Source organism: Cupressus sempervirens, chromosome 4 (assembly GCF_028749045.1).
Source record: "Cupressus sempervirens isolate cs-2001-9-10 chromosome 4, ASM2874904v1, whole genome shotgun sequence".
NCBI classification, from domain to species: Eukaryota; Viridiplantae; Streptophyta; class Pinopsida; order Cupressales; family Cupressaceae; genus Cupressus; species Cupressus sempervirens.
In genome coordinates, this window is record NC_143121.1 from 479,139,702 (window position 1) to 479,283,880 (window position 144,179).

The 144,179-nt window shown below is 36.6% G+C and overlaps 2 protein-coding genes across 2 annotated transcripts; one reads left to right on the forward strand and one right to left on the reverse strand.

Annotated features, from left to right (window-relative positions):
* Positions 1 to 22,766: 22,766 nt before the first annotated feature.
* Positions 22,767 to 87,757, forward strand: DELTA-OAT (ornithine-delta-aminotransferase). Its single transcript, XM_089825587.1, has 10 exons — positions 22,767 to 23,148; positions 47,514 to 47,622; positions 47,739 to 47,969; positions 71,631 to 71,790; positions 71,955 to 72,010; positions 85,647 to 85,799; positions 85,910 to 86,007; positions 86,212 to 86,292; positions 86,474 to 86,707; positions 87,276 to 87,757. The coding sequence occupies exons 1-10, from the start codon at positions 22,994 to 22,996 to the stop codon at positions 87,415 to 87,417; spliced, it is 1,419 nt and encodes a 472-aa protein (XP_089681713.1). The 5' UTR covers positions 22,767 to 22,993; the 3' UTR covers positions 87,418 to 87,757.
* Positions 78,685 to 85,338, reverse strand: LOC149562041 (uncharacterized). The gene is made up of 4 exons (XM_089825588.1): positions 84,786 to 85,338; positions 84,289 to 84,480; positions 83,924 to 84,021; positions 78,685 to 79,396 (listed from the first exon to the last, which is right to left on the reverse strand). The coding sequence occupies exons 1-3, from the start codon at positions 84,845 to 84,847 to the stop codon at positions 83,940 to 83,942; spliced, it is 336 nt and encodes a 111-aa protein (XP_089681714.1). The 5' UTR covers positions 84,848 to 85,338; the 3' UTR covers positions 78,685 to 79,396; positions 83,924 to 83,939.
* Positions 87,758 to 144,179: the final 56,422 nt, after the last annotated feature.

Genomic DNA, 144,179 nt, shown 5'->3' on the forward strand with positions numbered 1-144,179 from the left:
TTTGCATGTGTTAATTTGAAATCTTTCAAAGAAGCTAATTCTATGGTAATTTTATAAATATAGTTCAGGAGGTTCCATACATCCATGTCACCTTTGATGATTGCATTAACAATGATTTATGAGTCACGTTCTACATGTAGTTTCCTGATGCCTAACTTCTTGGTTGCTCGTACTGCTAGTAGAATCTCTTTTGCTTTAGCAACATTATTAGTTCCATCCAATAGAGAATTTTCCCCATATATAATAATGTTTCCACTTGAATATCAAATAATAAATCCTACACCCAAAGGTCTAGGGTTACCCTTTGAAGCACCGTCAAAATTACACTTTCACATCCCTTCAATATTTTTTTCCTAAGCAACATCAGAAAGCACACCAATAGATGGATTAACCATCCCAACTTATTCATAGGCCTTTATTATTAGTAGTAGTATGTAATTTTTTATTTTTTCTTGTTGTTGTTGGAGTTGTCTTGTCTTTTTTATTTGTGTGCTACTCCTTTCCCTCTTTTCTTCCCCTTTCCTTTTAATAGAGTTATGGGTCTGCTAGCCACCATTTTCTCCTCTGTGTTCTTGCATCCTCATTATAGATCAAGTATTTGTTAGTATTCAAGAACATTGGGTGGTTGGGGGGTGGGGGTGAGATGAATCAACGAAAATAGGTAGCCTACCAATTTAACCACTAATATAAATAACCTTAATAAGAACTTCTAAAACACATAACTACATGAATAAAATAAATGTAAACAACATCAAACATCTACATAATGATCACACATGACATAATAGTTTTTATATGTGGAAATCCTTATCTAGTGGGGGAAAACAATGGAGGAGATGAGACCCACAAGACCTTTACTTCAGTAAAAGGGTTTATCCTCTAAGGAGATAAAAATGCCCTTTTTGAGGCTTGACTCTATTAGAAGTGATTAGTATGCTATTAAGAGTATAAAGAGATATTTTAGGATCTACCTTGCTAGAGGATTTTAGAACTCTTTTTGAGAATCCACTTTGTTATTGACATCAAATGATCAGTTAAGGTCCACCCAATTAAGGGCTTTCCCTTATTATAACTATTAGGAAACAACAAGTTGTATGATCTAGATGTAGTACTCCTTACCTACTAGATCCAATTTTTCCTCTATAGTCTAATACTTTTGATCTCTACTTAATACCTTGATCACTACCATAGCATGATAAAATATCCTTTACAAATTCATCCAACTTTTGTACACATAAATTCTAAGAACATCACTTTTATCACTTAATCCTCACCATTCATTCAACTTTCAACCTTGGTGCTAATTTACCACATTTAATTCACATATCTCAATGTCATAATATATTTTCCTTCACCACTTCAATCTATATTTGAGTTTATATAAGCACTATTCAAGAACAATCAAAATGTGTTTGACCAACTTTAACATCCTTCTAGAATTATCTCTTCACACTTTCTTTAATTTTCAACTCCCACATCAGCATATCCTCATTGATTAAGACACATCACCATAACATATACTCTTTTCACTTCATTCATATTCATCACCAATCAAAGATTTAAGATTAGTAGCTCAAGAAGATGAGTTGTATATATTACAACCTCATCTTCTATTGAGATCCTTTCTTACTTGTCATCATAATGAGTGTGGTTATAGCCATAGTCTCCACTGACCATATATGTTATACCTATGATCTCTCTATTTAATTCTCATTACACTTTGATTGTCACCAAAATAGCCTTGTGATGTTGATCTTCTCGTAGATTGGTTGTTGTACTTAGTTTATTTCTTTCTTGTCAATCTAGTTAGCCACTTACCAATCATCCTCTTGTCTTATCGATTTATCCACTAATTTCCTATGATTAGGTTTCCATCAATGATAAACAAATACTTACCTACCACGTCTAACCACTTCACCAAAATCCGTCACAATGCCAACAATAGTGTGATTCAAAATATTGATTTCAAACAAATTATTCAAGTGATCTATTACATAAAATTTCTTTACCTTTCAATGGATTATGGAAATCCGATAGATTTAATGGATCAAGAATTACAAAAATACAAGACTAAAGACACTAAAATAGGTCTTGATTAAGAAATAAATTATATAGGAATCTAGTTTAGGCTTCTAAACATAGATATTTATGTAAACATGGAAGAAAGACCTTGGATTTGAACTATTTTGTAATGATTAGGTAACCAACTTAGGGCTACACATAAATAAGTGACCAGTGCTATAGTTACATTCATTAGAAGGTTTCCTACATTAGAAAATGTTAATTATACCAAACATGAAAATTAATATATTTATTTATGTTCCAATGCAAGGAAAAAAAACATATTATATTTGTTAATGCCTTGTAACACATGGCAAGAAAAATTAAAAAATATTGATATATACAATCTATGTGTATGCACTTTTTTAGTTTTTGAGTGTTAGTAGTGAGATGGAGGTTGCACAAGGGAGAGAGGAGAGACTGTTAATGGCCAAAGATGATAACACTTTTGGAAAATAAAAAAGTTTCTAAGGAAAAGAAAGGTTTTGATAGAAAATAATGAGTGATTTGTGTGGGTTCCCTAAGAATAGGTCTTTGTAGAAAGCTTATTTTTAGCATTAAAAAATAATAAGAAAGGAGGATGTGTGGGTTTCATATAAAATAAAATATAAATTGGCCCAATGAGGGGAATATATTCAAGAAAGGAGTGACGTGGAGTCAGTTTGTGTAGAAGGGGAAAAGTGAGTAGTTTATTATTGGTTTAGTTGTGTAAGAGGAAGATAGATTTGTGTGGTAGATTGAAGAACCATTGTTTGATTCACTATTTAAGAGAGACATTGAAGAGAGAGGTTATAAGGAAAAGTGTGTGATTTATTTCAATGGGAGGAGATGATAGAATTCCATAGTTGTACATAATGTATTTGTAAATTCGATGAATTTTTTTAATAAAAATTTACATAATAGAGAGTCTTTGTGAATTTTTTTGTTTTAGAAGAGTGGCTGAAGGCTAGAGGGGAGGATATTTATACATCAAACAGTATTCAAGAATTTTTTTTTGAGTCTAATTGTAGTTTCCAACAATATGAAATAGTAGAAGTATTTGATAATGGTGTAGTTTAGATGAGCACAATTGATGATGTGAAATTAAAATAATTGGTCAATGGGCATCAACTGAAGCCTTACCTTAAACCCACTTAAAAGGAACACTTAATAATTTTAAATACGAGTAGGAGATCATATGCATGAAAATCATACAATTCCATAATAAAGGGGTCATCCTTGTGGACCCCCACTCCATTCCATCATTCCATCTATCATCCATACCATTTCTTTTTCTTCCACCCTCATCCATCTTCCATTCATCACCATTTTTACCATTTCCAAAAATAGGCTTTTGCAATAAAGGAAATAGAGTCATATCAGTCAATTATGGTGCATCATGGTAGGTAAGCTCCACTTAAATAAAATAATAATTAATTATTTTATTTATTATATTCATTAGGTATATAAGTTAGGCAATGAGTTTCCTTTATGGCTACAAACATATTTAGTTATTTCTGCACATATGTACCTTTTTAAATTTCCTCAACCAATGGGCACATCATGCCTTCCACTACCAGAAGACTTTGGCATAACTAGTCAACTTTCCATTTCACTAAAACCTGGAAATTCTAGGGGATCTAAAAATGGATTAACTATTTTCCTTCATTTCTTATAATTAATGCCTTGTTCTATCTATAATTTCTCCTTATAACTCTTTTTATGTTTGATAGTGCATTTGAATGTTCAAATATTGCTTTTTTCTCTATCTAAATTGTTGAAGAAGTTTGAGCGTTTAGGTTGATAAGAAAAAGGGAGATAATTTGAAATATTTGTAGGAAGTTTAAATTGAGGGAAGAAGGGTTTGAAGTGAGGTTTAGGTTGAATTTTGATAAGTGAGATAAGTTATAAAGTGTACATTCGGCATAGGAGGCAACCTTATGAGGATGAGCCAATAGATCGCCATGCCTTGCTACAAGATGCACAACATTTTCTGCCATTTAGGCAATCAAGATGGCTTGATTATTTTCTCAAATTAGTTACATTTGATGATGATATTGCTAAATATTTACAATGGGAAGACCAAGGTAGAAGGAGGGAAAATTGAAGCCAAATTAGACAAAATTGTAGAGTTAACAAGGTTACCTTAGATTGGAGAACTATTCCCCCAAACAAAGCATTCATGGAGTGCTAGGGTAGATTTTTATTGACCTAAAGATCCTCCTCTGCACACAAATAAACAAGGGACTCAACAAATAAGATTTTCGTAGGAGTGGATCCCTAGGAAAACCTATGTCATGAAGTATATGACATGTGAAGGTTTGTATTATGTCCCACATTTTTACCATTTTAAACTATTATCTCATTTTCATCATGGCCTATTAATGAATGTCCCAAATTTTCTATATAATTTACTTTCCAATAGTGTTGTTGAATACAAGAAAGGTATGATTAATTTTGTATCCCACCATGACCTTATTAAATTACTTGTAGAAAGATCTTTTTCAGGATGTACCACCTATATCTGGGAAGAAATTATTTTCCTTAGGAGATTTGAATTGGAGAGTCAAATTGTAGCACCAAGGGGTAATCTCTTACTAAACAATGAAGAGTCCCTCATTTAAGGGCTGAAACCTCAATTGTTGCACCTCCTACACCTAAGACCTTAGACTCACAAGATAATATCCCTCTATCTAATAGACTTCCTAGAGTGCAAGTACAAGCTCGAACTACTAAAACTAGGGCTTCCTCCAAAAAGAGAAAAGGGAAGTCACCTATAGTCTCACTACAATAGAAAACCCCTTAACCTACTCCCAAAGATATCGAGAGAAAAACAATGGAAGAATCTTCTAGCCCTATAGCCAGAAACTCTAAGAAACCTAAGGCAACTCCTACTCCTAAATGGAGAAGCTCCAAAATTCATAGCCAAACAATGCTTATTCCTCTTTTTGTGGAAATGAAATCTAGCCATTCTCCACCTATATTTCCTCTCTCATGGAATTCACATAGTGTATCTAGATCATTGCTAGCATATATAAATCCTCTTAGTCCATCACTTAAGGAAAGTGAGAAATCCATGGGTGAGAAAGAACATGTGCCTATAGGGGTTAGTCTTGAAGAGTTGGCAGTTGTTGTACAAAAAAATTAAGAATAATTAAGAACAATCATGGGAGGAAATGTTGGAGAAACTACAAGAAGAACTTGTACAATAATTTTAGGAGGGGACAACAAAGTAGTTTCATAAAGAACCTAAAGAGCAACTACAGGAAGAGCCTCTATGGAAAGGAGTAATATGGATTGATGAAGAGGGAATAATAGAGGAAATTAAGATAGAGGAGGAAGGTAAAAATTATGAGAGAATGGATGAGGCCCAAGCTATTCTAGAACATATACAAGAGCTTTATATGACATCGTAACAACTAGAGAACATGTTGCAAATCTGTTGAAATGGAATAGGAAATTCTTGAACAACTAGGTGAAAATAAAACAATAGTGACAAAAGAGAACCCTGTTGATACCCCATGGAATCATAAAATTGTTTGATAAATCAGAGGGATTTTATGAACCACCTATAATATAGAAGCAACGAGAAGCTAAATTTGAACAAGAGAAGCTATAAGAAGGAGGCCAACAAAAGGAAGAGAGAACTACAACAAGTGTTTCATCCTCTAAAAAGGAACCAAAAAGAGATAACCATAAACCTCCTCTTCATGTAGCAAGTTTTATTGCAAGAGTGTGTAATGTTCCTATCATAAAATAAATAAATAATCAAACCTTTGTTAATGGGTCGATTGATTTAGTGTATATCACACCAATTTTTATTGTTTACGTAAGAAGGTGTGGTCGTCGACTATCTTCGTAAACCCTCAAAAATTTCCTTGATGAGTATTTAAGCATGACATGTAGGTAGTAGTTGGTATGTGATTTGTATTATTTCTTTGTATTGTGAATTCCTGTTGGAGTTTTGGATTTTTTACCATTTTGGAAGTGAAAGACCTTCCCTTCTTGGCTATTTTGATTTTGATGGGATTTAACCCTCACCCTATTCCGTCTCTATATTTCTTGCTTAGGTCTGGAAAATTGGAGCATCATTATTATTTGCAAGCCACATAATTTTTGGAATATATTTGTGTTTGGACTACATTAATATCTAATATTATTTGTGTATTGGCAAGTGTGAATTCGATCTATCTCTGGCATATCATTTTGGCCTTAAATCTAGCACCATACAAACACTCTACAACTCTTGTATGGCCTCCAGTCCCCTACTGCAAAGCCATGCCTTAGCCATCGTATGACCCAATCCATAACGTACAGGCATCCACACTTACTGTACAACCTTCAAGGAATTTGTCATATGACCTTCATACAAGCACCATACGACCCTCCCCCACTACCATATGACTAGACCTTTATCCATCCATTGGTCTGTACATCTTCTAGTGTCCACTGTAAAACTTATTCCAACTACATCGTATAACTTCTAGGACCTAGTGTATGTATTAATTGGGGTTGGATTTTGGTGTTCGCCAAACTCACAAACAGGTAACCCAATCTCTAAAGGTGAATCAAACATCATAACATTATAGTGGTATTAGAGCCAATCATCCAGCCAGCCTGTGGATAGTGAATCAAAGTTTATAGCTGGAAGAGAAGAAGATCTCATCCAGTTAATAGAATGATAGAACAAGAACCCACTACAATTGAACTCATGGCAATACTAAGAGATATTTCAAGGAATCCGACACAAATGAATGATACTCAATGTCTTATGGAAGAAACTCTCAAGAAATTGCCAGATAATAAAATATCTGGTGAATAAAATGGTCATAGTGCAGACTTAGTGTCGAGTAAAGCAAATCCTCATCCAACACACTCTCAACCTTCCATGTTGTTTTTCCCTCCATGGATGGAGGTACCACTTGGAGGAAAGTAGACAACCTTTGAGGAAGTTCAAGGACAATTGAGAGAAGACTGGAAGAATGAAAATTTGGAGGAAGATATATCCTAGAAAGATTACACAGAACTGAGAATGAGATATTTTAGAGGCGAAAATCAAGGATATTTGAATGATGATCTCAAAAGAAAGTTGAGTAAGGTAAATCTATCACCATTTGATAGATCCAGAACCATATCTGCTCAAGCATGGGTAATGAAGGTCGACACTTAATTCCTAATTAATCCAATACTAGAAGAAGAAGCAATCAAATTTGTGGCACTAGACTTGGAGGGAGTGGCAAATGAATGGTGGCATCATGGCACCATCACACTAGGGCATGACCAAATAAATAGTATGCAAAATTCACTAAAATATTGATAGATCGATTTGATGATAAAGATTTGAACCTTGATTTCAAAGAATGAGCACAACTGGGGAAAACTAGATTGGTCGACTAGTATATCATAGAATTTGAGAAACTCTTATTTTGGCTACAAACATTTTCGAAAGGAGACATATAGTGCTCTTCATGGATGGATTGGTAGAACCATTGAGGGGTTGGGTAAAAGGTTTCAATCCTACCACCCTTTCGGGGGCTATAAAAAAGGCATAGAGCATGGCATCATCGTCGTCGTCATCCTCTCGAAGGTATTGACACTCCAAACCACTAGTATTTCCAAAGGATAAAGATAACAAACCTCTGTCGAAGAAGCCTTTGTTGGACAAAGCTACTAGACAAGAGCTACGAAGGAAGAAATTATGCTTTGATTGCAAGGGACCGTGGGAGCCTGGGCACATATGCCTCGATAAAGGGAAAAGACACTATATTGAAGTCATGTCCGATGACGAGAACAATCAGGAGGATCTACCCATAGAAAATAACCATTCCCATGAGGACACCAAAATGGTTAATTTGAACTATATGGAGAGAGAATTACAACATTGTTACAATGCGAAAGAACCATTGCCTTAATTGGGAGCCTGAGGTGTATGGTATTTTGTGTATGAGGAACCTTTCAAGGACAAAGGGTCATGGTGATGCTTGATAATAGAGCCACTCTAAACTTCATAAACTCATCTTTGGTGAAACGAAGAGGTCCACCTATTGAGACACACGTAGGATTCTAGGTCAAGGTCATCAGAGGGATAGTTATGCCTTGTACATAGCTTGTTCCCCAACTAAGTATCACCATGGCTAACTACGCTATGACAAAGGATTTCTTTCTAGTGGACTTGGATGGTACGAAGCTTATTCTGGGCATAGAGTGGATGGAGACACTTGATGAATACACTCAGAGCTACAAACAGATGGACTTTACTTTTCTTGTCAATGGGAAGAACGTTGTTCTTCATAGAATAACCAATGAGGGACCGAAGGAAGTTTTAGCATAGCAAATGGAAGCAATTTTTTAGCATGACGACATTGCATGGGTTGCACATTTTTCATTTTAACGAAACCTATAAAAGGATAATAGACCCCTCACTAGGATGATAACCTTCAAAATATTTTGAGGACCCATGATAAACTTTGTATAGACATTCCCCCTGGCATACCCCCCATTATGGGTTTGAACATAACGTCGAGTTGGAAGCTAGTGCCAAACTGATTATCACCACGCCTTACCGTCATCCCAAGAAATTCAAAGACGAGATCAAGAAGACAATTCAAGAACTGCTCAAGAAAGGATGGATCCATCCCAACTCTAGTCCTTTTGCATCATCAGTGGTTTTGGTAAAAAAGAAGGATGGGACGATGCACATGTGTGTGGACTACCATGCACTGAATAAGAAGACAATAAAAAACAAATACCGTATTCCAAGGATCAATGAATTGTTGGATGAGTTGCATGGGGCAATTTATTTTTCTAAAATAGATCTTCATTTCGAGTTCCATCATATCTGCATGTGGGAAGAAGATGTGGAGAAGATGATTTTTTGTTGTCACTACATGCATTACAAGTTTTTGTTCAGATTAATGAATGTACCAGCTACTTTTTAATCTTTCATGAATCACATCTTCAACAAACAACTGTGTATGTACTTGTTAGTATTCTTTGATGGTATCCTTATTTACCACAAAACTTGGGAAGAACACCTGGAACACTTGAATGAAGTCCTAGGGATCATGAAGGTTCAATCCTTGTTCACCAAGCAATCCAAGTGTGGATTCAGAATGACATAAATATTATACTTGGGGCATGTTGTTAGCAAATATGGAGTGCATGTCCACCAAGAGAAGATTCAAGCTATCTTGGACTGGCCCCCACCAAAATCACTCTGTAATTTACGAGGGTTCTTAGGTCTATGTAATTACTACCGGAGTTTTGGAAGTAGTTTCTCTCATCTAAGCACATTGTTAATAGATCTAACCAAGAAAGGCCCCTTCCAATGGAATGAAAGAGTGCAACACACTTTTGATAAGTTAAAAGAAGCAATGAGCACTTGTCTAGTTCTCGCCTTACCCGATTTCACACAACCATTCATTCTAGAGTGTGATGCATCTAGAGAGGGAATTGGTGCAGTATTAATGCAAGATAGATACCCTATAGCCTATGAGAGTCAAAAGCTTACAAAAGTAGAGTGTCTGATGTTGGCCATTGTGCATGCACTGTCTAAATTTTGACAGTATCTAGTAGGTGCCAAGTTTGTTAACTGTATCGATCATAATAGTTTGAGATATTTTTAGGAGCAACTGGATCTAAATGAAAGGCAACAAAAATGGGTAAGTAAGATTTGCTTTTGATTTCGACATTGAATATGTGAAGGGGAAGAACAATGTGGTTGTAGATGTCCTGTCAAGAAAACCTACCATCTGTTTACTATCTCAAATCTCAGCTGACCGGAAAACACACTTATTAGTGAAATATTCCAAAAACATATTTTCATGTAAGCTAATGGATGATGACACTCACGATGATCGATACAATGGGGTGGATGACATCATTTACTATGAGGATTAAATATACTTGGTGCATGAATCTAAACTGAAACATAAAATCTTGAAGGAAATACATGACTCTCCCTTGGTCGGGCACCTAGGGTTTCTCAAAACCTACAGACAACTCAAGGAGAGGTTTTCATGGAATGGACTTAAAGGAGATGTATTTTAGTATGTATGGGAATGTGCAGTGTGCCAACAAAAAAAAATTGAACACACTTTACCTGTCGGGTTACTGTAGCCCTTACCTATACAAGAATAGAAGTGGGAAAGCATCTCTATGGACTCCATCACCAAATTCCCTAAATTAAACGAGAAGGATTGTATCTTTGTAGTGGTGGAAAGGATGAGGAAGTATGCACACTTCTTCGCCATCCCCTCTGACTTTCAGGTTGCGTAGGTAGCAGACTTATTTTTTAGAGAAGTTTTTCCTTTGCATGAGTTAACCCGAAACATTGTCAATGATAGAGATGGGTGGTTTATTAGTATTTTTTGGACATGATTGTTTTGCTTGGATGGAACATAATTGTCTCCAAACACGAGCTACCACCCTCAAATAGATGGACAAATAGAGATTGTGAACAAGTGGCTAGAAGGCTACCTCCAGAACTATGTTTCGACACAACAATGAGCATGGGTCAAATAGATGCATCTAGGGGTATATTGTTACAATACCACTTATCACATATTTGTCACGATGGAACCCTTCAAAGCACTATATGGGTATAAACCCCATTTATTTATTGACATGATGTTGGGTGACAATTGCGCAACAAGGGTGATGGATTGGCTTCAGGAAGGGCAAGACATCCTGAGATGCTTGAAAGAGAACTTACCTTGACCTGGAATCCTGCGTCCATCTTAGTAGGTAGACTTCTTCGTTTCACCAAAGATGAGTTTATGAAGTTTAGAGTGGCTCTGTTATCGAGCATCACCATGATCCTTTGTCCTTGAAGGATTTACCGTACACAAAATATCGTACACCTCTGGCTCTTGGCTAAGGCGATGGTTCTTCTACGTTGTACTAATGTTGTAATTCTCTCCATATGGTTTAGATTAACCATTTTGGTGTCCTTGTGGGAATGGTTGTCTTTTGTGGGTAGATCCTCTTGATTGTCCTCATCATTGGATATGACTTCAATATAGTGTATTTTCCCTTTACCAAGGCATCTATGCCCAGGCTCCCATGGTCCCTTGCAATCGAAGCATACTTTCTTCCTTCATAGCTCTTGTTTGGTAGCTTTGTCCAACAAAGGCTTCTTTGGCAGAGGTTTGTTATCTTTGTCCTTTGGAAACACTAGCAGTTTGGAGTCTGAATATCCTCAAGAGGATGACAGCAATGATGATGCCATGCTCTGCACCTTTTTTTTAACCTCAGAAAGGGTGGAAGGATTGAAACCTTTTACCCAACCCCTCAATGATTCTGTCAGTCTATCCATGAAGAGCACTATTTGTCTCCTTTTGGAAATGTTTGTGCCAAAACAAAGAGTTTCTGAAATTCTATGATGTATTGGTCAACCGATCTAATTTGCCTTAGCTGTGCCAATTCTTTGAAATTAAGTTTTAGATCTCTACCATCAAATTGATCCATCAATCTTTCAGTGAATTCTACATAATACTATTTATTATGGAATTTTATCATTTTCATGCATATGATCTCCTACTCCTATTTAAAATTATTCAATAATTCTTCCTTTTTAGTGGGTTTAAGGTAAGGTTTTATTTAATGCCCATTGAGCAATTATTATAATTTAACATCATCAATTGTGTTCATCTAAACTACACCATTATTAAATACTTCTACTATTTCATATGCTTGGAAACTGCAATTGGAACAATTGTTATGTTGTGATTGATGTACTAATAGTATAGAGTGTCATACCTGTTGATTGATGAAGATGATTTGAAAAGAGAGATAACTAGATGAACTAGTGAAGTTGTTGAGTGAAGAGGAGCAAGTATGATGGAATTACAATCGACACTTGATCAGTTAGTCTTTGGCAAGGTAATGTATTATTTAATCAATTAGACACAAGAAAAACCTAGTGAACAATGGTCAATCAATGAAAGATCTAAAACAAAAGAATAAGGAATTTAAGAGTAAGCCAAGAAAATAGTAATAGCCGAGTGATAGTTATGGCTGAGAAAGATGAAGAAGAAAATATAGTAGTGACCAAGTGTGGTAAAGACCAAGCGAGCTAGTGAAAGTTGAACAAGACAAAACAATGCCAATCAAGCAGAAGAACAAAATGATCATAACTAGACAGATTAGGGATCTTGGTTTCTTGGAGGATTTGGGGAAAGTTGAAGCCCTTAATTCAAGAGATGTGGAAGAATGGAAATTTGGGAGGAAATATTCAAGAAGAAAAAAGCTAGAATTGATTGGCTCCAAGAAGGCAATAAGAACTCTCCCTTTTTCCACAAGACTGTGCAATCTTGTTAGAATTAGAGCTATATTTCTTGTTTGGTTAATTCTGAAGGTATCGAATTATCTTCCTTGCCAACTTTGTTTCATGAGGCTACTCGGTACTGTTCTAAACTCTTCTTCAAGGATTCTCCTCCTACTGATAATGACGAGCATATTATTTTGTCTTGTATTCCCTCCCTTATTTCTTAGGAAATGACTGATTATGTTATGTGCTTGATCTCTTTGGCTAAGTTGGAGGAGGTAGTTTTTGATACGCCTAAGGGAAAAGCTCCTGGCCCTGATGGCTTTCCTGTTGAATTCTTTCAGAACTTTTGGGACATAATTAATTAGGATTTGTTAGAAGTTGTCAAGGAATCTTATTCTAGCAAGTAGATGCTTCAGGCATTGAATTCTACTTTCTTGATTCTTATCCTTAAAAAAGCTGGGGCTAATCAATTGGAGATTTTAGGATGTATTGCTTTATGTAACATGGCTTACAAATTTATTACTAAGCTGATTGTGGAGTGACTTAAAAAGTGGCTTCCTTCTATTATCTCAAAAGAACAAGGAGGTTTTGTTATAAGAAGACAAATCTTAGATGGGGTGGTTATTGCTACTGAAGCTATCCACTCTATGGCTAGCTCAAGGGAGTGATCCATGTTCATTAAGTTGGATATGGATAAGGCCTATGATAGAGCCAAATGGAGCTTTCAAAGGAATATTCCTCTTACCTTTGGCTTTACCTCAGAGTGGGTGAGTTGGACTATAAGCTATGTCACTTATGCCTCTTTCTCTGTTCTTCTTAATGATCAACCTTCCCAGTTATTTGGTGCTTTTAGGGGTCTTTGCCAAGGTGATCCTCCTTCCCCCTATCTTTTCATTATTATGGTTGAGGGTTTGGGTAGATTCATTAAGCATCAAGTGTCCTAGAACTCTATCTAGAAGTGGCGTTGGGGAAATGGTTTACCTTCTCTTTCTCATCTTCAATTTGTTGATGACTTTGCTCTTGCAAGAATCACTCAAGTTAAGGAAGCTAATACCTTCCAACATACTTTGGATATTTATTTGGTGGCAAATAGGTAGAAAGTTAATGAACACAAATCTTCTGTATATTTCTTTAACACTCTTGAACCTATTCAACAAAGGATTACTAATATCCTTAGGTATCATATTGGTTTGCTCCCTTTGACATATCTTGACATTCCTATCATTGTTTCTAGGCAGCCATGACTCTTTTGGTAGAATCTAATTAACAAGCTTCAAGAGAAGGTAAAAAGCTGGACCCATACATGACTATCTATTGTTGCTCATGTTACCCTTCTTCAATCTGTTATTCAAGCACTCCCCATTTATAGAAGCATGGTTCAAACTACTCATGTTTACCTTCTCAAGGAATTTGATGCTCTTTCTCAATAATTCCTTTGGAGTGGTAATTTGTGTAACTCTAAATGGAGTTTGATCAATTGGGAGACTATTTGCAGGCATAAGAAGGAGGGTGGTCTTGGCCTCCAATCTTGAATCTTGAGTAGCCAAGCTTTGGCTGCTAAGCTTTACTGGCAATGGTGTTTTGGACAAAATAAACTTTGGGCTTGCATAATTACTCACAAGTATTTTAGAGTTGTTGATCCTTGTTCTATTTCCACGCTTCCTCTTGAAAGTTATCTCTTTATGGTGTGGAAGACTCTCAAGACTGGAGCTCAATTGGTTAAGAGGGGCCTTTTTTGAATATATAAAGGAGGAGTTGAGGCTTTGTTTTGGTCTAATGCTTGGGATGACAACCCTCCCATCTTATCTATTTACCCTTATCTTTAGGTTCTATGCGATTCTTTTCTTGCTATTGGATGATATAAAGTGTCTCATTATAAGACTCCTTACCAGCTGGGTCTTGTTGCCGGATATAGATGAAAGTACTCTTCAGATTGGCCTCTCAGTGGCTTAGAGGCGGACCACCAAGAGCTTTCTAGAATTTTGGTTTCTAGGGAGTGTTGCTCTCTTCTAGGGCCAGATGTTTTGGCTTGGGGTGGTACCCTATCTGGTAAATATTCTAGTTCTGCTAGGTACTAGGAGATTACTAAATAATTGTTAGGGGATGCTAAGGTCCCTTGGTGGAAACAAGTTTGGAATAAGTTTTCTTGGTCCAAATGTAATTTCTTCATGTGGTTGGTGGCTCACAGCCAGTATCTTACGTAGGATAATCTTTGTAAATGTGGATTTCAAGGACCATCCTTTTGTGTGCTATGTCGTAATGGAGAGGAGTCTGTCTCTCATCTCTTCTTCCATTATTCTTTTTCTACCCACTCATGGCATCTTTTGTGGAGTGCTTGGGGTTGCTCTTGTCGGCATGCTTCCTCCTTGCCTAAGTTTTGGGATCGCTTTTGGAGTGCCCCCTCCAAGGCTTCACCTCTTTAGGCTACATGGATTGTTGGACCCTCTTTTATTCTTTGGTTTATCTGGTTGGAGAGAAATTGACGAATCTTTCAGATGTCCAGATTGGAGTCAAGTGTCTTTGGTGGAGGATTTCCCATTCTCTTAAGGACATTATTCAGGCTAAGTGTAAGTTAGATGGAGGAATGAATCCAGGTGATCTTGCTATTTGTAGTCATCTTAACTTTCATTTTTAGGATGAGTTCTTAGAGCTGTAGATCAACGGTATCATAATGTTCCAAACCATCGTAGACGTCAGGGGAAGTGACAGGTGAACCGTGTGGGTCATCATTGGTCGCCTCCTCCACTTGGTGTTCTTAAAGTCAACACTGATGATTCTTCTCAGGGAAATTCAGGTCGGGTTGGCATTGGGGGTGTGGCTCGATGTGGCTCTGGAGAAGTTCAATTTCTTTTCTCAGTGCATAAGAGTTGGCATACTAACAATCTCATGGAGGCCCTAGCCATTTTATTTGTTGTGGAGCAATGTTATTTGAGGGGATGGTGCAAGCTTATTTGTGAATCTGATTCTCAAGTGGTGGTGAATTTGCTTACTTCGTAGTTGCTTGAGGATGTTAGTTGGCAATTGTTGTTAATCAAACTCTTCTCTTTTGTACTTCTCTAGAGTCCGTTAGTTTTAATTACATTCATCGTGAATAGAATAGAGCTACTGATTGCTTGGTCAAATGAGCTTCTAATCATGTTCAGGATTGGAATATTGTGGATAGGGGGCAAATACCCTTGGATCTATCTTGTGAGTTAGATGCCATTGTTGTTCAAGACATAACTCCTTGTTGAGCTCTTCTTTTTGTTTTTTTTTTGTCTTAATAAATTTTTACTCCTCTTTTAGTCTTTAATGACAAATCAATCAAAAAAACAAAAATAACCTATCTTAATTATTTTTTAACTCATTTTCAAAACTTGAATTATTGCAATAGTCTTTAAAAAAAAAAAAAAACTTCATGCTCACTACTGGACCATTAGACTATTTGACTAATAATAATAAACATAATATGTTCAAATATCTATCAAAGAACTCTTGATCTTTTAATAAAGTTGAAAAGTTCACATAGAACCAATATATCCACTCACAATTTATATCTTAAAAAATAAATAATTATTTTTTCAAAATAAACAATGCAATTTTTTAATGTAAATATTAATATCTGTGATCTCCTCCTGCATATCAATTACGTGAAAAGTAGTTCCTACTGGGAATGTTGACCGTTCGTCATCATCTCTGCCTTTGTTTTGTCGCCATCATCTTCACATTCACGAGCAAGGGAGAACATTCGTGGAAATCCCACTAGAATCATTAATTTAATAATAATAATAATAAGGCATTATTGTCGTGTTCGTAAAAGGAATTTAATCTTGTGAAAAACCTGCACCCCTCGATTTTGGTTTCCCAGAAATAAATTAGATTATTTGGCATTTACTCATAAAGACAAAGAAACCGCGTGGGTAGCTCATCGGAATCTTTTATCTTTTAATTAGCATTAGTCGTACTCAAAATTCAATGAAATAAATAATGTTTTTGTATTTTAAATTAAATTTCATAAAATCTATTGTTTAAAAGACATTATAAATATAAAATCAATTCAAACTTACGAATTTAATATTTTATTTTATTTATAATTTTTTAATATCAATTAATTTTTCTTTAATAAATGTTCTCTAATATTTTAAAAAGGGAGGTCACAAATCAAAGATCTCATCTTCATTAATAGGAGGCTCAAACTTATGTGTACATAAAATTAGTGGAGACACAAGTTTGTGATCTCAATGAGTGGTTATCTCATGTACCCCACTTAATCAACACATTATACAAAGTGATGAACTTAAATTTAGTGTTGTTTGTTTTTAGAATTACTTAATATATTTTAACATTATATTTATTTATTCTATTTTTATTTTTGAAAATTTCTCATTATTTACCTTTTTATAAAATTATAAAGAATAATATTTTTTATCCAAATTAATTTGGAGAATAGTTATTTGTCTTTTAAAATCATTATATTTTAAACCTTTATTTTGACACACAATCCTTGCTTTTACTTAATAACTAGTCTATATCTTTCTATAGCACTTGCTCTTACTTTTTTCTTCTCTCAATATCCCCATGTAACGCCCCGCCAAGGGATCCAAAAGAATTAACCTAAAGTTTCACTAAGTTTGCTAAATATTTTTTTTTTAAAGTAAGAATGTAAAACATACACATCAAACACATAGTAGCGGAAGCAATAACATGTAATCATCGACAACCATACATTGCAAGTTACATTTCCTAAGGATCCCAAGACGTTGAGTCACATTTAAATTTAATTAATTCTAAGTCTAACAACTATCACATACATATGAAAGAATAATCAGAAAGTCCCATGTCCATAATATACATTTGTTCCGAATGCCTCTCGGCAAATTAATTTGGAATGCTCAATCATCCGCTGTACAAGTCACAGGGTATGAAAGGCTTAAAAGAATATACATATGTAAAGATAAAGATACAACATCCTCAAATCCATGATACAAGGAACAGTAAAATATATAAATCTATTCACCATACATGATACATCCATACATCCGTAATGATAAAACATCTATCATAAAATCTAACCATCCATCATAATAATCCAAGAACATAGTGAAGATAAATGCCAATCACGAAAACTCCAGCCACGGTGACCACGGAACGGATCTCAATGGTAAGAGTAAAAGCACTACCACCCGACCGCGTGGAACCTAAATGGTCCACTCCCACCGCGCTGAGGAGATAGTCTCAAGTCCCAAATAGGATAACAAAACCTATAATCATAAATACTCTCTAAGTCCAGGAAATCCTATAAGTATGCTAACTCAAGGGTTCCTAAAAAGATCGACATCTAAATCCCAGAGGTACCACAAGACACGTAGGAAACCTAATATGCAAGCGGGAAAGTGTCATCGCAAAAGTCACGTAGAAGTTACCCGAGCAATCCCTTAGGAATCCCGGGTCCCTACTGATCCCTGCGGCCACTAGTATCCTCTCGTACTGACGAGGCATACTATGGAGTGCAAGGTCGTAACCAAGCGTCCTCTCTACCCCATCCTAGTCTGTACTAGCACTCATGGCATGGGAGAGAACATACAATTATCTTATTAGGTTCATTTTCCCTTATTTAGTGTAAATGTTTTCACTTATTAAATCAACTTACAATGGGTTACTCCAGGCAGCCTCTTAGGGCCCCGATCCCCATTGCAAGCCACTTCCCAACTCTACACATAGATAACCTACCCTAGGCTCATGAAATCATAAATCCAAGAATCATAATAAAACCACCTCAGTTCTATACAAGCAACTGAAAAGACATCATAAAAGATAAGCCACAAAATTACATCAGTTCTTCATGAGCAACAACTAAGCATCCAATAATAATCATATGATCACGACAGTTCTCTATCAGCAACTGAAGGCATCAATGATAAATCAAAAAAATCCAATGGTTCTCCAATGAGCAACCAGAAAGTATCCCAATAGTAAATTACAATACTGATCGAAGACTCCAAAATGGTCAAGTCAAAACATGACATCATCAAGAACATAACAAACACTTCAGTCCTCTCAAGCGACCGAAAAGCAATCCAAGTATAACTGATTGAGACTCAAAAATGGTTATCAAATATAACTGATCGAGACTCGAAAATGGTTAAGTCAAGTATCTCAAATACATACACCTCAGCTCCACACAAGGAAACTGGAAAGCAATAACAACAGTCAATAATCCACACACATCATAGAGCATATCAACACAGCACCATGGTTGGGTTTAGAAAGATCAAGAACAAATCATCATAATATCACAATCGCATAGCCCCCAAGCCTCTGGTAAACGACCTAAACTGGTCAACACTCTAAGACCACCAAACCCCAAACATAGACAGTTCATAGAAAACATAATAGTCTAAAACTTAATCTGATAAAGTTTCAGCTTAAGTAAGGTTTCAGTCTTGTTTCAATGTACATTTTAGGTAAAAGAGATTCTCAATTTTATCCTACGAGTTAGTCCCCTCATCTATTCGAGTCAAAGTAGCAATCACCCCATTATATTTAAATCAATTTCCCTAAATTATTCCAAGGATAATCATTTATTTGAAATAATCTTTATTGATCAAATTCATTAATAATTCACTAATTATATAACTTCATTAATTAATTAATCTTAATTAAAAATTATATTTAATTAAATTAATTGATAATTATATAACTAATCTTATTCATAATTCTACAATTCTATCAAATAATATCCACCATTAATTAACATTAATTAAACTAATTTTAATTAAATTAATCAATAATTATTGATCTAAATACTTATATTAATATCTTCCTTAATTATTAATTTATTAATATTTAACCAAAAATTATTAATAAATTAATATTTAGAAAAACTATATTAAAATGTATTTAATATTTAAATTATTAAATATTAATAAAAATTATTAATAAAACATTATTAAATGATAATAAAGTTAATCTATTAAAATTTATTAATAATAATTATAAATAATAATTATTAACAAATTTAAAATGTAAATACTTAACAAAACACGTATACTAAAAGAAATACCGCTGGCTTTATATAGCCAAGCGGCCTTAAAACAAGCCGCTGGCTTTATATAGCCAAGCGGCCTTAAAACAAGCCGCTGGCTTTAGATAAAGTCGTGCGGCTGATATTAAACCCCCCCCCAACACAATGCACGTATGTTGTACTGCGTAATCGCAGTCATAGGACATGGATGGCTGCTGATATTAATAAGGTAAGTGGGGGTATTTCATTTTTTATAAATATATATATATATATATATATATTTTAAGTTCATTTAAAAATTAACACCATCTCCTTTTTAACATGTATATTTTTAATTTAAATTTCATTAAAAATTAAATTCAAACACTATTTTTATTTATATATAAGTACTTTATTTATTCATTTATTTATTTACTTATTTAAGATTTAAAGAAAATCGTAATACTAATCCCCTTCCAATTGCTTGAACATGTAATTTAATTTATTTTAGATTTCCAATAACAATATTTTAAATAAATAAATAATTTTTATTTTTATTTTAATTTATTTATTCTATTTATTTTTTATAACATTTACAATTATAATCTGATAGAGAAAATTCCATTAACCATTCAAAATTTTCAATTTAAAATCTTTATCTTTAGAGTCAAACCCTTCCCAAATTATAATTCTAATTCGACTGAGGGAGAATTGCAACGATATATATATAATCTCGTAACCAGATGAAAACAACATACATGCCCGGATTCAAGTTTACAAGATTGAAAGATTCGTTGTAATGAAGTACAAACAATCAGATGCACAGTCACGAAGAAGACAATAATATCAAATTGCATAATTCAATCAGTGATCACAACACAAGATCCTACCTCAATCTGATGCTAACACGTAACCAATCGAGAATTGTGAGAAGATTAGCTTCCACAAATTTGCATCCAGATTCGTCCCTAAAAATTTCTCTCCCCCAAAATTCGTGTCCAATCTTTATGTCCCCAGAAAATGAACCTTCAATGTTGTGATAAGCAAATTTTCTCCTCAAATCGGGGCACTAATTGTGCGTTCACCCGAGAAGACTCTTTGCACAACTGAGTTAACTCCAATTAACCTTTCTTATCTTTTATTTTATTTTGCATTCATCTTTCATGCACATTAAGTTGATTTATTAAATAACTTTATTTAATATTCTACTTGACTTCTATTTTAGATTAATTTATTACTTTAATCTCATGTGCACTTCATGAAATTAAAATAACATTATTAATTTCTATTATTTAATCTTTTAATTTAATTCTCATATTTAAACTCATGCTTAGATCATGCGATCTAGAATTCTTAATAATTTAATATCTTTCAACTTTTAATTTATTTTAGAACTTAATTGATAGCATATTTAATTAATTTAATTAACAATAATATTTAGCATTTATTTAAAAATGAACTCTAAATATATTATTATTAAATTAAATAAATATTATCCTGTTCTAAATTTATCTTTGAACTTTAATCTCCAAATTTAGTTCTTTTATTTAATTAATTTCTCAATTAATTAAATATTAAAGATATCAAAATAATTCTCTATTAAATTAAATCATTAATTAATCTTTTTAATAAATTTCTTTTATTTTAAACTTATGCATGTATCATGCAATGTAGAATCTTTTTAATAATTTAATATCTTTTCCACTTCTTAATTCATTTTAGAAACTTAATTAATAAAATATTTATTAATTCAATTAATAATAATATTTAGCATTTATTTAAAAATGGACTCTAAATATATTATTATTAAATTAAATAAATATTATAATGTTCTAAATTATCCTTAAACTTTTATCTCCAAATCTAATTCTTTTTATTTAATTAATTTCTCAATTAATTAAATATAATTAAATATTAAAATATCATAATAATTTTCTATTAAATTAAATCATTAATTAATCCTTTTAATTAAACTTAATTAATAGAAAATACATCAAGGACTCATAAAGCAACATATAAAAACCCATCATAGAAGAACCATACTAAATCAAACAAAAAGGGTTATAATCACGAAATAACATCATTTGATGCATTCGGAGGGTACTTAACTCAGATACTTGTCCTAATTATCAATTAGGACAATTGGTTAAAGGGTTTAGGATTTGGACTTAAGAGTTTATCTCCCCTCTCTTACCATGGAGATAATGCGATAGGGTACGCTCATCCTGGCAATTCAGGGAAGTCGATACCCGGTACCTGCAACCTGCATAAAATTCACGCATGTACAGACGCAATATTCTAAGCTAAACAGACAATGGCAGGAAGTGGTGCATCGTGTAGATCCCGACTAGCAGGTGACTACGACTCCCTTCCTTAACCACATCAGAAACACCATACATAAATAAAAACAAACACGCACACCATACACATGCAGTATGGGGTAAGTATCCATAAGAAAGCATGTGTGATAATAAACCATCTAACTAATCATCATCGATAACTGAAAATATTGAATAATCATCATACATGCATGAAATATAAAGTACCAAGTAATCTCATCATATAATAAACTGAGTGTACAACAACATCTGATAATCTCTAAAATAATAATACTAATCATCAAACATAAATTGGCCTAAAAGAGTTTGGCAAGGATGACAGAAATGCGACTTAGGGGCAGGCACTACACCCCACTCTCCCTATATATGTTAAATATCATTCACTCTCTTCCTTCCTCCTTTCTTCCCTATTTACCCCTTCTTACCCTTCACCACTCTCTTTCCCTCCCTCCTAATTCAAAATAAATCTATCATCTTCATTTTCTCCTCCTTTCCTCTTTACCCCTCTTATCCTTTACCCTACTCTCTACTTTTTGTATGCTCATCTCTTCTTTTCTACCTCATATAGATTATATATGCTTGTTAATATGATAATACAGATTGACATATTTTAAATATTTATATTACATAATATAATAATAATAATAAATATATAGAACTATTTTTATATTACAATTAAAATACTTGAAATAAAATATTTGTATGAAAAATCCTACTAGTAATATTTTTTCAATGAATTTTATCAGGGTTCCACAATCCATTTTTGACTAATTATCTTTCTGGATTTGATTGTGTATGTGATTTTTAGCATCAACGTTTCAGATCACACTTTGTGATCTATCTTCAGGATGAGAGAATGCCATAATAGAATGGTAACAATTCTAAAATGACTAGAATTGTTACCATTCTATTATGGCATTATCTTTCTGGATTTGATTGTGTATGTGATTTTTAGCATCAACGTTTCGGATCACACTTTGTGATCTATCATTAGGATGAGAGAATGCTAAAAATTACGAAGTGTGATCCCAAACATTGATGCTAAAAATCACATACACAATCAAATCCACAAAGATAATTAGTCAATATTTTTTCAAACTAAACTCTACATAACAAACTTTCCACTAACTAGAAACTCATTACACGAGTTAAGGAAACAGGAATATGGAAAACGGATTCTGCGCTGTTCTCTGCCCTCATAGGTAAAACGGATCCCGTTAATCGGAGGCGGGACACATATTGTACGTTGCATAAATGCTAGAGCAGTAAGGCAGGGGAAATAAGCAAACAGAAGGATAAACAAACAGAAGGCTCAACTTATAGGCAGCATACATTTTGAGGCGAGCCCAAGGCAAAGCCACAATGAACAACATGACAATGGCGATGAGGAGGCGACCTGAAATCTTTCGATTGCTATGTCGCACAATAATGTCAGCGTCTTCCTCTTCTGAGCAGATCATAAAATCTTGCTCTTCAGAGGAGATGATAAAGTATGAACAAGAGTACAGTGCTCACAAGTAAGTCCTTCCTTTCTTCATTGCCAACTCTGCTCAGGGTTATCTTAACAAATGGAATGGAACCTACCAGAGAAGAAATCGTTTTTGGCTAATTTTGAAGTAAAAATGCACAAATTTGTGCCACTTTCAAATGATGCTTTTGCATTCGATGTGGAAGTATCGAGTGTTTGTTTGTAGTGGGAAACTAACTTTTGATCTCCGAGGCTGTTGATATCTGTCTTTGAAATTACTGGAAGATAATTTCTATTGGTTCCATGGCGACAGTATGTAGTCGAAGTCATGCTTCATAACAAACTACTTTTGTAAAACTTATGAATGATTGGATTATTGAGCCAACTATCTGAAGAGTTCCTCAAAATCCTCTTGTAAATTATAAGAGGGTGACACTGATAACTGAAATTATTAGTTAGAACTTCTAAAAGGAATGAATCCTAATGTCCTTGTTAGAGATTACGGTCTTGATAACTTCTTTTGTGCAGAGGCATCAGTGGGTTTGTTATTTAAGAAAGATCACGCATGAACATCAATGCTTTTTGTCTCGAACGTAAAAGTAGTTATCGATAGTAATCGCAACTGTGGAGATATTAAAGGTCCGCACTTATGCAACCAGAAATCGAGCAAGCATACACGGAAATACTCAGCAACTTTCAATCTTTTAACGGGCCTACGAGAGACATGCGACAATTCACCTTTGCACCAAATTTAATTATAATTGTAGTTGACTAAACAACAATATGGCAGTATTCGGATTACTCAAATCTCAAGTCTCTAATTTAATATGCAATAAAAAATTGATGCAAGCGATGGCGACACTTATACATGGAAGCCTTGAAAGCTTCAGAGGAGAGTCAAAATCAGATATACTTTAAAAGATTGTTTTAGAAAATTTCTTAGTTTCTTTGTATTGTGCTACTTTTAAATGCGATTGTCATACTGGTGAAGGAGTAGCATCTAGAATACTCAGGAGGTTTTGAATGCTGCTTGTACCTTAACCCTTAATCTAAATATATGTAGGTTTCAAAACCCAGATGCTCCTTTTAAGAATTCAGTTATACTCAATACATAAGCCTGAGTCCCTTAAGATTTTCAATAGCTTGCATAATCTTATTAAAGACAAGCTTATATACATTTATGTTTCTGGGTGCGCTTTTTCACTCTTCGCCATGTTTAATGTAGGCACTTATACACAACGTTTAATAATACTTGGTGTTTATCTTCTCCACTTGAAGTTTGCCCTCCTCAAGTGCACATCGAATGAAGTGTAGGCATTTATACATGAAGTTTAATAATACTTGGTGTCTATCTTCTCCACTTGAAGTTTGCCCTCCTCAAGTGCGCTTTGAATGAAGTGGAAACACACTTCAATGTGTTTAGTCTGACTGTGAAAAGCAACATTCCTTTGCTAAGTGAATAGCACTCTTGCTATCACAAAACAAAACAGAACCATATTGAGGATAATTTATATAACCAAATAAACGCTGCAACCAAATCATCTCTTTTGCTCCTTCAACCAGAGCAATATATTCAGCTTCTATTGTAGAAAGAGACACTACTTGTTGCAACCTTGAGGCCCAACTGATTGCTGCTCTGGAAAAAGTAAATGCATAAATAGTAGTGGATCTTCAATTGTCTAAATTTCCAGCCATATCAGAATCAGTAAAACCTTTTAATGATGCATCTCTGCCACCAAAACTAAACACAAAGTCAGAACTTCCTTTGAGATACCTCAAGATCTGTTTTGACTGCATTCTTATTTTGTTTACCTAGATTACTCATAAATCTGCTTACTACTCCCACTGCATGCGCAATATCCAGACGAGTGCTCACCATAGCATACATAAGGCTGCCCACAATTGAAGAATATGGAATGCATTTCATTTTTGCTTGTTCCTCGTGTGCCTTGGGACACATGGCTGAAGTTAATCTGAAATGTTCGGCTAATGGAGTGCTGACCGCTTTGGCATCCACCATGCCAAATCTCACCAAAACTTTGAGAATGTAATGTTCTCGAGACAACTTTATCTCTTTCTTCTGTCTATCTTGGATAATGGTCATACCAAGTATCTGTCTTGCTACCTCTAAATCTTTCATTCCAAATCTTTGTGCTAGCCTCTGTTTCAATTCATCAATCAACTTTATTTTAGAGCCAATAACTAACATGTCATCAACATAGAGCAAGAGAAGAACAAATGTACCATTTGGTAACTTTTTGTAGTAGACACACAGATCAGATTCACAGCAAACGAGATGATTCTCAATCATAAATCTGCTAAACTTGAGGTACCACTGCCTTGGGGCTTGCTTGAGCCCATATAAAATTCTCTCTAATTTACAATATAAATGTTTTTGTCCATCTTTGACAAAAACTTCAGGTTGCATCATGTAAATTTCTTCATTTATGTCACCATGAAGAAATACCATTTTTATATCAAAGTTGTTCAAGCTCAAGATTATGAGCTGCAACCAATGCCAAAATGATACAAAAGGGGTGGTCATTTTGACTACGGGTGAGAAGATTTCATTGAAATTAATTCCCTTTTCCTGATCAAATCCTTTCACAAACAACCTGGCTTTATATGTTTTCTGACTTGTATCTTCATCATTCAACCGAAAAATCCATCAATTTTTCTGAGCTTTCTGATTTGGTGGTAATGGAACCAAATCCCAAGTTTCATTTGCAAGTAAGGAGTCCATTTTCTCTTGCATTGTATCCTTTCATTTCTGAGAATGCTTTGCAACCCTTCTTAAAGCTTGCAGGCTCTACTTGGTCAGAGAGTAATGACTCTGGCCCTGCCTCTTCTGAATATAGTAATTCATAATCAGAAAATTTTGCAAGAAGTTTTCACTGTCGTGTTGACCAGCTCAATCCAGGAGCATTCTCTGTCTTGTCTGAGACTTTCAAGGAGCTAGTATCAATCTCGAGATTTTCATCAAGTTCCTCTGTTCTCTGTTCATTGTTCCTAGAGTCCAGAATTCATGTGTTCACATAGATGACTTTGAATTAAAGCAACCTAAATCACTTTCCTTCTGCTGGCTATGTTTTCCCCCCAAATTACCTATTATACTTAGTTGTTTACTGTTCATTAGTATTGTCTATGTTACTAGCCATGTCAATCTTGAATGGACATAATTTATTGTTGGTTCTTTGTGTAACATTGTCTCTAGTAGCATGTGAAACCTTTGTTCGAAACATGCCCATCTCTGTATTATAAGTTTGAGACTGAGCAATAGGGACCCTGACTGTGTGGCATCCAAGTCATGATGCTTCTGTGTTTCATGGGCTTCCATATGCCATGCTTGGACACTTAGTGTGTCTCTGCACAACATGGGCGTTGAGGGTAAGATGCACTAATTTTTGGTGCATCAGGTGTTTCAATCTAATTCTCCACTGATGCATGGTCTCTGCCGTGCATGGATGCACTTCATCGCTTTGTTGATGCGTGTGCAGATCTTGGTCAAACTCTCCACGCTGGCTGTAGGCATCCAATTCATTTTTGCAATCAGGGATAGATTGCTCTGGTGAGGAGTAGTTAATAGGAGAGGATCCTGGGGTTAGAGTTGTGAACCTTCAAACCATCATGAGAAATGGTGAGACCAATTCGTTATGTTAAGGCATGCTCTGCCATGAGTAATTTCTAATTTGACCATTTGAACAGAGTGTTATCATCTCTTTTTTGTAATATGTCATCAGAAGGAGATTGCACAGAACTGGTAGGGAATTCTGTAAACCAGATCCGAAACACTGAGGATAAAAATTCTCACACAATCAAACCCAGAAACCATCTATGAATTCATATGGATTGTGGAATCCAAATAGATTAAAAAGATACACTTTTTTAAAAGAAATTTTCATCTTATCTTTTTGTAATAGCTCTTTACACAACCTATCAAAGGCATTGTTCGTATTGTCTTATTTGTAAGAGTTTGTTACAGAACCTATTAAAGGCAATGTTGGTTTGAGTGATCTAAGTAAAATTGTCAACAGATTGTTAAAGGGAGGAGGTAGGCCATTACGAGTGATTACAATCAGATTGTTTTCTTTTATGTTACTATTGGTGGCAGCCAACAGATATTTGACCTAATTTAGATTACTTTTAGCAGGTGCTTTTGAAGCAAATCTATCTCTTTCACCATGAGAGAATATTGTTTGCTTCAAATAGACGGGCATCCCTGAATCTGAACGTTGGTTTTTTTTCTTTCAATGCACTGTAGACTTCTAATGCAGCCTTTCTCTTTGAAACTTAGGGAAATTTTTCATGTATCACTGAGAGTCTCCAGAGCATTTGGATGTCTGTATTTTCATATAGAATGTCCTAATATTCCATCTGTCTGTCCTTCACCTTCACAGACTTGTCCATCTACAATTTTATTAAGCTTTCCATTGTAAAAGTTGTATTAATCCTACTCTTTCAAATACTGAGACTTTATAAGAAACAATGTTTTAAGTGAATCCTTTTCTTTAGATTCTAATCCTTGCATTTCGTTCAGTTTAAACATGGAATTTCTTCTGATTACCGTATTTAATATAATTTGACTTTCTGTTCCATCCCAAAACTCAGTACTGCCTTCTTCCCAGCTTCAATATCATCTCTGAATCCAAATTAATGTTGCCAACCTGATCAGATTACCCTGTCTTTGGATTCTGAGCATAACACTTAAAGCATACTCAATAGACTCTGTAGTTCTGAATGACATCACATTATTTGAGACCCAGGGAAGAAATCAGATGAGGATTTTCTGCGATTTATTTGTCCTTAGCTTGAGGATAATCACATGAAGCTACTTGAATGGGTAGAACATAGAAGCTTTGAGAATATGTTGTTAAGAATCACATGAAGCCACTTGAATAGGTAGAACTTGGAAGCTTTGAGAATATTTTGTTGAGAATCTTGCACAAACTGAATGAATTCAACTATCACACTCTGTTAGCAATTTAATTTTGCCTTTATGCTTGACAACACAAAACATAACAGTGTGTGAGATACAAAACCTCTTAAAATTTAGAGAATCCTTTTGAGATCTAAACTGACCTAAACTTAAATGCCAATGATAAAAAACTATAGATAATATATATAGATAAACACACTTAACAAGATTCACGGAGGGTGATTTGTATAAAAGAGATAACCATTTGCCTGTGTTTCTGTCTTGGATACACACACTATAATATTAGTAGTTGTACCTTACAAATGAGATTTTATAGATTGAAAGAAAAAACTAAGTAAACAGACACAACTTCCTATCTATTGCTTACAAAATACAAATGATATCAACAAAAGCTTTGACAGTTAGCAGTAACACTTAGTCTAATCTATGAAATTACAAACACATGTTGTATGATATCTTTGGCAGCATAAGCACATTATCAACTATCAACTCCCTAGTTTTTTTGCTCAGACTACTTATTTATATACTATGATTGCCCAATCATTGGGCTCTGGGGCTTTAAAATAGTCATTTTTTAATCCCGAAAAATGAGCTCTAAATCAACATGCTTAAAGGCTATTGGAAATCTGGAAAGAAAGAAATTTTAAAGAAAATCTTATCCAAACAACTAATCCTTGGGAGTTTGGGACTTTAAAATAAGTGCAGCTATCCTACCTGCAAAATGCACCTTTGACCAAAAATCAGAAAATCAAAAACATGACGGATTTTTTTGAAATTTTCAGCATTTGTTCTTCATGATCTGCATGTTTTGTAATAAAAAAACAGCAAAAAACTTGAGAAAAAATCACTGTATTTTCGGCGATCTGAATTTTTTTTTTGACTTTTGGTGTGTTTTTTAGGGAGGATAGTCGGCACCCTTTAAAATAGTCACCTCATAATCCCAAAAAATGTGCTTTAAGTCAACATGCTTAAAGGGCTTTAGAAAGCTCAAAAGAAAGAAATTTTAAAGCCAATCTTATCCAAACAACCAATCCAAATGAAACCACCTAAAATAGGAATATCTTTTTGTGGAAAAAAATATGAGCGGAACACACTTTAAAATATCTAGGGTGCATGGGTATGTGTATCCACACCCCTAGTACTGGGTACACGTACCCAAAGTACGGGGTACTTAGTCGAGAGCACCATAGCTAAGGAACTTGATTAAGATTTCTGATTTTTTGTTTCAATTTTTTGTGTGTGTATTAGCGAGTTGTTTATCAAGCTTGTTGTAAAACATTATCACTGTTCAAGTCAGAAGTTTATCATTTGCAATATGTCATTGTTATATGTTTTATGATCTTCTTGTTCATGTTTAAAGTGTGCAGTCTCTGTTATTCATCTATACATTTATCATATATTATTAATACAAACATACTGCAAATCTGAAACTGAAACCAATACATTGCATTTACAAACCTTATCACTGTTCTTGTTTTAAAAAACCATTGCCATAACACATATTTTCAGATTTTCTATAAATATTAAATTACATAAAAAAAGTTTGAAGTACCCAAGTACCCCTGTCCCCAATATTGAGAAATAGCTGTACTGGTACTAGTACCCTAAGTACCCAAGTACCCCCATCCCCATGCAACCTTGAAAATATGCTGAGATCTCAATGGTGATATAGCTCTGATGAATAAGTTGAAGTTAACATGCTCTAAAATTGAGTTTTGCTTTAATGGACATATAAGTGAATTGTGGTGCCATTGTTCTCCATTAGCCGAAGTTATTTAAAATTTTGACCAACTTGGACAAATGGGCAGAATTTTATAATGCTTCATCCATCTTAAAATTGCACTGACAAAAGTTTATAATGGTTTAAGTTTTAACCATCTTGGGTGCATACCATTTAAGTTACATTCTAGCCATGGTCTTAAAACTTTGGCGGAGTTATTACATGGGTGACTAGAGTAAATGTGCAAACGTTCTACTTTTGCCCTGAGCTGGAACTTTATGTCACTCCTGTAACAACTAAAATTTCTAAAAGTTAAGTACCCATTATTTAATCGAATAAAAGTAAGGAAGATACCCATTTACTTGAAAAAGATTAACGAAAATAACTGATTAACTGCATTCAGATGATAAGCCTTAACTACCAAATGAAAGATTAGCTATCTTTAGAAGAAATAATCAAATTAGATTAACCAAATATATTACACATGAAAGTGAAACGATATCTAACTGTAATATTATAACTACGATTTTTTATAACAGAAAAGTAACTGCATAAGATATATAGCTGAAACTGAAATAAGTTACGAATCAAAGAAATCAATGAAGTACTAGCAAGGTTCAGATCATACTATGTCAAGTGAAGTAGAATGTAGAATTGGATATGTTCCATATAGGTCTTGGCATTTGGAGGAAAGGAGAAGCATTGGTAGATGCTTAACCTCCCAACCATGGACCTAGTGTAATCCCAACTCATTCTCAATTGAGAATGGCCCTACTCTGCGCATGATAAGGCACTTGTACACCATTTCGTCCAGCCACTTGAGCATTCTAGTGTAGAGTTGTCAACTACATAGCTGACTAGACTGCATAACCCTCCTAATAGAGTATCCATCCGACTATGAGCTATCTTGACCTCTAGTGATCATAACAACATCATTCGCCACTAAACCTACCCTACCCAGGGATTTCCAAAAGACACTATGTGCCCGATCACCCACTTCTCAACTTGACAGATATAAACAACACTCAATTTCCCACCATGAGCTGACTGGATACTAATTTCAGATTGTAATCTTATCTTAATTCTGATACATCTTTGTATTTTTTGAAGATTGTCCATACATGGACTACACCACTCATCTGTGCCATTCTTGTCCATCCTTGATGATATCTGGTGTAATTTTCCAGCTTACATTATGTTGGTTATATAAAGAAATATGTTTTGCGTTTCAAGAGTTCTCTGAATGTGGTCAAGAAAGGGTTATGATTTCTATGTAATTAGACACCCTTCAGCAGGGGGTATGCTTCCATAATCTCAGTGACATATGAGATTGGTGCCACTGTATTAGGAAGCATACAACCTAGACACAATATCCTCCTCATTAGAATACGTAAGCTTTAGAGAGTAATGTAGAAAAAGAAAACAGAAATAGGTTGTAGCCGATGACTCCTTAGATGATTGGTATGATAGTCCCTCATTAGTTCGAATTTGCTTGCATACAATTTTACAGGGTCCGACTGGACCATTCAAAAAACAAAGAGATTTAAGCACACCATTATATTATTGGCCAAGCAGCAATAATATGAAATAATTCAGGAGATATGACATGATAAGAGGCTGCGTGTGTATATATATCATGTGCTTCTTACTGTCCAAGCTATGAACTCCAATGAATCTCAAAAGATTAGCACTGCTTAGCATAACTGGCAGAGCAATTAAATTGATATGAAAATACTCTGATCGATCACTGCAGATTGGCAATAGCAAATGCATGAACTAAGAGAGCAAGCCGCTGAGTGACTACAATTGCCAACTATATAGAAAAAGGCTTAGTTACTACAGGGAATGAATGCACACAAGGAGGAGTTACGTGCATGTAAAATATGCAAGGTGGCGAGGCATGCATTTGAAATCTTGGCAAAAATATGAATAGTAAAGAAGGCCAAAATATCAAATGGAACATAAGAGGCTGCTAGACTATATGAGATAAATTAATTTGTTTTGGTATCTGGTCTTCTTTCACACTATTATGGATAATACTCATATTATCTAAATGTACTTGTATGTGTTGTTTCTACTATATAAATATCTTATGCGGGGTCGTCCTCAATGGGATTGGAGTACTAATATTACCTAACGATGGATATATGTGGAAGGTAGTGATTAGTAGTTATCATCGTAACATGAATTTTGTTCATTTTGAATGTTTCTGGAGGTTTGCTCCTTCAAAGTGGCCTATTATTATCAAATAATCTCTGACTCTCAAGTATTTTCATCTTATTTCTTATTATATTCTTCTCAACTGCAAGTAATTTTATTAAACAAACAAATATTTTTCATTAGAATATTCATTACAAGAAAATGGTTCTCACCAATAGATTGGTTTGTATTGTCGGCCTCTTGAATAAACTTGGAAACTCATCATTAAGGGGAGGACAATCATTAAACATACTCTGAACAATTTTCTTCTTTGCATACAAGAAATTCATCGAATATGAGGAAAATAACTTTGTCCTCTTCCAACTTAAGAAATCCTCATGTCATCCTCCAAATCTAGGCTTGAAATCTGTTTCCTTTTCATATGCCCTTTTCAAATCCAAATCAAAAGATAAATTGAGTGGATGGATATCAAATACATATTGTTTTTATGTTCTCTTCCTAATCTTCTTGATTGCTACTGGCTCCACTAAAATATTTTTTCCCTAGTTATGGGTTTTGATCATATATATAACATTAAAATTTGAGTTTAGTTTTCTTTAGCAATTTGTGAAAAGACTAGAAGTCACATTGATTTGGATGCTTATTAAATCACTTTTCCAAAGCAAAAACAACATGTCAATTAGATGTTGATGCCCAAGGTGAAAGTTAATAGTAATTTGGTATTCCTCACTGAAGCAAGGGTGCTAGAAGTATTTCGATCTTGTACACGACTCCAAAACAATTTGTGGTTGCTATATTTGTTGGCAATTTGGCTAGGGTAGATAGTACGAGGTTGTCATTTATGGTAACATATACTCAGTATGAAGTGCACAAAGTATGAAGATGGAGTTTTGGTAAGTAGACTTAGAAAATTCTCTAAGTATTATACAGTTTATCTAGCAACACAATTAGAGTTTTGCTTGGCATGGTTCACAGAGACATTATTGGCACCTGCACAGCTATCTGGTGATATTATAGTGTGTCAGGATACCAAACTTGAGAGCACAAGGCAGTGTAGACAAAGTTATTGCAGTTTTTCCAGTTGCAGAATTGAGCCGACTGAACAAGACAAAGTTAAGGAATGGTATATTTTATGTTAAGGAATTAATAATGTTTACCAGGATAATTACTTAACTATTAGGAATGACATCCTAGATGTTAAACCCTAAGTGGACGAAGTATAATTTCGTATTTTGGGACATGCGTGGAAGCATGAAGGCCGACAATGCAAAACACTATGAAATGTTATGGTATAAAGGATAGTTTTGGAAATGCGAAGTTGTGTAATGAATGTGTGGCAATTGTGATATCTATGCTATTGTTATGTGATGTGAATTTTGTGATCAGAGTAGTGAAAGGCAGAGTATGCGAAGTTGGCACAACGAGCTGTAAAGTCTATATCAAATATTGAAGATATCAGCAACAGTAAAGAGGTTTTTGTATCTATACATTTGTATACTGAATATCATTGTATACTGCATGTTTCGGCAGTGGGCTCATCTTGCATACATTCTATAATTGTATTATCAACTCCTAACAGAGTTGAGGCTTCTAACAAGGCCTAGTCCTGGCCTAGTCCTCTGACAAGGATTGAAACACTACAGGATGTAATAGACTTCTAATAGGGTCAATATCTTTCACAAGATACTTTTGATTAGTGGATCATTTTGTGGATACCATCCCCACTGGGGTTTTCCCTTGGCAAGGGTTTCCCCAGTTAACAAAATATGTTTTTTTTGTGTTGCATTGCTTTATGGTTGTGTTTAGTAGTTCATCTTAATTTGTTTATTCATTTATGCAAATTATTAAATTGTGAATAATATCCATAGTTGGACAAAAGTTTGTGGAATACTAATTCAGCCCCCCCTTAGTATTTCCTATTTCTAACAATATCTCCCTATACAAAATTCAAAATTGACAAATTTATGCTAGTAGGAATTGGCTCTAATTCACAACCCAATGCAAAAAAAGCATAGAAATTTGATAATTTTGCTCATACGGAACCTGTAATGCAAAATTCTTTTAATGCATTTTAGCCTTGATATTGTTTACAGTGTACATGCTATTAGATATTAGATAGTTTCTATTTACTCTCTCTTTCGTCTTTTTCTAATGGTCACTTTTTTTGTAATATTTTCATGAACTCCTGTTCGTTATGGAAACTTTCTGTTTCTCTCTTCAAAATGTTTCTATTCCTCTCTCTTTGTTTGTTATAGAAACATTTTTGTGTATACTTGTATATATAGATTATTTATCATCTCTGTTTAATAACACATTCATTACTTAACCATAATATGGTATCAAAGCAAATTCCTAGACTCGTCAAAAAAATTTAAGTTCTTTTTTTTTGAAATTATTAGTTCAAAACTTTTGAATTATTTGCCCAAGTGTGTACAAAATTTGCATTTATTTTTCCTCCAAACTTGACTAGAGGTTCGACATCCAATTTTTTTTGTTGCAATTTTTGTTGTGCAAAATCGTAGGTCATTACAATCACATTTTTTCCTCAAGATTGTGGGCATCTTTCTCCTGCTGCAGACGCGTCTCTGACTTTTGGTTGCATTTTTCTTGTTTCTTATCAATGGCTTAGGTGGTTTTTGGTCTTCTGCAACCTTATTCAATTCACCCACGGTCTCTTTTTCTACCAAACAAGTGAGTTTCGTTGCCATTTTCAGTGTTTTTCTGCTATGTTTTTACTCAAATGTGACACTTCTTTGACCTTTCTCATGATCTTTGCCTCCATCTTCTACATTCTTCAGCTAACACAACCTCATGCATAGATTAAAATCTGCATTTTTTCTTCAAATCCACCCTTTGTTCAAGAACTCTGCAAATTTTTTCAAATTTTTAAATTCGACTAAGTCTCTTTTGAAAACCCTCGAGTTTTGTGTCAGATTAACAATTTTTTTGCATATTCATGCTAGGTTTTTGCAAATCTCAATTGGGTTAGTCTTGCTTTTTTTGGGTGCATCATTTTCTGTGCCTTGATTTTCGAGCCAACAAAATCAAAATTTGACGAGAGATTTGATCTTGATTTTGAGTTCTTATTCTAGGTGTCTTCAATTTTTCTGGGTCTTCCATCAATTTGCCTCGAAGTTTGTGCCATTTCTGATATTCACATTTTTTTTGCATAAAAAAACGTGTAATGGTATCTCTCACCAATCTTCTCTTGCAAGGAAGTCAACAATTTAATTGAAAGAACTACAACACCTGGAAGTAGAGAATGATGATGATCTTCGAGTACCTTCGCCTTAGGCACTTGTTTCGGGTACCAAGACTTGTCCTGCCACAGTTGTTGCTACTCAAGAGAAGTTTGATGAGTGTAATCGTGAAGCGGTTACTGATGATCAACTGCCTCAAGTGCCATCTAGCAAGACAACTGTAGAGATTTGAACAACACTGAAGGATCTCTACGAGACATCAAACAAAAGTAGAGCCTTCTTTTTGAAGAATCAGCTATTCTCTATTATTATGGATGAGCACATGTGCTTATAGGAACATCTTCTATAGATTAAGGACATCAAAGATCAGCTTGAGGCCATTAGCCGTACAATGGAGGAAAAGGTTATGGTGGTCATTACTCTGAAAAGTTTACCATCATCCAATGAGCACTTTATTGAGACACTCAACATTATTGTAGGTAATGCTAACCTCAAATTTCTAGATTTGTGCACCGGACTCTTATAGCAGGATTGTTGGAAACAACAGTTTGACAACAATGCTCCTTAATCCTCCTCTGAACAAGCATTTTCAGCCCTATCCTTTAACAAGGATAAAGGCCCATCTCAGTCATCTTCTCAGCCTTAGAATAGCTCCAAGAAGAAGCAAATCCGGTGCAACTATTGCCACAAATTTGGTCATGTGATCCAAGAGTGCAAGACTTGCATTGCTTTTTACCAATGGAAGCAGGGAGGGTTTGAGCCACAGGCCAACATTGCAGAAGATGCAGACCTCTTTGATCAACCCGAGGCTTCCTTTTACACTGTTGAGGACATGCAAATTTCTGTTTTTTGAAGATAGATTGACCATTAAGAGAGGGTCTTATGACATTAGATATGTTAGAATCTGAAAAGATTAATAACCCAGAAAACTAGTGCAAAGAGTAAATATCTAAACTATGAATGCAAATGATACAAAATCAAAATAGCATCATAGAGTTAGTCTCCAAGAGAGTAATGCAAATGTTAGAAGCAAAATAACATTAAGATGATGCACAAATAAGAGATGCAAATACAAGCTAGGTAGCATGCTTATATAGGTTAGGAAGAGGGAGGAGGTGGCAACACCAACCAATGAGGAGCAACCATCTATCGGACTAAAGATAGCAAAGTATCTTCTCAAGATAGCTAATGGATGCTCACATGTAGGAAGGTGACACCTCACAACCATTCACCTAATAAGACATGCTTTATTAACCTAAGCGAGATTATTAAAAGTGTAGGAAAAATCTAGCAAAATAAAAAACTACACTAACACCCCCCCATAAGCGAAGCTTGGTGGATGTAGAAATGGGTCCCGACAAGTCAAGCCTGATGAGGTACCCATGTACATAAAATTCCCCCAAAAGAGAGAGAAAAGAGACTCCCCAAAGAAAATTAGGACTCCAAGTGAGAGGAAGAGGCCCCCCCAAAAGATGTAGCATCCCGCACCTCTAGCAAAGCTTGCAAATTTTGTCCGGTAGATCCACTTACATCGAACAAGTTTTCTTCCCTTAGGAAAAGGGACAAGATCCCAAGTGTGGTTCCTCATCAAGGAACTATACTCTTCCTGCATAGCTGTATCCCACTCAAAAATACCAGAAGCCTCATGAAAGGACTGTGGATTTGAGGCAGAAGCAATGAAGATATGTAGAGCATCCTGGAATTGTGAACGAGTCTGCTTGGTGTCTGATGGATCCCCAACCCAATCACCTATAAACTGCAAGGTCTGTCTAGCCCAAAGTGGACCAGAAAATGGAGAATCTAGAGGAGAATCATCAACTTGTAAATGATGACTAGGAGAGGAAGGAGGTGAGTCCTCTGAATCACTCTCTACATCAGAAGTGGAGGTAGAAGACTGCTCAAGTGAATCTGACCCATTAGAAGATCTATCATGTATTCCAAGTGACTCCAATGTCAAAGTAGAAGGCAACCCTATGACCATGCTTTGCTGGTTAAGCTGATGCAAGTAGTGGAAGTTAAGATGGCCAAACTGCTCATGCCATAATCTTCTCACATCATTAGAGTGAGTGAGTGAAATAGTCAAAGGAGGATCAGGAACAAAGTGAGAAAACATATAGAGTCGTGATTGATGATCTGCTCTCCCAATTGCAACTGTAGAATCATTGTGCAACTCATGTATCTCCACTGAATCAGCAGTGAACTCAACCCGCTTGCCTAAACCTGTGTGAGTGCTCTGGTGTATCGATAGGAGATTAGTTGATAATGAGGGTACACAAGGAACATCATGGAATGTGCCATCCCCCACATCAACAGACCCTCTCCCACTCACCTCAACAAGAGTGTTATCACCCATCAAAATAGAAGGCATAGTACACGGCTCCAAGGGTGCAAGTTCTTCCTTAGATGAAGCCATGTGGTGTGAAGTACCCGAATCAAGAACCCAAGTGGATGGTGAGGAAGCAACTGCAAAAAGAGCCTTGCCTTTTCCTTTCCCCTTGCTATTTTCTTTTTCTTTGTTAGACCCTTCATTAGAACTTTGTTTGATAGACTCAGGAACACTGATATTATTCTTCTCAAGAATGTATGTCAAGTGATCAAGTTGTTTCTACAAACATTTATGTTCATCATGACCAAGTCTTTTACAATAGGCACATTTGATCTTTTCTTTCTTAGGCTTATCGCCCTTGGAAGATGGTGTATCAATAGTTGCTTTTGAAGAAATCGATATCTGATCCTTCTTCTCCTCGCTATTTTTTGTTTCTTGTCCTTACTATTGTTGTTACTACTTTGTCCTTGTTGTTCTTTTGTGCCTTGGTTGGCAGCCAAGGCATGTGACTTAGAGGACTTAAGAATGCCCATCTGGATTAGCTTGTCCTGTTCTCGAGTGAGATTGATAGCAAAATCATCTAAAGATGGCATGGTGAATTGAGTACCAAGTGCACCCTTAGTAGCATAGAAGGTAGAGACAAACACAGAATATTCTGAACTTAGCTTAGAGAGAATACTAAGAATCAGTTGTTCATCTTTCTTTTCAATTCCACATTGTTTTAACTACAGCCTTAGTGATTTCAATTTGGTGAGGAAATCTTGGATTGTGTTGAAATTGCCTGGACTCAAACTAATTAATTCATTTTCCAACATATGACCCCTCATTGAATCTTGTGTGCCAAATAGTGTTTCTAGTTTTTTCCATACTTCATTTGGTGTTTCCAAAGACTGAATGTGAAATAGCAAGTCAGGAGAAATAGACAAACACAATGTTCCAAATGCCTCATCACATTTGTTAAACCACTTAGGCTTATCTTCATCTTTAGCAGGTTTAGTTTCAAGTCCCATAGTTATCCTATTTAATCCAGCTTTCCTTAAGTGAATTTTCATGCATGATTTCCACTCAAAGTAATTGTATGGAGTTAGGATGGGCATATTTGTTTGATCCATGATGAAGAAATGCAGAGAAGAAATGCTAGAAAGAAGAGAACCCAGCCACGATAATGCTGTTAGGATAAACCACGGACAGAAATAAAAACTACATGCAAATATAACCAATAACAGAAAATAATAGAACACACAGAAATGAACACAAGGCACCAAGATTTAACGTGGTTCACCCAATCCCTGGGCTACGTCCACCAAACAGCAAGTCCGATCTTATTACAATCCAGTGATTACAATCTGATTACAATCCGTAATCCCTTACAGCTCAATATCGCCGCAAGAACCAATTTCGTATCACCACACACATAAAAAATACCCAACCCTAAGCCCTTTTTATACAAGTATTAAACCGCTTTAGGGTTATAATATGTCGGCCATATGTCGGCCATAATATGTCGGCTACCATGTACTTTCCTGATCAGTTACCACAATCTAACAATCTCCCACTTGGGGACTGATCAGGCTCCACACTAAACAACAATCTCCCACTTGGAGACTGATCCTGTAGCAATACAACTACCGCATGGGGCTCCCACTGGATCAAACCACCCTGGACTCTGCTGTTCTTTTATTCACATTTAGTCTAAAAGACCAACTGAAGCTGAAGAGGAGTTCAGCTTCTCCCTTGTTACAACCTTTGTCAACATATCTGCTGGATTTTCATTGGTATATATCTTCTCCAGCTTTAACTGTCCATCCTCCAAAACTGACCGAATGAAATGGTACCACAACTGTATGTGTTTGGTCTTAGAATGCAGAGCTGAATTCTTAGCAAGATGAATGGCACTCTGACTATCTGTGAACAAATAATTATCCTTCTGAGGATGTCCCAATTCTTCCAAGAAGAACTGAAGCCATATCATCTCTTTGGCTGCCTCTGTAGCAGCGACATATTCTGCCTCTGTAGTGGAGAGAGCATTAATCTTCTGTAGCCTAGAAACCCAGCGCACGGCTGCCCCACCAACAATAAAGACATAACCTGTAGTACTCCGCCTGGTATCAATATCCCCAGCCAAATCTGAGTCAACATAGCCCTGTAAATCAGTAGTAGAGCCCCCAAAGTGTAAACACTTATTGGATGTTCCTCTCAAATATCTGAGAATCCACTTGACAGCATTCCAATGCTCAAATCCTGGATGACTCATATACCTGCTAATGACTCCCACTGCATGTGCAATATTTGGTCTAGTGCATACCATAGCATACATCAAACTTCCTATAGCTGAAGCATAGGGTACCTTGGACATCTTATCCTCCTCTTCCTGTGTCTTGGGACACATGTCCTTAGTCAATTTCAAATGACCAGGTAAAGGTGTGCTGACAGCTTTAGCATTCTCCATAGAGAAACGTTGCAACACCTTCTCAACATAATCAGCTTGAGATAGCGTCAATGTTCTGTTCTTCCTATCTCTGCAAATCTTCATACCAAGGATTTGTTTTGCTGCCCCCAAATCCTTCATAGCAAATGCATGTGCTAATTGGCGTTTCAGCCCCTTAATATGATCCATGTTAGACCTAGCTATAAGCATATCATCAACATATAAACATAAAATAATGTAGCTATCATCATCCAACCTCTTAAAATAAACACAGTAATCTGAATGACACTTATTATATCCATGCTCATGCATAAAACTGTCAAATTTCAGATACCATTGCCGAGGTGCTTGCTTCAAGCCATATAAACTTTTCTTCAATTTGCACACTAAGTTCTCCTTACCTTTGACCTCAAAACCCTGTGGCTGAGCCATATATATTTCTTCATCCAAATCACCATGAAGAAAGGCTGTTTTAACATCCATCTGCTCTAAATGCAAATCTTTAGTAGCCACAAGACTTAAAACAGTACGAATAGAAGTCATTTTAACAACAGGAGAAAATATCTCATCAAAATCAATTCTCTTTTTCTGTGCAAATCCTTTTACAACTAACCTGACCTTAAATCTTTTTTTACCTCCTTCCTCTTCTTTCAACCTGTAAACCCATTTATTCTGTAATGCCTTTTTACCTGCAGGCAACTTGCACAAATCCCATGTCTTATTTTTCAACAAAGAGTCCATTTCATCTTTCATTGCAGACTCCCACTGAATCTTAGTATCCACTTGCACAACTTCATCATAACTTTCAGGTTCACCAGCATCAGTAAGTAAAATAGAATACAAAGAGGGAGAAAACCTTTGTGGAGGTCTAATTGGCCTTGTTGACCGTCTAACATTCACTGGTGTGTGTGGTATTTGTTGTTGCAGTTGTTGCACATTATGAGGAATGACTGGAACATTAGCTTTTGGAGTATCATCCAGCACTACATAATCATCTTCTTTCTTCTCATGTTGCTGCAACAGATTTTTGTACAACACTTTTTCATTGAATATGACATCCCGGCTTCTTATAATTTTATGATTTTCAAAATCCCAAAGCCTATAGCCAAATTCATTAATGCCATATCCAACAAAGACACATTTTTTTGATTTAGCTTCTAGCTTGGTTATATTTTCAGAGTCTATATGAGCAAAAGCTTCACAACCGAAGGTCTTGAGAAAAGAATAACTCACCTTCTTACCAGTCCATGCTTCCTCTGGAATACCACAACCCAAAGGAGTAGAGGGACCTCTATTAATCAAATATACTGCAGTATTGACAGCCTCCGCCCACATGTGTAAGGGCAACCCAGCATGCAACCTCATGCTCCTTGCGCGCTCCATTATAGTCCTGTTCATGCGTTCAGCCACTCCATTTTCCTGTGGAGTCCTTGGAACAGTTTTTTGTCTACGAATACCATTAGTGGAGCAATAATCTTCAAATTCATGACTGCAATACTCACCACCATTATCAGATCCGAGACATTTTAATTTCTTACCAGTCTCATTTTCAACCAAGCATTTCCATTTCTTAAAAGTTTGAAATACATCAGATTTCTGTCTAAGGAAATAAACCCATACTTTTCTCGTTGCGTCATCAATAAATGTAACATAATAATGAGAGCCACCAAGGGAAGATACTTGAGCCGGTCCCCATACATCTGTATGCACAAGCTCTAATTTCTCCTTTTTGTTTTCCTTCCCTGTCTTTACAAAACTCACTCTCTTTTGTTTTCCATACACACAACTTTCACAGAAATCCATATTCACACATTTTAGACCTGGTAAAACTTTCCTTGAATGAAGTACTTTCATACCTTTCTCACTCATGTGCCCAAGTCTATTGTGCCACAGCGCTGTATCAGAATCTACAGCAGCTATTTGTTCTCCCTGCTCAACTGCAGTAATTGTTCCTGAATATTCATTGTTCTCTGAAACAATCAAAGTAGAAGGAACAATATGACCTGTACAAAGATATAAGGTGCCTACTTTCACACCTTTTGCTACTACAAGGGAACCTTTTGAAACCTTCCAATTTTTATCATTAAAAGTAACTACACAACCCTCATCACCGAGTTGCCCTGCTGAAATTAAATTTCTACTTAGTTTTGGAACATGTCTTACCTCATGTAGTAGCCAATGATTCCCATTCTGCAACTTAATCTTAATTTTTCCCTTTCCAACAATCTGACAGGGTTCATTATCCCCCAAATAAACAAGCCCAAAATCCCCTTGGACATAATCAATGAAATAACCTCTATGAGGTGTAGCATGAAAAGAAGCACCAGAATCTAAAACCCATGAATCATCAACACTCTCTAAAGATAGAAGCAAAGCATCCTCTTCGGATTTGTTACTTACCACATTTGCCTCTTTGTCTCCATCTGATTTATCTCCTTCATTTTTCTTTCGAGTCCAGCAATCTTTCTTTTTGTGCCCTGGTTTCCCACAGTACCAGCAATCATTTGGTCCTCTCGATTGAGACCTCCTCCCCTTTGACTTTCCTCTTGATTTCCCACGATTTCCAGAGTTACTTCCTCTTTCAGTCGTTCTGCCCCTGCTTTGTGCATTTAAAGCACTTCCTGATGTAGATCCACCTGAGGATTTTCTACGAGTTTCCTCACTTAAAATAACACCGATCACATCATCATATTTTAGGGTACTAGATTCAGGAACAGAATTACTCACCGCCATTACCAAGCCATTCTAGCTTTCAGGCAAAGAACACAAAATCAAGAGAGCCCTAATTTCTTCATCAAAATTGATACCCACAGAAGATAATTGACTAGTAATAGTATTAAACTCATTTAAATGATCTGCAACAGATCCACCTTCTGCCATTTTCATATTAAATAAACGCTTCATGAGAAATACCTTATTTGAAGCGGAGGGCTTTTCATACAGTGTCGCTAGGGTTTTCATCAAATCTTCTGTCGTCTTTGCTTTTGTAATATTAAATGCCACCGATGGTGCCAAGCATAACCGAATGCTTCCGAGTGCCTTTCTGTCCAAAAGATCCCATTCAGCCTCTGACATAGTTCCCTGATTCTTGGCTTTTCCTTCCAACGGCTTCCATAAATCCTTCTGATATAAATAGTCTTCCATTTGCATCTTCCATAACTGGAAGTTCTGCCCATTAAACCTGTCAACCCTCAACTTACCCTCATCTGCCATCGCTCCCACTCAACTGTGAGACTCCCACTTAACCGTGAGACTTTCCTGCAGAGGATAACTGAAAGACAACCTTGCTCTGATACCACTTGTTAGGATAAACCACGGACAGAAATAAAAACTACATGCAAATATAACCAATAACAGAAAATAATAGAACACACAGAAATGAACACAAGGCACCAAGATTTAACGTGGTTCACCCAATCCCTGGGCTACGTCCACCAAACAGCAAGTCCGATCTTATTACAATCCAGTGATTACAACCTGATTACAATCTGTAATCCCTTACAGCTCAATACCGCCGCAAGAACCAATTTCGTATCACCACACACATAAAAAATACCCAACCCTAAGCCCTTTTTATACAAGTATTAAACCGCTTTAGGGTTATAACATGTCGGCCATAATATGTCGGCTACCATGTACTTTTCTGATCAGTCACCACAATCTAACAAATGCCCCCCACTTTTACTCAATCAAAGAACCCCCCCCCCCCCCCTCAAAGAAATATGATTTGGCACTTTATTTTAGTGCATTTACAACTACCACTAGAAAGAGATACTTAGTGGTCTTGATTTCAATACATTACAAACCCTCATGAAGAGCATATGCTAAAAGTGAAACTTGAGCACAATAATCAAGGAAACAAATAGCACCACTGCAATCTACTCGAAAAATCATGCACTTTCAAAAAAAGAATCGCCTCGATACGAGGTTGTATGAGAAAGTTATGATCCTCCGAAGTTTTCAAAACGAGAACTGTGCACAGTCACAGCTGAGAATCTACAATTTCTGAAGAATTCATGCATGAAAATAAAAAAAAAAACTCCACTAGTGGATAGAGCACAATAAAATAGCCAAGTTCATAACAAGAGTCATCAAACTCGGAGTCCGTATGAGCAAGAACGAGACATATGAAAACTGCGTTCAAATCTGCGACTGCCAACGGAGAGGGGTATGGCTGTAGCTTTGCATGCTCGATTCTGTAAAATATACAGCTTGCATGCAAAATCTAAAAGATACTCAGATGGTTTTTCGAGGCTGCGAACAAAACCCAGAAAGCGTTTTCCTTGCTGATGTACAGAAGATGTTGTTGTAGTGTAAATCAGACGCCTTTAACAGTAAAAAACGGCTTCAAAAATCAAAAAACGACCCTAGCAACCAAAATATGACATGCAAATGCTGGATCAGCTTCTTAAGTCCGTCAATGGCATGCTGGAACCTGCAAAACTGATTGAAAACTCCAAATATGCAAGTTGGTTGTCAGATTTGAGATTGAAACTCCAGAGAAAAACTGTTTTTGTCAAAACTTTTCTGATTCTCAGGATCATCCAAAGATGCAAGAGAAGAGCATACTTCGTTTTTAAAAAAACTACAATAAAGTTTATTTGCCCCCCTCGAATCTCTCAAATAAGGAAACTAAAATCTACTATTGCACATAGAAAAGCTCAGATACCATGTTAGAATCTGAAAAGATTAATAACTCAGAAAACTAGTGCAAAGAGTAAATATCTAAACTATGAATGCAAATGATACAAAATCAAAATAGCATCATAGAGTTAGTCTCCAAGAGAGTAATGCAAATGCTAGAAGCAAAATAGCATTAAGAGGATGCAAATACAAGCTAGGTAGCATGCTTATATAGGCTAGGAAGAGGGAGGAGGTAGCAACACCAACCAATGAGGAGCAACCATTTATCGGACTAAAGATAGCAAAGTATCTTCCCAAGATAGCTAATGGATGCTTACATGTAGGAAGGTGACACCTCACAACCATTCACCTAATAAGACATGCTTTATTAACCTAAGCGAGATTATTAAAAGTGTAAGAAAAATCTAGCAAAATAAAAAACTACACTAATAAGATAGTTTCTATTTATTCTCTCTTCCGTCTTTTTTTAATGATCACTTTTTTTGTGATGTTTTCATAAACTCCTTCTGATTGTTATGGAAACTTTCTCTCTCTTTAGAATGTTTCTATTTCTCTCTCTTTGTTCATTATAGAAACATTCTTGTATATATAGATCATTTATGATCTTTGTTTAAGAACACATTCATTGTTTTACCATGATACATGCAAGCACAAGAAACACAACTTACAAAGAATGGAAATGATTGAGGCATGTGCGCTCCCAAAAAGATAGATTTCATCTATAAATCCAAGAGAACATTGGAGGAAATACTTCTTCAAATTATGTGAAAATTGTTTAAACTTATACCAACATGAAAATAAATTGATTACATTGAGAGGGGTATTTGGTTATCTATAACAAAAACCATAGCTTTGCAGACAGCTTACCTATAAAATAACCTCAACTAGACTCAATTAACTTGATGCCCTACGTTTACATTGTCCATCATTGATTGTGAAATTGTTAGTTAATTCTTAGCTTTCAACTAGTCACAACTATTAATTAACTCACGACCACCAAACATCTAATAATACGAGCCAATTCATTATTGTTATGAGTCATGACCATTACAGATATTCAAGTATGTAGTGGCTCTTGAACTCTCATTTGCGCCTTTGGGTTTCCGTAAATTTTCCATGTTTGCTTTTATATATTGGTTATAATATTTACATCAAGTATAAAACTTTATAACAAATATTTTCAGCTATACATCATTTTTTTCACAAATAATTTCACCCAGGCAAATATACCATGACTTAGCGAAATCACCTTGCACTCTATTCAAATTTATACATGCTGTATTGCTTAAAATTGGATATTAATAGCTACAAGGTTGAAATCAGCATTGGAGGAAATTGAAATCAGTTTCTCTCAAGCAGCAAGGTCAAGCATTGACTGATTTTGGAAGCTGAGGAATGGAGGACTAATATATATACTTTAACTGTAAATAGTTCATGTTGTTCTGTAGCATCGTCTGTTTTTATTTCACAGTGGTAGCTTGGTCTTTAGCTGTGCTTGCATGTTGTTGCTTTGGCTATTTTGGAGGGTTATTTTGATATGCTCAATTTTTGTTGTAGACGCGCTATACTTTATTTTGTATAACTAGAAATTGTAAGCTAATACCTAAAAGGGGAAGTGCAAACATATTTGTCAATGTCTTGACTTGATACAGTTTTCTGTAAATGTTAAATTGATATTTAATATTTATTCACACTCCTAGTATTTTTAATATTGATATTAAAAATTATGTTGGGTTTTTAAAGTAGAATCCTTTTATCTATTCGAAATAAGACTTGCATCCTGGTATAGCAACAACTAAAATGACATTGAATTTCATTAAATTATTTAAATAAAATGACATTAAATTAAATTAAATTATTTGATTAAGTTGTCAAAAAATAAATATTATTTCAAAATGATCATTAGTACAATAAATTTAGCTAAAGATAATAAAGGTGGATAAAATAACATTTGATTGTCACTTTATTCAATATTTTTCTCAGCCTCAAGCATTAAATGTAGGCCTATCTTCTAGAAGGCTGATGCAAGTCTTTATAAGTAAGGGAATGAATTGAACATGTTTAGATTGTCTATTGAATTTTTTTTTCTAATTTCTTTTCCTGGGAAGAGTGAAGTTTCTGAGGATGCAAATCCTTGGAGCTTGAAGGTTTGGATGGAAACCCATCCCTTCTCTGTGGAGTGATTGCAGGTCAGCAATCATTACAGAGCAAATTTGTAAAGTCTTCCTTTGAAAATGAATTTCGGTAATAAGAATATTTGCTACTATATTATCTCCGACAAATGTGGAAGTATATCTGTGTGCACATGATAATCTACAAGGGTTGATTTGATGAATATTCAGTTCTCAGCATGATGGCATGTGAGTTACGTTAATGTTTGAACCATATGTGTTGGGTATGGATGCATCCCTGCTATTGGCGCAGACTTCTGGATAATGGTGTTGCACTTTCTCCTTACATGGCCATTACAGTCTTAGACTCCTATTATTCTGGAATATTATGTTAGAGAGATTCATTTCTGGGTAATACACTCTGGAACACTTTATGTGCTGGTTGTACACGATGGTTACACATTTATGAGTGCTGTATTCTGTGCATCTCTTGAGTGCAATTGCCAATAAGGCATACTACTGCTGTCAACAAAGGTCAGAAATCATTAACCTCATCACACAATAAGCTGTTTGAATTCTAAATGATCTATCTGATGAGAAATGTGGTTATTATGATCAGCATGTTATCTACTTTCTGTTATGCAATGGATAATATTATATTAAAGTCAAACATTATATTAGTTCTATAAATCTAAATTTTACACATACCTGCAACTTAGAAGTTTTGGAACAGAATAAATAGAGAAGTATAGGTGATATTGGGTAAGGGATCTTACAGTTTGTTACTTTTTAAGGTAAGTGTTTTATAAAACAAATTGATGATTCTTTTTCGTAGTGGCACTTTAATTGGAATGTTGTTTTCGACTTATAAGAGGTAGTTTTGATGCAGTTATCATCCAATCCCTGTGGTTTTTTCGAAGGCAAAGGGTGCACATGTATGGGATCCTGAGGGTCGCAAGTATTTAGATTTCCTTTCAGCTTATTCGGCAGTTAATCAAGTGAGATATTGCATTTTTTTATTGCTGAAATATTGATAAGGAATGCCCATGAGTGGTGTTCTTCCAATCCATTCTTTAATTGCTAAATGATAATCACCAATATGTTTATTTCATAGGGACATCGCCATCAAAAGATTTTGGATGCATTGGTGGAACAAGCACAGCAGATGACTCTCAGCTCTAGGGCTTTCTACAATGATAAGTTTCCTATCTTTGCAAGGTATCTTACGAACTTGTTTGGCTATGATATGGTGCTTCCAATGAATACTGGAGCAGAGGGTGTTGAAACAGCTCTAAAACTGGCAAGGAAATGGGGTTATGAGAAGAAAGGAATTCCAAAGAATGAGGTAAATAAATTATATGGAAGGTTATGAACTGTTCTGTTGTTGCTTGTGTGAAGTGCCTATTTTCCATTGCACTAAAATAATTTTAAAAAAATGACATAATATTTCAATAATGAATAAATATAAGATAGATCAATATTTTTTTGACTTACATGACTTTTATGTAGGGTTTATATTGTCCCGTTAGGATAATGAAAACATCTTGCAAGGATTAACCTATTTTCAAATTAGAAGGGGAAGCCCCTTGTAACTAAAAGCTAAACTAGATCCAAGAACTTATGGGATGAACTCCAGTTTTTTACAACTTGCACGAGATACTTTTGTGATTATTAAACAATGTTATGAAACCGAATAGAATATCCTCTTTTCAGATTTCAAGTATGGACAGAAGGCTACAGCAACTCTCCGACAAAAGATGAAATATTTTGATCGTTTGACTCGACATGATTGATTCAACCTTTTGGTAACTAAATATATAGTCAGTTTTCTGCTAAAAGTAGACAGTAGAAAGAGTGCATGCACAAGAACTGAAACCATAAATAAAGACAAGATTCCACAAAGCTAAGACAAATGAACTTGAACAATAGCTTCGGCAGTAAGAAGAGAAACAATTACAATTGAATCTTAATTTAAGTGCCTAAAGCACTTATAAATATTTTTTAAGGTTTCGTTTTCTCATGCAATTCAATTTATTCAAGATAAGTACAGAATGACAAATGAATTTCTATATTGAAAATAAAAATACATGCAAAGTAAGCCTGTGTACAAATTTGTGTGCAAATATATATGTAAATTTAAGAAATCTTTAAATAGATTTCTACTTGTAATTTGAAGTCTTAAATAGCTGCCTAAGGGGACATTACACTAACAAGTTATAATAGGCTGACCAGTTGGAATATTAGGTTTGTTAAATTTGAGAACCCGTATAATAGGCCGACCTCCGCTGATATGTGAGCTGCCTAAGGAGGTGACATTACAGTTTGGCTTCCTTCAGTTTGTTTATCCTCAAGCAACCTTAACCACGGGTGCTGCGAAATGTGCCCACTCTCTCATGTAGCATTCTCTATCGACAAATCTTTCCATTTCACCAAATATGTTTGATAACACTCCCCAGTCTCCTTTCTCAGTTGTTAACAATAGCCTCAGCCAAAATCAGTTCCCCTCCTTATCAAAGGACGGCAACATTATAGAAGGCTCCGCATTATGCCCAATCGCCTTCTTGATGCGAGACACATGGAAGACGTTATGTACTTGACTGTCAGCTGGTAAGTCCAACTTGTAAACCACCTCACCAATACACCTGATGACCTTGAATGGCCCATAATAATGTGGCTTAAGTTTTTCGACCCCAATCTTTTTGAGAGTTGATTGTCTATGACTCTGATGGGTGGCAACATGCTAGTGGCTATGGGGCAACTTATATGCACCCATAGCCAGTGTTAAATAGTGAAAGTATTTTATATTTGTTGTAAATAGTGGTGCGTATATGTTGCACCATAGACGGTGCCTTGCAACACATTATATACCATATTACCCACCTCAAATGAATGCTCAACACTATGCTGATCGAGATATTGTTTGGGTTGATTTAGAGCTTTTTGGATGTTCCTCTTCAAAGCCCTCATGATCTCTTGGCCGTCCTGTAAGAGGTCCTTGTCACTAGCCACTCTACTGTTGCCAAAAAAGAAAATCCCGAAAGATGGGTGCATCATACCAATACAATGCCATGATAGGTGACATCAGGATAGACATGTAGTAGGTTGTGTTGTAGCAATACTTACACAGATATAACCACCCAACCCATGCTTTTGGTTGCTTGATATGTAAATTCAAAGGTATCCCTCTACTTATTTATTTATTTCTATCTAGCTGTGTGTCTTGGGGTGGTAACTAGTGCTTGAGGTGAGCCCGGTGCGACCGAGCCTAAACAACTCTTACCGAAATTGACTCATGAACATGTCCTTGTCACTAACTATGCTCCTCGACAACCTATGAAGTGTGAATATCTCCCTGAAGAACTAATCTGCCACCTATATTGTGTATATGTAGTGGCGATTGGGAAAAAGTGTGCAAATGTAAGTCTATCCAACACAACATAAATACAATCTATGCCTTGGGCTTTGGGCAAGCCCATGATGAAGTCCATCACTACAATAAACCTATAGGAAAAGTGTGCTCCTAAATGAATTGTTGTCGGTAAAATGTATAATGTAGCCGACGGGTAGAATAGTATTCGAACGGGCGCATGATGCTTGAGTCACCTCTTCGGAAAGGTATGTGTATACGTCCGAGATGGACTTTGGAATCATCAGAGATCATTGTAGTCATTCTAATCTACAAGTGCATACATGAATAAAGTACCTTTTTTGAATCGAATCGTGTTATAATGTGTTGAACCTCTTACCCTATGCGGTAAACATTTGGTGCCGTTGCCAGACGAACTTGGAACGAAGGAATGATATGAAGATTGATGCCGAATTTGCCAAACAAAGATCGGAATAAGGTGAAAGATAAGAATGAATCGGAATAAGGTGAAAGATAAGAATGAACTAAGTACAACAAAAGAAATTTTAATTTTAACACAGCAAGTAGAACGCAGACAAAGACTTCAGCAGATTGCCGAGGGGCACCGAAGGGGTGAAGAGGCACAGACGGAGGGAGTGCACTCACCTAGTAGGCTGAGGAGTGCCGAGGAATTGCTAGAAGAAACTCGACAACGCTTGAATTTGGTGGAGGAAACAAGGGAAGAATTCCTTAACCTATATACGCCGAGGGGAGAGTGTCCGAATGGAAGGAAAGCAACTCGCACGGCTCGGAGTGTCGAGGGAGCACGAGCGTGGAGGGATCTATTCGTTCTTGATACACCGGATGAACGGATACAGGCGGAGAATAGAACATCACTTGAAGACTTGTCACCAGACAACGCGGTTGTTGGGAACAAGACCGTTGTCCAGAATAGCGCGGAAGTCCAGAACAGCGCGGGAGCACAGAACAATGCGGAAGTCCAGAACAACGCGGGAGCACAAAACAGCGCGGGAGTCCAGAACAGCGCGGGAGCACAAAACAACGCGGGAGTCCATAATAGCGCGAGAGCTCAGAACAACGTGGGTACACAAGTACCTCAGAATCCAAGACAAGTAACGATGGTTGGCCCTAAAGAAAAGTTACCCAAGTTTCACGGTGATGGTTCAACAGATCCTATCAGACATTGTAAAACGTGTGAAACCATATGGATGGCAAATGGTGTGATAGATGAGGATGATTGGGTAAGACAATTTCCAGCGACCCTACGGGGTGTGGCAATAGACTGGTTTTTTAACACTAGTCCTCAGAAACTTAATACATGGGAGAATGTTAAAAAAGAATTTATAGCAGAATTCAGATTACTCCGAGATCATAATGAAGTAGTTGCAGAAATCTATAGCACCAAACAAGGAAAGAATGAGACAGTCCGAACCTATGCTAGGTGACTGAAAGAATTGATCGGAAAGATGGAGAGTCAACCAGCAGATGGTTTGAAAAAATGGTGGTTTGTGGAGGGGCTACGGTCGACTCTTAAAAAGAAAATGAAGATTGTACCACTGGCATCGTACACCGATGCATATACTCGTGCCATGGATTTAGAAAGCGAACAAAAGACGAGTAAGAAGAAGAAACATAAGTCCTCTAATTCAGATGATTCATCCTCGGAGAGTAGTAGTAGTGATGAGGAATCAAACAAGAAGGTGAAAGTGCTATAGAAAGACATGCTACGGATGATGAAAGAATTCAAAAATTTGAAAAAGAATCCAGATACAGTGAAAGGAGAATTGTGGTGTACAGATTGCAAGGACGGCCATATGAAGGGTTCATGCCCGAAGAAGCAGTTTTGTGACATCTGCCAGATGGCGGGGCATTCCCTGAAAGAGTGCTCGTTTAACTTGAAAACAAAAGGACACTAGCAGGTGTTACTAACGCAGGAAGCCTCGAACAATAGCAAGAACGCGGGCAATGATGCAACTTCAGGTAGATATCGAAATAATAATAGACGCGGAATGGGTGGAAACAATAACAATAACAATGGAGGCCGGAGTAGAATACAATATGATGTGAGTGGACGGCTGATGATACAGTGCCGAGCATGTAATCTTTGGGGTCACTTCGCGAGGGATTGTATTACGAAGGAGGCACCGCAACTACTGTGCAGATGGTGTGGTCCAGGGGACCATGAAGATTCAAAGTGTCCAAAGCAAAGTGTAAATTTATTAAGTATTCAAACAAGTAATGAGAACGTGTTGGCGGTCACGCGGGAACAGGAGAGGAAGGCAAAATATTCGAATGCGGAAGAAGAGGAGAGGTTACAAAAAGTCCGAACAGAGATAGAGAAGCAGATGAGAGCGGAGAAGTCACAAGTAAAAGACACTGCGAAAACTTCGAAAAGAAACTTGGTGGAACAAGACATGGTGAAATAGATAATGCAAATGGAAGTACCAATTAAATTAAATGATCTCACCATGCCACAGTTATGTACGACTATTATAAATATGACACCGTCCTCGAGAGTAACGGAGGAAGCAAAGGATAGTACGGAAACAACCACAGCAGCAGCAACAGATCCGATGTTACTGACACTTACGACAGGTAGACATCCAGCAGTGGTGGAGATGGGCATTTTGGGTACGGTGCTAACAGATACAATAGTAGACGGAGGATCGGGAGTGAATGTGATGCCGGAAGATATTTGGAAAAAACTTGGACAACCAACACTATGGCCACCCACCTTTCAGTTACTTACAGCAGATCAACATGGGATAAAACCCTTGGGCACTCTAATGGCGCAGCCGGTAACAATTGGGACACAACCATTTTTACTGGATTTTGTAGTTATTCCATTAAAGAGAAGAGGGTATGACGCCATCCTAGGACGGGGGTGGTTGGTGCAGGCTAAGGTAAAGCATGATTGGAAAAGGAACACCCTGTCAATGGAGAAGGGAGGTAGGAGATTTATAATCGATTTGCATACACAGATGGTAGGAGAAGAAGCTGCGTCGTCGGACTCAAAAGGTGGTGGCGAGAGTGATGACGAAGGGAAAAAGAGGATGGAGCCAGATGATGAAGGGGTGCTGAGAATAGAAGGAGGGTCAACTGATGACGACCTAGATTCAGTAAATGGATTGCTACATTGGCAAATGGAAGATTATGAGGTCTTTCCGAGTTGCAATATTTTGAGTGTCGAAGAAGGAAAAGAAGGCCATAAGTTTTCGAAGGAGTACAGTGAACTGAAGGAAGGAGAAGCACAGGTGGATGAAACACCAGCCCGTACGTTCAGTAAAGATAAACCGATGAAGTATGAAGAGCTGACGGTGAAAACAATGAACTTGGGTGATGAGGAAAATTTGAAGAACATTCTTGTAGGAGATGATTGGAACCCAGTATTGAAGGCAACAACTTGGACGTATAAAGACTTAAAAGGAATACCACTAGAGCTATGTGTCCACCAGATACCATTAATTGAAGGTGCGGTACCCGTACAGAAGCGACTGTACCGAAGGAATAAGAACTATGCAGCATGGGCCGTGGAAGTTGCACAAAATAGGTGGAAGCTATGGCGTCAGAAGCGTTTAAAATTAAACAAATTTCAAGCTGGTCAGTTAGTACTAAAGTATAATGGACGAAATGAAATAAGGCTTGGAAAATTTAAAGTTAAATGGGTTGGACCATACAAGGTACGGGAAGTTGGGTATAAAGGAGCAATTAAATTGTGGACACTGGATGGAAAAAGAAATACCAGATGCCGTAAATGGATCAAAGTTGAAAATATATAGAGAAAGAAAGGCTCCTCCACGGACAAACAATTGATGAATGAAGAAAAGTTGTTTGTAAATAGTGTATATATGTATAAAATTAAAAGTCGAATATAGTTGGTAAACTGTAGTTATATTAGTATGAAGTGATAAAAGAAGCATAAAGTAAATGTACTGAGAGGTGATTTTTTTATTAAACTAATGGGGCCCGGGACTATACAGAGAAAATGGAAGAAAAACAAAAATAATAAAGTGAATCATAAGAATAACCCTGGAGAAAAAGGCCTTATGGCCTTGAAAGAAAAGTGGAGTAGTTTTGTTCACCGTACGGCCCCCAAGGACTAATGTTGAAAATAAAAATAATAATAAGAAAAGCCATAGTAATAAGTAAAGAAAACGATTCAAAGTATACCTTCAAATAAGATGGATGACCGTATGGCCTCAGGGGGAACAATTAAGGACTGTACGACCTAGGGAACATCATGAGCAGTTATAAATCAAAGACCATACGACTGAGAAATAAGACATTGTACAGCTGTTGAATATTCTCAAAAGTTAGGACTCCGTACGGCCTTGAAAGAATTGGGAAGGATTTTTTTGACCACCGTACGGCAGATGTGGAAGGGAATAGCTGTACGGCCTGCTCGCATGAAGAAAAAGACCGTACGGTGAGGATAAAAGCAAAAAGGAGACCGTACGGCCCCAAGCAAACCGAAACATAGTTACAGAAAATTGATAGCCGTACGGTCTCATCATATGAAGGGAAACATAGAATACCGTACGACCCCTGGGCAATGAGGAAACTTCGTACGGATACCGTACGGTGGGAGAGCAATTGACCGAGATAGTTCCAAATAATACATAGTATAAACAGGCATTCAAAGCACCATACGACGTTGAGAGCAGAAAAGAAGAAAGCAATAATAGGAATTTTATGAAAGCCCTACCATTACTAGGGAGAAGTTGGTTCAGACGTACGAAGGGTATCAGGAAAGCAAGTCTGCAGGAAAGAGGGAGGAAGTGGAAGAGCAGGAAAAAAAAGAAAAGACGACAGATTGAAACAGTTCGGAATGAGTAATGCATAATGCCAAAGGGAAGGGTAGACATAAGCAGTTGCCAGAAAGAGTGTGGAATCGGAAAAAAATGACAGAAATGGTGTGTTCCGTGCAGTTTTGTGTGGGTTTTGGAGTGCTAATTTGGTCTTGGCGGCGAGGGGCGTTGCCCCTCGACCCCGCTGGGGGCGTTGCCCCCTAGACCCCTAGTTGTTGCGGATATCAGTCATGGGAAGTGTGACCAGTTGATGAGACCTAGAGCTGTTGCTGTAGGCATGAGTGTTTGTGTGTCAGAGGAGGCACTTGGAGTAGGTGTTGGGCGTGAGGCTGTCTTGGTGGATGCGTAGAGAGCTTGGGAGGAGCTGATCATCCAGTTGAAGGCGGTATGGCGACACTTGGCTCAGTGTAACCAGGAGTTGGAAACAGAGCAAGCAGCATAGGTGGCTATCAAGGTCAGCTAAGGAGATAGTATTGTGTTAGCAGAGGCTACAGATACAATGTGGGTTGGAGACCAGTTTGGTGCAGGCATAGGATGAATGTGAAAGTGATGCGACAGAAACAAATCTATCTTGTTGTAGTTAGTCAATTAATGTATTTTGTTGTTAATTTGTCTCAGATATTTTGTAATTGTCGTCCGGAGATGACCTTTCTTTTGGGGGTGGATGATGTTGTCGATAAAATGTATAATGTAGCCGACGGGTAGAATAGTATCCGAACGGGCGCGTGACGCTTGAGTCACCCCTTCGGAAAGGTATATGTATACGTCCGAGATGGACTTTGGAATCATCAGAGATCATTGTAGTCATTGTAATCGGATTGTAATCTACAAATGCATACATGAATAAAGTACCTGTTCTGAATCGAATCGTGTTATACATGTGTTGAACCTCTTACCCTATGCGGTAAACATGAATAAACTGATAAAAGGATTCAGCAGAGTGAATAAAGGATCCATCTAGGGATTTTTAGGAAGGTTCAAACTTCTAGGGCATTCCTTGCTTATAAGTTATTTTTATTTCTTTTTATAAAATAATTCACTCGCTCAAATAAATTGAACCATGAGGGTTATTTGCTCATAAAAACAATAAAATCCCCTTTTATATTGCAACTTATAACTTGTTGCCTAGGAAATTGTGCCAAGGTGTCAATTTATTATTTCTTTATTTATTTTTGTAAGTTAACCTTTCGATTTATTAATAATAGAATATTAAATACTTCAATATTTCCAAATTTATAAATTCCCAATTTGGACTCCAAACTGAATTTTGATTGTTGACATCAGTTCATAGATGATATTTGAACATTGCAAGCCAATTGACAAATTTCCCCTAAAATTTAGGGATCCTCCCTAAAAAAGAGTAACTACAAGCCAAGATCTCTAGATTGATCATGGAGGTCCCCTTATACATTCTAGTCAATCCATAAAAAGTAGGGCTCCCTCCTAAAATCTAGGAGATGTCCCAAATTGTCCAAAATGGCTCACAAAGCCCTTGTGTGACTCCATAAACCCTTGGATGGGTCCTCTATCCATTCTGCTGGTCTACGAGAATCCTTAATTCACAAGGAAGATTGTGTGGTGCTAGTTGTATCGAGCAATGCCATTTACCCAAGATAGGGAGGAGGCTGATTTTACTCTTGATTGGAGTGTTTCCTTTTGAAAATTTAATCCAATTTAGTTTTTGATTGTCGATGAGCTTTGATTGTGAAAATTATTCAATTTCAACTAGATTATTTGGGAAAGGAGAGGCTACTCTTCCTTTAACTTTAATTTCTTTTCGTCCACAATTGTTGCAGCAGTTCTCCAATGTGTAGGTTTCTTTCTGTGATAAAAGACAAGTCACCTCATGTTGTTCAAACTATCCTCTTGGTCTTGCTCAATTCAATTCAAGTTAGTTTCATTTTGATGGTCATTAGCTTTTGCAGATGAATGGTTAAAGTTTTTCACGCCTCATGGTGGATGCCAAATACTAGTAGCATTTTAATTTGTCTATTTGAGGAACATACAAAATGGTCAATTTGTAAGGATAAACCTTTTCCCAAACAAGAAGGGGAATCTCCCTTGTAAAAATAAACTAAAAACAAGGGCACGTGAGTAGTTGAGTTGGTGCAAAGGCGAGTTGTGAGCTGTAGTGTTAGGCTAATGATCTTGATGCTATGTACGTGTTGGTTCCCAAAACCACAGATTGGAAATCCAAGAGCTTTGCGGATTCTCTGATTGGATTGCCCAATCAGTTTTGGCCAATGAACGAGAAATGACTTCAATTTCCCTGCACTTTAGGCCTCGCTACACCTAGGTGGGTAAACCTTCACCTCAAACCTGATCTCTTTGTTCAAAGCTTTTATATAGAGAATTTGATGGATATAAATTCTTTAGGTCGGGGAAAATCTTCAAACTTGTTCAAAATGAAATTTGTATGAATGCTTTCAATATTTGTTTGTGAAATGAATGTCATTTGAATGCACAGAATAATGTTTATGAACTATGGATTTGAGGGAATATCGAACTTCAAGACTTTAGACGTTAAGCCATTTTCTTAACATAAAATGCAGACCAGTCCCTTATTCCATCTTGGGAAAATAGAGTCAAACTTCTTTAGATCCTTATGTACAACCCTGAGAGACAATATTATACCATCCGCTGCTTGAATTGGCAACACAAATCCTAGTCTAATTGAATCTAATTTCTTCGGAAAACCAATTAGACAAAATTCCCATAGACAATATTTCGTATGCAAATTTTGATAATCGAGGATATGTATTAAAATCAAACTTCTTCACCATTAGCAGCAATCGATTTAAAATTAAAATCAATAATCAATAATCACAGAGGATAAATCTGAACAAAGTATCTGCACTTCAATTTTCAAGACAAATAAGCAAAATGTGGCTCTTGAATCAAATTTGAAAAATGAGTACAAATGATCTTTACTTATTTACAATATTTTACATATCCCAATTACATATAATATATTATTCCTCCTTGTTTCTCCTTTTAGCTCTTATTCACTACTCACCTTCTAACATTTCTCTTTAACTTCTTATCGAATGTGTCTTGTTATTGCCCCTTTTGGAAATAAACCTCTAACTATTTATATTGTGCATACAACAGGGTGCGACTTTTCAGATTTTAAAGTGACATTATTTAATTGTATAACTCCATTAATAAACTATCCTTATTCTTTTTTTGTTTAATTGTATAATAAACTTCAATAATTATTGATTTGTATTGACGCCGTCATGCCTTCTATTCATCACATTTCATATTATTGCAAGTTTCTTGTTTTAATTGCCATATTCCCTTTTAAAATATTTGGTCATGGTATTTTTCCGTGGATTATTTTGGTAGTATTGATCATTATACAGGCAAGTGGCATCGTTCTTCTAGGCTTTTTGACAACAACACAGCCAAGCCTTTTCCTCCTGTAGCAAACACAATATTAAACCTCTGCAACACATCTGATGGTCTATGCATTTGTCTTTGCTCGATATTATGAATTCATTGTGGATTGTGTATACGTTTCCCATAAAGACTGTAACAGGGATTCATTTGTTTTCTCCAAAATTGCTAATGCGGTTAAGCTTTTTCAATGTCAAAGTCAATTAATTGCTGTATGATCATGACGGCATCATTCCTTGTTAATCAGAGATTGCTGGGTGCATATATTTACTTCTGACATGGAGTCTCATGACTTTTGTCTTTCTTTGCCTCCAGAATGATAGTTTTGGGAAGCCTTTGATAGTTTAAGTCATCCATTGTTGGGCATCTCTGCAAATATTCATATCTTCCTAAGACAATGACAACTGTATGTCTTTAGTGCTGCTAAGGAATATACATGTCTCTATATTGTAGACGACATCAAACAAAACATACTTGGCTCTTAATCCGTCTTTGTTCTTAATGTACGCTAAAAATAATAATGTCATCGTAGCATATAATTGCTCTGTTCAAACATCATTTGTCTACTGCCATCAAACCTCCTCCTTGTCTTCTGCATATGCAAACTCATGATGTTGCTGAGGGTATTAATCTCTTTTTAGTAACAATATTGCTGCTGCTGTATGATGTTGCCCAGTCAAACACGTCCATATAATCCTCATTGTGTTCAGAGAATACTCAAATTTCCATGCATATTGAATAACAAACCTAACATTCCATTTTTGTGTTGAAGTGTATTGCTGACGTTGCATACTTTTATGAAGAATATATGTTACTGCAAATTTCATAGTTGAAGACTTGCACATATTGCAGTATATGCTTTCCAGATGTTGGGTGCTGCTAATAAAGTTTGTAGTTGCAGACTTAATATTTACTGCCATAAAATCTACAGGTATTTTCAGCAGTCTTTGTTTCTGTATCTATCATTAGTGCTGGTAGTGACTTCTACCGTCTTCTATCGGCCATTTCTGGAAACAAACGGCATCGTAACTGGATTGAAGCTTACCACATATGACACTATGTTTTTATACTCCAAAGTGTCTGGTAACTTTTGCCCATAACAATTCGCTCTGAACTGATACAAACAGAGATGAAACTATGCAAACAACTATTGCAGATTATGAAGATCTCTGTATTTGAAGACTTTGATAATTAGATTGTTACTTTTATTATTTCCACCACTTCATATGCACTGTTCTTCCAAAATCTATGTAGATTGTTGGCCAGAAAAACACTTGTATCAAACATTAAATTTGTCCCTTTCTGGTAAACAGATTGTCTTTACAATGAATGCCTTCATAAATATATGCTGGAATGTTTCTATATGCAAAACTGGATCTATGCACACAACAAAATATGTTTCTGTAGTCCAAATCATAGGGCAATATCAGTATTGCACGCATAGGAATGGAGAATAGGAATGCAATATTGGGAATAGGAATGTCTATTCCAATAACAACTTTTTTTTGGAATGGATATAAGCTCATTTTAGAGGCAAAATGGGAATATGTATTCCTATTCCGTATCCAGTTGACGAACCAAACTGAAAATAGAAAATGTATTCCAAATTTTCTATTCCTATTCCAGCAACCAAATGGGCCCTAAGTGATCTTCCTGTCTTTGTTGTATAGAGTATCTTTATTTGAATTGACATCAATGACATTCAATAGGTGGCTCACATAACTCACATAATCTACGTTTTCTAGAAGGAACAATACCTACCTCAGCACATTTCAATACCCACAACTATTTTAGAAGTAAAGAAGCAAGCATTTCAACTAATAAGCATTCAGTAAGCATTCAGGTTTGAAGTTCTTTTGTTGCCATAACGAACTCACAAAATGCGAATTCCTGAGTAACAATATGTTGCTTCTCATCTTTGTGAGCCTTATTTTGCTATTAATTGAATATTTAGATTAAAAGATTCATAAATGGAGACCTAAATTTTGGGCTCCATCACTATGCATCAACTCTGGTTTGATTCACTTTGTCACCGCAAACCTTTTTCCTCGTGAATGGGTGTATTGGGGTTTATCCCTCTTCCCCCTTTGCTCTTGAGGTGGTCCATTGGGAAAGACCCCAAGAAGGGTGGTGGAAGTGTAACTTCAATGGTGCCTTTAAAGGGAACCTTGGCCCTTCTGGAGCAGATTGCATAATTAGAGATAAAAAAGTAACTCACCTTTTCACATAAAGTATTTTTTGGCAGTTTAGTATACTGGTGCATGTCTCACCATCAAGTGCCACTTTTTCACACAAAACACCTATGTTGGCAGTCAAATACAACTGAATGCAAACTTTTCATGACTTGGATAATTCTGAATTTCTTCTTGTATCCGAGTGTTGTTCTTTTTCCTGTTGTACGTGTTGGAAAGTGCCCATCATTGGCCATACAATAACATTGATTAGAGCTAAAATACAAAATATAATGAGCATGGGAGACAAGCATTCCATAATGGTATATTGGATGAGAAATCAATAATGTTCTGACATGAAAAGAAACCATACATTAAATTTCATATGGGTAGAACATCCATGACACTTTGGAGGGCTGCTATTGACATGCCTTGGTAATAGGATGGGGTGATCAGTGAGAGCTTGAAGGTATGCATGTGATATGATGTTGATGGACAAGAGCCATCTGATGGCAACTATTGATATGCTCCTTCAGTAACAGGCATAGTCATACAATGACAGTAGAAAGCTTTTTAACCGTAATCACAGAAGTCACATTATGGATATGCAAACAATTTTGAGAATTTGATCAATGTTGCCTCTTTGCAGATCTGGATGGAGAAGCCAGATGGCTTTGCCAACAGAAAACTGCATCTGGCTTTAGTCTGTCACCTTTCCTTACATTTTGGGTGGAAATTCACCTACTTAAGTCACTCTGTCACTTGCAAGTAGATTCAATGGACTAAAATGCATTTGTCATCATTTCATAGTGCTGTGTGGAGGTTATACTTAAAGTTTGCCAAATTTTAGCAAAACATGGGCAGAATATATCTCCACATGCACCATCTTTTCCAAATGCTACTATATGGCTTTGCATGCCACTGATCTGATATTGTTTCTGTCCTATGATTGCCCTGTTCCTCTTTGCTACCTTTGATTTTTTTCTATCATCATTATTTGCTTCTTATTGAAGTTTTTAACCCATGCCAATCAACATCACCTTGCAAAAGCATTAGTTGAAGCATATAGGCCATGACAAGATGATCTAGCAGACTGGCCAGAGATACCACAATTGACTTTGATCGACACACAAACAATTATAATTTTGGCAATAAACAAACATACAAAGTAAAAACAATGATTTTGTGTGGTATAACAGTTGGACCTTTCTAGGGGTGTTGGGACAAGGTCCTATAGGAGAACCTTAGAATCTCTTGTTAAAAACATTCGATTTGTTGTATACAGAATCAAAGCCCATCTCTGAAAACCTAAATAAACAACTATCCTAGACCAAAACAATAACAAAAGGACAGCGCTGGAAAAATCACCTACCTACCTATGGACAAGAGTAAGCATACTGATATACAGAAAAGATTATCTCCAAAAGAATTTCAACCATTTTTTCAAGATGATACATGTCCTTAATGAGTTCTACTAAACGCCAAAATATCGTATAAGAACACATTGACTCATGAATCAATTAAAAACCTTAATACATTATTCATCAAGCACTTGAAAGTGGCTAGAGCATTGCACAAACCAAATGGTAACAACCACTTAAAGAAACCATGTTTTATATTGAAAGCCATCTTTCATATGTCTTCCTCTTTGATCCTAACTTGATGATACGTCAATTTGTGATCCAATTATGTGAAGAACCTAACATGCTGCAGATGATCTAGGAAACTATCTATATGGGGCAGCAGGTGCTGATGTTTTTGGGTATTACTGTTCAAGCCCCTATAATCTAGATTCTATACCCATGTACCAAATCCCATCATTGTAGGCACAACTATTATTGGAGAACTACAAGACTATGTGTTGGGTCTTATTACTCCTTGTTTGAAAAACATCAACTGATCTTTGACAACATCCATTTCTACGACACTTTGACTTTACAGCCCAATGTTGGGCAAAGGACAATCCAGTAAAGGTTGAATCTCATGCTCAATGGCATGCTTGGGAGCAGTCTTTTGTGGGCCACAAGAACAGATTGAGAGTTTCTTCCAACTCACCTATTTTTTTATGCTCATAGAAGTGTGCAGCCTATGAAGCTGTAATGTCCCCACTATAAAGTGATTATTGATACTGTAATAAAATTATACAAATTGTCATTCCTTTCGTGAACAATGATCACAAAGATTGATCGAAAAAAAAATTTAGATAACATAAACATTAATTGATTTGCTTTTATCAATGAATAAAAACAGTTTTTAATATGTATACAACAGCAACTTCTCTTCATGGAGAGGTTCAGATATATATGGAGAGGATCCCGATGGAAGAAGGCATCAACACAAGACATCGAAAAACATCAATAATCTCATGCCAGCAATACATGTTTAAATATGTATGCCTGATATATGCAGCAATATACTGCACAAATTCTTACATACATATTGGATAATATATTTGGCCATAACTGTACTTCAAATCATAGTTATATTAAACAAAGGAGCAATGTTTTTAAAAGAAACAATCGTGATCTAAAGATAAAAAATGAACCTCCTAAACTAAAATTTTAAATAACTAATATGCCGATTAAATTGACATTACAAAATCTGCAGGTCTTTTGGTTACAAATGCACAGAAGGCTGCTTCTCTTCAGAATACTCTGCTGTTGTTGAGACCCTCCTTGGATCTGCAGAATGTTAATGACCAAGGTAACCAAAAATCATCCAACTTGATGTTGGGAAACTAAGGTATTACTTCTTGTAACCAGAGACACTGAGATCAAACTGAAACCACGATTTTGAGGAAAAATCACCAAACCCCTTTGCAAATGAGCACTATGCCCCAAAACAGATTGTAAGATACCATGATTCGCCAAGAACTTTTGTAGATGAGTGGTACGACTCAAAACAGACTTGCAAAATGCCATGATTTTGTGGAAAAATATGACAAACCCCTCCAATGATATTTTAACTTGATGTTGGCATGACACGCATTGCATTACTATATGGGCTGGCAGGGGGGTGGGGGGGCCTATTGGACCTTGTGAGCTTTGTGCCTACCACAAAAAGCTTTTGCAAACCGAGCCAAACCCTGAGCTCGTAGCCTTTTTGATTAACACAGATGTTGGTGGAAACTTTTAACAGGGAGGAATTGAAGTGTACAAATGTATACTTTGTGAACTTTGATGATTTTGAAGGTGAAACTCTGGTTTAGAGAAATCCTCGCAAGCTTGCAATTAGAGCTGCATGACAAAAGCTAGTTGTGGCTTGAAAGAAAAGCATGAATGCAAGCCCAATTCTGAAAAAACTAGGGAAGAGGTTGACATTGCAAATCAGGTTTTTATGGACAAATTTATTGATGATAAGGTTGCCAAACTTTTGATTAAGAACAAAGGAGTGATAGCACCAAGTTTCTCTGAAAAATGACTAGTGACAATAAAGTATTTTGTCTCCTCCCTCCTGTCTTCGGAGGTTCTCACATCCTGAGCTAAGAAGTGGAGAGGCAGGGAAATGGAAACTGAGTATTAGATTGATATCTTGAAGGACTGTGGAAGCTTTCCTTTATTGAATTGGAAAGATGCAATCTTTTGCCCGAGTCTCGTGGGCTTTTCTATCAGGATCTATGGATTTTTCTATAGCAAAACACATTTGATATGAATCAATCAGATTAAAGTAGCTTAAGAATTTTACTTTTATTCAAATAAAAAAGATTAGATAGATAGAGAGAAAGAGAGAGAGAGAGAGAGAGAGAGAGAGAGAGAGAGATCTGTATCTGGTTCAAACTAGTTCAGGTACAGTGTAATAACCCCAACCTAAAAAAAATTAACAAATTACTTGCAGATTTGAAATATTTTACGAACTCCATAAAATACTCAATTTTCTTCACAATTTTTCACAAGACAATGCATTTCCAACTTTGGCAATTTTGCTATGAAAATTTGGAAACTTCTTCAATCAAAATCTGATTATTTTACACTTTAATATAGCAAAATCATTTGACAAACTTGCTCATAATGAACAGAGAAAGGCTTAAAGTAACAATATTGTCATTACTAATGTTATAGCATTGACAGCCCAGTTTAAGCAGTTTGTTTTACAAATGAGAGATGAATCTCTAGAGTTGAATAGACTGAAACACACCAAGATATGCTGCAACGACAGCGAAATCAACTTCACCAACAATAATTTGAAACAGTTACCAAAATAACACTGCAAACTTGAAAGCCTGTATTCACCACTTTGAACATTTTTGTACTTGTTTTCTTGTTCTATAATAATTCTCCAACATTGTAAAAAGGCACTGAAGGAACAAAATGGTTCACAAAATGCCAATAGACAAAAAATTAACAGCAACAGCAAGATTTTTAAAAGCCACATAACTTGCAAAATCTACTACCAACTAGATGACTTCAATGCCCTAGGTTTGCCAGTTTTTACACTGGATTATAAAATTTCACTTTCCAACTTCAGAGGCGATGTGGAAACTCTTGGGAACCAAAAGCATTGCTTTACAGCACTCACAACAGAAAACTAAACCTCATCAAAATCTGGAAATAATAAACATCAAAAGCATGTGAAAATATTGGAAACAAATACTTAATACTCAAAAAACAACAAATCATTCCAGTAAGCTTTTGTACAACCTTCAAATAAGATAGCTCTCTAGAGTCAAAGGGGCTACCTCCTATGACTCCTAAAAGTAAAACCAATGGGGTTTCATCCTCTGATCTCCATCACCCAAGGATTTTTGTTCTCAGATATCCTTATGAATAGAAGTTCAAATAATTTCATAGAAAGATGAACCATGTTTACTGCATAGATTAATTAAGAAACAGACAATGAATACGAACATGAACAGCAAACAGCAGAACTCTTATTATTATTCGCATATGCCCACAGTACATTATACTTCGATGATATCATATCATGATAAGATGAATACAATGCTTCCCGAAGGGGTTATAAATACTTTCCGAAGAACTTTCCCGAAGGAGTCCGTTGGCCACATACATGTTGTTACATAAAAACCTTTCCGAAGGGATCCGTCGGCTGATACACAATTTCCTTTCCGAAGGAACCCGTCAGCTGATACACAATTTCCTTTCCGAAGGGACCCGTCGGCTGATATACAATTTCTACCGATGACATCATCCCCCCCAAAAAAGAAAAGTCGTTTCCTGACGACTACAGAACAAAACTCAAACAACTAATACAACAATATTGATCTGCCATATTACTTTCACATTCATCCCGTTGCATCTATAGCCTTTGCTAACACAATACTGACTCCTCAAGCTGACCTTGATAGCCACCTGTGCTGCTTCCTCTGCTTCCAACTCCTCGGAACCTTGAGCCAAGTGTCGCTGCACTGCCTCCAACTGGATGATCAGCTCCTCCCGAGCTCTCTACGCATCCACCAAGACAGCCTCACGGCCAACACCTACTCTCAGTGCCTCTGGTAGACAGACACTCCATGCCTGCAGCAACTCCAAGTCTTCACAACTGGTCAGACTCCCACGACTGGGGGTCCAGGGGGCAACGCCCCCGGCAGGGTCGAGGGGCAGTGCCCCGGAGACCAAATTAGCACTTCGCAACCCACACAAAAATGCACGAAACACACCATTTCTGTCATTTTTTGCCGATTCTACACTCTTTCTGGCAATCGCTGATGCTTCCCCTTCCCTATGGCATCATCTGATACTCATTCTGAGCAACTTGATTCTGTCGTCGTTTTTTTTTTTTTTTTTTTTAGAAAACCTCCTGTCACCCTTCTGTGATGAAATCCGTACGCAAAAACCCCACTCTTTAGAATTTGTAATCTTGCAATGCAAATCCGTACACATGATATGCTTGAAAAATCTGTACAATCACATCGCATTTTCAATTGCAATTTTCGTGTGCTGCTTTCTTTTAAAAATCCGTACAGAAAAATGGCTCTAAAATCCGTATGCTTAATAGATTTGCTTGAAAATCCAAACGAAACACAAGCTTAAAACAAGCCGTACGGTATCTTCCTCCAAAAATCCGTACAGCAGCCTCTTGAGAACTCGTACAATTAATTTATTTGGAAAGCCATACACCATCCTTCAGACATTGAAAACCGTACGGCAGTCCTTTTTACTGTGAAATCCGTACGGTGGCAATAAAATCCGTACTTTGGCAGTGAAATCCGTACGCTAGCAATGAAATCCGTACGTTAGCAATGAAATCCGTACGGTGGCAATGAAATCCGTACTCCAAACATGAGATCTGTACATTCTTAAAAAATCGTACTGCAATTTGGATTGTTTGGAAAACCGTATGCCCTCCTTCAGATATGAAAAAAATCGTACTTCCTTTTCCCTTCAGACGAAAACCCCGTACAGTGCTGTCTCCTGCAATTATGGAACTGTACGGTACTTTCCAAAACCCGTACGGTACTTCCCAGAAACTGTACGGTGCTTCCCAAAAACCGTACGGTGCTTTCCAGAAACCGTACGGTGCTTTACTTCACTTTTTTTTTTTTTTAAAAAACTATGTACAATATTTACATATGTACAGTACTTACAGTCTTCTTCTCTCAGTTGTTCGTCCATGGAGGTGCGTTACTTCTTTCATGGCAGACATTCAACTTCGACCTATTCACTATGTTGGCAACTTCCTTTCCGTCTAGCATCCATTGTTTTACTGCTCCATTGTCACCCACTTCCCGAATTTGATATGGTCCGACCCACTTAACTCTGAACTTGCCTGGGTTGATCTCATTCCGTCCATCATACCTCAACGCCAACTGTCCTGGTTGAAACCTGCTACGCCTGTCTGTGTCATCTCCATATCGCCTAGTTTGTTCCCGAAGCTCCGTACCATGGACTTCGTCAACTACCCCTTTTGTCCGTCAATAACACTTTCACTCTATATTGCTACAACTTTTATTGAACCCTTCCTCTTTGTTGCCTGTGCAGACCGTATCGTGTGTCTTCCTTGCCGTCCGTACCTTTCTGCTATATCTGTGGTTTGACATAATACTTTCTTCCTGCGCAGTTGTATAGTAGAATCTTTCCTTCTTTTGGATTTGTACTGTATGTTCTGTCCTTCAGCTTCAGTCATATCCGCATTTCCTTCTTCGGCTTCTCTGTGTTGCTTCGAACATTCATTTCTTCCTTCGGCTTCTCCATGTTCCTTCAGACATTCATTTCCTCCGTCGGCTTCTCTGTGTTTCTTCGGACAGTCATTTCCTCCTTTGGCTTCTCTGTGTTCCTTCGGACATTCATTTCCTTCTTCTTTCTTACCTTCGTCAATCCTTAGCATATTACAACTTGGAAAGAGCTCGTAATCCTCTATCTGCCAGTGGTAAAGACCATTTACTGAATCCAGATTGTCATCTCCTTCCAATCGTAGGACTCCCTCCTGATCGAGTTCCATAATTTGCCTCCTCTCATCGTCTTCTCCTTCAGAATCCGATGATAGAGCTTCTTCTCCAACCATTTGAGTGTGCAGATCGATTACATACTTCCGGCCTTTGCTTTCGAGTGATAAAGTATTTTTCTTCCAATCATGCTTTGCCTTGGCTTGTATCAGCCACCCCCGGCCCAGAATGGCATCATATCCTCTCCGCTTCAGTGGGATTACGACAAAGTCCAACAAGAATGGCTGTGTTCCAATCATCACTGGTTGTGCTGTCAGGACTCCTAATGGCTTGATTCCATGTTGATCGGCCGTTAGCAGCTGGAATGTAGGCGGCCATAATGTCGGCTGTCCCAACTTTTTCCAAGTGTCTTCAGGGAACACATTGACACCAGACCCTCCGTCCACAATTGTTTCTGTCAATACAGTCCCGAGAATTCCCATTTCGACGACTGTTGGATGGCGTCCGGATGAGAGGGCTAACAACATCGAATCTTCTGCACTTGCACCACTTTCCTTCTCCTTTTTGTCCACTGTACTTGCTCCACTTTCCTGCTTCCTTCCATGTTCTCCTGGTAGTTGAGCAGCGGGAACAATGTTTGTGAGTGTCGATCGGAGCTGAGGCATAGTGAGCAATAGATCACTTATCTTGACAGGTATCTCGGCTTGCAAAATTTGCCGGACAATGTTCTGTTCTGCGCAGTTTCGTACAGAAGTACTCGGCGTGTCCTTCAGGTGTGCCGTTTTTGCCTGTGTTGCTTTCTGGATCTCTATTCGTGCTTCTTCCAGTCTCTTCTTTTCTTCCGCCGGGTCGGGGTACACTTTCGCTTGTTTCCGTGTGATGGCCAAAACCTCTTCTTCGTCCGTCCTGACGGTGATCAAGTTTACTCCCGACTTCGGACACCTAGCATCTTCATGATCACCAGGTCCACACCATCTGCATAACAACTTCGGTGTGTTTGCCGTTGTACACTCTCGGGCGAAGTGACCCCACAAATTGCATGCGCGGCATTGAACAATTGGCCGACCATTCGCATCATACTGAATTCGACTCCTTCCGCCTGTACTGTTGTTGCTGCTATTGTTGTTATTTTGACTGTGCCGGTTGTTTCTGTATCCACCCGATGTGGCACCTACCGTACTGGTGTTCCCGTTCGCTCCTGACGGGGATGCCTCCTATGACAGGAACACTTGCTGCGGTGTCCTTGTTTTTAAATTGAAAGGGCACTCCTTTACCGAGTGTCCCAAGATCTGACAGATTTCACAAAATTGATCTTTCGGGCAAGATCCCTTCGTATGGCCTTCTTTCTTACATTCCGTGCACCACAGGTCATTGCCCTTAGTTTCCTTGTTCATGTTTTTGAATTCCTTCATCATCCGCATCATGTCCTTCGGGAGGGAACGAACCTTCTTGTTGCTTCCTTCGTCATCGCTGCTATCATCTCCTGAGGATGCATCGTCATCTGAATCGGACGAGCTGGTCTTCTTCTTCTTCTTTATCTTCTGGTCACTTTCGTTCATTGCCCGATTGTACGCTTCATTTTATGTGGATGGTGGCACGATCTTCATCTTCTTCCGCAGCTTCGGGTGAAGGCCTTCAATGAACCATCTTTTCTGGAGCCCATCTGCCGGTTTATTCTCCATTTTACTGATTAAGTCCTTCAACCTCCTGGCAAAGACCCGTACAGTTTCATTCTTCTTTTGCTTGGTATTTAATATCTCTGCGACAATTTCATTATCATCACGCAAAAGTTGAAATTCTGCGATGAACTCCTTAATGTTATCCCAACTATTTAATTTCTGTGGATCGGCATCAGTAAACCAATCAATTGCAACACCCCGTAGGGTAGCAGGAAATTGTCGGATCCATTCGTTTGTATCTGTTATGCCATTTGCCCTCCAGATCGTTTCACATGTTTTACAATGTCGAATGGGATCAGCTACTTCATCACCATCAAATTTAGGCAATTTTTCCTTCGGACCTGCCATTATCACTGTATGTCGAGGGTTTTGTTGTGTACCTGCGCTGTTTTGCACTCCCGCGCTGTTTTGAGCACCCGTGCTGTTCTGAGCTCCCGTGCTGTTTTGAACACTCGCGTTGCTTTGCACACCCGCGCTGTTTTGGACACCCGCGCTATTCTGGACACCCGCGCTGTTCTGTACACCCGCGTTGTTTTCTGCTTCCGCGCTGTTTTCAACACCCGCGCTGTTTTCTGCTTCCGCACTGTTTTCAACACCCGCGTTGTTTTGGACTTCTGCGCTGTTTGGTGAAGAAGAGGGTTTGTCAACCGAAGCTGTCCGTTCCGGAAGTATATCTCGGACGAAGAGGTCACTCCACGCTCGTGCTCCTTCGGCACTTCGAGCCGTGCGAGTCGATCTCCTTCCGTCAGGATTCTCTTCCCGTGGCGTATGCAGGTTTAGAAACTCCTCCCCCGCTTCTTCCACCAAATCAAGCCGTTGTCAAGTCTCCTTCAACAATCCTTCCGTGCTCTTGTTTCCGTCGAAAATCTTCTGAAACCTCCTTCGACGCTCTATCTGTTGAGCCAAAATTAAATTTTCCTGCGCAACGCATATGTCATCTTTTTCCTTCAGCTTACTCTTATCTTTGTTCAACTGATTCGGCATTTAATTCATATCCGCCTGCCTGCGTGCCAGATCCATCGGGCAACGGCGCCAAATGTTTACCGCATAGATTAATTAAGAAACAGACAATGAATACGAACATGAACAGCAAACAACAGAACTCTTATTATTATTCGCATATGCCCACAGTACATTATAGTTCGATGATATCATATCATGATAAGATGAATACAATGCTTCCCGAGGGGGTTATAAATACTTTTCAAAGAACTTTCCCGAAGGAGTCCGTTGGCCACATACATGTCGTTACATAAAAACCTTTCCGAAGGGATCCGTCGGCTGATACACAATTTCCTTTCCAAAGGAACCCGTCAGCTGATACACAATTTCCTTTCCGAAGGGACCCGTCGGCTGATACACAATTTCTACCGAAGGGACCCGTCGGCTGATACACAATTTCCTTTCCGAAGGGACCCGTCGGCCGATACACAATTTCTATTGACGACAAACCACACAAGGGCCCAACAACATAAATCGTGCTAGAAAAAGAAAATTAAATAGATACCTGTAGCTCAGTTTGGCCACTCAAAAATACCAATTCTCATCTTGAGAAAATAAAATAAAATGAAATTTCTTTTACTACTCACCATAACTGCTGGCTAAAATTAGATTGTACTACCCAAATCCACCTGTCATAAGATAGCTCCAGAAATGGCATACAACTTATAATAATCTGCCTTGAGGGTTACAAAGGCTTCGTGAAGATTCTCACTCACCGATTTCAATTGTAATGTTTAATCGATTAAGGAAAATAAGTTCTCTCAAACTCACAATCAAATTTTCAATAAACTGTTTAATATTTTCATACCTTAGCCCTCTGGAAATAAGGAAATCACCTCCTATGGGTAACAATTAGAAAGGGGCCCAGTAATACTTTTTTTCATAGCTAGTGACTAAGTAAGGACTCATCTTCAGCAATGTGAAGGGTTAGGGAGAGGGGAGATTTTAACAGATTCTCTTTTGAAATTTTTATCCAATTTCTGAAATAATATGTTTAAGTGGAATATAAATTAAGCATCTACTACTAAATTTCCATACACCTGACATTCAAGCTATGAATCATGAACTTTCAAAGTGTATGCCTCTTAAAATGGTTAGAAATTATGATACCAAAAAAGTGATATTGGCCAAATTTGCATTCCTTTAACTACCAAGATTGTTCTTATCAATGTATTCATGATTTGGTAGCTTGCAATATTTCTTTTTTTCTCTTACCTAAAAGAAACTGCATTTTTGTTCAGGCAATTATTGTTTCTTGCTGTGGCTGTTTCCATGGTCGCACTTTGGGCGTAATATCAATGAGTTGTGACAATGAAGCTACCCGGGGGTTTGGGCCATTCATCCCTGGTAATCTTAAAGTGGACTTTGGAGATGCCCCTGCCCTTGAAACTATTTTTGAAGGTATTCATTTAAGTACATTTCTTAAAGAAAACAGTTATTTTTCCTTATGTTTGCTGATTTAATTTCTCACATCTTGTATTTCTTTGATGCTTAACAAGGTGTATTTTCATTATCCTTCTGGAATAATTTGATTTTTAATTTTAGCATTTCTGGTTGAAATGCAGCTCATGGTGATAAGATTGCTGGATTTCTCTTTGAACCCATTCAAGGAGAAGCAGGAGTATGTGTATACTTAATTTCTTCTTTGAAATAGTATATTAAAATTAAAATTTCAGCTAAAAAGGGGGTGATATTCCAAATAAGACATTTATTGAATGAAGATAACAGTTATTTGCATCTGGGACGGTTTCACCAAAATCACGTTTATAATTGGATAAATGTTGGGCCTAGTTTATGAAGATCTAGTCATATTGATAAAATATCTCCTGCATTCAGTTTGCATAACTTACATCATTGTTCATGTCAAAAATTCAAGACTAACATTGTCATATCTATAATTGAGATAGTTCTTGAATCCCAAACAGTTGCACTTATTGCTGAATGAAAAAAATGTTAGGATTTAAATTCCTTTATGTTCAATAACTTATAATTTTTGTTTTTGATGCCATCAATATCCTAACTCATGGCTTCAACATTTTACATAACAAATATGATTAATTAAAGTATATTTAACAATGAAAAACAAACCACGGAATGAATGGATCATTGATATCCTTAGTAGAAAAACAAAATAAAAATATAAGGGGACATCCATGTTCCATGATCTGTAAGAAACTTCAAATGTTGAATCTTGAGCCAGGAAATGATAAAACGATTCACTTTGATAAATGAAGACTTAACAGTGATATAAATCATAAATTGACATACGGAAAGCTATTAACTCATCTTGAGCATACAATGCTCGGTTCTCTTCCTTTGTGTGCATAAACCATTGTTGAATTAGACTTGGCAGGCTGATTACTTGTTAGGCTTAGTTTTTAAGGGGTAAAAACTTGCACTAAGGTTTTCAAGCCTTACCAGAAGTTGCATCCAGTTCACGGAAATCAAACATGCTGCTGAGGTATATCATATGTATGCATCTCTTTTATCAATTTGCACTAATCTAGGGTTCCAATGTGAGACTCCTGAAAGAGTGCAGATTGATTTTTGCAAGTCAAAATCATGAATTCAAAAAGAAAGCTGATGAGAGAAATTAAGCAGGTTCAAGCATTATCTTGGGAGAGTTAGCTAAAAGTTGTGGTATTGGTTATCCTAGAGGACAGCTGTAGTGATGTTTTAAGTAAACTAGAATAACTATTGCAAAGAGAAGTCTTCAAGGTATTTTACAGAAGATTGATGATGAAATGAAGAATATTGCATTTCATTTCCCAATAGCTTATTTTGATTCGTAGAAACAATAAGAAAGGTAACAATATTCATCTGTATGTAGAAAAAACACAACCAAAGATCTCACGGATCAACAATATGGTAATCAAATACATGAAAAGCTGCCAAGGATAGATAATAATGTTTTCCCTAATGGTTAACAAAACTAAATGCATATAGAAGGAATGGTACTTAACACAAAATGGAAGTAAAGAATAGTCATATTATATTCATTGCTTAGTCACTGTACACAGTAGTATTCCACATCAACTTGTCTCAATAAAAGGGAATAATGTTTACATATAGTGTCCGAGGGGTTGCGAGGCAAACTGTCACGAGTGTGTAACTCCCTCGGATGTGCCAACCGTCTAACTACCCAATATCCCGACAACATCATCCCCCCCCAAAAGAAAAGTCATCTCTTGACGACTTGCAATCTCACAAAATGGGAGATAATGAACTAAATACATCAAAATAGAGACTAAGGGGGAGGTTGCGTCCCTGGATTGTCCAGCAACCGATGCAGCTCATAGACCCGATCCATCCAAATGCGCAAATCCTTTTGTGTCCTTGTGTTGACCTCCGCAACCTCCTTCAGTAGAAGTGTTGCCTCCATGGCTTGTGCTTGAGCCTCGTGTAGCTCCTTTTCAGCTTTTTCTTTGTCTTGCAAGAGCGCTGTTCGCTCTATTGCCCATACTGCCTATCGGCTAGCTAGTTCAGCGGTTAGCTCCTCTTGAGCCTTTGCCTCCACCTCGCTGGACCTCGCGGCTGCAACTCTTTCTGCCTCTCTATCAGCCTCTGCACGCCGTTGAGCATAATAGGCGTCTTTATACGCCACTACTATCTCATGTGCAAGCTTCTTCGTGGTTGTGTTGCATGGTCGCAAACTCGGGTTTTGTAGCCCAATCTGCCAACATCTCTAGTGTCTCCATGACTGGCCACCCTCTTGCCTCAAAGCAAGAGCAATAATGCTTGGGACAGCCCCTTTGGATATAGGATCTGATCAACTGCAATTCTTTTCTATGGGTCAAGGTATGTTGTCCAATGATTTGACCTCTCTCCAGCACATCCTCCAGAGCCTTAATGTACGCCATGGTTCTCTCCACATTTGACCCATAGTCTAGCCCATCCTCAGTATCGACATTTTGCTCCGTATCCATCTCTGTCCCTTCTGTGGCAACAATTTCCACCTTTGGTGCAACCCCCTCATCTCTGGGCACATCCTTGAACTGTGGTACCCTCTACTCCTGTGGTGTTGGAATGACAGATACTCCAGTCAAGACCTCTCATCGTCTCGAGGATTGGATGGAGGGATCGACATCTGTAGGAGTGAGTCGGAACTGCTGTCTTAAGAACAAATTGGCTCGATCCATCACCTCAACACCCTTGATCTCTGGCTGGGCCACATTCATGGGTTCGACCAACAAGGATGAAGCTAGAGTAATGACAGCCTTTGTGCCAATTACCTCAAGTCGAACTTGAGGCTTCGGTAATCCACTCTCATCTGGCTTTGGCGCTTGGTGCATCTCCATGACCTCGTCGATTGGAACTGCAGCTACTAGCTCTGGGGTAATTGAATCCACGAAAATGTCCACTACTTGAGTTCCCTCAGGGGTGGCTAGCTGTGATGGCTCCTCTACAACCTCCATTTGGGAAGATACTACTACTGTGGTTTTTGTCATGGCCGGGGGTGGTGTCATAACAATGGGCGTATGCCTTTGGCCGAATGGTAGAATAGGAGGCATGGAAGTGATGGCTATCAAATGCACTGAAGTAGGCAACTGAGGAGTGAAAAGTGTCGTAGGTGGGGACTCCGCATCTATCTCATCGTTCCCAACCTTAGCTGAAATACTATCTCCCTTCGAAGAAGTCCCACCACCCTCAGTGGTGATGGAACTCTAAAATTTTGAAAAGTTTTAGAGTCCAAAATCCAAGCTAAAGGGAGAATCTTTAGATTTTACACGCTACTTATATTCAAATAATGTGTGTCAAGACACTAAAAGTTGTGATCAAGAGAACGTGGAAATTCATGATGAAGAATTGTCATTAATGTTAGAATTGTGTGTTCAAATACAACAACCATAAATAGTGTCACTAATATTTACATGAAGAGGCTACTGCCACAGATATGTTGTTTCATGACTACAATTTTATCTTTGGTGGATGACGGGTCAATAGTGCTTCATAGCTGGATAAGTTTATAGTAATTGCAAGTTTCACAATGAATGAAACCATTCTACAGTTAGCCTTCCTAGTTTTGGTGTACGCTGGTACTATTTGGTGTAGAAAGGGAACATTAGCATACAAAATGAGTTAGTCTGTGATATGTCAAATCCACGCCACACAATATGGAGTATGTTGACAAGCATCATCAAATGAAATATCCTTATTGAGTAGCGTTGAATGTCACAGAAGATGACGGAATGGATACATAGCACAAAGCCAAACAACACCTACAATGAAGAATAGCTTGAGACAATATAAAGCTACACAGGAAGTCATTAGCCAATGAAAAGGTATATGAGGAAAATTGCACTAAGAGACAATCCTTGTTAGAAGCCATATAAACAATGTTCAACAGAAGACGGGACCTCGACCAAGGAATACAAATAGCCTTCAATATCAAAAGGATATAAAATGAGAATCATTGCAAAATAGTGAAAGTCATTTCCAGCATCAACGACATAGAATATGATCACCAATATGTCTACAGTAGGGGTTGAGTATAAAAGACATCTCCATGATTTAGCGGCAATTTAAAATGAGTGAGCATCTTCATCTCCAAATACGAATGGACAGAGTAGCCAGTATAAAATAATTGTGGCATTGTCTGTGGGGAAATAGATGAAAATACTTTATGCCGGAAAGTATGGAGTGAATTGCAAACATCTATCAGAAAGCTCTATTCACTGTTCTCACCCAACCTCCCCATTCACTTCTCGGCAGCCAAAAGCACACAGCGATGGGCATCCCGACTGCACACTGAAGACAAACTTATTGAAACCAATAATGGAGAAGACTGTCGAAAACTTTCCCATGCCCTTGGTTCAAAGACGAAGTCTAGAATGAAGCATATACTTTAGAAAGACAAATACATGAGTAAAATTAAATAAGACATAGAGCCCTACAAAGTTAATGAGAGGATTAATATTATAAGCTGAAAACCTCAAGAACAAATTATGACACACCAATAATTAAAATTATTAAAGGTTCTAATTTTAAGAAAATGTGCAATTAGAAAGTTGAATAATATTTTAAGAAATATGACTTTACATTTGAAAAGTCACACTCTCTAAAACACAAGCCTATATATATGAGATTTATTTGGAGGAGAGACACAAGAAGTAAGATTCAAAGACATTCATATTCTGGGGAGAAAGTAGTTATATTATTTTGTATGGAGGGGTAAGGAGCTATATTATGACTTTATAATATAGATTCAATTATTTTATTTTTATAATAAAATAAAAAGTCTTTTATTTATTTTTAAATGGCATGGAGATTTAAACTGCAGATGAATCGTTCTTTGTAATTATTTTTTGAAATTCTATATACAATTTAAATATCGGATAAGTAGACATGGTCATTTAACATCTTGAATGTGATCATCACAAATATTGTGAAATATATAGTTGTTTACGTATGTCTCCAGTTTGTCTCCCTACTAGAGGAGTTAAAGTTCAATCTGGACTAATTTAAGATTGCATAAATATTTGATCTGTCACATCTTGATTATTTAATTGTTGGCAGTAAAGTGCATAAGAAGTTTATAAAGTTGTACATGAAAATTCACTGAAGTTGACTCTATTGCCCGGATGAGTAGAGGCATTGGTCTTTTTATTATTGAAGTCAAAAAATCTATAACTTCCTTCTTACAAGCATCAAATTTACTATTATTCAATTATACAAAACATCCAACCATTATCCAACACCCAATTTTCATTTTAATTGAGTTCAAGAACCTTGCTGGCTAGAGAACTCCAGAAGTTTAAATTCACTATAGAAAAGCCTTGAACTAGACAGTTAGCATTTGAGGTGAAGGTTTACCCATCTGGGTGTAGCGGAGCCTGAAGTGTAGGGGAATCGAGAAGTATTCCCGTTCGTTGGCTAGAACTAATTGAGAAGTCCTATTGGAGAAGTGGCAGGCTCTTGGATTTCTAATTTGCGGTTTTGGGAACCAACAAGTGGTATCCTCTCGATCGCTATCAGTGTCACCATAGTCCAATTCTTGCATCACCCTCTTTTGGCCAACTATCGTGCCACTTGGTTCAAATGTCGCCAGTAAAATATGAGAGACTCATCCTTTGCCAGCTTGCCTTTTAGCGAAACCTCTAACACGTCTGCTAGAATTTGATAAAGTGTGGCCTCCAAAAAAATCCGATCGCATGTTGTGGCATATTAAAAGTTCGATGTTGTAACGTCATGAACTCCTCCATGCGTTCCGCCAAGACAGATGCCTAGTCATATACCACCCCATTCATGAAACTATCTGAGGTAAAGCAATATTGGAAGACCTACCGTGATTTTTATAAATCATATCTCTCAAAATAAGGTCCATAGATATCAACCAGAACTTTTTGAATAGACTCACCATACATGAAACAATGTCATCAAGGTCCCAGCTTATTATTGTAGGACCTTGGCAGGTCAACCTCTTTATTGGACTCATGTGACAATAAAATGGGACCCTTTGCAGAACACAGTGGAATCCAATGTACAATTACAAGTGTAGACTTTTGGAGGAACTTTGATAGAACCTCAAATCTTTTTTCCTCTAGAAAAGAGCTTAATTTTATCTGTCCATAAGAAAGGTTCTTTTACAAGGTCCTGTTGATGTGAGTTTTGTTCCACTACAACCTATAGAATCAAACGCTCAATGTCTGTATATAAAACACCAAATACTCAATCTTTTCTTGAATAAGGTAATTTCTCATGCTAAGCTTGCAATGTAAGATCATAAATGACTTAAAGTTTCCTTCAATTGTGTAATCGCTCAATGAAATAGTGTGATTTGCTGGAATCATTAAGGGGACTTAAGTTGTTCATTCAATGGATATAAACTTGATTTCTATAGATTGGGCTTCACAATGTGCAATAAAAATACAGTTTTGATTTGCCAATTCTTGAACTTAACTTTACGACTACTTGTAACTATGAATGCAAGTATGGATGAACTTGGACTCTATTAGATGCAATCTTGTCAGCAACTCCACCCACCTAGTGCAAGCTTCTAAGGTAGATTCAAATGGTTTTCAAATCAACATCTCCTCTTCAATCTCATCAATGGATGCAAACTAAAGATTGAATATCAATTGAAATTAAGTACTTTCAATCACTCGCTAACCACATAAGGCCTTCTTACAATCAGCAAGAGGCCAGTGGCCTAATTAATGTTGGATTCAAGCAAATAAACATCCACAATTTCTTTCATCCAACTAAACTATTTCTAAACAACATGAAATGAAATCTACTTTGAGGGATTAAAGAAATCACCTAACACTTCAAAGCAACATTATGTAATCCACCACAAAGACCAACAATGAATCATCAATTAGGTTGATAGCATTATGACAACAATTTCAGTAAGCCTTTCCCTTAGCTAACCTAATCTAATCTAATCTTCTACTACTTACAAATGAGAAGGCCATTACCTTTTATAGTTACTCAATTTCAATGAAGGGCCAAAATCAATTCAAGATCAAGAGGCAAGATTTATCCCTACAAATGCTAATTAAGGTTGCCACTCTATCAAGCAATTACATGAAGGCAGCACCTTTTGGGCTGATAATAAAATTACAATGCTTTTGATGACCAATGAGAAGATTGTACACTTGGTTGGCATGGTATAATTGAAACATGTGGGACTGGAATTTCTTGATTGGTAGAAGACAAGTAGGTGCCACCTCATCATCCTAATCATGTAGACTTGATCAATCTTTTGGTGAAGAGAAAATATCTATTGATACTCAATATTATCAAACCTTTGAATTTGATGGCATATTCCCAAATTGCTTCGTCTTCTCTAATCTTCATCTTCTAGAAATTTTCTCATTGCTTTGTCTTGGACTTGCACTTGCATCTTTGTGAACTTGATCTTCATCTTCAAATTTGTTGTCTGCAACCTGATTTGAAGCCTTTGAGCCTTGAGTTTGCCTTCCTGTAGCTTGCTTGGAGTTCTTGAGTTTGATCTCATCACTTGAAGTTCTAAACATTTCCTTGCTTCCTCCTTCAACAATTTTCCCTGCAAAACAAGAGAAAAAAGGTATCAAGATTATGAAATGACACTCAAACCTGAATTAAATCTTAAAATCTTCATGAAACATTGAAATGTAATCATATTAGCATCAGCAAGAAAGGATTTTCAGAATAAGCTCTACTAAACAGAGATAATAGAAACTATCTATTATCGTAATATGTTCTTCCAGATAGGCGGAGATTTGGGTGGCTAGAGGATTTCAGAGTGGGGCAGATGGTCAAGGATTATCCTTGGGGAATGGTGAATTCTGCCATCCCTCAAGGAATTTCTTCACTTTTCAACTTGACTTCTTCAAAGCTTTTCCACAAATTATGCCCCCATCCCTTTTCATTTTCAGATCTTTACACATTATTTTAAACATCTTACATCTCTTCATTCAATATCAAGGTGAAAATCAGGCCATCACGAGGATTTTATTCATTCAAACTTCTTCTCTTTGACTCACTTGGAAATCGAAGGCCAGTTTTCTTAGCCTCAAGGCAGCCTCTAGGCCCTCCCTACCTCTTTCCCCCCCCCCCCACCCGCCCCCCCAAAAAAAAAAAAAACAATTCCGCAAATCTGAATGTTGTCCCCAAACTTGCTCAGTTCGGCCACACTCAATTCCTCTCATGCTTCATTCTATCCTCCACACTCCTGGTGGCCAAAGGCAAGCTATCAAACTCCATCCTTCCAATGGTGGGAATTTGGTGATGCTAGAGGATTAAGAATCCTAGGTAGAGGGTGGATTCCGCCCCTATCTGAGGAATTCGTCATCCATAATTTCACTTGTACTGCACTAAGTCATCAAAAGATGTTCCAGATTGCCTATGTCTAGAGTGCAGAAAACGTGAGTATCTGAGGATTCAGAATCCTGGGAAGGCAGAGAATTCCGCTGCTTCCCAAGGATTTCCTCTTGCTTTGCCACACTCAATCAGCCACCCCAACTTTCATTACTTAAAACGTAATGCATACATCCTTATTTTAGGTGCTTAGATAGTTGTTTTTCCCTTGGATTCATTCCCAGTTGCCCCAAAGCTTTGGTGATCAGTTTGGAAGCGGAGAACTCAGCTTTTGGAGGATTAAGAATCTTAGGTAAGGGGCAGATTCCTCCCCTACCTGAGGATTTTTTTGCATCATCCCACAACTTCCGCTCTCAAACTTATTAATGCACTCTCACCTCATTTCAAACGGGACCACTGTTGGAAATATTCAAGATATGACAGGTTACTGAGAGGGGAGAGGTGAATCAGTAACTTCAAAACTTTAAAACAATTCAGCATTTTAATCATATATACTATTCACCATTCATTCATCTAATCTACTGCATATATGAGAGATCAAACATCCATAACACATGTACACAATGATTTGGTAACCCATAAACCTTCCAAATAGAAAGTAAAACTAGGGTGAGGATGATACCCACAAAACTTCAATACTGCCGTATAAAGTTGGCCTGTTAAGGCTTACATTGACCACTTCTGGTGATTTGCCCTGTTAGGAGCACAAAGGACTGCTAGGTCCACCTTGTTAGAGGATTTACAAACATACACTGAAGTATGCACTCTGTTAGGAGATTTATACAACGATTGTTAAGTCTACCTTGTTAAAGGATTTACAAAACTGATTGACCTGTTAGGATGAAACAGTGGATCTACTTACAAACTTGATTGCTGATTAGATCCTTGAAGTATAGATCACCTCTTGTGACTGATGAATCTTTACTGCTCCTTGTAGACCTTGCTGAATATTCTGCTTTGCTGCTGATTCGCATTTATTCTTCTCAAAGCATTACATGTCCATTTCTTGATACTCTCATGCATACATTGTAAATGATATAATACATTACATATATATCATTCCAATAATTATAATTGCAAGGTCGGCTAAAACACAAGTGAACAAAACATTACTGAGCTGGCCCAAATAGTAAATAACTCGGGTTCACTGAACTGACTCGGTGACCTTCTGATACTCGGTGTCCACTGCATTACTCGGCATCATCATGCACTCGGTAGAAGTGAAGGCTCAGTCCATACTAATCACTCGATGTAGTTCTGAACTCGGTAACCACTGGTGACTCGGTAGATGTAGTGTTACTCGGTAAGAACTGAATCCTTCGTTTACCTTGATTTCACTCGGTAGACACTACACTTTCATCACTCGGTAAACATTACACTTCCATCACTCGGTAAACATTACACTTTCATTACTCGGTAAACATTACACTTTCATCACTCGGTAAACATTACACTTCCATCACTCGGTAAACATTACACTTTCATTACTCGGTAAACATTACACTTTCATCACTCGGTAAACATTGCAACTTCCAATGCTAGGTTTACACTGGATTCCCATGACACAGTCTAACTGCTTGGTAGATACTGAGATGCTCGGTGTAAACTGTGAAGCTCGGTGAGTGTAGGAAACTGAGTGCTAAGCTCGGTAGCTATACTGATATAGATAAGTGTTGTCACTAATGGCAATAATAACTTAATGCCAACAATTTCTTCATTTTGGTTTCAAGGTGAGTTTGTATTTAGTCTAATCAGATTTCGGTATGATTAAGTTTGATTCTATGCTCTGATTTCATATTTTCTCACTCTGATTTACATTTTTCTCTTTAAGATTTTGACCCTTAAACTATGCCAAAATTGTCCCAAATGACCTTGAGGTTTGCAGCTAGGTGGAAATCGAGGGTAGACTAGGACTATAAGTCTTGGGATAGGACAGAGTTCCCAGTGGCGAGAGGACTTCACTCATTTATGTCTCATTTTCACTTTTCCTTAAGGACCTTGACCTCTAAACTCACTAAGATTGCACCTAGCCGACTCAAGAATTGACCTACAAATTGAATTAGAATAGGAAGCCAGGACTTTAGACTCTAGGAAGAGGGCAGAGTTTGGGGTAGCGGGAGGATAATGGAATCCTCAGGGCCTGGCATAATCCACCAGCCCCTGAGGATTTTCCTCTGCTGCCCAAACTTACTGAATTTTACCTTTCTCTCAACGTCCCCGCGCTCATGGTGAACTTGCAAGGGATGACACGCCTATTGATTTGACTTGGTCAGATTAATCTCTAACGCCCTCATCTACCCATCTTAATCATGCACACAATGCCCAAGCTAAAGCCCCAGAGGACTTAGATGATTTTGAGTGTTATCTCCTCTTTAGATCTCGTCAAACTCAAGCTTACTTCCCTCTAGGACCTGGAGGCTCAAATATCCACAAGCTGTGACCCCTAAGGTCACTAAGAGCATCTAAGACTACTACTAGAGAAAAAGGTGGGGTCCCCATTTGCACTAGGGTGATGGTGCAAGAACCTCAGAACAGGTTCCCTAGGGTTTCAATCTCAACAGGAGACAATGGCACATCAAGATGTTCTTTGTCAACCTTTCTAAATTTCAATCAATTCATTCCCAGCTTGCAAAAGAGTGGAAATATATCTCATCAAGCTTATTCTTCTCAGCCCTCCTAAGTTTTTTAAATTTCCATGAATTCATTTTCCAGCTCACAATTGAGTAGAAATGTATCTCGTCAACTTTATTAAGTGTCTACCAAAGCTAGGACTGTGGACGGACATAAGAGAATAAGTCTCTTCTATGCATGCGATAACTTCTACTATGCACTCAAAGAACTTATCTTCTTCTCAGCTTCCATTTTTTCCCAGAACTCCGCCCATCTTGTGTGTTTCCAAGACCACAACGCAAGAAGTATACTAATACTTCCACCTAAATTCTCCAATGCTGCTCAAAAGAAGGAAGATTGAGAGTCTTACACTATTGAAATTTGAAATTGAAGAAAAGAAGACGAGAAGATATTCCACCTCAGCTCTATTCTTGAGCTTCTTTCTTATTTCTCCAAACCATCGTGCAAATGCATGAATAATGAATTCAAAACCGTTGACCACTAAACTAATCTCCCTAGACACGAAATTCTCTATCACCTCCGTTCCCTTCCTTTCAGTGGCATGACACGACACAAAACTCATGCCACTCTTCATCGTGCTTGGTGGAAGAGTATTCACGGTATTAGTGAGGTTCTGAAATCCAATAATTTTAAGCAGCTTCCTTGCCAGCTTCAAACTACAATTATTTTTTAATTAATTCCATGTAGTATAAGGCTGAGGTTTAAAGGTGACGCCCCAATAATAATTTAAAGATGCAAGGCTTACGCAATTAAGCGGACCGTGAAATATGATAGGCCCTCGATTTGAATAGGAATTCATAGTTATAACAAATGTTAAAGCTGTGAAGAGTAAATAATTACGCTTAGTATAATTTATGAATGGTAGTGTCGTCATTATTATTTAAAGTTTATATATTAATATAAATTGACATTTATATACATTCGTAATATCTTATCAAAGGTATGTGTGCGACTAAGTGTCGCAAATAGGTTACCTGAGCAAGGTGCAAGTCAGAACAATTACTAATCTTACAACTGAGAGACATCGAACAACTCTTGCCTAAGATCCTAGTGGACACTAGGCCTTCTAGGTTACACTTGCCCTTTGCTAGACAGTTCTTACCAGTTTCCCTGAAATCTTACGTCCACTGATCATAACTATATCTCATCCTCTTTTCCCGGTGATATCTTCTCCCCCCTTCTTTGGAGGCCGAAACAATCCTGCATCCATTTGTCCAAAACAAAGGTAGTCAGTCCGAAATCATGGCATTATAATATCATTAAATATGCATAATGTAAGATAAACAATTACATTTATTCCAGATACGCTTGATATTCGTCATGACATTCTATATATGCAATTTGAATAAAATGCACCATGAAAATAAGAATAAAAACAGTTACCATCTTGGGTATATATAATTTTAAACTTCTAACATCTGAAACTATCTAGGGCAGAAATTAAACAAAATAATGGTCAATATATACCAGAAAGCATCCAGGGCATCAATCAAAACCAAAGTATCGAATATGAGTAATCCGGAGGGATGTGACATTCTTGGATTGTGGCCGTGTTGATTTGGTAAAAAGAGCTTGTTGAAAGCAGTGCTCCACGAAGCTTTGGGACCGGGGAACCAAGGGCCTAAGGGTTGGGTGGGTGCTGATATAGTACTTGAGAAACTAATAAGAAAAAGATGTATAAGAATTACATTTCAAATGAAAATTTGATAAATTAGTAAAATAGTAAAATTGAAAATACTAAACAGTTTTAAAAAAAATTCTTTAAAATTAAAATTTGACAAATGAAAATGTCAAGTTGGAGATTTCTATTGGATTGAAAATATGATAGGATGATTACAATAAGTAGCATGATATCAAAATTTGTACAAAATGCTAAAATGTAGTGAAGGAGGCCTCTAATTATCCAATCATCATTAAAAACTACTGGTCTCCTCATGGTCAATCTCTTCTAAATCAACACCAACCAGTGCCGTATCTGAAGCAGTAGCATCCTCATCAACTTGTATTGGCTCCTTCGTCTCGACATCCCATTGTGCTGCTGGACTCTCTTTGTACACACGTCTTATCCTAAAACAAAATGAACAATGAACATCGGATTTCAAAGCAAAAACCCAACGATAGAAGGGGTGTAGAGAACGTTTTGTTTCCCTGCGGGCTGGAAGTGACGGTTAAAGGTTACGTGTCTGATTTTCTTTTTCATTTATAAAGATGAAGTGAAAAGAGAGAATGAAAATAATCACCATTAAAAGAAAAACACCCTTTTATTCTCTAGAAACTCTAATTAATATATATTTAAAGTCTTCTACGACCCCAGGATGGGAGACTTCCTGGTGTCCCCGGTGTCTGAATCTGAAGAAAAAGGGGTAGAGTCTGGAATGGTGATATTGAACTTTGGTTCATATTAGAGTTAAAAGGCAGCCAGAATGACACGTTTGAGATTTTCTCCATAGAATGAGTCACTTCATGGACCGGATCCATGATAAATGAACAATATATTGCTAAAAAATGATAAGAAATGGACAAAAATTGGCACGTGGAGGAATTGACTGTAAGGATCTTAGCTTTTATTTATTTTGAAAATTGCATTCTCCAAGGAAAATTTGTATATGGGGTTTAGGGCTCTGCAACGTCAGCTCTGGGGGATGAAGCCTCGCTTTTCATGTTAGGAATATGATAACATATGGAAGTAGCTGTGTGAAACATTTTCTTGTAATGTCCAGTTGAATCTGTAATATGATAATACCAAAGCTGTACTTGCCTAAGCTCTGTTTTTTCTCTCACATTTCTGCTGCCTTGCGCCAACATGTTTTTTTGGTTCTGTACAGGTTATTCTTCCACCAGAGGGCTATATCCAATCGGTCAGGGAACTTTGCTCAAAATACAACGTTTTGATGATTGCTGATGAAATACAAACTGGCATAGCTCGGACAGGAAAGTTATTAGCATGTGATTGGGAGTCTGTCCGGCCTGACGTAGTGGTAAGCTTTTTATTATTTATATATCAATTTGATCAACAGAATTTTCTACTCCATGTTTTCCCTTTTTTTCTAATATAGCTGTGCCTTGTACAAATAATTTCTGTGTACAGATTCTAGGGAAAGCATTGGGTGGAGGAGTGCTGCCAGTAAGTGCTGTGCTTGCTGACAAGGATGTGATGCTTTGCATAAGGCCCGGTGAACATGGAAGGTCTGATTTTCCCAGTCTGATATTTAATTATTTTACAACTACGAACGACCTTCACTGAGAAATTATTACAATAAAGGGAATCATTTAAAAAGATTCTGTATGGATGGGATTTTCATATATATCATTTAAAAATAGGATCTCTGAGATATTATCTATTTTTTTGGAATTTCTAATAATGGATGTAAATCAACTTTTCAAATACAGTACTTTTGGAGGAAACCCACTGGCAAGTGCTGTTGCTATAGCTGCACTCGAAGTTATTGTGGAGGAAAAACTGGCTGGGAGGTGTAAATTTCTGCTGCTAACTCAAATCTGTTTTGGATTTTATTGGATGAAATTTAGTTTTTAGAGACATTCAATATAAATAGACACAATGAACTTTATTTAACGCATGTATCGTGAGTACCATTATTATCCTTCTGCAAAGAGATCATCGGCTAAAAATTTACTTAAAAGAAATCTTCAGGGCTGCTGAGATGGGACAAGTCTTCAGGAACCAGTTCCTGGATCTTCGGCAGGTACACCCAGACATCATAAGGGAGGTCAGAGGACAGGGATTGCTAAATGCTGTGGAATTAAATGCAAAGGGATTATCTTCTGTTTCTGCTTTTGACATTTGTCAACAATTGAAGGAAAAGGGGATTCTAGCAAAGCCAACACATGACACTATTATCAGATTTTCTCCTCCTCTTACAATCAGGTTAGTGCCAATACATCATATTCAATTAAATTAAGCTGCCTAAAGTAGTGAGCCTTTTGAACTCATTATCACTGCAATGATATTAATCAATTCTGAACTCTTTTTATTTCAGGGTTAAAAATGTTTTGTTACCTAACTGTTTACTAGTTTTCCAAGGATTTATCCTAATTACATATATAGCTGGTATTTGTTCATGCTTTATAGCACATCCGCCATCTGGTTCTATTCAGATGAGGTTCTGTTTCGTCTTTCACAATTCGTTTGGTGCAGTTGCCATAAGTATATTCTGAGTAACTGGGTGAGGCATTATACAGTGTTAATCAATAACTAAGATAAATCTATTTTAGGGTTAAATATGTCTGTTAACCATATTCTCTCTTTTCTTTCCAAAGATTTTTTGATTCATGCTTTAAGTGTAGGTTTTAGCTGTGCATGGTTGATAGTATTTTGGTTGTCAACTCCATAGTTTCTTCATTGGGTTATGGTTCTTTTTTCATAATTGCGTTGATGCCATTGCCATCCATTCAATTCTCATTTTGATCTATTGGGCTTAAATATTTGTTATCAGATTAGAGGAACTGAGCGAGGCAGCAAAGGCTTTTAAGGAGGTTCTGGAGCATGATTTACCCAAGATGCGCCAACAATCACAGGGTTCTGCTACTGAGCACCCCCCTAGCGCGTGTGATCGTTGTGGCCGGCATAAATACTAGGATATCAGCAAGAAATCTTTGAAGAGTAATCAAAATATTTTCCAGAGTATAAATAATATCTTCGGAGCAAGCTATTTGTTTGTAATCTATAAATTAACACATGGGTGAGATGAAAATACTCTTATGGGTTTGGAATCTACCCTTTCTGTTCCATGTGGCATGGACTGTTATTACTAGTCCCTGCCCTTATGCGGGAGACTAATGTTTGCGCTTGACTTCCTCTGACTAATTCTCATTTCAAAACATCGTGTTTATCCTACGCTCGTCGATAATTTTGCTATGCTCGTCGATAATTTTGCTATTCCTAAAATGGGTTTTATTAAAATAATTTTTTATTTTATGGCTGGCTGCACCAATTTTTGACAATGATTTTTCTATTTTCATCTGATGAAAATCATTGAAAGTAGTGGGCATATTCTCCAATTTGATGAGCTGTTTCTTAAATGTAGACGTGTCTTTTCCAGGCTGCAGTAGGCTTTTCACTGGCGGTTTCCAAAGATACGATGCATTCCATTTCTAATGTTTACTGCTAGCTTTTGTATATATTATATTATTTTTTATCAATAGCGCATGACCGGACAGTTAGCAATATTAAACAATCCCAGTACCTCACATGTGCTTCCATATCTTGCATACATTCCTAATAGGGTTAGCCACATAATTACTTTCCTTAGACGACTGTACTGGATATACTCCTCTCTGAACATCTCATATTTGCAAAACATGATCTCCAAGGTTTTCTAACAGGGTTGCACGGACAGCAGCCTGGACGATACAATGATACACTTAGTGTGCTTGGTCTCTGCTTCGACATTTTGCATACACAATAGATTTCACATGCCTTGTCTCTATTTCCACATTTTTCTTACATGACTAGCAGAGGAGTTGCAACGATAATATGGCAATGCCTTGCAACAATAATGGGGCAAATGTCTAATTACTAGAAATTACATAAATAGTGATTTTTCTTTATGATGGCACTGTTGTCCTTGGTGGTTTTTGGCCCAGAGGTAAGTCCTCTTGCTAGGAGGCTGTAATTCTTGAATTTCAATGTCTTATTACAAAGAACTTGAATCTCCCTTTAATCCTTTTCAAGAACCCGGACTTACTGTATCGTTTTGTCTCTCTTCTCTAGCTAATATTTTCCTGTGAAGCTTTCTCAGGAGAACGGTTAGCCAGAGTTGATGTTGTTATCTTAGCAATCTTAGCAATGATCATTTTCTCGAATAGACTAGGGGTACTATTTTTGAAGGAGGCCATTATTTTGCATAGATGGCATTCGTGCTTACTAGCGCTGTTGTACAAGCAGCAACTTTCCTTTTATCCTTTCCTTTATGTCCACACCCTGATTCAAAAGCCCTATCCTAACATAGGCAGAGAGGATGCTAGCAAAGGTCATGGAATTTGGCTTTATACTTGAAAACTGCATTTGTTTGACAGTTTCAGAAGCCTTTGCAACAAATCCAATTGTGACATGTCCCAATCTTTCCAATCCATGTGAGCATTTGCATGTGCCTACTCATTTCTAGAAATAGATGGACACAAAATGAAACCCACAACCAAAAAAAAAAAGTTTTCCAAGAAAGTTGTATGAAGAAACTGAAGATAGGCTTCAAATATTTAGGATTTCTGAAGTTAAGTTCAGAAAGAGGGCTGGTGAAAGGGTGAAAGGGCTGAGTATTAGGGATTCATCGTACAAAGGGAAGCCTTGCTATTAGCCTTGAGAATGTCTAGCCTTTGTTCCATTTGAAGGCGTTAGTCGTGTGTACACATAGTGCTGCCATGCTCGTAGGATGTGTTTGATGAGAGCAAAAATGTTATAGCAGGGACTAAGAGAGGTGCCACTAATTTTAGTGTGTCCTTTGAGTGCGTACAAGTCTCTGGATTTGTGTTGAGGAGCAATCACAATAATGACAATCAAATAACAAACGATACAATTTAAAAAGGAACCATATGGCAGACTCCTCCTAGCACTTCTTACTCTTGAACTAGGGTTTTCTCAATCACTTGATTACACACATTTCCAATCCCAACTAACAACGGATTCACCTTCACATGTACATTGTTTAATGTCTCCAATCAACAAATAAACCCCTTGTTTGGGTAGTATCCCTATCTTGTTTAATTCTGCACGTGCTTGGTAAGTAATATATCATACATGTTAGAATAACTCTTTCCATGAGTATCAGGCCTTCATCCTCATGGAAAGATCTTCATTTCCTTAAAAACCTACTGCAGCAAATAAATAATTAAAAGAAATCTTCTGGTTCTGCAACAAGCGTAACAACAAACCTATAATAACATGAAACTTATCAACAAAGTATTTGGAATGATGAAGGAAACCTTATTAATGCACTCGTAGAGCCAACCAATCGGTTTGCAAACCTCAATATGGAATTTGAGTTGCAGAATATCTAAGTTTTAATATTGCTGTTCACTAGTCCGTACATACCAGTCTTTCAATATTTTTCGCTCCCCTTTACATCAGAGACTCTTTCCAATTTATAAGACATCCTATAATAACTGACTCCAACTAACTATCATCGTTGAGTTGGGTATTTTAAAATTATTACAAACTAAACTTCCCTCTAAACCAGCCGTTACCTTTTTTATTTAATGTTTGAACTTGAAAAATCATACAATTGTTTTATTAAACATTAAACTCATTTCTATACCTAAACCTATCTTGAAGACCTAATATTATTTTAGCATCATGATAGGTTCCAAGAATGCCCAATTGATTTGATGACCTTGTTTATACATTCCTTCCTTCTGATTTGTTTTGAGGATCTTCGTGGTCTTTATAATCTTCAACTGTGGCTTGAACATTTGAGGTGCTCTTGCACCATACTCCCCACCATAAAAAGAACTCTTGCCCCAAGAGTTGACTTGTGATCCATTGTTCCTTGCTCCCATCTGCTGCTGCTGAGGGGTGAAATTATTCCCCAAAGTGATATGCTCCTTCATCCTGGTTCCTGCAGTCACACACCAAGATTTAGATACATAAATATTTGGATTAGACTGTCCTCTTGCTTGATAGTATTGCAGCTGCACATTAGATTGCTGGAAAGTCTTTATTTGTCTCTGCTCTGTCACCATATCATCTTCATCTATCTGCCCTCTTAGAGGACACTTCATTGCTCCAACCAAAACAAAAGGTTGTTCAACTAGCCCTACCACCCCTAGATTGTCCTGCCTCTTAGCCTGGCATTGCTTCCAACCAATATCATAATGTGGAGTACCCTGATCTTGCATTGGAATATCTCTACCAAAACACATCAGTATAGTTTCCTTATGACTCCTCACCAATGGATGCAACTTATACTTCACCTTTCCTTGTTGAATTAAATATATATTTTTATAGCCATTATGCATGACTCTCCTTGAACATTGCCAAGATCTTCCCAAAATGAGATGCCCACAAGTCATGTGCATGACATCACATAGTACCTTGCCTCTATAACTCCCAACTGAAAACTCAACCATCACTTGATCTTTAACCAACAAATTCTGATTCTCATTGACCCAAGTAGCATAATAAGGAGCAACATGTGCAAAAGTTTTCAAATTCAATTTCTTAACAACTTCATAAGACAACATATTATTACTTGCCCTTGAATCAATTATAAACTTGCATACCTTGCCTTGAATGAGACAATTTGATCTGAATATGCTTGGATCTTTTGGTATTTTATTGCTTTTTCCTATCAGTAAGCACTCTCCTTCTTCTGGAATAAGTTCAATAGGTTCATTCTGCTCATCCTTTCTTGGCTCTTCATCAACCAAGTTTACTCTTCTCTCTCTCCCTTTGTCTTCTTGCCATTTAGGACACTGAAAGGACTGATGGCCTACTTCATTACAAGTGAAGCATCTTCCCATGAACACTCCACTTCCTCTTCCTCCACTTCTTTCACCTCTATAACCCCCTCTTGATTCTGAAAATGTTTTGTCCTTATCATTGCTGCTCTGAAAATCAGTAGTACCTCTTTCCCCTCTTCCTCTCATGGAAGATCCACCTCTATTGCTGCTCTGCTTTTCTTGTCTCCTTCTTATCTTCTCTTCAGCCCTCAAGGCTAATTGATAACATTCATCAACTGACCTTGGGGTAGCAAGACTAAGTTCATCCTGGATATTGAACCTTAGTCCCCCCATATACCTTGCAATCTTTTCTTCCATCTCTTCATCATGATCCACCCTAATATCAAGCTTGTGAAATTCCTCAGTGTACTTTTGTACATCCATCTCCTTTTGCCTGAAATCTCTCATTTTCTTGTACAACTGTACTCTATAATCCTTTGGCAAAAATTTTGTCTTCATTTTGTCCACCATAGTATACCAAGATGTGATCTTGGGTCTACCATTCTTCCATCTGTCTGTTTGGATGCAATCCCACCACAACAAAGCATGTCCCTTCAACCTGGACTTTGCTATCTTCACTTTTTCCTTCTCTTCTATCCCTTCACACTCAAAGCAATTTTCCATTGCACCGAACCAATCTATTAGTTCTTCATCATCCATTTTTTCTCCATACACAGGTAAGTCTGTCCTTACCCTTTTATCTTCATTTCTTAAAAACCTACTGCAACAAATAAATAATTAAAAGAAATCTACTGGTAATGCAACAAGCGTAACAAAAAACCTATAATAACATGAAACTTATCAACAAAGTACCTGGAATGATGAAGGAAACCTTATTAATGCACTTGTAGAGCCAACCAATCGGTTTGCAAACCTCAATATGGAATTTGAGTTGCAGAATATCTAAGTTTTAATATTGTTGTTCACCAGTCCATACATACCAGTCTTTCAATATTTTTCGCTCCCCTTTACATCAGAGACTCTTTCCAATTTATAAGACACCCTATAATAATTGACTCCAACCAACTATCATCATTGAGTTGGGTATTTTAAAATTATTACAAACTAAACTTCCCTCTAAACCAGCCGTTACCTTTTTTATTTAATGTTTGAACTTGAAAAACCATACAATTGTTTTATTAAACATTAAACTCATTTCTATACCTAAACCTATCTTGAATACCTAATATTATTTTAGCATCATGATAGGTTCCAAGAATGCCCAATTGATTTGATGACCTTGTTTATACATTCCTTCCTTCTGATTTGTTTTGAGGATCTTCGTCGTCTTTATAATCTTCAACTGTGGCTTGAACATTTGAGGTGCTCCTGCACCAATTTGACATCAGAGAGTGGAAATAGACCTCTCTAGTTTTTGTTCATATGGTCTTGTCTACTTAGTGCTCTCCAGATTGAAGACTTTGGGGGGGCTTTGGCTCATAGGATTCCTTCCATTGTTATATTCAAATAGTTTTCGTAACATTTGTTAATCCAATAAGCACGTAAAGCAATACAAAATTCATATATGAACATGAAAGCACAAAACATTGACATGTAAAGTCTTCATTTTTCGTGAGCATCGGAGTTCGAGGGATTAGCCTATTTCTTGACTCTTGTAGGCTAATCAATTAGATAGGGTGTCTTGGTCAAGCAGGAGGTTGTTTGGTCAAGCGGGAGGTTGTTTTGTTGTTTTCCCACTCTAGTGATCAGGGATGTTCAAGATTAATTTTCATTTGAGTCAGATTTGTTAGGATTGAAAATTTGGCTTAAGTTTTCATATGTATTTTCCATCCAGCTGTTCAAAATTTTGAATGTGCAGACGGTTGGTTAGGGTTTCATTTTGCTCTGCTATTATAAAGTTGTGTCCTAGTGGTTTAAATGCTTTGGATATCTTATATGGTTACATTTGTCATTCCATGTCATAAATGTGAGTCTTCGGGGGTGCATCTTGAATGGTTGCAAGGGAAATTAGAAGTTATTTTGAAAGGTTGTGAACTAGGTCTTAAGTCGTGCTATCATAGGTATGTTTTACTCGATAATTTAAGCCTTCACATGTTTGGGAGTCTAATCGGGTTGAGTCATAAAAGTTTATGATGTTCCAAAGTCCCTTTTATCGCATAGTTAGGAGTCATTCACTTGAACAATGAAATATGTTGTGAACTTGCAGAGACTTAGGTCGCATGTTTGCAAGTTTAGGCTATGCACTTTTATATTTGGTTCCACATTTGCGTAGGCTTTCATTTTACATGTTGCAATGTTGTGGGAAGTGTTAAAGTCTTTCCATGATCACAAGATTTGAAAGCATTGTAGATTGTGGAGGTGCAAACTTGCACTAATGATGTGACATGCCAATTGGCAGCTGAGGTGTATTAGCAAACTCTTCGGAAAGTGCCACATGACACGTAGTTTGAAATAGTAAAGTGAACCTAGGCGACACGTGTCTTTTTGCAAAGTTGCAAGGCTATGGTGGGACCCTAAGAAGATTGTTGCGAGTGTATGAAAAGATGATGCATGGTGGAACGGTAAAATGCTTTGAAGAATTGCAAAGCTACGAAGACGTAAAGAATGTTTCTATCGTCGCATGATCACAAGATTTGGTGGCAGCTAGAGCATAAGTTTGCGATGGTGCAAATTTTGTATTGTGGTAGTTTGTTGCGAGTTCACAGGGTTAGTGATATAGTTTAAAACAATGTTGTGAACTTGTAAAAGTAGATGTCAAAGGTTTTCACATGTTACTAAAATGTGTTGCAAGTATGCAAAGATGTATGAGATGACTATGGTCGCGTGATTGCATGCCTTCTAATTTCAATAAATTTAAAGGGACGTGAGCTTTCTTTTCTAGTCATGATTGACATGTTAGTCAATGAAGCCATAAAAGCGAGAGTTTGGCAAGTGGCAAGATGATATGCTAGGATTTGGTTTAAAGCACATGAATACTTCAAGCCACCAAAGTCTATATGAAAGTGACATTCTTCTATCACCTATAATCTCGTGCATGCGAAAGTTATGAGGTTGTTAATGACATGCTACTCTTAAATTCCAAGTAATAGTATTTTTGAGTTACCATTCTTAAGGTTTAGAAGATAGAGCTTTCTGGGTTCATAATTTTCTAAGGTGACTGTGAGCATTTGATAAGAAATTTTTAGGCTTCATGAAGGGTAAAATGGCAGAGCTCAATGTGTTGGAGAAAACAAAGACTTTTTCCAAAGGTAAGAGGATTACTATGTTTGCTAAGCAATGGATTGAATTGCCCCCTGGATTGTCAAATTCTATTGTTGCAATAGAGCAAACATGGAGGGACAAGTTTTCCCTATGCAAAGATATAATTACACCCAACATGATCGAGATAATTATTTTGGTTCTTTTACAACAATAGGACAAGACAAGTTCCAGTCTACAACACATGGGTGCTGAATATCTCAAAATTGATTGTTCTTGATGTATGACGTATTTGTTGATGTGGAAGAAGTTGATAAAACATTATGATCTAGCTGCATGGGCTATTGGGTGAAAAGATAAGTCCATTTTGTGCATGATTAGTCTTGCAAGTCTTACAAAGGCATTTTGGTTGCTTAGTGCAATAAGTGTTGATATCGACTTAGATGTAGAGATGGCACAATATGAAAGACATGCCAAGTTTCTTAAGAGGGCTTTGATTCCTAGGTATACGCCTAGGGACAAGAAGAGGTTAGTATCCATTCACCCTTTGATTTGAATACATTTTAGTCTAAATGAACACAGTCTATGGGCTTTGTAAGGTGATTGGGATGCGAAGGACAAAGTATCATTGTCGATTTCTTGATGATGGCTATCAATGTACAAACCCTCACACAAACGAGGAGTATGATTATGTAGGGTACCTACTAAATAGTATACACTAGCCTTTTGTCTCTGCTTAGGAAGATACTACTAAGCTTGATTTCATACATTATTCAATTCTTATGCACCTGATCTTGTACTACAATTGGTTGATTGTTTTCCAAAGGGTTTCATTGAAACCACAAAAGAAATGGAAGAGGCTCTCATACAACTATGGACAAAGGTATGGCATAGTTTGTTGTTTTTTGCAAATTCGATTTGTTTCAAAAATTGGTTTGCTACCTTTGTTTTAGATTTGTCGGGAGTTAGTAAAACTATAATCCCTTTAACTACCAGATTGTTATTAAGACCTTTTAGTGTCAATAAGGAGGGACCAATAAAGCATAGTTGGGGTGATGCTTTCTTATTTGTAGATTTCACTACTTTAAAAGTTTATGGATGCCCTCAACCCACTCACATTCTCCCTAAATATGTTCCTTTGAGACTCGGGATTATTGAATTTATTTGGCAATTGACTATGGTAGAAAGATAATACTTGGGTGCTAAGAAGAAATGAACTTTGTTGCCTAGGTTATGAGAAATTGAATATTTTACAATAGGCAAGAGTGCCCTAGATCCCATGCTTGATTTCTTAAGGCATTTCAAGTTTGAACCACATTTTGATAAGATTGAACAAGAAATTATGGATGTTGAGGAAGGAGATGAAGTTGAGTCTTTTGAGAGGCTAGCTAAAAGACAAAAGATTATCCCAATGTCTACAAAGATTTCCTAAAGGACCAGGCAAGTAATTACTAAGAAAGGTCCATATTTGTCTACTATTAAGAAATCTTTGATTTAGGCACATATGCCCTAGAATGAAGAAGAAACAGGGGAATCCCTACAAGCTACAAGGCAACTAATTGATGATAGAACCATTCTTTTATTCAAGATGATAACTTCATCAAGTTTGAAGAGTTCATAAAGTTTCTACTTAAGATAAAACAAAATGAATTGACATTGTCTTTGGCTTGAGGGGAGAATACCAATGACGAGAATTGAGTTGGTAAATAAGCTCCAAGCCTATGATCTTGATAGTTAAATAGTCACTGTAGAAGAGGCTAGAGATCTAGTTAAAAAGAGCAGAATTGATTTGGTTTTTGGGTGGGATTCACTCTCTTCTTCCATAATTGATCAAGTAAAAATGCAAAATAATCCTCTGTTGTAGTCTGAAGTAGAAATTGGAGACAAGGAGAGGGTAAGGGTTTGACACAAAAAGCAAGACCATAACAATTTGGTCTATTGCTCCTGCCACCCATAAGCCTCATTTTATGGATGTACAAGATACAATGGAAGGTAATAGGCTGATATGGAGGTTCCTAGATACAATTAATATAGAGATTACGAATGTATTACATCATGTGTCACATATGAATATTGCTAGAGTAGAAGACAAACAAAAGAAGCTTGTTAGGATGTACTAGAGAATTCTAAGAATACCAAAGGAATATGAAGGTCAATTGAAGACCAAGTACCAATTAGAGGAACTTGTTACAATTGAAAGAAGATTGAGCAAAAAAGGATAAGGGCTCTAACTCTATTGAGACTGTAGTGCAAAATGAGGGAGATTACATGCGAGTTGAAGGTGTAACATTTGATAAGAGTAGTGAATATGAACAAAGGCTATAGTAGAGCAAGTTGGAAAAGAGAAATGTAGGAAAGGCCACATTGCTTAGGATTTGAAGCACAAAATGATGCCTTGATGGATAAGTTGTGACTCATTCATGAAGCTCATATAATGTTATAAAGTGTAGAACAAAGCTATCAAGATGTAGTTACATTCCTGAATCCCTTATTTTCTCAGTGGTTAGGAGAGAGTCTATGCTTTGAGAGATTAAGGGATGCTATGTTGTATAAACCAAACTTACCAAACAAGATCAACGACACTAGGAAAATGTTGAAAACCATTGGCAATCTAATTGCATTTTTCAGTGGGTAATTGCAATTGATAAAAGGTAAGTTGCAATTTTTTATGAGTGCTTATAACATTTTAATTCATAGGTTTTTTAATGATAAAGGACTATTGGAGTGTCAATACAAGTCTTATTAGTTCGACAAAATTTGAGTTGTGATGAGGTGATGAAGTGAATTGAGGGAAATGTTGACACAAATGGTTTCAATTATATTATTGATGGCTTATATAAAGTTGAAGTGGATATGGGGCAACTTATTTACGATGCTAAGGCCATTACAGATGCGAAATGGACAAAATGTCTAGGTGAGTTGGAGGCAATTGAGGGTTTTGGTTGGCCTATAGATAGGGAGTTGTAACTATGAGATCTGATCAATGGTCAGGGACAACTAACAAGATGAGATGGACACAAAGACAATTAGATGGTTAGAATTGATGATGAGCTAGAAGAGGAAGGACAATTATTATTTATAGAGTATCTTGACTTGTCATGTGCTTGCTAAGGATACATTTGCATAACGAATTTGGAACTGTACCTAAAGAAGAGACTACCAATTGTCCATCTACATTGTCTTGTGTCCATGTGTTTTTTTTTTGGTTCAGCAGTTTTGTCTTTTCCCTCAAGTGATGCATAGATTGTTGCAATCCTGTTCAATAAAGAATTTCTAAGACCACTTGAGGATGGGATGAGATTTTTTTAAAACAATAATTGTGTAGATTTGCTCTTAGTCAAATTGAATATTGGTTATATATCAAAATTATTTGTAATATTTTTTTTTGTAAATTTACAATACAAAGAATGTTTTTAGGTCAGATTTGTTGTAGTAATTCCTTAGGGTTTATTTTCATTGTATGGAACTCTTAGAAAGAATTGATAATGAAAGCAATTAATTTTTTGGATCTCTCATGTGTCAATCGTTTGAATTGTGAGTTTATGTATTGCAATATTTTTTATTAATTCACTACATATATTCATATGCATATGTATTAATCCTAAGGTTTGATCAAAGATCAATTAAAATTGCTATAGAGTAATTCATAATGTTCATGGAATTAATACAAGGATTTGCTAAGTAAGCCAAAATTTAAATTTCTAAATGACTGCAATTGTAAAGCATTTGCAAATCAAGCCATAGAAGATCTCAAGAGCATTAAAAGCTCAAATCCATAGGTTGGAGAAGATAAATCCCAATGGATAAAGGTAATTCTCATTCTAGTAGCAATGTTTATAGTATTATGCCATTCATTGTGATTCTTTTAAAATCAAATCAGATGTCAATCTAATTTCTTGCCTTAATTATTGTAATTTATTCCATCCTAGGTTCCATTCGAGAGGAATTGAGGAAAAATAATTAGCTAATATCTGGGTTAGTTTTGAGTGTTGAGCTTTGAGATGAGAATTGTTTCTTCTTTTGGATGCATTGTAATGGAATTAGCGAAATGGTTCATGTGAATCCAAGTTTACTCACCTTGGTCATGCCTAGCGAAAAGTGTAAGGGAATTTCTTAGTTCATATTAGTTGGTCCAGTCCTTGATTAGAGAATTGATATTTCTTTATTTGGTGTTGCTGAAGTGTACTGGTATCTTTTTATAGCATAAATCCCTTTTTTGGAGCAAACAAAATGATGACTTTGTTGGGGAGTCAACAAATGAAAGTATTGTAATCCTTGAATCTCCAAAAAGATTTATCGATATGAGGTTATTGTTTTAGAGTTGAGTGTGGGGTGTATCTCAGAGTGTCTTGTATTGTCCAAGTTGTCTTGATTTTGAAGTGTGCACATTTAGAGAGTACTATTTAAGTTCTTTCCAAAATATTTTTCCAATCTCAATTGGGTGGCAACTTTGAGTTTCTTTGTACAAGTGCATTTGTTGCAAATTATATACCATGAGTAAACAAAAGAATATTGGGTCTTATATGAGAAAGCATGACCTTGAAGAGAAATGGCAAGGTGAGCTTGGTAATAATGAAAGAGGGGGCCAAGCTCGTATTGAGTCAAACACTAAGTTTGCTAGTTCTTGGTAGCTTAAAGGTGGTGGAACTAGTAAGCCTGTTATTCATCCTATTCTTGAAGGCCTAGATTCATCTTCTAAGAGTTTTGATAGTGATAATATGGATATCTTATGGGTATGTTTCAAACACCAAAAGAAATACATCCTTTGAAAGATGCCTATGGGGATAACGCAATAGTGGAAAAAGATCTTCATGAGTTAGGTTATTTAGCTATGCCTTCTTCTAATCATGTATCTCAAACCTCTTAAGGTCCTTGCACCCAAAGAAATCAACCTAATTAATATGGTGATTATGTCCAAATCTGGTGAAAATATTCCTGACCATGATAAGTTGATCTATGAGGTTGCAAGATTGAGTGAGAGAGTCCACTAGTGGGTAACTTTAAAAGGTAGGGAGCAATAAGCTAAGATTAGAGAAGCTATTATAGAAAGGGATAAGTTGTTAAGAAAAGTGTGAGAAATGGAAGCTGGGGATATAGAGAGAATCAAGGGTGATACTCAAGAGCCTATAGTGAAGCAAGTTTTAAAAAAAAACAACCCACTTGTAATACTAAAGGAAACTATGTAGATTTTCCATACATGCTCCACCTAAACTAGAAATTCAATGTAATACAAGGTCTGACATATTGTTCCCCAAATTGAGTTTGGATAAAGGAAAATAATTATAGAATGGACTGGACGATCAAAGAAAAGGTGATAGTTATGTAGTGAACCAAGATATGGTGCAACAATAGTTGAAAAACAAAGAAGTGGAGTTAAAAAGAGTAAAAATGGAGAGAGAAGCTTTGATGCAAGTGTTAGAAAGCGTTGAAGTTGAAGCAACAAATATGGAGATGGGAAGGAAAATAGACTTCCCTAAGAACACTAATTCTGGGAGTAGTAACACTAACACGAGCTTAGGAGGTTGTGGCACTTCTTCTATTTTGCTCAATAACCAACATCAAAATCACAGTTTCTATGGTTTTCTAGCTTGTTGGAGTATTTGAAAAACAAGATTAGGCTACATTTGTGCCACTGGTAGCGCACATGTTCAAAGTTGAATATAGGTAGTGGTGCTACTACTACCCAATTTCAAAGAATACCAATTAGTATTGAAGGTTATAAGATGGTATGTTTCATTGGTATTCTTGGGTTTCCAAATATGTTTCTTGATGATATTAAGGACAACTTGCTTAAGTTTGCTAGGAACATTGTTATTTCTTGTGAACAAAATTTAAAGGATTTTGTGGATATGTTGTAAGATTTATGAAATCTCCCATGAAGATGTTGTTACAAAATTGTTTAATCAACCTTTGGTTGAAGATTCTAGGGATTGGTTTAGAGCTCTCTCTAATGACAATATAAGTACATGAGATAATTTTCATAAGGTTTTAAAGGAGAAATATGGAGATAAAACTAGTGAGGGTTTCATGTTAAATGAACTCAATAACATCAAGAAGTATCCCAATGAATATGTTGTAGAATTTAATATCATATTTCAAAAGGCCATGCATAAATTATTTCATGTTATGAGGTTAGATGGCAAGGTTTGTTTAGCCATACCTATGAATGCATTTGATGCTAAAATGGGGTACTTACTCCAAGACAAGGATCATAAAACTGTCAAAGATGCTCTTAAGGTTGTAGTAAACATTGAAAGTAATAGGAGTCTCAGGGAAAATGAGAAAAACTAATGATCCCAGATTTTTATAGATCCAATAGAAAAGATGAAAACCCATCAAATCAAAAGGGTAAGGATGAAGATAAGTGGGATAAGGTTTTCAATGTTTTGAAAGGTTTAAAAGTTAAATCAAATCAAATTGATAAGAATGTAACTGGGGGGAAAATTAATCTTAATTCTTTCAACATGTGGCCTAGACTTTAGAATTATCCTTATAACACTCAATGAAGGATGGAAAACTAGTTCAACCTTCTCAAAGGGATAGGGTTCCTTATCATACTCAAAGGGGAAAATTAGATTTTGTACCACAAGACCCTTGCAGAGAAATACAATTAATGTGAATGAAGATTTACATTGGTGTATGGTATGTAGATTACCTCATGATCCTAATTCTTGTGGAGTGACTCAAAATGTAGAAATTATAGATGAGCAAGAGGAAAGAATAGAGGATGACTATGATGAGTTACGATGTCTCATAGTCTCAATTTATTTTTCTGATGATGGTGAGTTTGGAAATGATAAGGGGGACTTAGAAGATGTGGAATCAACAAGGAAAATAGAGGTTTGTAACCAACAAGTGTTCTTTGATGATGAATATTGTAGTAATCAATAGGAATGTAATGTAGAAAAAATGATCTCCCTCTTTCTCATTAAGAAGGCCCTCAAAGGAAGAAATATAAATAGTTATAATAGTATGGTTACTCAAGAAAGAGGTAATTACCATTTAAGAAATAGGGTGGTAAATGGAGAAAGTGGTAAGCCTTTTGGGATATTTATTAAGGAGGTAAGGAGAAGCCAAGGGATTCACCCAAAAAGGACAAAGAGACTATTAAAGTCAAACAAGTGAGGATCAAAATTTGGACTAAGAAGGGTCACATCTAGAAGAAAAAAGATTTGGTAATGGCACATAAATATGAATCGAAGACTACTGATGAAGTGCCTATATCTACTAAGGCAGAGAAATTGAAGAAGGAAAATTTAGCAGCTCCAAGTTTACAAGATTCAAATAAAAAAGGTAAGGATATTTCTATTCATGAATATGTTCTTGTTTATATGTTATGATTACTTTCACAAATAAAAGTCAAGCTTTCTTTTCTTGAAGTGTTGAGAATTGATGAACACAAAGAAAAGGCTTTAGCATGGGCTAAAGGGGTATCTTATATTGAAATAAATCAAGTGAAGAAGATTCAGTTCTTGTTGGGACTATTAGAAATGAGAAAAATGAAAAGGAACTAGAAGGGTTAGTTTCAAAGTTTCCTCAGATGTATTTGGACGACTTAGTGAATGTTTCTTTAGGAGTTGTGGAGCCTTTCTTTTTATATGATGTTGTGACTGGGAAAGTATTGGAAAATTGCACGATATATTCCAGAGCTTATAATAGTAAAACTAATACACCAAATCGAAAGTGTTAAGCTATGGATTCAAGAGAGGCACCAATTATTGGCACAATCAAAACATCGCCTTATAGTTTGGTTGCTTACCCTGAGAAGGATAGGGAAATGTGCGTTTTTGTGGTAGATATTCCACCATAATATGAAATGTTGTTGTCTATAAAATGCTTCAGTGGGATGTAGTATTCATTCCAATTTTTCATTTTCTTAATTTAATATTGGAGGTGTGGTTGTTAGAGTTGATAGAGAATCTAGAGTATCTTAGATGATCAAGTTAAATGAAGGAAATACAAATGAAAATATGCCATGTTTTCTTGATATTGACATGGATAATTTCAAAGTTGAAGAGCTAGTTCTAGGAGAAAGGAAGAAATATCATCTTTTAACAGAGAAAAATGACAACTTATCCAATGAAACTGACCTTTGGGTTATGTATTTTGATGGTGCACATTTGAAGGATTGGTCAAGTGTTGGAGCTTTACTCATTTCTCCTAATCATAAGACTTTTAAATTTTCACTTACTCTAATGTTTGAGTATACTAATAACATTTTAAAGTATGAAGCATTACTAATAGGAATGAGGTTAGCTATAAAATATGGTATCAAGGAGTTGAAGGTTGTTGGTGAATTTAGCTTGGTTATATCCCAAATTAGGTCCACATATGTGTCTAAAAATAAGAGGTTAAAACAATATAGGAATGCAACATGGGATGTGATTCAATATTTTGATGCGTTTGGGATCGAATGAATAGATAGCAGTAACAAAAAATGGCTCATTTGATAGCCAATATTGTAGTAAGGATACGAGACATTGCTTTTGTTGGAATTGATGAGGCAGAAGCATTGACAAGATCTTTTATCCTAAATAATGTGTAGAATTGGTAGGTGCTAAAAAATATATAGATATTCTCATATTTATGAATTGTGAAGAGACTTTTTTCAATCAAGAGTTTGATTGTGCAGAATATGTCAAGAATATTGATGACAAAGAGATTGTTTTTGTGAAGGAAGTTTTACAACTTAAGACAAATAAAGTGCCTAAAGGTCTAGTTGTACTCGATAAATCCTTCAATAATAAAGACTAAGAGATGAATATGAAAACAATAAATAATCTAGAAGATTTGAAGAAGATAAATTTGGGAACAAAAGAAGCTCCAAAAAATGTGTATATTGGCTAAGAATTGTTATTACCAGAATTGAGAAAGTCTTTGATTAATCTATTGAGAAACTATAGACATGTTTTTTCTTTCTCATATAATGACCTCAAGGCTTATAAAGAAGACTTATTCCAACATGTTATTCCATTAAAGGAGGGTGCTAAGCCTTTTAGGTAGAAGCAAAGACCTATAAATCCAACTCTTGCCCCTAAAATGCAAGAAGAGTTGATGAAAATGGGAGATGCTAGTATAATCAAACCAATTAGACATTCTTCTTGGGTGTCTAATTTGGTCCCTGTAAACAAAAATAACGGGTACATAAGGTTATGTGTTAACTTTAGAAACTTGAATATGTCTTCACTAAAGGATAATTATGGATTTCCAAATATGGAAGCTATGTTGTAGAGAGTTACAAGATGTGAACTTACTCCATCATAGATGGTTTTTATGGCTATAATCATGTTGTGATGAAAGAATAAGACCAATACAAAATTTCATTTTTCACTCCTTGGGGAATTTACGTTTATGTCACAATACCTTTTGGATTAACAAATGGAGGGGCTACTTTGCAAAGAGAAATGGATGTTACTTATGTAGTTTTTATTGACATGTTCCTGTAATCACCCAAAGATGGTCATCTAGACTATTAGCCCCCTTCTCAACATTTTGGTTAATTTAATTGATTATTTACCTAGACCAAATTGCTAATAATCAATTGATTTGATTATAACCTATAGTTTGACTATGCTATCCTAAGTTCATTATTTGATTAAAAGAACATGTCCCCTTTTAATTAAATAAAAGACCCCATTCTCCTAACCCACTTAAAGTGCACACATAAAGTCCTTTTCTATTTTTGAAATTAAAAGAAAAGCTTATGAGACTTTTTTCTTATATGACAAGTCAACTCATTTTCTATTGGCTGACTTGTGTGTGCACACAGATCCCTCCCATTTTCAAACTCAATCATTGATCATCCACTCTTTCAATCTTGATCTGTACCGTCTGTACAACTTTAAAAGTAAGAGAGCTTCTCCCCTCAAAGGATCCACACTCTTGAGTATTGTTATGCTGTAGGATTTTCATTGGAGTGCTTGAGAGCTTCTTGTGGAGTGCATCATCTTATTGTTTCCATCATTGGCATTCATGGCATTTTGTTGCATTGCATCTTAGCTTAGCTTGCACATAGTGTAGTTCCTTTTTTGCAAGTAGCTTAGAACACATAGTTTAACTAGGATGGCTGTAATATTTCCATGTGTGTAGGTTAGTTGCATTGTGCATTCCATTTTAACATAGTTTCATTTTGCATTGCATGCATCAAAGGTTCTTTAACATTTTCATTCTTGCTTTTGCTCAAAGAATCTCGCATTTCATGGTTTACTAGTAATGGTTGAATCTCTAAGGCTCAGCTGAGAGCCATTTTGTGTCCATTGTATGCTTTTGCACTCCATTATTAGGGAGCTCTAAGCCAAAATTCAAGTTTTTCAACCCATGGAAAACCTTGGATAGATGGGTTTAGAGAAGTGCACTCTTTTTGGTGTACATTTTTGGCGCCCACCGTGGGGCAAAACACTGGTTTGGTCCTTAATTTTGCTGTTTTCGTCACCATTTTACCTTCTATTTCGCATTTTCTTTTTCTTTTTTATAGTCGCAGCTCTAGACGACATTTTTCCAGTCTCGTATGATAGTTCATAGTACTATTGTGCGATACATTTTGTGGAGATAGTGTCTCACAGTTGTACTAAACTATATCGTCTTTGCATACGAAGTTTTGTTGCTTGGCTTAAGGAAAAATATCACAAAGAGAAGTTTTGTTGCACAGGTATACTATGAAGTATTGTACGATAGAATTCCATCAAGAACTATCACCTGACACAGTTTTTTTGTTGTTTGAGGTGTTTTGGTTAGTTTTGACTATTGTTTGTTGGTTGCTAGTTTTTATAGGTCTCTAAATGGTTTTGTAGAAGTCTATTTGAAGCTTTATTTTTGTTTTTGGAAGCTAACCCTTGGCACTAATGATTGCGGTTGTAGGTTTCCATATTTGAGAGTTTGAAACATTGCCTAAAAAGAACGCATGTCAAAGCTTCAAATGCAAAAGGGCTACTAACAATTGTTTGCAAGGCTGCCCGATGCATAAAAACCAAAATTTGCTTGTTCTTTTTATTTCATGTGTAGCATATACTAGTTTATTTTTGTAGGCACATTAAAACTTGTAATTGGGGTCCCTTGGTGTTAGGAAAGTATGCTCTTGACCCTTGAGGTGAATTAGAAATCTTGACCCACCTTTGGATTTTGAAAGCAAGTGGGTAATTTATTCTTCTTGGTGTGTTTGGGTGACACGATTGGAATAGGAGAGTATGCTCTTCTCCCTTGAGGTGAATAAGAAATCTTGACCTCCAAGAGTTGATCCACTCAATGTTTAGTTAGAATCCTTTAGCGGGCCTACTCTCGAACAACCTGAGAGGAATGACCCAAGTGGGGACAAGCAGATTACCCGACTCTTCCAACCCACTATAAACTCAAGGCTATCAAGGACACAAAACCTTGGTAGATGTAGTGTTTGTCTTCGCCTAGTGTGATCGCTTATGGGATTTCAACCATAGGGAGATCACTAGGAAAGAATTCTTAAGGTACTCTTGTGGTTGCGAGATCAGTTACTCATTGCAAGGTGAGGTGTCCCGTAATTAGGAGCAAGAGGAACACTATGAACGAAAGCCTTATCTAGACACCCTAGGTTAGTATCCACCTTATTTTGCCGCTGAACTTCTTGGTGCAAGGATTGATCCTAGTGGACTACCTAGTTCACCCCAAGATTTACACTCACCATATGTGTTCCCATAGTTGTGCTAATGGCACTTCTATGACAAAGCCAATATCTCTTGTGGGTAACCACTTGGTGTAAGGCGAAGGAGCATCAAGCGTGGGCCAAGTTGTTGAGTAATAAGCTGCGACCTTAAGATAGATTGCTTGGTTATTATTTTCAAATGTATTGACTAGTGTTAACGTTCTTGCACATCAAACAATTGTGGTAATATTAGTAGGAAGGCTGTTATCATATCACAATTGTGTGTTGGCAAGGTTCTTTTTACCCTTGTTTAACTATTTGAAGACGTGTTAAATCCCTTACTATTTGCAAACCTTGTTGATAACTGACATGAACTGGAAACCTATACTGTCTGATTCAAAAAATCATTTGATTGTTGAAATTAAAATGCAAAATTTTGAGTCAAAACTGGTCTGTTCTACACAAACTGGCACTTTATTGCCTGGTCTTTGACGAAATATCGCGCGATAGATTTTTTTTCCAAAATTGTATCGCCTGCCTTTTTGAGTTTATCGCCTGGGGTTATTTCTTACCAAATCAGCGTTTGCATTCTAGTCTTTTTGATTTAGAATGTGTCATTGTTGTTCCTCTGAATTTTGGTTACATATCTATATTTTAGGAAACTGTCCAAGGTTGAAAAGATGAGTCTAGTTCGTTGGATGTAAATCTTGAAACATCATTGATAACTCACTTGTCAAAATCCAGTTACTGTTACTTTTAGCTACTTGTTATTGAGCTTCTTGCTCGCTTGCTCAGCTCAAGTCACCAGTGCTGTAAATTCTTGAGCATTTCTTGACAAGCCATCTCTCATACTTTGACAAGTGACTAATCTTGATTGTAAAAGCTTCAAATTTGACTTACTCTTCTTGTCCCATTAAACAAAGACAAGTCTTTACATGCCGATTACAACTAGATTTCAATTTGGGAGTGAGAAACATATCCCTTTTGTTTTCAAGCAATTAGAAACCCCACCTAGATGTCCTCGTAGATAGCCTTGTGTGGAAGACCCGAAGCCAATTGAAACACAAACATCTAATGTTAGGCATAATCCACTTTACAATTTTGAAAACCCATTTGGCACACCTTGTGAGACACCGAAGGTTGAGAATGATTTGGTCACCATTGTGCACCTCGATGAAGTCCAACGTCATCTAGGGGAACAAGCACATGAAAACCAAAGGATTTTTGAAGTCATGTATGCTAGGGAGAAAGAACGTCAACAAGCTGAAACCAATAACTATACTTACCATGAAGGGAACAAAGGGACTTGCTCTCAGAATCCTTTTGATGACAATGATGGAAACAACACACCTCCAAAAACTCCTAGAGTGACCACGGGCGCATGCCCTTCTCATCATGATAGTGATGAAGAAGTAATTAGCGAAGATGTCATAAAGTTCCAACAAGATAGTTTTGCTCAAAAACTGATGCTTAGAGCTTTAGAGGAAAACAAAGATCAATATTTTCAATACATGGCAGCAAGAGGATGGAAACTTCCTCAAGATTTCGATGTAGAACGCATCATTCCAAAATGAGAACCCACTGAAGCAAAGATATTAAGGGAAGAAATACAAGAGCTGAGGAAACAATTTACACAACTGCAAACCTCAAAAGAATTGCCTAAAACTTCATTTCTTGACTTAATATCTACCCTTCCATTTGATAGGAGTCTTTACATGCTACCATTTCCTAAGGATATAGAGGTTCCTAAGTATGAAAAATACGATGGAAATGGTGATCCTCATGATCATGTGAGATATTTTTATGCTCTTAGCATGGACTTCATGCATGAAGGCACCTTTCTTATGAGATTATTTCCTAGGAGTCTAAGAGGGCAAGCTATGGAATGGTTCACTAAATTGAGTCCTCCCATTAAGACATTTGATGAGCTTACACAATGATTCATCTAGTAATACTCCTACAATATTCAACATCCTATAACAGTGCTGGATTTATGCAACATCAAGCAAAAATTGGGAGAGCCTTTTGCAACATATCTTCAATGATGGAGGGCATTATACTCTCGATATCCTCGACAAGTTCTTGAGGTTGAAAAAATTGATATCTTTGTCAATACCCTCATACCAAAATTATACTTTGATCCAAGGAAACAACTGTTCACATCTTTTAATGCCATGGTTGAGAGTGCATATCGTATTGAAGATGTTGCTATCAAAAAGGATGATATTGTCATAAATAAAGATAAGAACAACAATGGAAACAATAAAGACAAAGGTAAACCTTGGAATAAAAACAAGTATGTTGTCAATGATGGAGTGGTGGATAGTCCTAAGACCAAGGAACCTGCGTTTAACCTTTCTACTGCTATCTACACTACAAAACAACAAGAAAATGCGAGACCACAAACATTTGACAAAAGCTCTAAGTTTACCAAGAAATGAAATGTTTATACACCCATGGTTGAGTCCTATGAAATGGTCTTGAAAACTTTAATTGCAAACAACTTGATTCCTTTTCCAGATAATTCTTGACCCTATGATCCACCTGTCAAACCCCTGTGGTGGAGGGAAGATCATGTTTGTAGTTATCATAGAAACAAGGGTCACAATACTAAAAATTGTTTCAAGCTCAAAGATGAGATTCAAGACCTTATTGAGGAAGGCAAAGTTGTCACAGATGGTCTTGCCAAGAATGCCAATCACAAAGCTTTTAAGCAACCCTTACTAGAATATGAGAAGGGTGAAACCTCTAAAGCTACTAAAAAGAATCATGATGCTAAGATCAGCTATGGTTATGCTAACACAGACAATGTCATAGGTATGCTTGAGCCTGTTGAGTATATATGCATGAAAAATTCTAACGATGACAACTGATATGCGGAAGAACGACTTAGGGTTGTCTTAAGAATGCGTGATGTTTCTCAAAACCATAATGACCCTTGATCTAAGGTAGTTCTCTGGGTGATCGATTCTTTTTCATCACAAAGTGAACCACTTAATTCTGTCACTAGGGGGCAATCTAAGGTTATCCTAAAAGTTTCCCAAGACTCCAAGAATGCCTCATCTTCTAAGAAACCAACCACTTCCAAGATCTCAAACTATGACCTTGATAGTCAGTTACAGTGTACTTAGGCTCAAATTTCTATTTTCGAGTTGTTAGAGTTATCCCCTTTGCACAAGGATATTCTTGAAAAAGCTTAATGCTCTGCCAATCTTCCCATAGATATTGATGCTGAATGATTCCAACCTATGGTGAGTCATATCTCTGCGCCTTACCACCTCACCTTTTCTGAAGAAGATGACCAAGCTTTCTCTCCATATCGAAGTCCAAACCTTTCATACTCGCATTCATCGAGTCTTGATAGACAATGGTGCAGGGTTAAACATTATCTCCTTTAACGTCATTCAATAGTTGGGTATGTCAGAATTTTCTATTGATCCTAGGAGCAAGATCACCATAAAAGCCTACGAAGAAGTTGAAAAACCTTCCAAGGGTCTAATTGTGCTACTGATTCAAGTTGGTCTAGTGGAAAGGGATATTGTTTTTCAAGTTCTAGATATACCACTTGCATATAATTTGCTATTGGGACGACCATGGATTCATGATATGCAAGCAGTGCCTTCTACCTATCATCAATGCATCAAGTTTCCTTTTAATGGCACTGAAGTTGTTGTCCCCGGTGATAACTCAATGTCCATCAACGCATTATCTACTACTGAAACACTAGTTCTTGCTCTTCTCATGAGCCAACACCATCTCTTACAAAATGTGAACGAAAAATGAAAATGATGAGTCTTGGTATGGGAGAATACACTTTAGACTCTATTGCTACTTTACAACTTTCCCCTCAGTCTTATGGTAAACTATCCACCAAAAAGAAACCTTCTGCATCTGCCATGACACTTTTTGGCACCTTTGTCCAATCCTTAGTTCCTTTGGAAGTGAAAAAAGAAGAACAAGCTATTAAAGACTGGATATATAGAGGAGAGGATGATGAAGAAGATCTTACCGTTACCACTCCCATTTCCTTGGCCCAAATGATATGGAAAAGGATATAAGATGCTTGCAAATATGGGATATCAGGGTCATGGGTCTCTAACTGGTAACAAAAGTGCTCTAGCTGAACCTTTGAGTCATACCCAAGGTCGTGATGCTCAAGACATTGCTGGCTTAAGATTTGGGCTAGAGGATGATATGCTAATGTCTAATCAAAATGAGCCCATATCTAGTGACTCAGAAGACGATAATCCTCCCCTTGTTGCTATCACTTTACAAGATGAAGACTTTGTGCCTTCAACTTCTCTTCTTTGGGGAGAAGATGCTCCAAATACCACTAATGATGTTGAAGCTTCCACCTCTCAACAACTAGAACAAGATGAATCTAATCATGAGGACATGAATAGAGGTCAGATTTGATAATATATTGCTCGTCTAATTGCTCGAGATCAAAGTAAAAACTCTCAAGAATATGAATGGGAAAGTTTATTGGATGCTTCTTGTGAACTAGGAGTGGATGTTATTGATGCCTATGTAACTCAACCAAATGTAGTCAACAAGTCTAGTGTAGGGTTAGATGAGTCTGGCCCACAATCTGCTTTAGTGGATCACGATAGTCCCTTTAGGACTATTCCTAATTTGGATACCTTTGCAATGTTCAATATAGGCTCACCTTCGCATGTCACCAGAGATGACTCTTTTCACATCAATCACCTCAAAGCTTCTCCCTCACTTTCATTAATCTATCCTGATCTCATAGATTGGTCTAGTCAATACCAAGCACTAGAAATATTGTCTTTTCACAATGACTATGAGATTGCTTGCTACCTAAATGCCATTGAACCTATCACTTCTTGCACTAGTGAACCCAGAATTCACAAGACAAAATCAGATATCAAGTACCTTAGTCATATAATTAAAAGAAAAAATAAATGGCCAGATGGCAAAAACCACGTTGTGGTGGTGTCTGAACCTAAAAAAAGTAAAAATAAAGATGTATCTAACGATGAAAACCTCTTTGAGTGAGATGACCCTCACTATAAGGGCCTCTAAAAGATCAATACTGAACTGTGGAAATTCGTCAAATACTTGGCATGCAACCGTTAAATGAGTGAGAATGTAATGTTTCAAACAATTCACCAAATGAGATGGCTGTAACAAATGCAATGGATAATAGTAGCACCAACAATATTCAGGGAAATTTAATTTAAGGATAGATCTGTTACAAATTCTAATGGAAATAAAAAGTACTTCCCATATTCAATAACAATCCAATTGAAGATAAATGAATAATAGAGTCTGTACATATACAACTAAAGCAACATCAAGAACCTGGAATTGCCACCTCCATTGTTATTGTATGCATGAAATTGTCTGAATGGTCACCGATTCAAGTCTTTTCCTTAATCTTCCCTCCACAATTTGGAAATAATGCTGATGCCACATAATTAATCATAAACTACCATACGGGCCTGTGTAAGGTTGCACTATGTATTGAGGTGAAACTGACCTGGACTAAGTTACTACCAATTCTGCAATTAGTGTCGATGAATCTGGATTGAATTTGCCCTGCCTACCAATACTGCTAGACTTGTGTGATTTATAATATAATTCACACCCTTTTAAACAACGTCCAAACTGAGTCTTCCTGGCATCAACATGGATAATGTGCTAAGTCGCATGCAATATGGATCAGCTACGAAGGTATTAGAATATGCTTCTAGCCCTCCTTCAATGATAATTTCAGATTTTTATAGTCCATGAATAGTCCATACGAATTTCTCTATGGTGGAAAATAAATATTTTGAGCCGCTTCCCAACCTCCAATTACTCTTAATACTTTTGACCTGCCTCCAGGAATGATGTGCCCCAATCTTCAAGGTTAATCGATGCTTACAGGTGCTTGAGCAAGAAATGTTTAAAGGTGCCCCTGTTGCTTTAGATTGGTATGAGGGATTTCCTCTATAAGCTCTGGTTCTCCTTCTTCAAAACAATCCTTCACTGCTAATAGTCTCCAATGTCATGATCCTCCAAATTGGCCTTAGGCCCAAATTTTTGCCTTGATGAAGTGACTGTAGTATCACCTCCAATTTGCAATAATTTGGGTGATATTTCACACCCTCAAAATTGCTATCAATGGGAGTTTTCATTCCCAAAGATCATTTGAAAATTTGCAGACCATATGACTACAAATTGCTCCAACAGGAATAGAAGTTGAATCCACAAAATCGCTTGTCCTAATGGGTGCCTCCCGCTCTTTATTTATTCACTTTTTAAGAAGTCACTAGGAGCTTCTAGAAACATCTTTTATAAAATCATATTATAATGCACTTTATTATTAAATAACTTTATAAAATTAAATAAATAACTTTATAAAATTAAAAGTGTAATCTCAATTCAAAATTAGAACATGTAGGCCCCACTTACTGGATGCAGGCTCAATTATAACTCTCCGAGAGCAATATGCAATCATCTCGCAATAGGATGACTCTATCTCCAAAATCATTTGCCTACAAGAGTCAATGGTAGGAATCATGTCACTAGAAAGGGGACATGATAGTCCGCCCTTCCTGAAATTGTTTTCCCTCAAGCAATCTCAAGGCTGGATGCTGTAGAATTGTTTCATTTTCCCAAGTGGCATCTTCAACTGGTAGATCTCTCCATTTAACGAAATATTCTCTGATCACCCTTCTGCGGAGCTGCTTTTCCCTACTATCCAAAATGAATTCTGGCACTAAGATCAATTTCCCTTCATCATCCAAGGGAGGTAATGCCGCAGAAGGTACTACATTATGTCCCAACGCCTTTTTAAGCTGCGACACATGGAACACATTGTACACTTAGCTATCTGCTGGAAGCTCAAGCTCATAAGCCAATTCCCCTATACGTCTAGTGATCCTCAAAGGCCCATAATACCTAGGCTTAAGCTTCTCTGATCCACTCTTCTTAAGAGTAGATTGTCGATATGGCTGAAGCATGAGGTAAACCATATCACCAACCTCAAAGCTCCTCTCTGTCCTGTTTTGATCTGCATACTGCTTATACTGATTCTATGCCCTGGTGATGTTATCTCGGAGAACATTAATAATGTCCTTACTCTCTTGAATCAAATCCCCAGCACATGGGACCCTAACATCACTCATCAGAAAATCAACAAAGCTCGATGCATCATACCCATATAAAGCTCGGAAAGGTGTCATCTGAATAGACATGTGAAAGGTGGTATTATAACAATATTCACACAAATAAATCCATCTCACCCATGCCTTCTTCTGATCATCCACATAATTCCTCAAGTAGCCTTCCACCCACTTGTTCACTATTTTCGTTTGTCCATCAGTCTGCGGGTGATAACTAGTACTGGGTGTGAGCTCAGTGCCACATAATTGGAACACCTCCTGCCAAAAATGACTCAAGAATCTACTATCTATGTCGCTCAGAACACTTCAGGGTATCCCATGTAACCTGAAAATCTCTCTAAAGAATACCTTAGCAACCTGTACTGTTGTGTAAGTAGTGGTGATGGGAAAGAAGTGAGCATACTTCATCAGTCTATCCACCACCACATAAATGCAATCACGTCCCTGGGCCTTGGGCAAGCCTGTAATGAAATCCATGGATATGCATTCCTACTTCTGATCCGGAATGGGAAGTGGCTGTAGGAGTCTTGCTGGGAAGGTGTGCTCTTGTTTATTCTGCTGACAAATAGGACACTCATGAACATATTGCGACACATCTGTCTTGAGTCCTTTCCATGTAAACTATTTTCACACCTGTCTATATGTTTTAGAGTACCCAAGATGACCAGCTATAGGTGAATCATGAAGAGCCCTCATAATAGCCCACTTCATCTTCGATCTTGGGACTAAAAATATCTTGTTCTTGTAAATAATCAATTCATCCACAAGTGTATACCTGGTATCAACAATTGTCCCATCAACTATCCCAGATGCCCAAGAGTCTCTAGCATACTCTGCAACAATCAAATGCTTCCAATCCTCAGAGATCTCAACCATCGCACTGAGATGTGGCCTGTGTGACAAGGCATCTGCTACCACATTTTGAGTCCCCCTCACATACGATATATATCAAAGTCGTAAGCCTACAGCTTACTCACCCATTTCTGCTGTCTATCATTGAGATCTCTCTGACCAAGGAAATGTCTCAAACTGTTGTGGTCAATTTTTATACAAAATTTACCACCTACTAGATACCGCCTGAATTTAGCCAATGCGTGCATAATGGCTAACATTTCCTTATTGTAAATGCTGAATGATCTTTCTGGCCCACGAAGTTTCCTGCTTTCATATGCAATACAGTGTTTGTCCTACATCAAAACAACCCCAATACCATCTCCTGATGCGTCACACTGAAGCTCAAATGGCTTCAAGAAATTGGGCAATGCTAATACCGAACATGAAGTCATGATCTCCTTAAATCTGTCAAAACAAGCCTGTGCCTTCAATGTCCAAACAAAGGCTCCCTTCTTTAGCAAATCTGTCATAGGAGCTGCATGTCATGAATATCCACAAAAAAATCTGTGATAGAAGCCACATAAACCTAGGAATCCTCTCAGCTAGGTCAGGTTCTCAGGAATAGGCCACTCCACTATAGCATAGATCTTATCAGGATCCATCCGTACTCCTCTACTGATAATATGACCCAAGTATAATAATTCGGTCATACCCAAATCACATTTGGACTCCTTGGCATACAAGGATTCTGTCTGCAAAGTGTTCAATACTATCTCCAAGTGCTCCATATGCTCATGCCATGTCCGACTGTATACCAAGATATCATAAAAAAAAACCAACACAAACTTCCTCAGCTGATGATGGAAGACCTTATTCATGGTGGACTAAAAAGTAGCTGGTGCATTGGTCAACCCAAATGGCATGACCACAAACTCAAAGTGCCCACAATGACATCTAAATGTAGTCTTCTCTATGTCCTGTTCTCTAACTCTAATCTGGTGGTAACTAGATCTCAAATCAATCTTACTAAAGTAGCATGCCCCATGTAGCTCATCTATCGACTCATCAATCTATGGAATGGGATATCTATTCTTAATGGTCTTCTTATTTAGCACCTTGTAATCTATGCACATCCATAGTGAACCATCTTTCTTCTTTACCAAGACTACCAAAGAAGCAAAAAGAGACTTACTAGGTCTAATGTGTCCCATTGCAAGGAGCTCCTTGATGGTTTTCTCCATTTCATCCTTGAGCCTTTTAGGATGTCTGTATGGAGTAATCATCACTAGTTTAGCACCCTCTTCTAACTCAATGATGTGCTTAATCCCTCTATCAGGTGGTGTACGAGGTGGAATATCGCTAAATACCTTGTCATACTTCTTTCTCAATATCTAAATGTCTGGGTGATATTCTGTCTTTTGCTGACCCTCTTGTGTGGGCATGAGAGTACACAAGGCTGCCCATCCAATATCATTATGGCTCACTAATCTCTCCAAGCACCTGAAAGAAATAGTTTAGATGTCACTATTCCTAATAGCTCTCAACACATGCTGTTTCCCATCCACCTCAAACTTGATCTCCATGTCCTTGAGTTTGAAAGTGACCTCACCCAATAAACACAACCATGTCATACCCAAAACGATATCCAAGTCACCCATATTGACCACATGGTAATCTACTTTGAACTCATAATTATTCAGGCGTAAAGGCATGTCTCTAACCATCCTGTTACACTTAAGAGTGTAACCATCAGCAACCTGTACTCGGAGAACTTCAAATTCCTCTGTCTTAATACCACGATGCTCAACTAAATGTGCATCAATGAAGTTGTGCGTAGCACCTGTATCAACCAATGTGATCACCTTCTGTCCTGCTAGAACACCACGTAACCTAAAGGATCCCTCCTGCTGAATACTAGACAAACATCCCTGCTATAAATGTAACTCAGGTTCCTCCTTTTGCTCTGAAACCTCTGTCTTTCCCTCAGGCTCTGTATCACTATGATCATCCTCATGTGCTGTACTATCAGAATCTGATCCTTCGTAATATGCCCACATAACTCTGTTGACCTTTCCCTTAGGTCTCAAAGGACAATCATGGTCCCTATCATATGGGCCTTTGCAATAGAAGCATAGCTTCTTCCTACACAGGTCGTTCAGTGCCTCTACATCCAAGGGTGTAGTGGATTTTCCTTTGGTATCAATGCTCTTCCCTTTATTCTTATCAAACTTCTTATTATCTCTGAAAGAAGTAGTACTCCTGGAAGTGAACCTGCTAGAAGGTGTTGTAAGCTCCATACTTCGTGCTTTCCTCATAGCCTCCTATAGTGTTGGTGGATCAAATTCCTTAATCCAACCCTTGAGGGGTTCAGAAAAACCTTCTGTGAACAAGATAACCAACCACCTCTTAGACACATCCTGTACCATAACTGATAACCTCTGAAATTCACTAATATAAACTTCCAAACTGCCTGTCTGTCTCAACTGTGCGAGGTCATGAAAATAGATCTCTGGATCCTTCCTGTCAAATCGCTCAACCAATCTATCCACAAAGTCCTGGTAAGATGTCACCTAGTTGTGCTGCAAAGTAACCATCCCATGTGACCACCAGTCATGAGCTGCACCCTCCAAATGCAAGGTGGCGTATCTGATGGCATCTATCTCTGACATAGGCCTCAATGCTAGGAAAGTATCCAACTTATGAATCCATGGCTATGCTGTCATCTGACCACTACCATCAAAATATGGTAAAGTGAGTTTTCCAGCAGCTCGCTGCAACTCACTATCATGACCTCCTCTAGGCCTCCTATTCTAACGGCTACTTCTCATATGCTCTCTCCTCTGGTTCAGATAGCGATCAAAGTTTAGTAGCTCATGCACATGTGGTGGTAATGCCTGCCATTCTATAGTAGTAGCTCTGAGATCATCCTGAAAATCATCTGGCAAGTCATCTTCTCCTATCTCCTGAGCCTCCTCCCTAAGGAAGGTGGGACGAGTAGGCCTATTTGCTATCCATGATCTACAACTAGGTGCACCCTGTGAGCCTGCCACACTTCTATTATCATAATCAGGTGTACCTCTACCATGTTTCTGAATCCTGGGCTGAAGAACTCTCTCCATTATGGTAGTCAATGCTTGTAATGACTGGGCTATTTCTTGCTATCTGGTAGTCATGATTTTGTAAAACTCTCTGGTCTCATCGTCATCAATTCTGGGAAATCTAGGTGTACTCTGACTGTCTCTCACCCATATCTTTGAATTTTTGTTCACCCTTAAGTGTTGCTCTTCTGCGTATATAATACCTGGGATAAGGTTGCATAAAAAATGTTTCACCCAATAGGATGGCAAGAACATGGCTCTGATACCATTGAGATGACCCTCACTATAAGGGCCTCTAAAAGATCAATACCGAACTGTGGAAATTCATCAAATACTTGGCATGCAACCGTTAAATGAGTAAGAATGTAATGTTTCAAACAATTCACCAAATGAGATGGTTGTAACAAATGCAATGGATAATAGTAGCACCAACAATATTTAGGGAAATTTAATTTAAGGACAGATCTGTTACAAATTCTAATGGAAATAACAAGTCCTTCCCATATTCAATAACTATCCAATTGAAGATAAATGAATAACAAAGTCTATACATATACAACTAAAGCAACATCAAGAACCTGGAATTGCCGCTTCCATTGTTGTTGTATGCATGAAATTGTCTGAATGGTGATCGATTCAGGTCTTTTCCTTAATCTTCCCTCCACAATCTGGAAATAATGTTGATGCCATAGAATTAATCATAAACTTCCATACGGGCCTGTGCAAGGTTGCACTATGTATTGAGGCGAAACTGACCTGGACTGAGTTACTACCAATTCTGCAATTAGTGCCGATGAGTTTGGATTAAATCGGCCCCGCCTACCAATACTTGCTAGACTTGTGTGATTTATAATATAATTCACACCCTTTCAAACAACGTCCAAACTAAGTCCGCCTGGCATCAATATGGATAATGTGCTAAGTCGCATGCAATATGGATCAACTACGAAGGTATTAGAATATGCTTCCAGCCCTCCTTCAATGATAATTTCAGATTTTTGTAGTCCATGAATAGTCCATACGAATTTCTCTGTGGTGGAAAATAAATATTCTGAGCCACTTCCCAACGTCCAATTACTCTTAATACTTTCGACTTGCCTCCAGGAATGATGCGCCCTAATCTTCAAGGTTAATCAATGCTTACAGATGCTTGAGCAAGAAATGTTTAAAGGTGCCCTTGTCGCTTTAGATTGGTATAAGGGATTTCCTCTACAAGCTCTGGTTCTCCTTCTTCAAAACAATCCTTCACTGCTAATAGTCTCCAATGTCATGATCCTCCAAATTGGCCTTAGGCCCAGATTTTTGCCTTGATGAAGTGACTGTAGTATCACCTCTAGTTTGCAATAATTCAGGTGATATTTCACATCCTCAAAATTGCTATCAATGGGAGTTTTTGTTCCCAAAGATAATTTGAGAATTTGTAGACCATATGACTACAAATTGCTCCAACAACAATAGAAGTTGAATCCACAAAATTACCTGTCCTAATGGGTGCCTCTCGCCCTCTATTTATTCACTTTTTAAGAAGTCACTAGGAGCTTCTAGAAACATCTTTTATAAAATCGTATTATAATGCACTTTATTATTAAATAACTTTATAAAATTAAATAAATAACTTTATAAAATTAAAAGTGCAATCTCAATTCAAAATTAGAACATGTAGGCCCCACTTACTGGATGCAGGTTCAATTATAACTCTCCGAGAGTAATATGCAATCATCTGGAAACAGGATGACTCTCTCTCCAAAATCATTTGCCTACGAGAGTCAATGATAGGAAAATCTACTGTAGGAATCATGTCACTAGAAAGGGGACATGACATTGAGGCACCTATAGATGAGGTAGTTGGTAGTTTGCTAAGCTATTTTCAAGATAGATCATCAGTTCTTATTGAGCTTACATAGCCAATCAACTTGGGCACAGAGGAATCTCCTGAAATTATTCATGTAGCTCAATCATTGCCAGTTGAAGAAAAGGAGCAATTTACCCAATTTTTTCAGGATAAAAAGATCAATGTTGCATGGACATACTTAGACATGCCTGGGTTTGACACAGATCTCATCATGCATCATTTATCTATTTCTCCTGATATCGAACCCGTTAAACAAAAATTGAGGAAAATGCATCCCCATGTAGCTTTGTTGGTAAAAGCAGAGTTGGAGAAACTTTTGAGTGCAAACTTTATTAGAGAAATTGACTATGCAGAATGGATTTCCAACATTATACCTGTATCCAAGCATGAAAAAACCATTCAAGTTTTTACCAACTTTAAAGATCTTAACAATGCATGCCCTAAAGATGATTTCCCACTCCCAAATATTGATATGATTGTAGACATGACTATGGGATATGAAATGTACTCCCTTATGGATGGTTTTTCTAGGTATAACCAAATTCAGATAGCTCTAGCTGATCAAGAGAAAATAGCCTTCACATGTGCATGGGGTACTTTTTGTTGGAATGTTATGCCTTTTGGGCTTAAGAATGCCGATGCTACCTACCAAAGAGCAATGACCACCATCTTCCATGACATGATGCATAAAAATATGGAAGACTATGTTGATGACACATTGGCAAAATCTAGAACAAGAGATACACACCTTCAAGATCTTTGTTTGATATTGGACCGTATGGAACGATTTCAACTTAGGCTAAATCTAAAAGAGTGTGCCTTTGGTGTCACTTCAGGAAAGTTTCTAGGTTACATTATCTCAGAAATAGGCATTGAGGTTAATCCTGAAAAAGTTCAAGTTATCATGGATATGCCTCCTTCAGAGAATATTAGTCAACTTAGAAGTCTACAAGGACGTCTACAATCCATAAGAAGGTTCATTTCTCAATTGGTTGATAAAGCTCAACCTTTCAACAAAAATTTACACAATGGTTCTACTCAAATCTAGAATGATGAATGTCAACAAAGTCTAGATCAAATCAAAGGGTACTTGGCAAAACTTTGAGTCTTGATGCCACCTATTCCAGGAAAACCTTTGGTCTTGTACATCTTAGCTACAACTTCTTCTTTAGGAGTGCTATTAGCCCAATGTGACAAGACTGGTAAAGAACATGCCATATATTATATTAGTCAAAGTTTGGTTTCCTATGAGATGAATTATACTATCATTGAGAAAGCTTGTCTTGCGGTGGTCTTTGCCTCTCAAAAGCTTTGACATTACATGTTGGCGCATACAGTCCACCTAGTTGCTAAAATTAATCTTTTGAAATATATGTTGAGCAAAGTTGCATTACTGGTCATCTAGCTAAATGGATGATGATTCTTTCAAAATTTGACATTTAGTATATTGAACGTAAAGCCAACAAAGGACAAGCTATAGCTGACCAAATTTTTGATTTCCCTTTAGAGGATACAACACCCATACAAGCTAAATTTCCAGATGCTTCAATAATGTACATCACTGAAAGAACTTGGAAAATATTTTTTGATGGTTCCCACACACAAAATGGAGCTAAAGCTAGTATATTGTTTGTCTCTCCTCATGGGTATACGATTCCCAAATCTTACAAACTCTTGTTCCCTTGTACAAACAATATGGCTGAATATGAGGCTTTAATAAATGGGATCAAGATGGCTCTTGAATGGAGAATAACTGAATTGGATATCTATAGGGATTCTCAACTTGTTATTAATCAAGTGAATAATGACTATCAAACAAAGGATGACAAGTTGATACCTTATAAAAGATTGATAGATGCTCTAAGGAACTACTTCACTTTTATGACATTTTAGAAAATTCCTAGGGCAGAAAAAAAAAGCTGCAGATTCTATGGCTACTCTAGCCTCTATTCTCCAACTACAAGAACATGAATCTCGATTTGAGTTCCAAGTGGAAGAACTAAGTCATCCTGCCTATGATTCTCCCGATAACCAAGTGATTTGTACTGTTGTAGGTCATGATTCTTCTTGCTATGCTGACATCTTTTCCTACATGTGTGATCAAATCATTCATGAGAACCTCACGTGCAACCAAAAATGCCAATTCCTTCGTAATGCCCCACATTACGTTTTGGTCTTTGATGAGTTGTATAGAAGGGGCCTAGATAGAACTTTGCTTAGGTATTTAGAACTAGAAGAGTCTAAAAAGGAACTCACCAAAGTCCATGACAACATTTGTGGGGCACATTCTAATGGCCTTGCACTTGCTTAGAAGCTACTTAGAGCAGGTTATTACTAGCCAACTATGCAAGTTGATGCTGTTCGTTATGCCAAGTCTTGTAAAAAATGTCAACTCCATGATAACTTAATTCATGCTCTTGGATGTGAGTTGATCCCTTCTATGACATATTGGCCATTTCAACAATGGGCCTTTCAATTGGTGGGTAAAATTCACCCAAGTTCTTCTAGTGGCCACAAGTTCATTATTATTGCAATTGAGTATTTCATGAAATGGGTTGAAGCTATGCCATTATCTGCTACTATAGGCAAACATGTTGCCTATTAATACTAAATCACATCATTTTTCGATATGGTATCCCTTCTTCTATTGTCACTGATAATGGAGGGAAATTCAAAAATAAGAACCTAAGACAACTATGTAAGAAGTTTAAGATCAAACAACACTAGTCCTCTATTTATTACCCTCAAGGGAATGGTCAAGCAGAGGCTTCCAATAAAACATTGCTGAAAATCCTGCATCGCATAGTTCATAAGTCTGGGGAAGATTGGCACCTATAGATAAATCTAGACTTTGGGCCTACATAACTACTATTCATACTCCTACAAGGGCCACCCCTTTTTCTTTAGTCTGTGGTTTCGAGGCTGTCCTCCCATTAGAAGTGGAGATCTCTTCCTTGTGAGTCTCTTTGCATGGGTTGATAACTGATGAGGATCATAAAGCTATGCGAATATAGGAATTAGAAACCCTTGATGAGCACTATAAAGTAGCTTTTGATCACATGAGGGACTATCAAAAATGCATGTCTACTCAGTATAAAAAAAAGGTTCATCCATGTGAGTTTCAAGTTGGTGACCTTGTGCTTAGAGAAAATCCAAAGAATCAACAACATAGAGAGCAGAAGGGAAAGTTTGAACCTAACTGGTTAGGCTCATACATTATCACAATAGCATTTGGGTCTGGTGCTTATCAATTGTCTACTCCTAAAGGGGAAGAGCTTATAGAGCCTATCAACATCCTACACTTAAGGAAGTTCTATGCTTAAAAGGCTTACTGCTTCACTATCTTGTGCATATTTATGATCTTGAAAAAAATCCTAAAAATAAGAAAAAGTCCTGAAAAAATGATCATCTTGGTGAAAACCTAGCAGTAGGCACTTTGATGTATCTCCAAAAAAATCAAAAATCTTAAAAATACAAAAAAAACTATAAAAAGTCCTGAAAACAAATTTAAAAAAAAAATCCTACTAAGTGGTGAAAACTTGGAAATAGGTGCTACTTGAGACCCTTGCACCTATGTCTATTAGTCTCAATCATACACTCTACAACCCTGTTCCTAGCTTGGAGTTGTTTCTTGTCCTCATCTTAGAGTCACAACTACTTAGCCTACTTGAGGTTTCCTTGTGCACTAGGGTTTCATTAACAACTCACAAAATAGTGTTTCTCAATGCTACCCCCCCAATTTGACATCAAGTGTTTCTCAACACTTTTCAGATAGCTTACCTACAGTCTTTGATGTCGCGATATTTCTCATTACCAGGATCAAGTTTTGAAGAAATGGCCAAGTGACTTACACACACACACACACACACACACACACACACACACACACACACACACACACACACACACACACACACACACACACTTAAACAATTGAACTATGCTAATATTTATTTACTTTGTGTGCTATCTATGATGATTTCTTTACTGTGTGTTCCCTCCCTAATAGTCTCTTGAAGATGTCATTGACTAGAAGACTGGGGGCATGGGGCATGTTTTCTAGATTTCTGCTTATGGGTATACTTTATTTGTCTATAGTCTTTTCAAGCATTTCATGCTGATCTTATTTGACACTTGGACTTATTAAAGTATCATCCTTGACTGTTTTTCACAAGACCATACTCAGGGGTTATCCTGATATTTATGCCTTGATACAGGTGTAATCTTGCTATATCAAACTCAGGGAATCTGATCATGTAGTCATCTTGACTTCTATGTCTCTGATGCTTAGATTAGATTCCCGCATACTTATCTGATATCGATCATAGTTATACTAGTGATGGATATATGATCTCATGATGTCCCTAATAAATGCTCAATGATGAAATAAGAGTCTAAATGTTATGTTTCCATTTTTGATAAACCACTTTGCATATTAGCTTGCATTTTAGGTTCATTTTTCTAGTTTAGTCTTGCATTTATGCATATGGGGAGAAGTCTCTCTTCATCTTTTTTGTGTGAACCTATTAGCTAACTGCTTTCAGAATCTTCTTTGCTTTCTTTATCATGTCTTTCACCTTCTTGATCTTTCATTTCATATCTATCTTGCTATCTTGTCATCACAAGGGGTTAATCTAAGCATCACATTCAGTCTATCCAAGTGCCACATATTTTCAAAAACATAAAGTCTATATCATACATGTGAGAGCTAAAAACATCATACATAAGAGAGACACATGAGCATAAATATCCAACCAGACACATACATGAGCAAGAAATAGAAACATCACGTGGAAACTAAAATGATAAAACATTCATTTGAGACAAGTACACAAGATTGCCAATCAAATCCAGTATCTCATAAATATATATATCTCAATATGTCACAGTACATATACAAAAGAATGAGATCCAAAATCTAGATATCCATCTCAAAAAATACATAATGTACAATCAAAATGTCCAAGCTATCAACCTATGATTGACTCCCACCCTCTGCAGCAGGTGGAGGTGGTGGTCCTAGTGGTGGAGCCTGTCTCCTGTCTGGTGGCTATACTACACCCTCTAATCTCCCCACTTGCTCTGAGTAATCAGGTAACCCCTACCCTGGTGGTACCACCCCTCTATACACGACATAGTAGTATGCAGTCTGGGCACCATGATGAGCTACCTCGCACCGTGCAACATCCCTCTCCCTATGGAGCTCATCTCCTCGTGCTCGCTCATCCATGAGCTGCTGATCACACATTTCAATATTAACCCACGCTGCCTGTAACTCTACCTCCAATGCATAGATCCTAGCATCCCACTCGTCATCACCCCCCCTTATCGACTGCTCTAGCTCTGGCTTTGCCTCTGCTCTCCTAGCCCATCGACACATCAGTGACACCTCTCCTCCTCCTCCTCCATCTCCCTCACCGCCTATGCTCGCGTCCTCCTCCTCCCTGATTGGGATCTATCTCTAACCTCCATCCATCTCACACCCCTACCTCCACCTCCACCTCCGTCTCTACTACCTCCGTGTCCCCCTCCAATGGGTAGTGCATCAGGCTCAGTAAACTATAGGAATGGGTGTCTATACATCTCATATAAATATCCAAGATTTTCCCTTGCATCTTCCACATCTGGGCGATAATCCCAGGGAGTCGCTACTAGAGCTACTATATCCCATACTGCCATCTGATAGTCCAACATTGGTAACCATCCTAGTGCCTCATCTAATTGCATCTGAGCATAGGTGGTAGTCTCTACCAATATCCCTTGTCACTCTACAAACTACTACCATACTCGACTGATCATGAACTGCTCTATGATATTTGTGCTTCGACCCACCAGTGGCTTGCTATATCTCATATAATCTAACTCCCATGAATCAAACCATCTCTGGCACTCTTGATATGATCACCATGTGAATGTCATCAGCTCATCAAACACATGTCAATAATAGGTCACATTCCCACTATGTCTCTAAGGGATAAAACCTCTATACTAAAAAATGTAGGGCTGGCTTTGCTCTCGTGGCTACACCTGTGGTCGGATCACAACAATGTGCTCCCAAGCCCAGATCTGTGCAAGCACTATGGAGCTCATGATACATCTCCACTAGTATAGCTAGCCCCCATGCCATCTTGCATGGTTGTGACACTAGATCAAACACCAATCGACCCCATCCTAGTGGGAAGCCCTTTTGGCCTCAGTCTGTCACCAGGGCTTGGGCTATCAACGAACATAACAAGCTTGACAAAGGGAAATCATCTTTGTACTCGGTAACCAATCTCTCACAGCCCAAATGACGATCTAGGATGGTCACATCATGAAACAACTATTGCATCCGTGCTTGCCCCTCTGTTAGGGTCTGATCATAATACACCTGTGACATCACCAAAGAATGGCATCAGTATACTCGACATCAAAACATCAAAATTGATAACACATGACCAAGAACTATTAAAAAAACAACTTACCAACTCACCATGGCATGGCACTTGAAGAATGTGATACAAATCCTCTAAGGTAATTGAGGCCTCTCCAATCGATAAATGAAAAATGTTATGCTCGCTATGCCACTGCTTAGTCAACACAGTCAGCAATCCATGGTTTTCCTGTATATGGGGCATCCATATGACCTATCAAAAACCCATCATAGATATGGCAGCCTGCTCATCATCGCTAAAATAATCTATAACATGTGGCCCCACCACTTTGGGGGCTCTGATATGTAAAGTCAAAAATACCTCCTGTCAACACAAAATGCACAAATGTTAGTAACATCTCAAAAACATGATCATAATGCAAAAAATTCACAAAAACATGCCAAAACAAAGTTGTGCGATACTTTTTTAAACTGCAGGTGACACAATTTGCTAGAAGTTTATCCTGTGATATTTTTTCTAAGGGTGTGCAATACAATTTTATCGTGTGACATTTTGCACCAGCTTGAGTGACATATGGGTATTGTCCCAAATGACAGTTTATATAGCATGAGTGCGATACTATTTCAAAAAAATTCGGTCGCGCGACATTTTCCAATGTAGTTGTGTGATACTTTTTAAGTATCGCACGATATTTTGCACAAAATCCTTCTTACATGTGATAAAGTACATAAAAAGCTCAAAAACATGACAAAAAGAGGTTACTTACCAACGCCTCGTACTACTCCAGCTGGTTGTGCAATCGGTTGTGCTTGAAATGGTGTCGATGAAGAGGAATGTTTGCCAATGCCATGATTCTCTTTGGACCACTCAAAAGCTCTCACCAAATCAAAAAAGACAAAATGAATTTGAAAATGACACTTGGGCCCCTTTTATAGCTTTTGACCCTATTTTGACCTAATTTTTAAACCTCTTAGAACTGTGCAAAAACTGTACCCCTAGCTAATTTTGACATCTTGGATCTATTTTCGAGATCAAAATTGAAATCTAAGTTCATCTTGATGGTTAAAATTGCATTTTAAAATTCTACCTTCTTCTGAGCAATTAGCTAACCTTCTAGGACCTAACCTCTGAATCATCACTGGGGCATCTTCATTTCTTCATGTCTTCACTATTTCTACGCTTCATATCTCCTTATATTCACATTTTCATATCTAAAATCACTTTTCTACTCGATTTGACCTAATTTTTATGCTTTATCTTTTATGGTCAACTCTAGTCAAATTGGGACATTCTCTCACTTCTTAATAGTCACTCTTTGGGTCTAATAATTCATCTGTCATCTTGGACATTGTTATATCTTGATTTATTCATATTTAGCTCATTTATGTGTTCCCCTTACTTCATTTCAATTTCGATCCCGAGGGGGCAGAAATACTCTGTCATCACTTGCTATAGCTGTCTATTTCTTAGGAGCATGTGGTTGATCTTTTCACTTGCTTTTGATTTATCTACTTTTCTAGGTGTTAGTATTCTTCTTGGATTCTGACATCATCTTTTCCTAGTGTTTAGTACTATCACTATCAGGCTATACATTCAGGTTTCGCTATCTCTTTTTGCATTTCGTTCTTCGAAACCAGATACCTATGTCTATTGCTGCCTACTTGGCTTCTGTTTTCTTTGAGATAATGTATTCTCAGATCGATCACAAATTAGTCAAAGAGGAAAAATGTAATCACCCAAAAATGGTCATCTAGACTATTAGCCCCCTTCTTAGCATTTTAGCTAATTTAATTGATTATTTACCTAGACCAAATTGCTAATAATCAATTAATTGGATTATAACCTATAGTTTGACTATGCTATCCTAAGTTCATTATTTTATTAAAAGAACATGTCCCCTTTTAATTAAATAAAAGACCCCATTCTCCTAACCCACTTAAAGTGCACACATAAAGTCCTTTTCTATTTTTGAAATTAAAAGAAAAGCTTATGAGACTTTTGTCTTATATGACAAGTCAACTCATTTTCTATTGGTTGACTTGTGTGTGCACATGGATCCCTCCCATTTTTATACTCAACTATTGATCATCCACTCTTTCAATCTTGATCTATACCATCTGTACATCTTTAAAAGTAAGAGAGCTTCTCCCCTCAAAAGGTCCACACTCTTGAGTATTGTTATGCTGCAAGATTTTCATTGGAGTGCTTGAGAGCTTCTTGTGAAGTGCATCATCTTCTTGTTTCCATCATTGGCATTCATGGAATTTTGTTGCATTGCATCTTAGCTTAGCTTGCACATAGTGTAGTTCCTTTTTTGCGAGTAGCTTAGAACACATAGTTTAACTAGGATGGCTGTAATATTTCCATGTGTGTAGCTTAGTTGCATTGTGCATTCCAGGATGGCTATAATATCTCCATGTGTGTAGCTTAGTTGCATTGTGCATTCCATTTTAACATAGTTTCATTTTGCATTGCATGCATCAAAGGTTCTTTTACATTTTCATTCTTGCTCTTGCTCAAAGGAGACCTTTTCATGGTTTACTAGCAAGGGTTGCATCTCTAAGGCTTAGTTGAGAGCCATTTTGTGTTCATTGTATGCTTTTGCACTCCATGATTAGGGAGCTCTAAGCTGGCATTCGAGTTTTCCAACCCATGGAAAACCTTAGATAGAAGGGTTTAGAGAAGTGCACTCTTTTTGGTGTACAGTTCTTAGTAGTATATTAGGATGATCTAATTTCATAATCCAATTAGGTTGAACATCATTGGGGATATTTTGAGAAGGATTTTCAAGATCTCTAGAGTATGAGATCTCCCTCAGTCTAAGGAAGTGTGTATTTTCAGTCATAGAAGGGAAGGTCCTAGGCCATGTTATTTCCAAATATGGTGTGAGGATTGACACTAAGAGAGTAGTAGCCATCAAGAAGGTTCCTCAACCAAAAAATGTTAAAGGTATACAATCTTTGTTTGGTCAAGTAAATTTTTTGAGATGATTTGTAACAAAATTTGTAAAGATTTGTAGGCCTATCTCAAGAATGTTGAAGAAAGGAAATAAGCTTGAGTGGACCCCTAAAACTACTATGGATTTCTAGTATATGAAGTAGACAATAAAGGATTCTCTAGTATTAAGAACCCTTGATTATAGTAAAACAATATAGATATTCTCATTTGCATTTTTCCATACTATTGCTACAATATTGTTACAAAATAATGTTGAAGGATTTAAGCAACCACTTAAATTTTTTAGCAAATCCCTTCAAGTTGCAGAGTTAAAGTATGATATTATTGAGAGACATGATTATGCACTAGTGAAATTAGTTAAGGCAATAAGATGTTATCTGATAGGTGCTATAGTTGTTGCATATATTCCTAGTGCTACTGTTAAGGATATCTTTATGAGTCAACAAGAAGTGTCTGTTAGAAGATGTAGGTAGATGAATTTCATTCAGGAGTTCAACATGTATATCCAAATCACAAAGTTGGTTAGAGGTTAAGGTTTGGCAAAGCTAATGTCACAAGAAAATCTAGATACCAATTAGGTAAATTTGTAACAAGAAGATCAAAGGCCCTATATCTCACTGATTTAGATTATTGCATATGGTATGGAGATATTGTAAAATACTTGCAAAAGATGGTATTCCCTCTTGGTATGGATGGAAACAAGAATAGGGCTTTGAGATTAAATGCCATCAAGTATGTCATTATCAAAGGAAAACTATGGTGGAGGAGTAATAAGGACATGTGCTATTGAAATGCATAGATGAAGAACATGCAAACATTCTTGTTGAAGAAATGCATGAGAGTGTGTGTGGAGGTCATTACATGCCTATAACTACTGCCCATAAATATGGTTTCTGGTGGCCAACAATATTCAAAGATGTACAACAAAAGGTAAGGAAAATGAATTCTTGTTAGAGATTTGCTGAAAAGTTAAAATTTTTTGGTGATCTTCCTTTGAGACCTTTGAGTGTACCTGAACCTTTTCAATAATGGAGATTAGATTTAATTGGTGGAGATCAAATTAAATCAAGTGATGGGCATTCATGAATTATTTTTTCCACTAATCATTTTACTAAATCTAGGCTTCATTTTCTAGAGGGGAACCAAGTAAAGTTGTTGAAAATTTTATGTTTGACAATGTAATAACAAGATTTGGTTTTCCTAAAAGGATTGGTGGTGGATAATTCCATGTACTTTAGAACAAAGGAATTCAATATGTTTTGTAATATATATGGCATTAAAATTTCATATTTGTCACCATACCACCTACAAGGAAACAATTAGGATGAATCATCAAACAAGAGATTGACTAAAATTATTAATAGAACTCTAGAAAGTAATAAAAAGGCTTGGGATTCTAAGTTAATATCTTCATTATGGAATAACAGGGTGACATTAAAGAAGGAAACAAGGTGTTCACCTTTTGATTTGGTGTATGAGATCTAAGTAAGGTTTCCTTATAATAACCTCATGTAGATGTATATGTTTATTCATAAATATGATGATGAGATGAGGACTAGGATTGATGAATTGATGCACTCAGATGAAGCAAGAAGGGATGCAGATGAGAATAATATAATGTTACAAATGTAAGTGAAACTATTACATAAGAAAATAGCATGTATATAGTTTGAAATTGATGATTTGGTTCTCATACAGAATTCTAGGATGGAAGATAAGGGTAAACATGAGAAGTTTGATCCAATATGACAGGCTCCTTACATAGTAAACAACAGATGGGGAATTGATTCATATTTCTTGCAAGGTGTAACTAGCAATACTTAGGAATTTCTAGTTCATGGATAATTCTTGAAGTGTTGTTTGAAATAAAACAATTATATAATCATGAACATTAGGATGTAAATATTGGTTTCTTTTCATGTTCTGTGTTGAACTTAGGGTTTTGGTCTAGTCTAATCTGCTTAACCAAAGATTCTAGATTCTGATCTTATCTAAGCATGATAAGTGTCCCCAACTAGAGCTACTCTTAGGATTAAAAATTTGACAGTTGTTAATTTTTTTTTTTGAATATGTAATGGTTTTCTAGAGTTTCATTTTGTTGTGCATTTGTAAAGTTGTGTCCAAGTGGCTTAAATACTTTGGATATGTAATATGGTTACATCTATCATTTTATGCCATAAATGTGAGTCTTTGAGGTGCACCTCGCATGTTTAGAAGGGAAATTATAAGCTATTTTGAAAGGTGTGAACTTTAGAACTAGGTCTTCGTCATGCTACCGCATGTATGCTTTACCTAATAGTTTAAGCTTTCATGGTCAGTTGAGTTTTTTATATCTTTTCACATGTTCAAGAGTCTAATCAGGTTGAGTTATAAAAGTTTGTGATATCATGAAGTCCCTTTTATCACATAGTTGGGAGTCTTTCACGTAGTCAATAAAATATGATACACACTTGTAGAGGATTAGGTCACATGTTTGGATGTATGGGTTGTGCAGTTTTATGTTTCACACAAGTTTTCATGTTACATGTTTTAGGGTTGCGACGAGTGTCAAGTCTTTGCATGATCACAAGACTTAAAAGCATTGTTGATTGATGAGGTACAAATTTGCATATATTAGGACATGGAAAGACAAGCTGAAAGATGAGGTGTATCGACAAGGTTTGGTCTTCACATGATTTCATGGTGAAATGATAAAATGCTTTAAATACTTGCAAAGCTGTGAACAAGTAAACATTGTTCATCACACAATTGCAAGAAAATATGGTTGTTAGTGAAAACTATTGTGATGTTGCAAAATGGGTTCTTTTTTTGGCATTGCACAATGACAATAATTGGTGGTGGTTAGAGGATAAGGTTGCAATGGTGCAAATTATGTATGCTAGCAGTTCCTCATGAGTTTGCATGGTTTTTGATGCAATTTAAAATGATGTCACAAACTTGGGAAAGACAATGTCAAGGGTTTTTGCATGATTACAGATTTACTTTGTTTATTCTAAAATGTGTTGTGAGTCTGTGAAGATTTATGGGATGACTATGGCTTCATGATTGCATGCCTTCTCATTTCAATACATTTAAAGGGACATGAGCTTTCTTTTCTAGTCATGACTGACATATTAGTCGATTAAACCATAAGGAGCATAAATATGGGAGTTTTGAAAGTAGCAAGATGACATGCTGGAATTTGGTTTAGAGCACACAAATACTTTAGGATGCCAAGATATAAGTGAAAGTGACACTCTTCTATCACTGAAAATATTGTGCATGTAAAATTATGCGAGGCTACTCTTAAATTTTGAGTAGTTGTATTTTTGAGTTACTATTCCCATGATTTAGAATATAGATTTTTCTGCATTCATAATTCTTATAAGGTGAACGTGAGCATCTAATAAGAGATTTTTAGGCTTTGTGAAGGGTAAAATGGCAGTTTCTAGTGCGTCACAAATAGTAGAGACTTCTACCAAAGGTAAAGGTATTAGTATTTTTGTCGAGGAATGGGCTAAATTGCTTCTTGGATTGTCAAATCATACTACTGCAATAGAGAAAACATAGAGGGATAAGTTTTCCATGTGCAGGGATGTCATCACACCCAACATGACTGGGACACAAATATTTTGGTTCTTTTACAATAATAGGATGAAGGATGTTCCAGTCTACAACTCATGGGTGAGGAATATTTTTTGATAGTGGACTTAGTGAAGGAGTTGATAAAAGTGTAACGAGTTTATCTTGGTTGAAGCTCAATGAGTTCTTATTATGGAGATCTTGGTTCAAATCCCAAGAGGGACATCTTTGTGGAATTCTGAATTGTGATTCTTGGTCTTCTATTGGTTGTATTTGTCTCATAGTAAAAGGTGGATTCTAAGTTGTGACTCTTGGTCTTCCAAATGTTGTTTCTGGTGTGGTTGCTCAAAAGGAGCTTAAATAAGTTTGCAATTCTCATGTTGTTGCTTGAATGAGCACAAGATTTGTAAACAATTTCAATATAAAAAAATGAGTTGATAAAACATTATGATATAGCTGCACAAGCCATCAAGAGGAAAGATAAGTCCATTTTGTGCATGATTAGCTGCACAATTTTTATAGGCATGCTAAGTTTCTTGAGAGGACTCTAGTTCCCAAGTATATGCTCAGGGATAGGAAGAGGCTAGTGCCCATTCCAATGAATGTAAATGCACCCTTTGATTTGAATACATTTTAGAATTTCTTCAAGGACATAATTTACATGCTTTGTAAGGTGATTGGGATGGAAAAAGGATAGTGTTACTATTGATTTCTTGATGATGGCTATGGATGTACAAAACCCTCACACAAACAAGTAGTATGATTATGCAGTGTACTTGGAAAATAGCATGTGCCACAATATTGTCTCTGCTTAGGAAGCTATTACTAAGCCTTCAAGCATTATTCAATTCTTATTCATAAGATTTTGTACTACAATGTTGATCATTTGCTAAAGTGTTCCATTGAAGCTAGAGAAAAAATGTGAAAGGTTCTCCCTGTGCAATTGTGGTCAAAATGTATGAGATAGTTTGTAGTTTTCTACAAATTCTATTTGTTTTGAAAACTGGTTTGTTACCCCTATTTTAGATATTTTGGGAGTGAGAAGAACTAGAATCCCTTTAAGTCCAAGATTGTTATTAAGACCTTTTAGTGTCAATGAGTAGGGACCAATAAAGTATAGCTTAGGCGATTCTTTCTTATTTGGATATTTAAATGTTTCTAGAGTTTATGGACACCTTCAATCCCCTCACATTCTTCCTAAATATGTTTTTTTGAGACTTGGGATTATTGAATTTATTTTGCAAGTAACTATGGTAAAAAGAGAATACTTGGGCCCTAAGAAGAAAAAGGGAACTTTGTTACCTAGGTTATGGAAATTAACTATTTTACAATAGGAAAGAGTATCCTAGATCCCATGCATGATTTCTTGAGACATTTCAAGTTAACACTTGCTAATACTAGGATGTGTGATCTTAAATGTTGTATGAGAAATGTTATTAGAGGAATTGAAGCTCACACACTTCCAAATCATGATCCTCTTATAGATGAGGATATTTTAAGGATTTTTTTTGAGGGAGGATGTGGTGTCATAAAGGATAAGGAAATGGATGGACATTCAATGAGTAGAAAAAGAGTTCAGAATGACCACTCATGGTTCTCTAGGTTTTCATGTAGATAAGCCTTTCTTCCAGAGAATTGAATCATATTTAGATGGCTATGAAAATATCATGGACAAGATTCCTAAAGTGCTAATAAGGGAAGAGGTAAAATTTAATCCAGATGATGTGGATTCTAAACCATATTTTGTTTAAATTGAACATGAAATTATGGATGTTGAGGAAGGAGACAAAGATGAGTCTTCTGAGAGGCTAGCTAAAAGACAAAAGATTATTTGTATGCTAGTAAATATTTCCAAAAGGACTCTTCAAGAAATTACTGAAAATGGTCCATATTTCCCTGCTAATAGGAAATATTTGATTCATGCATACATGCCCCAAAATGAAGAAGAAACATGGGAATCCCTTCAAGATCTAGGACAACTAATTGATGATAGAATCATTCTTTCCCATTCTTTTATTCAAGATGATGACTTCTTCAATTCTAAAGAATTCAAAGTTTTCTAATTAAGATTTAAAAAAATGAATTAACAATGTCTTTGGCTTTGGGGGAGGATACTGATGAAAAGAGAATTGAGTTGATAAATAAGCTCCAAGCCAATGATCATGATTAGTCAAACACTCACTATAGAGGAGGCTAGAGATATAGTAAAAAAGGGAGCATTATGCTTTTGGTTCCTAGGTGGGATTTGCAATCTCCTTTCATAACTGATCAATTAAAAAGATAAAATGATCCTCTATTGTACTCTGAAGAAAAAATGGGTTACATAAGGAGAGAGATATAGTTTGACCCAAAGGGAAAGACCTTAGCAATTTGGTAAAAGGTAAGTTGCATTTTTTGTGGCTGGTTATAACATTTGAATTCCTATTAGTTTTTATGATAAAGAAATATTGAAGGAGTGTTATGAGTGGTTTATTCAGTTTGAAAAAATCTTAAGTTGTGATGAGGTGATGAAGTGAATTAAGGGGAATGTTGACACATATGGTTTCAATTCTATTATTAATAGCTTAATAAAGTCAAAGCATATATGGTGAAAATTACTTTTGATGCTAAGTCCATTACAAATACAAAGTGGAAAACATGTCTAGGTAAGATGGAGGTGGTTAAGGGTTTTGTTTGGCCTCAAATAGGGAGTTGCAACCATGGGATCTGATCGACAGTCAAGGACAAATGATATGGTGAGATGAACATGAAGAAAATTAGACAATTGGTTAGAATTGTTTCCGAGATGATAGAGGAAGGACACTTATTATTTACAAAGTATCTATATTTTACATGTGCTTGTTGTGGATACATCTACATAAACAATTTGGAGCTACACTTGATGAAGAGGCTGCCAACTTTCCATCTACATTGTCTTGTGTCCATGCATTTTTTTGGTTAAGGTTTTTTGCCTCAAGAGATCTATAACTTGTTGCAATATTTTTGTATAAAGGATTTACAAGATCACTTGAGGAGGGATTGAGTTTTTTTTTTTTTTTTTAAGAACAATAATAGTCTATCTTTATTCTCAATCAAATAGAATACAGGTTGTATATCATAATTATTTGTATTCTTTTCTTGCAAAAATATAATACAAATAATGTTTCAAGGCCTGATTTGTTGTAATTATTCCTTTGGGTATATTTTAATTGCATGGAACTCTAAGAAATAAATGATCATGAAAGCAATCATTTTTCTGGCTCTTTCCCATGTCAATTGTTTGAATTACGAGTTTATGTATTGCAAGGTTTTACATTGATTCACCACATACATTCATATGCATATTTATTATTCCTAATCTTTGATCAAAGATCAATTAAAATTTCTAAAGAATGATTCATAATAATCATGGAATTAATACAAGGATTTACTAAGAAGGCCAATTTTTAAAATTTTAAATGAGTGTAATTTTAAAGTATTTGCAAATCAAGTCATAGAAGATCTCACGAGTATTCAAAAGTAAAATCCATAGGTTGCAAAAGATAAGCCCAAATGGATTAAGACACTAGTCATTACAGTAGACGAGTTTGTAGTATTATATCCTTCCTTATGATTCTTTTAAAATCAAATAAAATGTCAAATTTAATTTCTTTCCTAATTATTGTAATTTATTCCATCATTATTTCCATTTAAGAGGTTTTGAGGAAAGATAATTTGTCAATATCTGAGTTAATTTTGAGTGTTGAGCTTTGAAATGAGACCTATTTCTTCTTTTGGATTCATTGTGGTGGGATTGGTAAAATGTTTAATGTGAATCCAAGTTTACTCACCTTGGTCATGCAAAGTGACAAGTGTAAAGGAATTTCTTAATTCATATTAGTTGGTCTAGTCCTTGATTAGAGAATTGAAATTTATTTATTTAGTGTCACTGAAGTGTACTAGAGTAATTTTTTATAGCTTAAAACCCTTTTTGGAGCCAACAAGATTGACACACTAAATTGTGTCTTTTTTGTGGAAGTCAAAGTTTTCATCTTTAGGAGGGTGGTTGAATAATAAGGTGTGAGTGTTGAGATTAATTATAATTGACTAAAGCAATTATTTAGAGGCTTACTAGTTATGATAAGTAATTACTTAGGAGGTTCTATATTTGATAAGGCCACCTAGGGTGATGGTATGCACGATGATTAACTCATTAATTGACTTGCTTTTTTTGGGTGACTTCCTACTCATAGTAAGTCAATTATGCTCAAGTTGCTATTTTTAGCAATGCACTTGGAGTTGGTATTGGCATAGTTTATCAGTTAACAAATTAGAATGAGTTATTCAATCAAACTAAAGGTATTAATTATTAATAAATAATTATTTATCAATAATTAATGGTTAAAGTTTTAAATTAAGTGGGGGAAGGGGGGGCGGGGAGAAATTGACACACTAAAGTGCACATCATGAAATGTTTCTTAAATTTATCATTAAAACGAGTTATTTAATGATCATAGAGTGAAATTCTAAAATGCATATAAGGGACATATAAATGATTATTAAAATATACTTTATATTATCTTGTTGTGCACCAAATGGAGGGAAATATAACTATATATATTTCATTTCAAATATATTAAAAGAAAGTGCACCACAAGTAAAATATTTTATAAGTCATGAAAGGAGTATTGAAGAATCTACTAGATGTTTGTGTTTGAAAGTTATAAATTAATTCATTGCAAAGTGAAAATTATTCTATTGTGCATCAAATTTTGTGAAATTATAAGAGTTTTGGAAACAAGTGTTTCAAGAGAAGGAGCTTGAGAAATTATGAATTTTTACAGCTATTGTGTATTCTACAGTGGTGAAACTATCCAATAAAATTGTGTAACCATTGATCTTAATTTAGAGACTAAGATTGGATAAATAGTTGAAATAATTTGAATTGTTTGCATTCATTCAAATTGAACAAATAAAGACAATTTGATTGTTTGAAGACATAATGTAGCTAGTATATAAGTTTGCATGTTGAAGAAAAGGAAAACCATTGAGTTATTTGAGGGAAACATGATGGTGGAAAAAGTGGCATTTGGGATTTAGAGGGTACATTTTGGTAATTTGGTACCTTACAAACTCCACTCTTGGCATTGATTCCATAATAGCTGCAATACATTTTTGGGTGTCCAATATTTCTAGTGTTCAACTATAGGTCTATTGTAATAATTATCTAGAAGTTTGAATAATGTTATTCGATGCATTGTACTTGAATTAATGAATAGTTTCATGTGGATTAATGCAATAATCTATTTAATGCATTAGTCTATTAGTCTATTTGAGATTTATGGAAAATCAATTAGTCTATTTCATGTATTATTATATGTTAAGTAATTGAAATATCATTCAATTACAAATAAAATAAACACATTTACACTTAGATATTATAACTTAATATTCACATGCAAAGTATTCAATAAAATGCCAAACATTCACAATTCAAGCAATTTCAGTGTTTGATGAAGTTAGAACCATAGGATTTTTTATAGTGGTATCAGATTGGTTTTCTATCATCATGTAGAGGAAGCTTCTTACATTCAAGACACAAGGTTTGTGTAAATCATGGGTAAAACAAAATCTATACATGATCTTGTGCTAGAGCTTATGAATTCTTTTTAATATTACAAAAATTTTTTATCAGGGCATCTACACCATCCATGATTATGGATCCTTCAATTACAAAGAAAAAAATGCAAACATTAATATAAATAATTTTATCTGTGCAAAAGAAACAATGAAAAATATGATTTTTGAGGAGAATGTTGGTACTTTCAATGCTTAAGAAGTTATTATCTTTCATGATAAAAATTCTAATTTCTATGATGATAATAAGTTGTGTTTGCATCAACAGAAGAATTAAACAAATATATCACATGTGGATGATGTTGGTACCCAAGATTTGGGTACTAATGATATAATATACATGGAAGACTAATGATGCAATGAGTCTATTTTTCATATTAGACCTTAGTGTAAGAATTTTCCTAAGGCAATAATTCAACACCAAGATCAAGAAGCTCAATAGATAGCACAAGAGAGACAAACAAGAATTAAATGAGAATGGATATATGATGATTGGATATGAGATAATTGGATACGATATGAATACACAATAGAAGTTCCTTGTATATAAAGGCAACTAGAATGACTAGAAGTTAGAAAAGAGATAAACATCACAACTAAGCAGATGTCCACCAAGAGTGGATTATCCTCCATTGAGCACAAGATTTTGTGCAATGATGAGAGGATAAGTTTATATAGGTGTATCTCGTAAAGAGATGTTGTAGACACCATGTGCTTAATTGGAGTGCAAACAACTGTGTTGTCAACATGGCAAATTAGATTAATATGTAAACTCTTGTGTTGTCAACAAGACAACTCATATGACTATGCATACTCCTAGGTGTCTACATGACGACTAATATGATAATGTATTAACCTAAGTAAACTTAAGTAAAGTGTAATAATAATTAATTATTTACACTAACACACCCCTTTAAGTGCAACTTAGGGGAATGCACTTAAGCTCACAAGGCTAAATGCAAGATGCAATGTGGGTCCTAGCTACTAGGCCACGTTAGGTACCCATGTACAAATGCAATGCTCTACATTCAATGCTATGAAATCTCTCTAAAAATAGAGAAAGAGGGAAAACCTCATGGGAAAAACCTCCTCCTAAAAGAGAGATGAAGAAATACAAGATGCATACAAGGATGGAGTAATCAAGACCCCCCATACATCATGCATGTACAAGCATATACCCCCAATAAGAAAAATGCATGATGGTATCCCCACATATTGAATAATCTCTTGCAAGGATGTCATGAAGAAAAATAAGTATCCAATGCCTACAAACAACATTTCTCCCTTTAGGAAGAAGATACACCAAGTATAGGTGCAAGTATACTTCCCATTGTGGATAGGAAGATGGATGAGGAGTCCATATGTAGTATGCTATGGATGCTACCTTTGAAGTCTTCTCATATGTTGACAAGTCCTTGATGAATGTAGATTCCACAAGCCAATCTAGTGGATTCCCAAAAGAAGGTGGCAAACAAGGTAACATGTCCATGTATAAAAGTGAATCAACTTCCAAAGACAAGGAATCGTCCTTATAGGAAGATATGGGAAGAGAGGCAATGTAGCCTCTCCTCAGTGATGAATGAACACCCATTAAAGAAGCTCCTTGATGACTAAGGAAGCTGCACCATGAAAACTAAATGATGTTCCTTCTTGTAGGAAGAAGTGGTACCATAGGTGTAGTAGCGAATGCCCCCCAACTAGTAGGAAGAATCCTCAAAAGATATGATGTCTAAGGAAACTAGAATACAATCTCCAAAGACTGATATGTCTTCTTCAAAGTAAAAGAGTTCTCTTCCAACTATTGAAAAGAAGTGTCTACAATCATGTTAGTCTCAAAAGAAAGATCAAGTGGTTGAGGGTCAGAGTGCTCCCTTTCAAAAAGTGAAGAAGAATTCTCCTCAACAAGAAAATATGGATGTTATTATTAATGTCTCCCACATCTTCAATGTAAGACTCCACAAACAACATTGCAATGTCTGGAAGGAAGTCATCTCATGAAGCTGAAATAGGAAGACATGATGTTTCCTACTACATTAAATCAAGAGCATTTGTGGCTGGAACTAGATCAGTAGAAGCAACATGAGCATCAAGAGGTATGATGTCAACTAGAGTTGTAGGTACCACAACTGGAGTGACTAGAGGTAGAATATCCTCTGGGAATGGAGGGACTTATGGATCTCCATATGATTTCCAAAGACACATCCAAAGTTCATAAGGATTACTTTCCTTTCTAAGGACAAAAAAAAATCCATACTAATATTTAAAAAAATAGCTTGAAAAATCATTCTAAGAACCATCCGATCAGTAGAAGAAGGCAATTCTTTGGAACATAGATAAGAAAATACTTCTTTATGTTCTCTTAGATGATTAATCATCAAATTACTCCATTTTCTATAGTTCCTTTTTGTCAACTTGAATCTTAAACCAAATTAACGCTTTTGACATGACTCCATGATATCAAATAATGTATGCACCTGCAAAATGAAAAAAAGAAATCAAAGAAAACCCCCTTAATGTATGATTTGGCACTTTATATTTAGTGTGATTACAATGGGCCACTTTCCAATTTAGTAAGTGGAATTTTTATTTTGATAGTTACAACAACAAATATGAAGCTATATCAGACTCAACAAGATAAGACACAAGACCTCTCAAAGATCTAATTAATTACAAGTGCCAATAGGCCAAAAGGATACCAAAATTTGAAAGTACTATGTCTAATCAAAATTACTCTAAACTGATACTAGATCTAGAAAGTAGACAAAAAATCATGCACTCTAAAAAAATAGCACCTAAATATGTGTCCAAATGAGCCCAAACTAAGCCTTTAAAGTTACAAAAATTGGGATTTATGATTTCTATAAAAATTCAAACATCCTACATCAATGTGTAGATCACAAAATTCTATTCCAAAACAAAAAAAATTGCACAATAAAAAGAGTCTGTACGAGGGAGATATTGTTGTTTAAAAATCACCTCTGTAATTATTTTTTCTGAATCACCATCCTTGCACCTTCAAAAATCAAACGACTCTAGATTTCACCTTAGATGTTTGATTTGGATTAAACAAAAGTCAATTTGAGGGTTTTTTGACCTTCTAAATATGATGCCAACATCTGATTTGTACCACCAAGCTCCAATCTTGACTTGCAAAAAAAAATCTCTCCAATGGCTATGAAATGAAGCTCCTATGGCTTTGATGCCATGTAAGAATTTTTCCTAGGCAATAATTCAACACCAATATCAAGAAGCTCAATAAATAGCACAAGAGAGACAAATGAGAATAAAATGAGAATGGATATTAGATGATTGGATATGAGATAATTGGATATGATATGAATACACAATAGAAGTGCCCTGTATATAAAGGCAACTAGAATGACTAGAAGTTAGCAAAGAGATAAAACTCACAACTAAGCACATGTCCACCAAGAGTGGATTATCCTCCATTGAGAATAGGAGTTTATGTGATGATGAGAGGATAAGTTTACATAGATATATCTCGTAAAGAGATGTTGTAGACACTATGTGCTCAATTGGAGTGCAAACAACTGTGTTGTCAACATGACAACTCAAATGAATATGCAAACTCTTGTGTTGTCAACAAGACAACTCATATGACTACACATACTCTTAGGTGTCTACATGAAAACTAATATGATAATGCATTAACCTAAGTAAACTTAAGTAAAGTGTAATAATAATTAAGTATTTACACTAACACCCCTCCTTAAGTGCAACTTAGGGAATGCACTTAAGCTCACAAATCTAAATGTAAGATGCAATGTGGGTCCCGAATACTAGGCCATGTTAGGTACCCATGTACAAATGCAATGCTCTACATAAAATGCTATGCAATCTCTCTAAAAATGGAGAAAGAGGGAAAAACTCATGGGAAAAACCTCCTCCAAAAAGAGAGATGAAGAAATAAAAGATGCATGCAAGGATGGAGTAATCAAGACCCCCCACACATCATGCATGTACAAGCATATATCCCCCATAAGAAAAAATACATTATGGTATCCCCACACATTGAATAATCTCCTTCAAGGATGTCATGAAGACAAAAAAGTATCCAATGCCAAAAAATGACATTTCTCCCTTTAGGAAGAAGATACACCAATTATAGGTGCAAGTATACTTCTCATTGTGGATAGGAAGATGGATGAGGAGTCCATATGTAGTATGCTATGGATGCTACCTCTAAAGACTAATCTTATTTTGACAAGTCCTTGATGAATGCAGATGCCACAAGCCAATCTGGTGGATGCTCAAAAGAAGGTGGAAAACAAGGTAACATGTCCATGTATGAAAGTGAATCAACCTCCAAAGACAAGGATCATCCTTACAGGAAAATATGGGAAGAGAAGCAATGTATCCTCGCCTCAATGATGAATGAACACCCATGAAAGAATATCCTTGTTGACTAAAGAAGCTGCACCATGAAAACTAAATGATGTTCATCCTTGTACGAAGAATTTGTGCCATAGATGTAGTAGATAATGCTCCCCAACTAGTAGGAAGAATCCTCAAAAGATATGATGTCTGAGGGAACTTTAATATAATCTCCAAATACTAATTTGTCTCCTTTGAAGTAAAAGAGTTCTTCTCCAACTGCTAAAAAGAAGCGTCCATAATTGTGTCAGTCTCAAAAGAGAGATCAAGTAGTTGAGGGTTAGAGTGTTCCCTCACAATAAGTGAAGAAGAATTCTCCTCAACAATGAGAAGATGGATGTCACCAATAATGTCTCTGATATCTTCAATGTAAGACTCCACAAACAACACTATAGTGTCTGGAAGGAAGTCATCCTATGAAGCTGAAATAGGAAGAAATGATGTTTCCTGCTGCACTAAATTAGGAGCATCTATGGTTGGAATTGGATTAGTAGAAGCAACAGGAGCATCAGGAGGTATGCTCTCAACTAGAGTTGTAGGTTCCATAACTAGAGTGACTGGAGGTAGAATGTCCTCTAAGAATGGAGGGACTTTTGGATCTCCATATGCTTTCCAAAGACACATCCAAAGTTCATAAGAATTACTTGCCTTTCTAAGGACCAAAAAAAATCCATACTGACATTTATAAAAATAGTTTGAAAAATCATTCTAAGAACCATCCGATTAGTAGAAGGTAGTTCTTAGGAACATAGATAAGAAAATATTTCCTTATGTTCTTTTAGATGATCAATCATCAAAGCACTCCATTTTCTATAGTTCCTTTTTGTCAACTTGAATCTTAAACCAAATTGACACTTTTGACATGACTCCATGTGATCAAATAATGTATGCAACCCCAAAATGAAAAAAAGAAATCAAAGAAACCCCCTAATGTATGATTTGGTAGTTTATATTTAGTGTGATTACAATGGGCCACTTGGAAATTTAAGGTGTAAGTGGACTTTTGATTTTAATAGTTACAACAACAAATATGAAGCTATATCAAACTCAATAAGATAGGACACAAGACCTCTCAAGGATCTAATTAATTACAAGTGTCAATAGGCCAAAATGAGACCAAAATTTGAAAGCACTATGTCTACTCAAAATTACTCTAAACTAATACCAGATCTGGAAAGTAGGCAAAAAATCATGCACTCTAAAAAAATAGCACCTAAATATGTGTCCAGATGAGCCCAAACTAAGCCTTTGAAGTTGCAAAAAATTGGAATTTGCAATTTATAGAAAAATTCAGGAATAGAGATCTCAAACATCCTGCACCAATGTGTAGATCATGAAATTCTACCCTTTAACAAAAAAAAAATTGCTCAAAAAAAGGAGTTTGTATGAGGGAGATATCACTATTTGAAAATCACCTTTGTAATTGTTTTTCTTGAATCACTGATGCCACAACTTCAAAAATCAAATGACTCTAGATTTCACCTCAGATGTCCAATTTTGATCAAACAAAAGTCAATTTGGGGGTTTTTTGACCTTATGAATATGATGCCAACATTTAATTTGCACCACCAAGCTTCAATCTTGACCTACAAAATTTTTTTTCTCTCTCCAATGGCTATGCAATGAAGCTCCTATGGCTCTAATACCATGTAAGAATTTTCCTAACGAATTAATTCAACACCAAGATCAAGAATCTCAATAGATAGCACAAGAGAGATAAATGAGAATCAAATGAGAATGGATATTATATGATTGGATATGATATGAATACACACTAGAAGTGCCTTGCATATAAAGGCAACTAGAATGACTAGAAGTCCACAAAGAGATAAACATCACAACTAAGCACATGTCCACCAAGAGTGGATTATCCTCCATTAAGCATAAGATTTTGTGTGATGATGAGAGGACAAGTTTACATAGGTGTATCTTGTAAAGAGATGTTGTAGACATCATGTGCACAATTGGAGTACAAACAACTATGTTGTCAACATGACAACTCAGACGAATATGTAAACTCTTGTGTTGTCAACAAGACAACTCCTATGACTATGCATACTCCTAGGTGTCTACATGAAAACTAATTTGATAATGCATTAACCTAAGTAAACTTAAGAAAAGTGTAATAATAATTAATTATTTACACTAACACCCCCCCTAAGTGAAACTTAGGGGAATGCACTTAAGCTCACAAAGCTAAGTGAAAGATATCATGCAGGTCCTAGCTACTAGGCCATGTTAGGTATCGATGTATAAATGCAATGCTCTACATACAATGCTATGGAATCTTTCTAAAGATGGAGAAAGAGGGAAAACCTCATGAGAAAAACC

What these genes read in the sequence shown, in the direction of transcription:
- DELTA-OAT (XM_089825587.1), top strand. Translation starts at nt 22,994, where the DNA reads ATGAACAACATGACAATGGCGATGAGGAGGCGACCTGAAATCTTTCGA. An exon ending in CTTATTCGGCAGTTAATCAA is followed by an intron (nt 47,623 to 47,738) that starts GTGAGATATTGC and finishes TTTATTTCATAG; the next exon opens with GGACATCGCCATCAAAAGAT. An exon ending in AAGGAATTCCAAAGAATGAG is followed by an intron (nt 47,970 to 71,630) that starts GTAAATAAATTA and finishes ATTTTTGTTCAG; the next exon opens with GCAATTATTGTTTCTTGCTG.
- LOC149562041 (XM_089825588.1), bottom strand. Translation starts at nt 84,847, where the DNA reads ATGTCGAGACGAAGGAGCCAATACAAGTTGATGAGGATGCTACTGCTT. An exon ending in CTGCTTCAGATACGGCACTG is followed by an intron (nt 84,481 to 84,785) that starts GTTGGTGTTGAT and finishes TTTTCTTATTAG; the next exon opens with TTTCTCAAGTACTATATCAG. An exon ending in GATGCCCTGGATGCTTTCTG is followed by an intron (nt 84,022 to 84,288) that starts GTATATATTGAC and finishes AAATGGATGCAG; the next exon opens with GATTGTTTCGGCCTCCAAAG.